At 43.7% G+C, this 130,614-nt stretch overlaps 1 protein-coding gene and 1 long non-coding RNA gene across 3 annotated transcripts; one reads left to right on the top strand and one right to left on the bottom strand.

Annotated features, from left to right (window-relative positions):
- Positions 1-21,422: 21,422 nt before the first annotated feature.
- On the top strand, positions 21,423-114,964 carry TMEM245 (transmembrane protein 245). 2 transcript variants are annotated; one of them, XM_068236667.1, is made up of 18 exons: positions 21,423-22,222; positions 35,708-35,825; positions 36,507-36,608; positions 40,894-41,004; positions 45,539-45,733; positions 53,779-53,948; positions 61,545-61,568; positions 69,265-69,369; positions 75,597-75,679; positions 77,719-77,809; positions 79,283-79,381; positions 82,688-82,819; positions 85,254-85,376; positions 90,160-90,305; positions 101,900-102,000; positions 107,989-108,163; positions 111,709-111,903; positions 113,573-114,964. In XM_068236667.1, exons 1-18 carry the CDS (start codon positions 21,590-21,592, stop codon positions 113,616-113,618), a joined length of 2,649 nt encoding a protein of 882 aa, XP_068092768.1. In that variant the 5' UTR covers positions 21,423-21,589; the 3' UTR covers positions 113,619-114,964. The 2 variants fall into 2 exon arrangements, with proteins under 2 accessions (XP_068092768.1, XP_068092769.1); XM_068236668.1 differs by lacking the exon at positions 61,545-61,568 and having other exon boundaries at positions 21,424-22,222.
- On the bottom strand, positions 64,344-126,638 carry LOC137518595 (uncharacterized). The gene is made up of 3 exons (XR_011020852.1): positions 126,535-126,638; positions 85,709-85,818; positions 64,344-64,658 (listed from the first exon to the last, which is right to left on the bottom strand). It is a non-coding gene; the product is annotated as an uncharacterized lncRNA (long non-coding RNA).
- Positions 126,639-130,614: the final 3,976 nt, after the last annotated feature.

The following is a 130,614-nucleotide window of genomic DNA, read 5'->3' as shown; positions in this document are numbered from 1 at the left end:
AGATTAGCCTAGAGTAATTCCTGGAACTGCACTAGGCAGTTTCCCTAGTGCAGTTAGGATTGCATATCTGTTTTGTTTGTCTGTTGCGATTGTCCTGTCCCAGCGGTGGTCGACAGGAAATCGTTCTGTGTGTCTGGGTGCTAACCGGAACAGCGGTTGTTACTGGTAGCCCCTTCTGATCTGTTTTCCTGGATTGCACTAGCCTCTTGCGCTAGTGCTGTGGATCCTTCTGGTCTGCTACTCTCTTGCTGTACTTGGATCGCACTAGCCTCTTGCTCTAGTGCTGTGGATCCTTCTGTTCTGTCTTCCTGGATCGCACTAGCCTCTTGCGCTAGTGCTGTGGATCCTATCGCTCGCTTATTCCTGTTTTCGTGTATCTGTCTTGTCTGCTACGAACGCTTGCTGGAGGCTCGGTGAGGTAACCGTTAAGCAAGCGCTCGCGTCCTCTGTTTCATGTTTGTCTGTCGGTGGTTAGTTAGGCGTGCTTGTCTCTGTTGTGCTTATCACGCGGAGACCGCGCATAAACGCGTGCACTGTTGCGAATGAGTGCGGTGTTCGCGTTTAGCTAGCATTTGATATTTTCCTTATCTTCTCATTGTATGATTTGCTGTGCCTTTGCTACTCTCGTGCTCTGCCTTGCTGTAGCCTTGTGTCACCTCTGGCAATCGCCTCTCTCGCGATTGCGTTCCTGCTTCATATCTGCGGTTGTGTATGCACCGTCGCAGGTTGGCGACTAGTTTGGTGCACACACATACAATCTGTCCCTGTGGTCATTCTCTTTCGAAATCGTTTCTCTTGCGATTGCGTTCTCACTTGGTTTCCTTTGTTGCATGTCTGCCGTCGCAGGGTGGCGGCTAGATTGGTGGACATACATACATACATTCCTCATCTGTGCTTATTCAGTCTTGTGTCGCTATTAGCAATCGCCATCTCTGGCAATTGCCTTTCATCACTTTGTCTTCATGCTTGTGTGTTCATCGTCGCAGGGTGGCGACTAGTTTGGTGAACACGCATGCCCTCTGTCACTTTGATCTCTCCCTTTCAGGGCTATCTTGCCCTGCATTTCTTCCCTTCGTACAATTGCTGTCTGGCGTGTGTGGTAGGGCAGAGGAGCTGTTCCTCTGCACTCCACAGCGCCACCTGCCGACAGGAATTTCCCTCTACAGGTGCATAGCACCTTTTGCTGGGTTCCCTCAAATTACACGCTTGTGGAGGATTTCCGCAGTGTCAGCGCACGTCTTGTGCGCTGATCACGGAGAGAATCCCACAATCATTACACTTTAGCTTTTTTTTTTTTTTTTTTTTTTAGTAAAAGGTACCTGGGGTGATAAGGGGGGAAATATGATACTTACCTTAGTAGATGGAAGCTTCTGGGTAGTCCAGATGCTTCAAAGATCCTATTGCACCCAACCATTCTAGCGCTGGGTTCCTTTGAAGCAGCAGGGAAAGCCATACAATCCCAGAAAAAAAAACACATATATAAATAGGTAACACCTTGTTCTACTTACATAACAGATCAACAGGGATATGTGAGGGAGCGGGCTGATGTTGTACTTTATTTTCTGGTTGAACGCGATGGACGTACGTCTTTTTTCAACCCAAATAACTATGTAACTATGTAAGATGTATTGTACTGTCCACATTTTGATTTCAGTGAATTGTATGTAGTAAATAAAGAGAATTCTGTCCCTGGCATTTGACATCTTGATTCCCTCTGACTGAAGCCAATCCTGATGACATTTCCTCCCTTATTTTTTTTCTCTTAGAAACGGCACTGTCATAGCTAACTTGCTTTGTAAACACATGTGAGCACAGCATAGCTCAGATTTCAGCAGCTCACTGAACAGCCCTCAGCCAATCAGTGAGGAGCAGGAAAGTGGGAGGGGTGATGACAAGCTTCCTTCTTGTTGGCAATAGTAAAAAAAAGAGCCAGGCTGACTGAGATAAGATTTATTACAGCAGAAACATTTCTGAATAGATTGGAGTGCTTGCAATGCAGGGTAAGGTTCGAGGCTGCATATTAAACACAGAGCAGTGGGTAAATGGAATTTGATTTTGTGGCTGACAATCCTTCTTTAAACATATTGGGCAAGAGCCTGAATGGTTCTTTCCGCTGCATGTATTAATGCATCCGTATTAGGCATGTGCGAGTACGGTCCGTGCATGCCCAGTAGAATGAAGCCACCAGTGCACAGCTTTTTTAGACATGGCTTTGTAACCTTTCCCAGACTAATAGATGTGTTTGACTGTTTCTCATCTGTTCCTGAATTCCCTTGGCTCGTGGCATGATTGAATTTTTTGGGGGGTTTACTTAATTTAAGTAAATTTTGACTGACAGGTTCTATTTAAGTGATCTCTTGATTCAACATATCTGACAGTAATCAGGCCTAGGTGTGGCTAGTGAAACTGAACTCAGCTTGGCGATTCACCACAGTTACTTCATTTTTTAACAAGGGGACAGTTACTTCTCTACATAGGATTATGTAGGTATGGATAGTTTTTCCTCTTAATAAATAGAATCATCCCTGAAAAACTGCATTTTGTGTTGATTTCTGATCTGAAACATTTATGTGTGGCAAACAGGCAAAAAACACTAAGAAATCAGGGAGTAGACAAATACTTTTTCATAGCACTTTTTACACTTCTCCTACAGTTTTAGGAGTAATATGATCAGAAGACCTACATTTTGATTTTCACTGAGAGGATATGCCAGTCATACAGCTTTGAAGCTAAACTAAACTTGGGTCACTTGGTCAAGTCAAACTCACTAAACTTGGGTCACTTGGTCAAGTCAAACCACTAAACTTGAAACTCACTAAACTTGGGCCACTTGGTCAAGTCAAAGAAACAGGCAACATTTGGTGTATGTTACATAGTTACATAGTTATTTTGGTTGAAAAAAGACATACGTCCATTGAGTTCAACCAGTATAAAGTACAACACCAGCCTGCTCCCTCACATATCCCTGTTGATGCAATGCACTTGTATGTGGACAAGTGCATTGGGTCAATCAGTTTTCACACATCAACTATCAGTAGGTAATCCAGAAAAGATGAGAGAAGATGGGCATCAGCTGCATAAAAACCCTTTATTGTGGCTGGATAGACACAGTGGTTACAGCAGTGGGGGGGGGGGGGGGGAAGAGATGTCTGACAGCTGTTTCTCATAGAGTAGCTCTGCTTCCTCAGAGACAATGTAAACCAGTGGTGCATCTGGGTAAAATACCACCTATGGCAAACACTGAAATTGTGCCCCCCCCCCCCCCGCCTCCCCTCCGTAATAAAAGCAGCCAGGTGCCTCAAGATAGGTCCCAATTATTGCACAGGTGGTCATTGGGTGACTGTGGTGCAAAGGTAGAAAAAGTAGGAGGCTCCACCAACAGCGAATCGGATTTCATCCATTGACTTTTAACAAGGAAATGTAAACTGTAGCCATTCCTCACTTTTCATGGCAGGGACCCCAAATGTGGCACAGTTGGTCAATGGGTGATGGGGGTTCAAGGTTTGAAAAAGTGGGTGGGGCAACTAACAAACAATTCGATTTAAAAGCGGATATCCAGCTAAAATTGTAGATTCCACTGGTCCTCCTTTAAGGGAAAGGGTATAGGGTCCTATAGAGCTTTCCTGCTGCTCTCACGGTCCCCTCATTCCAGTGCTGTCACTTCCATTAGCAGTATCCGACAGATTGATCAAATACTGCTCTGTGTCACAATGGGAGGTTTTGGAAGTCTTTGGAACACAAGTGCTCACGAAGACGGGCAGCTCCATAGCGAGCCTGCGCAAATGCACTTTCATATGTGCTCACGCATGCGCAGTATGGAGCTGCCCGTCTTCTGTAGTACTCAGGCTCCCGAAGCCTCATGTGGCGGGGCATTCAAAATGGGGGTGAGAACCCTGGAACGAGTGGACCGTGAGAGGAACAGGAAGGCTCCATAGCAGGGGACCCCAACCCCTGGTCCGCAGCCCAATGCCAGGCTGTGGGACGTGTGGCTAGATCCCCACCTCTACTCACTGCAGTGTGAAGCTGTCACAGGAGCCCTAGTGGTCAGACCGCAAATTGCCTTCCAATCGGTTTCAGCACACCAATCATGCAAGCTGTGGTCGCACTCGGTGCACAGAAATCGACGGAACTTGGGCAGCAGCCAGACCAGAAGGGAGCCTGTGGGGTTACGGAAATACAACTTTACACACTATTTCAGGGTATAACTGCCACCACCTCTGTTTTCTGAGACAGAGGAACTCACTAACTGGTTATTTCTTGACCTGCAAATAAAAACGGTTAACACACTCTATTCTGTCCGGCTAACAACAACAATAGTAGCGTCTCTTCAGAAGTCTGAGTTCAGTTCCTATGTATGCTGAAAAATAGGGTAGCGGAACAGTAAATGACTTTGGTAAAGTCTTTTATTCACGGGCAATATAAATAATTAATATATACAGACAATTATTAAAATCAACAAATATTGAAACAGTAATAGCCAGTATGAAAAATAAAAGAAAGGGAGAAAAAATACTTAGTTTCATGGAAAGATGTCCTTTTGTGGGAAGAATCATAAGGTCCTTGGTAAAATCCTTTGTTTCAGATCAAAGTTTAGAGTTCAGACCAGGTGGATGCCAGCATATCCTCAAGCTGGCACAGATGAGATCAAGATGATGTTTCAGGGTGGAGGACACTGAGTTTGTCTCCTCTGCCATTCTTATGCCCCTGATCCAGTAGGAGGGACTGAGGGCGGGAGCCACACACCCCCTTAGAATATGAGATGAGTCCTCCCCTTGTCCTGGGGACCAGAAATCATATCTAACCATATATGGGCTCTATTTCACAGAACCGTACAGGTCAGGGCAGATTTACTAACATTTTCTGGTCTGTCTCGATTTACCCAGCAGCCTGATACCAAACATGAGGGGTAGGACCCCTGTGGTATCATCAAGGCACTTTCAAACTGCCTAACTGGCAGTCTTTACCTCAGAATGTTCTGAAACTTCCTCAGAACCAGCGCCAGATAGGGCCAAGCATGCTCTGTTAGTTTGGAGGGTCTGCCAGCCTGGCAACACCGAAAATATGACACATATAGCAGTTTATGGAATATGAGATACATCTGGGATTTACAGCAGGTCATTCCCAGGCAAAGGCTCTTTGAAGTTTGGGGCAGCAAGCTACGTGTCAGCTGCTGGGAGGGAGCCAGAATGTCTGACTTTTCCCCAACTAAATTGTTTCTGCCATCATGCTTATCAACTATATCTGATGGATGGGCCATCAGCACAGCTTGAAGCCAGGGACACTCTGCAGCAGGCTAGTGCCTTTTGGTGGAAAGAGGGAAAGAGAAAAAAAAAAGAAAAAAACCCCAGGAATGTCAGTTCTGTTCACTGCAATGACCAGCAGATCTGACCAAGAAATCGGAGAAACCGACGGCGAATCTTCCAGATTCGCCTACGTTCCTTCCGGCTGTTCCGTGACAGCTGGAAGGAACGGAAACTCCAGGTTGCTACAGGTAGCCCCTACACAACCAATCCAGATTCTATTGACCTGAATTGCAATCGATGCAGAGAATCGAGCTGCGATCGCTTTTTCTTCACGGGCGGTTCTAGGACGTGTCTGCGGCCCCGCAACCGTCTGTGACAGCCCCCCCTCTTGTCGACGGCTTAGACACACCCCCGCAAGATGTGTGGCGGCGCCGCTAACCTGGCTGACGGGTCTCGGGTTGCCGGTACGGCGGGAAAACCCATTGGAGCCTGCGGCTCGGTTCCCCTGGAACGGTCGCGGCCCGCTACCCTCAGACTTGACCCGACATGGAACGTTCCGGAAAGGGCGTTTGCGCCACTGTGGTCGGATGGGGCGTCTGCCAGAACTGCTGTCAATGGGCAGTAGGTTGGTTAAGTCAACAGCCAGCCCACGCAAGGTTTCCCTGCTAAGTGGCTGTGGACCTAAGGGAACCCCGCGGGAATCCCTGGACCTTCCCAGCTCCTGACAGACGGCACATGCTTTGCAGTAGTTTGCTACATCCCTGTTCATCCTGGGCCAATAAAATTGTTTCTGAATACAGGCAAGTGTCTTGCGGACACCAGAGTGTCCTGTCAGGGAATTATCATGTGCGGATTTCAGCACATGTCCCCTGAACGCACACAAGCCATTTGGTATTCGCCTGCGGCTTACCTGTAGGGGGCTGTACAGACTCGCTGTACAGTCTCCCACCTTACCAGTACACCTTGAAAGCGGCCACGTCTGCGAGGGACTCAGAGGCTTGTTGCCTGAGGGCCTCCAGGCTTGGGTCGCTTTGTAGTGCTGTTGTGAGTACGCTGTCAGTTTCAGCCCACTTGCTCAGGTCACACGAGGCCAGCGGCTGAAAGGTCTCATCCCTGCGGTCAGAGGAGGCCGGAACCCCCTCCACCTGTTCTAAGCTCGGGTTCTGAACAGTACAGCTGCGTGGTACTTGTGGAAAGAATTTTATAATTAATCTGTTAACCTTTTATAACCTATGTGGCTATAAGGACCACATGCACAGAATTAGATTATTGTGTTAGAGTGACACTTTAAGTAAAATTATTATTGTTAACCGAGGAGTTATCACGATATCACTGAATATATATTTTACATATGTTTTGAACCATTTACTGTGTACAGTTTTTTCATATTCCTTCACAGTAAGCCAGAACAACCTTCAACCCCCCCTCAGTGTCATTCTGTACCAAGCACAGAGCCAGCAGGTTGAGAGGACCAGTTTAAACCAGTTCTCTGAAAGTATGGGTGATTCTGAAGGACATGAGACAAGGAACTGATGTCAGAAGATTTCTCTTTCCTGTTGACTTTCATTTATTCATGAGGGACACAGAGGAAGAAAAACCCCACCTAGAAGGAGGAACTGGACATGCTGATTGGACTTTTAACAGAAAGAACTGCCCAAAGGGAGGAATATTTTATTATATTCATTAGGTTTAAAAACCTCTGCGCACAGGAAGAATTTGCTTTTCTCCGGCGTAGCAGGATCTGTGTAGCTACAAATCCATACATAAATGCTGGCTGAGGGAAACGCCCTTGTACAAGTAAAATAAAGATTTCTAAGGTTTTGGCAACTGAACGAAGAGTGTCTCATGAGTAAGTTTATTTGCTTTTAACATCTGGTCCTGATCGAGCCGGAAACCTATCGTCACAGAGAGGTGAGACCCAGGAGCGCGTTTGCGACTGGCGAATCTGATAACAAGCTGGTGAAAGTCCACCGGGACTACGTTTCCTTCAAAAAAACAGGTGGCCAAACGCAACTCGATCTCACGTCCTTGTGACATACGGTTTATTTCGAACCGTGAGACTTCTTCAGCCAAGGTTGGTGAAATCGCCTGCTTAGGATTCTAAAACAAACTTCTCGGGTGTCCTGAAAGCTTCTTATTTGTAAGTACTACCTTTTATTTCTGTAACTTCTCGTACACAGGGCTGCGCTCAGAGTCTAAGTATTGATGTGTTGTTATATTGTTTTGCATGACACAATCTGTGGTCAGTTTCCTAAGCTACTGTGTGCCTCAGCGGAATTGTAAGTTTTTGCAATAGAACACAGCCGCGTAACAGGCAGTAATATCAGGAGTGGATCTACCACCGATTGTGTCAGTACCTTAGTTGGAGGTGCCTCTCCTTAGAAGTTCAACGCACGGAAGTTGTGTCAGGTACCCCGTGCCCAAGTAAGAGGGCGGACAGGGGTTCCAGGTGACTACCAATCCTTCCAATAAGAGGTGCGTGGACGGGGAGGTAAAGAATGGGTCAAGGTACAGGCAAAATTAAAGCAACTGACGATGAATATGTCATGCGCAGGAGGAACAAAAGCTGGGTAAAATATTGTAGCCTGTGGAGGAGTAAATTTGGTTTTTCGGGACACCTTCACCCTGAGGGGTGCAAAAAACTTGTTTCTCAAATTAAATGTGAAGCGCAAGGTGACAGGAAGCTAGAAGGTCGGTTTGGTTTAGCAGAAGCTAAAATATGGCTAGAAGAGGCGCATAAGAGGCAGAAACAGGTGAATACATATTGGTTAGGGAAAAAGAACAAAGACCTGGAAGTGGTAACATGCACTCCACGCCAAGACCCTCAGATCCCTCCCCCAGTCCAGGGCCAAGCCGTACCAGTCTTAGACCAGGCTGTGGCCCTCCCACATGACGCAGAGGGGGCCCCACAGGGAGGTGGAACTAAGCAGGAGGAGGAAGGGGGGGCCACGGGAGGTTTGGAGGTAGGAACAGATAGAGGGGGAGTGCTGACGAGGGCCAGCAAAAAGAAGATAGAGGGGGAGGCAGGGGTGCACGTTTCACAAATGTATCCACCACTACCCCCACCATATGTACACCTGCGGGCTACAGCCCCTGCCTGTGAGGCAACTACTATGCCCATGATTCAGATGCCAAACCCTGCGGGAGGTGAGGCTGTAAGGGTTTATAGGCCATGGACAGATAACGATGTGAAGGAAGCTCTGCAGGGCATACCCTCACATCGTGAAGACATAGATACATGCATAAGGGATATGAAAAACCTCCGTATCAGCTATGGCCTAGACGGGTTGGAATGTGAGAGGGTCCTTAGAGGGAAGTTCCAAACAGACTGGCACATGGTAGCTGGTACCTGGAATCCTTTTGATGCAGGGGATCCAACAAAAGATCCACCTGTTCCCCCTAAACCCCTGGTCTGGGACAGCGCTGATCTGATTCAAAGGTATGATGCTGTACTTGACAGGGCTAGGGAGAAGTATAAGACGTCACCAGATTGGGGCCAGATTTCCATCATCACCCAAAAAGAAGGGGAGGGAGTGGATGAGTTAGTAGCAAGGGTGGTGGAGGTTTTCAACAGGCATAGTGGCATAGCTCCCCCTGCTGACCGCACAGTAGATTCCCCATACGAACAACAACTTAAAATTACTGTACACAGAGCTTTGAAAGAAGATGTGGGCAAGTTTGTGACAAAGCACATGGTTAATCATAGAACTTGCAGACTGACTGATTTCCTAGAATATGCCCGGCATGCTGAGCGTGTTATTAAAGAAAAGGGAAAGAAAGGGAAGAAAGCTGCCACATATGTTTTTGATTGTAGTGATGATGAGAATGGTTGTTATGTGAATAACAGTGGGCGCATCGCACGCCCGCAAAAGCGCAGATATAAGGATTACGAAGGTCGCAAAGAACGCAGAGAATGCTTTGAATGTGGTAGGAAGGGTCATCTGGTCCGTCAGTGTCCCGAGAGGCACCAAGGTCCACAATGACTAAGCGTGGGTGAAGGTACCGAGGTTGTAGAGATTAATTATGCAGATCGCTACAAGCCTGAGATTACCTTATTGGTGGCAGGTGTGAAATTTAGATTTTTGGTGGATACAGGAGCTTGCAGATCTGTGCTGATGGCTGAAAGTGGTGTGAAGTGGAAACAGCAAGGATCAGTCCTTGCTAGGAATGCTGGAGGTGGGGCATCCTGGGAACCAGTTAGTGACCCAATAGTAGTGGAAGATCCCTGTACAAGAAAAAGGGTAGAATGTCAGTTCATTGTCTCAAAAGCCTGTCCGATTAACTTGTGTGGCAGGGACCTGATAGGTGATCTAGGCATCACCATAGCTCCTGGGGAGGATTCCCTTAGAGTGATAAGGGGGGGCTCCATAGCCAAAGAGGGTTACATCTGGTATGGATTAGTGTTGGATCAGTCCGCACACCAATGGGTTAAAATGCAACTGGAAAAATTCCCTGGAGAAGGGGACTGTACTACCAAGCCCCATGTAACCACCCACTTCCTCAACACATGTGTTCCAGACATTGAATATGAGGAAGAGTATTCCCTGGGAAGGAGGGTGAAAGTAAAAATGACACGTGTGTATGCAGACAGCAGAGGGAATGTTGTGTGTGCGTGTGCAGTACCAGGATACACCAAGAACTCCCCTTTTAACTACATGGGAGATGAAATGTACAGGTTGAATGAGGTGGTGCCCCATGTGCCTTTGAAAAAACCTCAGTGGGGTGCATGGAAACGGTGTGGTGAGCTTGTGACTAAATGGGAAGGCATGAAGAAGGAAGAACTGGAGACAGAGGGTGTAAGGTGGATGGATGTTGATCATGTCTTTATTGGTGAATTGACCAGGTACCAGGAGGCCCCTCCCAATTCTGCCTGACGGTTACTAACAGAACAGGACATCTTAACCGATGTCCCAATTCAGCTGTGGGCCAAGTCAAAAACTGATGTAGGCCTGATCAGAACAGCAGACCCCGTGGTCATTACGCCAAAAGGAAATTACAGACCTTACCAGAGACAGTATCCTTTGAAACCGGAGGCAGAGGCGGGCATTGCCCCTACCATACAGGGACTATTTGAGCAGGGGGTAATCAGGGAAGAAAAGGACTCTCCATGTAACACTCCTTTGTTCCCGGTACGCAAGAATGATGGGACGTACCGTATGGTCCAGGACCTACAAGCGGTAAATGCTGCCATCATCCCCAGGGCGCCGGTGGTCCCAGACCCCAGCACCCTGCTTAACTCAATACCACCAGATGTGCAGTTTTTTACGATTGTAGATCTTGCTAATGCGTTTTTTTCTGTAAAATTGCATAAGGATAGTCAATTTTGGTTTGCTTTTACCTTCCGGAACAAAAGGTACACGTACACAAGGTTGCCGCAAGGTTTCTGCGAGAGTCCAGCAATTTATTCAACTGAAATTGCACGCTCCCTGGAACCCTTCCCTGTCCCACCTGGGTGTGTTCTCCTGACCTATGTAGATGACCTTTTGATAGCAGCCCCTGACAAGCCCCTGTGTCTGAAGGTGTCCCTTGACCTACTTAAGTTCCTAGCACAAGAAGGTCACAAGGCCTCAAAAGCCAAACTACAGTTCTGCCAACAGAAGGTTAAATACCTTGGTCACATCCTGACTCCAGGGGGCAAGTCCCTAGACCATGACAGAATTACTGCAATTACTGCTATACCCCCACCTGTCACTAAGAAAGAAATGATGACCTTTTTGGGTACCCTGAACTACTGCAGAGCCTGGATAGTTGACTGTTCCATCATTACACGTCCATTGTATGATGCTATACATTCACAACCAATGGGTATGCTAGATAAGATACAGTGGGATGACAAGCTGATGGAAAACTTCCAAAAATGCAAAGACAGACTTAAAGACCCCTTAGTCTTGGCCTATCCCGACTACAACAAGCCATTCCATCTCATGACAGATTGCAGAGAAGGATGCATGACAGCAGTCCTCTGCCAGGAGTGGGGTGACAAAATGAGGCCTCTGGCCTACTACTCAGCACCATTAGACTCAGTCACCAAAGCACTGCCACATTGTGTCCAAGCCGTCATAGCAGCAGCCAAAGCTGTGGACAGCACAGCAGGTATTGTTTTGTATCACAAACTAACAGTGAAAGTGCCACATGCTGTTCATGCCCTGCTCCTGCAGGAAAAGATGGTCTTGCTAACACCTGCTCGTCACCTGTATTGCACAGCCACTTTGCTTGGACAACCCCACATCACTGTTCAACGCTGTACCACCCTGAACCCCGCCACTTTACTACCCTTGCCATCTGACAACCAGTCTCCACATGACTGTATTGAAAATTCCCACCGTAGTTTTCTTCCCCGTCCAGACCTCCAGAGTGAGCCCCTAGAGGGGAGTAAAGTAGTCTTTGTGGACGGCTCTGCAAGCAGAGGAGAGAATGGAGAAAACCTAGTGGGTTATGCAGTAGTGACGCTGGAATCAACCGTGGATGCCGGTAAGCTCCCTTCCACGTTTTCAGCTCAAGCTGCGGAACTTTATGCTCTTACAAGAGCCTGTTTGCTGCACAAAGATCAATCCTTCACTGTCTACACTGACAGCCAGTATGCTTTTTCAACCGTGCATACATTTGCAGCTCAGTGGCACCAGCGGGGTATGGTTACAGCGGCAGGGAAGCCTGTCCGTCACAAAGAGTTGCTTCTCCAACTAATAGAAGCTATCCAAGCACCCTCAAAGTTGGCTATTTGCAAATGTGCTGCCCATAGAAATGATGACTCCCCTGTCACTCGTGGCAATAACCTGGCAGACAAAGCAGCTAAGTTAGCCGCAGTTACACCCCCTGCTGACTTGCATTCCAAAGAACCTGAGTCTTTGCATTCCACAGACCTGTTGAGTTTCCAAAAACAAGTCCCCCAACAGGAGATGGATAAGTGGCTTAAAGCAGGTGCCACTCAGTCTTCCACAGGCTTGTGGATGGTTGATGGTAAACCTTGTATACCAAGGATTTTGTTCAGACTGCTTGCAATTGTGACACACGGGGTTTCACATGTGTCAACAGGAGGGATGGTGGCTATCCTTGAACAAAGATACCATGCCCCAGGTATACAATCCTTCCTTAAAAGTTTCTGTGCCCAGTGCACGATTTGTGCCCAGAACAACACGGCCAAAGGCTTAAAGCCAGTGAAAGGACACACCCCATCAGGTACATACCCTTTTCACACCATTGCACTAGACTACATTGAGCTGACACCTTCTGAAGGGAAGAAATATGCCCTGGTCATACTGGACATATTCTCTGGGTGGGTGGAGGTGTTCCCCACCAACAAAGCAGATGCATTAACAGTTGCCAAGGCCCTCACTAGAGAAGTAGTACCAAGATGGGGGATCCCAGAGAAGATGATTAGCGACAATGGCAGCCACTTTGTAAATGAGGTTATATCCCACCTGACCACCTCATTGTGTATAGATGTCAGAAACCATTGTGCATACCATCCTCAGTCAGCAGGAAGTGTGGAAAGAGTGAATGGGACAATTAAGAATAAACTCAGTAAAGCCATCAAGGAAACAGGGAGAGGTTGGGCCTGGTGTTTGCCAGCAGTACTACTGAGCATCAGAATAACACCAGGAAGAAAGAGACTGTCACCTTATGAGATATTGTTTGGCAGACAGTACAGACTTCCTGACTTTGACACACAAGAACAACCCCTAGAAGACTGTGAACTTGCTGACTTTCTGAAGTACACTTGCAGACAAAGACAGAGGGCCAAGTATCCGGGCCCAATACCCAAAGGGGAGGTGGAAGAGGGACAGGAACTAAATCCTGGAGATTGGGTGTGGGTAAAGGTGATAAAGAGGAAATGCTGGTCCTCTCCAAGGTGGGAGGGCCCCTACCAAGTCTTGATAAGCACACCAACCGCTGTCAGAATAGCGGAAAGAGCAACATGGGTACATCTGAGCCATTGCAAGAGGGCGCACATGGGCCTTCCGGTCTAGATTAATTGAAGATCCAGAGCCACAACTTGCTACAAACACTCACATGAAAACTTCGGTGGTTTTTTGAAATAAAAGAAACTTTTTTTTTTAGTACCTCGGTCATGAAAGGTGTTTAGATTTCCTCCTAAAATAGTAGCCAAATCCAATCTGTTCTTGATAGTTAGCACCACGGGGTAAAGAGGGGCGGAAATTTGAGATCCTGAGGCGACGGGAACATTTGCTTGAGCCTCAGTGCGACCACGATCTCAAAGGCTGTGGGAAGATATTAGAGGATTCTTCCTAAGGCACAGGTGTAGTTCTTTATCTTGAACCATGGTGAAAGAGGAGATAAAAGGGGGGGAACAGATACGGGAAAGGCTACATGGAGGAATTGCTTTTCTTGAACCAGGTTGGGTCAAAACTATAGTATTTTAAAGAAAGAAGAAGAGCCCTGGAATGACAACGACAGATACTGACAATAACATCACAGACCCTAGAAGTGACTTGTTTAAGAATAATAAATCTATTGACTGATTAACTGACGGAACTAAATTTGTCTGTTGCATGGTGAGGAGAACATGCCCGAAATCTTTCTCACGCCTAATTGAGACCTATACGTGTACAATGATGCTGCAAAGGTTAAATACTGGGATATGTGGGTGTGTAAACTGAAAGGGAAACTGGATTGTATGACGACACTGGTGAAAGCCCAAAAGGAGACCAGTGCCTGAAGCCAATGCCAGACAGTCCCTGAATGAGAATGCTCATTCTTTTGTCCCATGTTCTTACATCAGATATGTATGTAACCTTAATGCAAACATGATGATGATGTGCTGAAGGGAGATGGCCAGGCCCACGTGTGAGGCAATCACTCCAGCTCACGGCCAGAGCCTGATTTTTGTTTTTGATCGTTTCACTTCTATGCCTTGACTTGCTGTAGTGCATACCCATTTGCAGCAAAGGGGAGTAGAAGGCTGTGTTTGCTTGAACCTCTGACCCCTGTAGTGGAGACACATTTGCAGATACCTGAGGCTTAAGTAAGCATAAGCATAGAAATGTGAATGTAAATATTCTTTTTATAAACATATATAATCAAGCCATAACCCACAGTATTAATTATAAACAGGAGGGAAATGTGGAAAGAATTTTATAATTAATTTGTTAACCTTTTATAACCTATGCGGCTATAAGGACCACATGCACAGAATTAGATTATTGTGTTAGAGTGACACTTTAAGTAAAATTATTATTGTTAACCGAGGAGTTATCACGATATCACTGAATATATATTTTACATATGTTTTGAACCATTTACTGTGTACAGTTTTTTCATATTCCTTCACAGTAAGCCAGAACAACCTTCAACCCCCCCTCAGTGTCATTCTGTACCAAGCACAGAGCCAGCAGGTTGAGAGGACCAGTTTAAACCAGTTCTCTGAAAGTATGGGTGATTCTGAAGGACATGAGACAAGGAACTGATGTCAGAAGATTTCTCTTTCCTGTTGACTTTCATTTATTCATGAGGGACACAGAGGAAGAAAAACCCCACCTAGAAGGAGGAACTGGACATGCTGATTGGACTTTTAACAGAAAGAACTGCCCAAAGGGAGGAATATTTTATTATATTCATTAGGTTTAAAAACCTCTGCGCACAGGAAGAATTTGCTTTTCTCCGGCGTAGCAGGATCTGTGTAGCTACAAATCCATACATAAATGCTGGCTGAGGGAAACGCCCTTGTACAAGTAAAATAAAGATTTCTAAGGTTTTGGCAACTGAATGAAGAGTGTCTCATGAGTAAGTTTATTTGCTTTTAACATCCTGCTAGCACAGGTATACCTTCAGAATGGCACAGACTGGCATTACTCAAATCATCGTTGCATGCATTAATGACAGTGACAGGCATAGACACATTTTCGTTACAGACCGTTTGTACATTAAACACAGGTACAGTTACATCTTCATCACAACAGACAGTTTGTACATTAACCTCAGGTGCCTTTGAAGCAGGCACTATTGAACCTGGTACCCTTGAACTGGGCACATTCAACCCACCTCCCCCTGGTGCTCCCCCAAGTGTATAAAGTACCTGGTGGTGGGTGGAGAGTCTGTCTCCTTCCGTGAGCGACAAGGCGGTCGTGGCAGGTTCGTAGTAGGACACAAGCTTGCCCAAATCAGTACCCAGCAACACAGGGACTGGGAGATGCTTCACAACTCCAACAACCCTTTCTTGGACCCCTACTCCCCAGTCGAGCTTTACTCTCGCTTGGGCTATGTGTAAAAGGGCGCCCTCTACTCCAGTAAGGGCAAGGGATCGGCTGGAGCTGATGCTCTCCTTTGGCACAAGGTGTGAGTGAACTAACGTGATGTCAGCTCCGGTGTCTCAGAATCCGGTGACAACTTTGTCGTTCACTCTAACGGGCTGCTGCTGGTCGGTTCTTTCGCGGATTTCCTTTCCGCGGGCAAACAGAACAAAATCTAATGATCCAGGCTGTGGTTCGCTGGCGGGTTGCCTTTGCTGTGGGTGAGGTACAGGGGATACAGGTGCTGGTGGTGTCTTTCTCCGCTCCGGACAGTCGAATTACATGTGTCCGGGCTGGCGGCAGTAGTGACAGGTGACCTCTCCAGGGGCTGCAGGCCTGGGTGCAGCACCTGCGCTGGGTGGCCTCTGTGGCTGACAGCTCACAGGGGCAGGAGAGTCTGCCGGGGTATTGGGCTGACCTCCTCTCCAGCTGGATGGGAAAGTTCTGCGTGTATCAGACACCCGGGTAGTTGCAAAGGTTTCAGCGAGGTCTGCAGCGACAGTTGCTGACGCAGGCTTGCGCTCAAGCACAAACTGTCGTACATCAGCAGGGCAAATGTTCAGAAATTGTTCGAAGACTAGCAAGTCCTCCAGGACACCATAAGACCCTTTGGTGAGGCCTAGAGTCCACTGGCGGAGTGTGGTGAGCAAGCTGCTGACCACATCTCGGTACGAATCAGAAGACTTTTTCTGCCAGGCCCTGAACTTTTTGCGATAGGCTTCTGGCGTCAGCTGGTATTTAGTAATGATAGCGTCTTTTATAGCAGCATAATCATTATCCTTTTCCGCAGGTAACTCTTCGAAAGCATCAAGCGCTTTGTAGCACAGCAAAGGTGTCAGATGTCTGGCCCACTGGTCTTGGGACAGACGATACTGACGGCATGCTTTTTCAAAAGATCGCAAAAACAAGTCAATGTCTGTGTCTTTTTCAATATTAGCAAATTTAAATTTTGCACTTACGGGTGATGCAGCTCCTTCAGCAGGGAGACTGGGCGGAGAACTCCGGCTGGCCTGTTGAACTTTTGCCATGTTTAGCTCATGCTCCCGTTCTCGCTCAGCGGCATCCCTCTCCACGTGGCATTCTGCAGCAGCAGCAGCCTTGCGTTCTGCAGATTGAAACGGTTAACACACTATTCTGCCCGCCTAATAACAACAATAGTAGCGTCTCTTCAGAAGTCTGAGTTCAGTTCATGTGTATGCTGAATAATAGGGTAGCAGAACAGTGAATGACTTTGGTAAAGTCTTTTATTCACAGGCAATATAAATAATTAATATATACAGACAATTATTAAAATCAACAATTATTGAAACAGTAATAGCCAGTATAAAAAATAAAAGAAAGGGAGAAAAAATACTTAGTTTCATGGAAAGATGTCCTTTTGTGGGAAGAATCATAAGGTCCTTGGTAAAATCCTTTGTTTCAGATCAAAGTTCAGAGTTCAGACCAGGTGGATGCCAGCATATCCTCAAGCTGGCACAGATGAGATCAAGAAGATGTTTCAGGGTGGAGGACACTGAGTTTGTCTCCTCTGCCATTCTTATGCCCCTGATCCAGTAGGAGGGAGTGAGGGCGGGAGCCACACACCCCCTTAGAATATGAGATAAGTCCTCCCCTTGTCCTGGGGACCAGAAATCATATCTAACCATATATGGGCTCTATCTCACAGAACCGTATAGGTCAGGGCAGATTTACTAACATTTCCAGGTCTGTCTCGATTTACCCAGCAGCCTGATACCAAACATGAGGGGTGGGACCCCTGTGGTATCATCAGGGCACTTTCTAACTGCCTAACTGGCAGTCTTTACCTCAGAATGTTCTGAAACTTCCTCAGAACCAGCGCCAGATAGGGCCAAGCATGCTCTGTTAGTTTGGAGGGTCTGCCAGCCTGGCAACACAGAAAATATGACACATATAGCAGTTTATGGAATATGAGATACATCTGGGATTTACAGCAGGTCATTCCCAGGCAAAGGCTCTTTGAAGTTTGGGGCAGCAAGCTACCTTGTCAGCTCCCCTGCTGGGAGAAAGGCGGAATGTCTGACTTTTCCCCAACTAAATTGTTTCTGCCATCGTGCTTATCAACTATATCGGATGGATGGGCCATCAGCACAGCTTGAAGCCAGGGACACTCTGCAGCAGCCTAGTGCCTTTTGGTGGAAGGAGGGAAAGAGAAAAAAAAAGAAAAAAACCCCAGGAATGTCAGTTCTGTTCGCTGCAATGACCAGCAGATCTGACCAAGAAATCAGAGAAACCGACGGCGTTCCTCCCGGCTGTTCCATGACAGCTGGGAGAAACGGAAACTCCAGGTTGCTACAGGTAGCCCCTACACAACCAATCCAGATTCTATTGATCTGAATTGCAATCGATGCAGAGAATCGAGCGCGATCGCTTTTTCTTCACGGGCGGTTCCAGGACGCATCTGCGGCCCCACAACCGTCCGTGACAGAAGCCATGACTGTAAGCCTACAGTCCCGCCCCTCCACCTATGCCCCTTTCATTAGCCACGAATGCACGGCGTCTGTTGCATTTGGCTAAATGTCCTGCCGCCTCATAGTACTATGTATAGCTGCGGCTATAAGGTCATTTCCTGGCCTACCAGGAGTGTGACGAGGGAGCTGATTTGCCTATTACAAATCTGTGCAATATTTTACTAGTTTGAATGGCTTTCCATACGCCTGCACCATAGCCCTGTTCTCTGCCCAATCCAATTTGCAGACAGCCCTTTCCATACGCAAGTATGTTTTTTTATTCTTTTAATTTCAATTGACATTAGCTTTAATATTGGTGGCGAGCCAACCACCTTGGTCAAACCACCAATTACTGACGTGATGGTGTGCTATATGGGAGTTTGAACCTGCCTTCATTCTACTAGGAATACCAAGGATTGAATTTCATTCCAATCAGTAGCTGATACCGCCTTTCCCACAAGGAATATTTACCTTTTCTCAAATAGATCATCAAGGGGGCATGTATGGCTGATATTGTAAATAAACCCCTCCCCCAGTGTAATGTCATGACATGGTCCTGACAGTTTTCTGTCTGTGAACCTTGAGGCTTTATGGAAAATAACAGCTTTTTCCAACTGCCAAGCAAGCAGTATCTCTGCCTGTGCATAGAAATCTCCGTAATGAACATTCCATACAGATGTAGAAGAACTAAAGATGTTACATCCAGGTATACATTTCAGAATGTTAACCCTCATAACACATGGAGGTGGTAAAACTGGTCAGTGATTGGCCAATCAAAATTGGATGTGTGTACCAGGCTTTACTCGTGCATTTCCGGTTTGGATTTGCTGTTACACTAAAAACATATTTAACAAACTCTTGTTGAATACAGTATATTTACAGGGACCAAGTACAGGAATGGTGGGCTGTTACCTAATCCGGGAAGCCTCTGGACTATCCAGAGATAGTGCTCTGGATAGCTAGCAGTGGGTCCCTGCAGAGTGCACTCACCTGTCAGGGTGGCACACTCACTCCAGCAGGGCCGGATTTACCATAAGGCACTGTAAGCACGTGCCTCCCTCCTGCCTTACCTATGCAGAGTCCCTTTACTCGGGGGCACCGCTAACTACCTAATACTTGGGGTCACCTCTACTTAATACTGAGGATAGCTCTGGCTAGTGGCTACCTAATACTACGGGGCACCTGTAGCTACCTATGACAGGCAAGGGAACTAAGAGAGAAGTGACAGCGTGGCCAGCCAGGACACTTGCGGTGCGGTTCAGTGGGTGTTTGTGGGTTCGTGGAGGGTGAAGTCTGGGGTGCTAGGTCATCTGTGCCTATAGGCTCCTGGGATGTAAATCCAGGCCTGCACTCAAGCCTGAGTCCTTTTGTCCTCATCCTCACTGGCATCCATTCTCTGTGACCTAGCGGCATGCTATATGAGTACGTACATGCCACTGGGTCACAGAGAGAAGGCATCTGGTAAATAAAGATGGAAGGACACAGGCTGGAGCGAGCTTGCCAGACAAGTAAGTGGGGAGAGACCTGGGGTGCTCATCAGCCACTCTGGGTGCCTGGCCCTGAGGGGTCAATACTACCTATTCATGCTGAAATCTATTAAAAATCTATGCATAGTGTTTTAACAGGAATACATCTCTCTAATCAGATTGGGATCTAGCTTTTGGGCAAATTGGGTGCACATCTGCAAGGGAGAGGTCACAGTTGTGTCCGTTAAACTCCAGCGGTTTTACACAAAACATTTATCATTTTTGGGCATGTTTTCCCACACCACCATAGACTGCTGGTGCCTGCTAACAGTCTATGCTAATTGTACCCATGTTTTGATTTTACGCAGTGGGGAATTTTAATTTTTTTTGTGCAGCCCACTTGCGAAAAAACGTGCACAGCCAATGAAAAGCATTGCGTGCGATTTCACATTATGAGAAAAAGTGTGGCCCCTGCTGAAAGCCCCATACACATGCTCAACAGTGGTCTTTTATGCAGCACAATTATCAAACAACTTTTGTTCTGAAACAAGTTGAACAGCCCAAAAAAGTTGCTTGCTAATGTTCAAAGAACTGATAAGACTGATAAGCCATCAATCCAACTGTTGGATTGATGGTAAATCACTCTTATCAGTTGTGTGAACAATAGCAAGCAACCTTTTTTTTGGTTGTTCAACTTGTTTCACAACAAAAGTTGCTTGATAATTGTGCTGCATAAAGGACCACTGTTAAGTGTGTGTATGAGGCTTAAAGAGCATCTGTACTGTACAATTCTTACAACAAAAAGCATATCATTCTATTCATTATGTTCTGTGCTGTTTCTGCCTCTCCCTGCTGCAATCCTGGCTTGTAATTGCCATTTTTATGCAGTGTTTACAAACAAAAGACATAGCAATTGATACCCTGAGAGTAGCTCAGTGTGTGAGTCATACAGAGTGTGCAGGGGGCCTGGAGAGGGTGTGTATAGCTTCTATCCAATCACAAGCAGCACAGCTCATTCCAGCCTGACTGCCTCAGCCCGACAGAGGAGAGAAGATTAGATCATACAACAGAGATAATACAGCCACTGTGCTAATAGGAAATTCTGCAGTAAGACAGAGCACATTAGAACAGCTATAGGAACATATAATAGAAGAAATAAGGCTCAAAATGTTGTTACAGAGTCTCTTTAAGTCAGGGGTCTCAAACTCAATTTACCTGGGGGGCCGCAGGAGGCAAAGTCAGGATGAGGCTGGGCCACATAAGGAATTACACAATCGTGGCGCCTTGCCGCCTCTCTCACTCTTCCTTCACAGAGAGAGGCGGGGAGAGGCGGCGATCCATGCGGCGATTGAGGTCAGGAGGGGCAGAGCTGAAGCTGAAAGCTCTGCCCCTTCCAGGAAATTCCGGCGGATTTCCCCCCGGGCGATTTGGGGGATCTGCAGCCCTCGTTTAGCGACGGATTACTTGGGAGCACTGAAGCGAACTATAAGGAAGCTTTTGCCGGCGAGGGCCACAAAATATTGTATCGAGGGCCGCAAATGGCCCGCGGGCCGCAAGTTTGAGACCCCTGCTTTAAGTGTATGGGCCCTTTAGATTGCCAGCTATGTGATAGATGTGGTTTGTTGTGTGTATCAAATTGGTAGGTTACTAGTTTGTTTTGTGCCTATGGGACATGTAAATCTGCCCTGGTGACTGCACCGCATTTTCCAAGTTATTATCGCTTTTCACACTTTAGCCATTTCTGAGCTACAGTTTGAAAATGTCATTCGAAGGTTTCAATGTGTTTTGTTTTTACTAGCAACCGCGTAGTACCATTCCGCAACTAACCGCCTTATCTTATCACCACAACTTTACGAGTTAAGAGTCAGAGGACTCGGGAATGAATGGGGTTTTCTGCATCACTACAGTAACAGTACACAGTAGCCAGTCCCTCGCACTGACATCACTTCCCTGTCTCTACTCTAGCCGCCGGTGCACCATGCTGCACACTCTACATCCGCCCAATCCCCCATAGTTCTCCACACGCTGTACAGAGCATTCGTCCTCCCTCTTCCAGCTATCTGACGTCACTGCGCTCCCTGAGGCTAGGGAATCCAGTGATAAGAGTAGCGGCGGCTTGCAGAAGGGAGAGCGGCCTGTGTGCTCTCCTCCGCCTCTCTGCAGACATGGAAGAAGAGGGGCACGGAATCAGCGCTCGCTCCTCCAGTCCATCACATGGCTGCTCGCCCAGGCCCAGCACTCCTCCACACACGGGCAGTGTCCCTCCCTCAGATACCCCCGCAGCTTCCCGACACCCCCTCTTCTCTCGTGTGCCCCCCAGCCAGTTACCGCTGCCACAGGGACTGCCGCTCCGCTTCGACCGCAGCATCAAACAGGCGTTCTTTAACACGGGAGCGCTGCTGTTTGCGGCTGGGTGCTGCGGGGCGGCGGTGCTGGTGTACTTCATACTGGAGGCCTTTCTGCGGCCACTTCTGTGGGCAGCTCTGTGTGGCACCTTCCTCCATCCTTTCAAGCACTCCCTGACAGGCGTGTGCCGCCGCTGGCTGGCCCGGCTACAGCGCCTCGGCTCACCCATTGTTCTGGCAACCCTCTTCCTGCCCTTCAGCTTTGTCAACCACAGCATGGAAGCCCTGGGAGAGCTGGTGACTCGCAGGCTTCGCTTAGTGGTCCCCATTTTGGCAGGGGTGCCCCTTGTCTATCTGCTGTACTGGGCTGGCAGCTACCTAGGAGTTCGAGCGCTGCTGGCCTACCTGTGTGGTCTGATCTACGGGGCCCTGGACTACTTCAGCACACAGTGGGTGAGTGACCAGGGCTATGCCAACCCTCATCAGCCGCAGGTGCTCCAACAGTCACACCAGCGCTCTGTCTAAATGGAAACTCCAGGCAAAGTGACTATTCCAAATGTGAAACAAACAAGAGACCCTAAACACATTCTAAAATGGAATATGAACTTACCTGGGGCTGGAGGAAATCCCCTGTAGATAGTGAGGTCCATTGGTCTCCTGCCATTCTTCCACTTGAGGCTCTGTTAGCTGTGCAACTTCACCAGGAGTTCCCCCCCATGCACCGTTTACCATGAGCTTTCTGTGCGCGTGTGATTCTTGAAAGCAAGAACTGCGCAGAAAACCCACGGTGACTGGCGAGCGAGACTGGTCCGTGGAGGAGCCACGCATAAGCAGTTGTGCACGACTCCTAGCGAAGTCTCAAGGTTAACAGTCGCTGGCGAAAGAATGGAGGGAGCCCAGAGGATTCAGAGGGACCTCAGGAACTATGGGGGCTTCCTCCAGCCCCAAGTATGTTCATAATCCATTTTTAAGTTGTGTTCAGGGTCCCTTTAAAGGAATTCTGAGGTGAAGTATATACAGCTTTACTTACCTGGGACTCCTTCCAGCCCCTAGAAATCTGTGTGTTCCGCACAGCAGTTACACTGTGCTCCAGGGACCCGCTGTCAGCCCTGTTGCTACTTAGGGCTGGTTCACACTACAAGAGTTTTTCTGAGCGCTTTGTGATGTTAAAAGCTCTTGCTCTTACTAATGTTATCCTATGTGTGTGTTCACACTGGAGCGATTTTGATTTTGTGAAAATTCCCCTTAGCATTGTGTTTGCAAGAGCTTTGCAAATCACTAGCATTTAAAAAGCTCTTGCAATGTGAACCAGGCCTTATGCACAGGCCTTTAATCTTGGCTCATGAGAGGCCCATGCATATGCAAGAGCTGCAGATAAGGAAAGTTGTATATGCTTACTTCACCTCTGAATTCTGTTACGGTAGGGACATGCTAGGCAGATATGCGGTTTCCACTATGTGCTATGGAAACCACGTATGAGATTTTTGCCTAGTGCGTTCCTACCTTCAGTAACAGCTTGAGAGAAAACATGCACAAATCTCTGCAGTGCATGTTGTTGTTTGTGGGGGAAAGTCAGTGGCTTGTCAACAAACCCTGTCACCAGGGCTGTGAAGTAGGTTGTAAAAAAAAAAATTAAAAAATGCACCGACTGACTCCTAATAAATTTAATCTGTAATTAAAAGAAAAAAAAAATATTCTATTTCTCAAAAGTCAGCATAAATAACTTGTATATACAGTATAGGCAGTGCTTAGTCCACCAAAATGAAATAAGTTAAAAAAAAAAAAGTTGAGCTGCTGCAATAAAGTAGTCAGAATATATTTTTAAAATCTGATATACATATCTGATTGAGACTGTGTAACTGATGTTTACTCAGGAATATTTTATATATAGTAAGTAGCATCTCTGCTATATGGCTAAGTTCAAAGTGGTCAGTTGCATAGTGCACACATTTTAAAGGGGCACTACAGCAAAAAACTAAAATTTAAAATATGTGCAAACATATACAAATAAAAAGTATGTTTCTTCCATAGTAAAATGAGCCATAAATTACCTTTCTCATGTTGCTGTCACTTACAGTAGGCAGTAGAAATCTGACAGAAGTGAAAGGTTTTGGACTAGTCCATCTCTTCATAGGGGATTCTCAGCAAGGCTTTTATTCTTTATAAAGATATTCCCCAAAAAGGATTAACAATGATGCTGGCCAGCTTCTCTGCTTGCGACACAGTTGTTTGGCAGTTGGACAGAGCAACTGCCATTCACTACGTGCTTTTGAAAATAAATATATCCCTGAGAATCCCCTATAAAGAGATGGACTAGTCCAAAGCCTGTCACTTCTGTCAGATTTCTATAACCTACTGTAAGTGACAGCATACATTCTCATACAACATTTGCTTAATTCTGCATCAACACAGCATTATTTGCATCCCATTGACCACCCCTACTAATGACTATAACTTAAGTTATATAGTAGTAATAGTTATACAGTAGTACTATACATATGCACACCCTGCAGAGCTGAAGAATCCCCTTGATTACCAGCACATCACTTTTACATGTACCCACAGTAAGATTGCCTAGGGCCCAATCAATGTTCTTTGTTCCCATCTGCACCCTCTACATGGACTCGTTTTGAACAGCTACTCTACAGCTATATCCTGAGTTTAAAGTGCATTTCTGGTATGTATAAAAAAAGAAAAGAAACACTGATGCTTTAAAGTTAGAATGCCTCTAAACCTTGGACATGACTCACATAGCTTTTTCACCTGTTTTCACCCTATCTACGGTATGTTATATTTTTAAGCTTCCAAAAAGCAAAATATAATTATAAGTTAAGAAGAGTAATATTGAAATAAAGTTAATCTGGAACAACTTACATTGATTGATAACTTTGCTTGTAAATGTGCTAAAAGGTTATTTTAATCAATAAATGTATCAAGGTGATAAATAAGTAATTTATGGGAAGTTTTGTGAATGGAGCCCGTTGTCTGTTTAACCTTTTCTGCACTGGGCAGCTCTGGCTGCTTTAAAGACCAGAGCTGCCCTTGCCCTTTTAAGTGCTGGTATTGGTTCACAGCAGTCACGGGGTCAGGAGCCAATGCTTTATTAGCATGACAGCAGATAAAGCAGGTACACGGACAGCCGCAGGGAATGGAGCAAGCGGTGCATGCAGTAGGGATAACCACTCCCAAACGGGCGTAGATTTCAATGACCAAGGTCCGGATGTGGTTGATAAATTCACTGGAATCCAGTATCATCTGGGTTTCAGTGCATAGTTCTGCCACCTTGCAGAAAATGGTCCTGGCCTTTTCTTTTATCAGATGGGGCATTTCGTATCTAATCAACACACCGATTCTGACTGACGTACTTTGATTTTTATGAAACTTGGTGTATCTAGCAGGGCTGTGGAGTCGGGCAATTTTGGGTGCCCGGAGTCGGAGTCGGGAAAAAATGCTCCGACTCCTAATGAATTAGTAACTGTAATTAAAATAGAAAATATGATAAAATGTTCTATTTCTCAGATAATAGTCATTAAAAATAATGTATATATACAGTAATAGCTGTGCTTAGTCCACAAAAATGAAATAAACCAGTCAAAATTAGTTACTTGTGCTGCTTCAATAAAGCAGTCCCCATATTTTTAAGGTCAGATATACATATCTGATTGTGACTGTATATATGATGTGTACACAGGAATCTCTTATATATGTTACGGCCAGAACCCGAAGTGTGGCCACTTCTAGTTCTGGCCGGCCACTTCGGGTTCTGGCCGGCCAATATGCGAAGTGGCCGCAGCGCTGCGGCCAATGTGAGAAATGGAATGTTTACGCCGTCTCGCTGCGGCCAAATTGATGACAAACTTGCTTAATTTAATGAAATGTAGCCGGCGGCAATGTCATAGAATAGATGAAGCCGCCGGCTTTCGCGCACTGCCTCTCCCCGATCCCCCCTCCCTCCTCTCGCCGCCTCCCATTACAATACGTAGCAGCCGGGTGGGGACATGCAGCCGGAGAGTCGTTCGTCGCAGCAGGGGCAGCAGAGCGGGGGAGGCTGCAGACATCGCTTCTGCCAGCACCCGCTCTGCATTCCCCTGCCGCGACGAACGACTCTCCGGCTGCATGTCCCCGCCCGGCTGCTATGTATTGTAATGGGAGGCGGGGAGAGGAGGGAGGGGGGATCGGGGAGAGGCAGTGCGCGAAAGCCGGCGGCTTCATCTATGACATTGCCGCCGGCTACATTTCATTAAAATTAAGCAAGTTTGTCATCAATTTGGCCGCGGCGAGACGGCGTCAACAAAACATTTCTCACATTGGCCGCAGCGCTGCGGCCACTTCGCGCATTGGCCGGCCAGAACCCGAAGTGGCCGGCCAGAACTAGAAGTGGCCACACTTCGGGTTCTGGCCGTAACATATATACTAAATAACATCTATGCTGTAAGAATAAAGCCTGATGTGTAGCTGTGTCACTAATAGAGATGGTCAACGAGATGGAAATAATTCTGCATTGATGCTGATTTATGCAAATGTATGCACTCCCTTTGCTGATGAAATCAAATAATGTGATATGTTATTAAAATTTGGTTTGGTGACTACAAATTAAAGGGTAACTGAAACGGATGAAAAGTAAAGTTTTATACATACCTGGGGCTTCCTCCAGCCCTCTTCATGCTAATCAGTCCCTCTCTGTCCTCCACCACCCGGATCTTCTGCTATGAGTCCTGGTAATTCAGCCAGTCAGCGCTGTCTGGCCGCATGCCGCTCCCACAGCCAGGAACATTCTGCACCTGCGCAATAGTGCTGCACAGGTGTAGTATGCTCCTGGCGGCGGAGTGTGTGCATGCGCACTACGCCTGACTGGCTCAAGTACCTGGACTCATAGCAGAAGATCCAGGTGGTGGAGGAGGACATCGAGGGACTGATTATCCTGAAGGCGGCTGGAGGAAGCCCCAGGTATGTATAAAACTTTAATTTCATCTGTCTCAGGTTTACTTTGTTACACAGGCCTCAATTCACGAAGCATTATCAAACGTTTATCAAACACTTTATCAAACGTTTGATAATTTACCTCATGGGTAAAATCTCATTTTAAATTCACTAAGGTGTTATATATTTATTGAATGTTTTACCAATAAAACGTTCAACAAATATATAACACCTTAGTGAATTCAAAATGAGATTTTACCCATGAGGTAAATTATCAAACGTTTGATAAAGTGTTTGATAAACGTTTGATAATGCTCCGTGAATTGAGGCCACAGTAGTACTATACTCTACATATGCACTCCCCACAGAGCTGCAGGGAATCCACTGAGAATGCTGTCCACATTAAACACAGAGGTGTTGTCTGTTTACAATCTCCTCATTCCCCTGCAGAGTACCTGCACATCATTCTTACATGTACCCACACTTACATTGCCTAAGGCCTGATAGATGTTCTTTGTTCCGGTTTGTACCTTTTACAAGTACTCTTACCAAGGACTAGTTTTAGTCTAAAGAGAATAAATATAGTAGTCTACATATCCTTCTCACTTCAGTTGTCTTGTAAAATTCCTAAGCGTTGGCAGTTAAGAGACAAATTTCATGTTACATACTTTTAATCAACAAAATTGTAATATGCAAATTAGAGGAGTCGGAGTCGGTGGAATCCTAAACTGAGGAGTCGGAGTCGGTGGATTTTTGGACCGACTCCACAGCCCTGGTATCTAGTGCCCTTGCATAGCTATGAATAAAAATGGGAAAAGAAAAATTCAGATTTTCCTTCAAAAGTTATTGAAGTATTAAGACTAAAAAAAAAAGGGTTTGACTTACCTGGGGCTTCTTGCAGCACCCTGGAGGTATCCTGTGCCCACAACGTTGGTCTGAGTCCCTCCGGCAAGCATCGGCAACCCCCGCTGGCCGGCCAAGTACCACCTTACTGTGCTCCCGATCGGACTGTATGCGGCTTGGTGCCGCGCTTGTGGAATAGCCGCTGACTTGCGGCAACCGGCCAGCTTTGCGGGAGGCGCTGCTGCTTTCTGGAGGGAGTCAGATCGACGTCGTGGGCACAGCATGACTCCAGGAGGCTGCAAGAAGCCCTAGGTAAGTTATACTAATTTTATTATCCTTAACCCTCCTGGCGGTTTGTAAAAATCCGCCAGGGGGCAGCAAATACGTTTTTTAAAAAAAAAAAATTTTTTTTCATGTAGCGAGACGAGGTCTCGCTACATGATAGCCGCTGCTCGGCGGCATCCCCCCAGCCCCTCCGATCGCCGCCGGCGATCGGAGTTTAAGAGATCCCGTTCAAAGAACGGGATCTCTTGGAGGGCTTCCCCCGTCGCCATGGCGACGGGGCGGGATGACGTCACCGACGTCGTGACGTCAAAGGGGACTCCGATCCACCCCACGGCGCTGCCTGGCACTGATTGGCCAGGCAGCGCACGGGGTCTGGGAGGGGGGGCAGCTGCGGCGACGCGTATAGCGGCGCATCGGCGGGTAGCGGCGGCGATCGGACACTGCACGCAGCTAGCAAAGTGCTAGCTGCGTGCAGAAAAAAAAAATTATGCAAATCGGCCCAGCGGGGCCTGAGCGGTGCCTCCCGGCGGCATAGCCCGTGCTCAGCACGGGCTTACTGCCAGGGAGGTTAAAGAGAGCCTGAGGCGGCATTTTCAAATCTTAATAGTACACAGGCATGTCCTGTGTACAATGACATGCTGCTGTGTTGTGCTGCAGCCAGGAAGTACTTTCTGGGTCACTGCTTAGCTTCCGATTGGAGGAAGCTGGCGGGAAGCGGCAAAGGAAGCCTGTTGATAGGTTGACAAGGCGCAGGTAAATAGCAGGGTAGCGACAAGCAGATTGTCGCTAGCTTGGCGGTATTTTGCTTGGGGGGACAGCGGAGCCAGGGGGGGCTGACGGCTGCAGCACAATGACACAGAGGCATGTCATTGTGCACAGGACATGCCTCTGTGTCCTATTAAGATTTGAAAATGCCGCCTCGGGTTCTCTTTAAAGTGTACCAGAGATGAAAAGCATCTGTGGTACATTGTTTACCTGGGGCTTCCTTAAAGGACCTCTGTCGTGAAAATCTTAAAATTTAAAGTATATGTAAACTCATACAATTAAGAAGTATGTTTTGTCCAGAGAAAAATTAGCCATAATTTACTTTTCTCGTAAGTTGCTTTCACTTACAGTAGGTAGTAGAAATCTGACAGAACTGACAGGTTTTGGACTAGCCCATCTCCCTCATCTGGGGGGTTCACAGGGATTTCTTTATTTTCAAAAGCACTTAGTGAATGGCAGTTGCTCTGTCCAATAATAAAGGCCATGCTGAGAATTGACTATGGAGAGATGGACTAGCCCAAAACCTTTTGGTAATGTCAGATTTCTACTACTTACTGTAATTGCCACCAACATAGGAAAGAAGTAATTTATGGCTCAATTTACTCAGGAAGAAATGTACTACTTATTTGTATGTGTATTAAATGTTAAGATTTTTGCGACAGTTCCTCTTTAAAGGGATTCAGAGCTGACAAAAGGAAAACGATTTATAGATACCTGGGGCTTCCTCCAGCACCATCAACTCAGATCGCTCACATGCCGCCATCCTCTGCTGCCCGCAGCTTCGGGACCCGGTTGCCAAAATTTATGTCAGTGGGCTCCAGTCTACGCAGGAGAAGTGTGCTGTTTGTGTATCTCTCCAGCAGCTGCTGGAGAGATACGTAGAGGGCGCACTTCTGCATAGACTGTCTCCGACTGCTGTAAGTGGCGGGACCAGGGTCCCGAAGTTGCTGGCAGCGGAGGACGGCGTTGTGGGAGTGATCCGAGCGGATGGGGCTGGAGGAAGCCCCAGGTATGTATAAATATTTTTCCTTTTCAGCTCTGTTATACTTTAAGCCCCGTTAGGGCTGCTCGTCGCTCAAGCACTGTACTGCTCGTGGGAAGTACTGCGCAAACGCAGATCGCTCCCAGGGACGGGAGCGCGCCTGACTGGGTCGTGCATGAACGATGAAGGGCGACACGGCCAGGCTTTCGAGGACAATTGCGGGTGACAGGAGTCACTCAAGGAGACGGCGAGGGATGAGCAGCACTAACGGGGCTTAAAGAAAACCTGAACTGAAAATTAAAAGTCAAAATAAACATACACAGGTCATACTTGCCTCCCGTGTAGTCTACTCCTCAATCTCTTTATCCTCTCCCACATCCTGTTTGTCCACTGTGATCAATGGAATTCTCCATCCTCCATTTTGAAAATGGCCATTACCCATAACAGCTTCCTGGTCAGCACACTGTTAAACTGTAACATCGCCCACTTGAGCCATAGGGAAACATGGACATTACCGGCCACATCAGTTGTCCACTCAGCTATAACTGAAAGCAACTGATATATAACTGACAGCAACTGATATATTTCATTTCTGACAAAATGTTGTCCGAACTGGAAAGGATCATTGTCACAAGAAAATGGTGAGCCTCTGAGAGGAACGGATGGCAAAGTAACCATTTAACGTTCATTTGAAGTTACCTCATGTGTTTATTTAAAATAATTTTACTCAGTACAGGTTCCCTTTAAGGAAGCACCAGGTAAGTATGGAACCTGAGACGGTTCTCATCTCAGGTTCACTTTAAGTCTCCTTTTAAGTACTAATTATTGTAATTTCCATTACAAATCACTGGTTACATAAATATTAAATCAGCAAGGACAGTCATACTATTACAGGAAAAAAAGTAAATACTTGTTCTACTTATATAACATATGTATTGTACTGTCCATGTTCTGATTTCAGTGAATTTTATATAATAAAGAGAGAACTGCTCCATGTATTTTCCATCTTTACTGCCTCTGACTGAAGCCAATCCTGATTTAATTTCCTCCCTTACTCTTTTTCTCCTGATGAAAATGGTATATGCTTTTCCAGCCCTCCTCCCCACTGAGCTCTGTACTAAAAACTGCATTGTCATATCTAGTTTGCTTTGTAAAGACGCGAACACAGCATAGATTGTATTTCTGCAGCTTCTGCAGGGGGTTGAGTTGCATTTCCCTCCTGTCACACTGAACTGTTCTAAGCCAAATCAGTGAGGAGCAGGAATGTGGGAGGGGAGTACCACTGAATACGTTTGAACAGGCTGCACATGTCAGCACACAAGTGATTTCCTAGACCCCCTCCCGCCCCACCTTTTCTCCCCACCAACGGCTTTCTGTTGGCGGGGTCTGATCGCTCCACCAATGTGTATGTTTTTTTGTCTATTTTACATACCCCCTCCCTCCCCCACCCAGTCAGCCAATCACTGTGATTGGCTGTCATTGGCTTCAGCCTATGACAGCGGATCACCCCTGAGCCTACCAGGGGGACAGCCGTGTCACACAACTGTCCCCAGTGCAGTGCTGCCTTAGATCGCAGAGCTGTATGGAGTAAAAAGACGGCGGTTCCGCCGTCTAACAGTTATTCGCTGTCATTCAAGTGGAGATGCACGTGCGATCCCCTGCAAACTCCGCCCCCAGGACTGCATGCCAATTCGTTAGGCGGTGCTGGGGCTGCCACCGCGTCCACGCCACTTGGCGTGGAGTGTTCGTATAGTGGTTAAAGAGACACTGAAGTGGAAAAAAAATTATGATGATTTGTATGTGTACAGCTAAGAAATAAAACATTAGGAGCAGAGGCATAAGTCTAATATTGTTTCCAGTACAGGAAGAGTTAAGAAACAGCAGTTGTTATTTATGCAAAAGAGCCATTGAGCTCCATGACTTTGTCGCAGAGAGCTCTGTCTTCTGAAGCTTATTATCTCAAGTGTCAGTCACTGTATTGTGTTTTTTTTTTCCTGCAGAGGACAGTTCAAAAGTTCATTGGCCTGCTTTGTAAAATCATTTTTAATGCTGAGTAGTGTGTAAACTGAAAATATTAGAGAATGATGCAATGTTATAAAAAAAAAACTATATAACTGAAAATAAGTGAGAATATTTTCTTTGCTACTAATGTAGTAATTATCCGTACTACATAACCAATTCATTATATCATAAATGTTCAGTGTCTCTTTAACTACTTAATGTCTGCCTCACGCCAATGGGCGTGAGTGGAGCAGCCAGCCCCAGGACCTGGCTGTTTTGCAGGAGATTGTGCCCGCATCTCCGCTTCAATCACAGCTCCCTCAGTCTCCCATGGGCGATCGCCACTAGGGACTTATACGGCGAAACTGCTGTCTATTTACACCGTACAGCGCTGCGATCTAAGGCAGCGCTGTACTGAGTTATCGGCTCTCATAGTCTGATGTCTATGAGAGTTGATCACTATGATTGGCTGGTGGGGGGAGAGGGATCGGGGAAATACAAAAACACCCCAGCAGAGATCAGAGCCCACCAACAGAAAGCTGTGTTGGTGGGCAGAAAAGGGAGGTGGAATCACTTGTGTGCTGAGTTGGACGGCCCTGCAGCGAGTTCTTAAAGCTGCAGTGGCCTAATTAGGAAAAAATAGCCTGGTCACTAGGGGGTTGTAAACCTACGGTCCTTAAGTGGTTAAAGGAAACCAGAGAGAATCAATATAAAAAGATTTATACATACCTGTGGCTTCCTCCAGCCCCATCCGCACAGATCGCTCCCACGCCGTCATCCTCAGTCTTCTCCGTCTTCTGTATCGGGTCCCGTAACTTTGGCCAGTCTGCGCAAGCGCAGTTCCCTCTCTGTCTTTCTCCGGCAGAGAATAGTGCGCCTGCGCAGTACTATTCTCCGCCTGCGCAGTACTATTCTCTGCCAGAGAGCGCACTGTGCTTGCTCAGACTGGCCGAAGTTATGGGACCCGGTACAGAAGACTGAGGATGGCGGTGTGGGAGCAATCCGTGCGGATGGGGATGGAGGAAGCCCCAGGTATGTATAAATCTTTTAATGTTGATTTTCTCTAGTGCATTTTAGGCCAACTATAAAGAGATACTTTAGCCAACTTAAAAAAACGGGCTTCTACCAGCAGGCCGCCCTGTTCCCATGCCGGTCCTCAATGATTCTCCGGTCTGCCACGGTGCTGTTTCGGTTTTGCTGACTGAAAGTCGCTGTCCACTGCGCCTGCGAGGCTCTCTGGCCACGTGCATCCTTGTTCGGGTTCCCGTCTGCAATACCCGGGATAACCGAAACTGCACCGCGGCGGGAGAATCGTTGAGGACCGGCGTGGGCACAGGACGGTTGCAGGGGCTGGTAGAAGCCCCAGGTAAGTGAATTGTTTTTTTTCGTTGGCTTAAAGAGACTCTAACAAAATTTTCAGCCTTAGTTCTTCTATCCTATACGTTCCTTTGCCTATTCTAATGTGCTCTGGCTTACTGCTGCCTTTCCTACTTGCACAGTGGCTGTGTTATCTCTGTTATATGATCTAATCTTCTCTCTTCTGTTGGCTCTGTTGGGTCAGGCTGGAATGTGTGGAATGTGCAGGGCTGCTTGTGATTGGATAGAAGCGATACACACCCCCTCCAGGCCCCCTGCAGGCTCTGTATGACTCACACACTCTGCTTATGTGAGCCTATCACAAGCTGGTTAGTTTGTTTGTAAACACTGCCTAAAACTGGCAATTAAAAGCCAGGATTGCAGCACAGAGTGGCAGAAACAGCACAGAGGGGCCCAGGAGAACATAATGAATAAAATGGTATGCTTTTTGCTGTAAACATTTTAGAGTACAGATTCTCTTTAAGTATCACTTTTAGTTACTTGAGAATGTATCTAACTTCCAAATTGCATGCAATGTTTCTGTCAAAACTATGATTTTCCTGCATTTCCATTAACTTGCATTAAACGCTGTTTGAAAATGAATACTGCTGCACAATTTAAAAACACAGAAAAATTGCACAACGCATGAAACAAAAAGAAACGCAAGTCAAAAGTGAGGCAGTTAGATGTACAACAAGCTTAAATACATACACAATGTTATTTGTTTTCTATAGCACCAACATCTTTCATGGCGCTGTACAGAGTTTATGTATATGTACAGTGCATAACATCTGCCTAACCCCTCCCCAACATGTATGGCCATCCTCCGTCTCCCAACTACCTCTAATAAGGCGTGTTAGCACAATTCCCTTGCATAAATTGCTGCCACGTTTACACGCCCATAACAATTTTGTCCTTATATGATCCCTACTCCCCACTGGCCAAACCCTCACCCCACAATGCAGAGTACCACAGGAAGTAGCTTGTCTTGGGTCCAGCTCCAGGATAGTCCTTCTCTTTTGCATCTGCCTGCTGTGAGTCTTGTCCATCCTGGTCTTGAGTAGTCATGTGAACTGCTGAAGGACCAGGACTTGCAGTAAAGGAGAACTGATTGGACCTAGTGCTAAAGTAGGAGAGATACTTTGCATCACTCTTTAGTCCCTGCTGTCTACTACGAACAAACTAGCCACAAATCTGGGGTATCGTTTTTTTCAGAAGAAGTGATCAAGTAATTTTTGTGATGGATTTCTTCAATGCTCCATGCCAATTATGAGAAACAACTGAAAATTGATGTATCTGAGGGGGGAAAAAAACCCACCTTCTTTTGTCATACATTTAATCGAATTTCATAAAAATGACCAAAATTAAAACATGGATTGATACCTTAGTCTATTTTACTGACTTGCATACTTTTTTCAAGATTTTTACTGCTCGTTTGCGCAGTTTTATATGCACACATTTTCCTGGCATCCCACTGTGGGAAGTGTTTCACCACAATATAAGCCATACAGAGCCCCCTGATGATCAGTTTGAGAAAAGGAATAGATTTCTCATGTAAAAGGGGGTATCAGCTACTTATTGGGATAAAGTTCAATTCTTCGTCACGGTTTTTCTTTAAGGTTGTGAATGTTTGATTGTGTTAGGCATTTGACAAGGGGTGTTGGCCTGAAACGTTATGCCTTTCTATCATACATTCTATTTAATTTCACCAAAAATCTATGCAATCAAAATATTGTGTTTCCATTGATGGATATCTTAGAGGTCTAGTTTGTGGAATGGTGTTTTTTTGTTTGGTTTTCTTTTTACAGGGTTTTTTTACCTTAGTAGCATGCCAGTTCTTCCCCAAAAGTTCTATACAATGCTAAATAGAAATACCTATATTTTTTGCATCATGAGATAAAGGCTGTGGAGTCGGAGTTCAGGAGTCGGAGCAATTTTGGGAACCTGTAGTCGGAGTCGGTGGTTTCATAAACTGAGGAGTTGGAGTTGGATGATTTTTGTACCGACACCACAGCCGTACATGAGATGCATCTGATCATAAGACACACTTAAGTTAAGAGGGGGGAAAAACCAGAAAAAATATTTTAAACTAGGTTTGTCTTTAAAGTGCAGGGACATATTCTGAATCGTTTTGGGTCAGTGTCACGTGTCCTTTCAGGTCTCCTACACCCCATTGCCAGAATCTGGCTTCCCCCACCCCTCTCAGCTGTCAGGTCTCTCTAGGTTCCCCTCCGCTAAAGCTAGCGTCAAGGTACCCCCTCTTCCCCAAGCTGTATTTCACCCCACCGTGGCCCTGCAGGGTATGGCAGCAGTGGAGTCCAGTAAAATGCTATGGCCAACTATCAGAACACCACAGGCATCCATTGGATAAGAAGGTTTTATGCAGATTCCTACTGGGTTCTGCTGCCACCATACTCCCTACCCAGCAGCGAGTATGTAACTAACCAGGGAGACTGGGCTTTGCAAGTGACCTTATCACCACCCCAATGGTGCAGGGTCATATGAAGCCTCAGTTATGCACTGCGATGCGTTGTGCGCACTGTATCGCACCCAAGTGTAAAACCGGCCTTAAGCATACTTTCCCTTAAAAACACAGGGAAATTCCCATTCCTCTATCTGGAAGGTATGTTAAACATTAATTGTATGCAGTATACAGAAGGTTCTTGCTCTTTAGTTGTGTTTTTTTTACTGAGCAACAAAAGAGGAACAGTCTAGCAGAAGTTTTTTGTTTTACTCTACGGGAAAAATATTTTTTCTTCATCCACACGTTGACTTTCTTTTTCTAGATCTGGACACTGGTCATTGGGTACGCCCTTGCAGTTTCATTCAAGTGGAATTCAGAGACCCAACGATACCTGTCAGCTATTTCAGTACCTGTGTGGCTCATACTACTATTTCATTTAGGTATGTACATTTTCTAGTATTGATCAAGCAGATGCAATTTTCAGTGGCCAATCAGTTTGTTCTAGGTTGGCAGAAAAATGTAAATAAACAGTCAGAAGCTGTTGTGTGTTACTAGTGGAAGCCAAATCTGTGCAATTCTGGTTTTAGTAATTGGGTAAGTATTTTGGTGACTTCTGGATACTTGTTTTCTAGATTAACCTAACAAAGCTAGCACACCATCAGAAAGGGGCACAGGGGGGAAATTAGGAAAGGACGCTTGGGGGACAGTAGAGGAACATTGAAAGCACAGTGACACAGTAGGTGACCGTAGGGGCTCAGAGAGAGACAGTAGAGGCGCAGAGGGACACACTGGTGTAACAAAAGTGCACAGTGGGACACTGGGTGCACTAATGGGACAGTGGGATACTGGAGACGGGAGCACTCTGTTCCAACTTGCATCAATTTTTAACTAAAGAACGAACCTACAATCCTTACCTTATTATTTAACTGGAGACTAAACGTAAATTCACAGAACGCTCGTTCATTTAACAGTGTGTTAGTTATAATGGTTAGTTATAATCATCTTCATGGAGAGCTCTGTAAAAGTCATTGCGGATTATAAGGTAATGTAAGTACTGAAAATAGATGAGACATTATAAAGGTAACCAAACTGTGTTGATCATTCTCAATATGATTTTGCAGCATCGGTTGCTGGTTCTTGGAGAATTCCAGTTTTTTTGGTAATCGTACTGTTGATGACTGTAGGAGCAGTTCATGAAAAGCAGGCTGCACATGGGTCTTCAGGTAAGACTTCTTGCAATATGGAGGGTCTTATCTGTACTTAAAGTTGCTATGATTAATTTTTGTACAAGCTGAAATCCTTTATTGTGCTTCCCCATCCCATAGACATTTCAGCAATAGTAGTACAGATAGTTTAGGGTAAGTGCCAATACCTTGTCTTTAATTCTGAGCCTGCAGTCACGTGATGACCGATAAGCATATCAACATGCTCCTCTGGATTAAAGGTGTTGTGAGACGAAGTGTGGCCCAAACTTACAACTTCCCCCTTTTTCTTGCAAATTCCTTGGAGTAGAGCTGGGCCCTGACTGACAAGTTATAGAGGTTGCTGGAACTTGACTGACAGTGAATGCTCAAAAGCATCATACAGCTGTTGTCCTGGGACCTGTATGAGAAACTCGGTATCCGCTACAGATCCACTGCAAAAGGTGCATACACACATGCATTTTTTGTTGGCCAATGATTGGCAAATTTTACCACTTTCCATGTAGCATGAGAGTTTACCTATGCAATGGCCTTGATTCATAAAGCATTACCACATGTGATAATGCAGAAAAAGCTGACTTTACCGAAAACTTAGGAAAATGCCAATTCATAAAGGCTGTTACCGCATGTGACGCTGAAATTACCTAGAAGTGAGGTAAATGACTATCTTGAGCTGTAAACATCCCAACATGGCAGTAAATGTCAATTTGAAAAAACTAGAACATGCGGTAAAGCCCGGAAACATTACCAGCAGCTCTTGTCTGTCGGAAACAGTGCAGAGACTGTGACTCACAGAAGCAGAGAGGGATTAGCTATGACTGGCAGGAGCAGAGAGCCAATAGCAACAGCCTCTGTCTTCTGAAAGTCCCTGTGATAGGATCCAAAGCCTTCTCGGGAGAAACAAGCTTCTCTAACCTCCAGGCAGCGGAGGAGAGAGATCCTGGACAAAAGAGGTTTCCCCTGCGGCCCTTCATCCGTTTAACCCTTTAGATTCCTTTTGGAAGATGCAGAGTAGCTAGTGGGGAAATCACCTAAGCATGGCACATGTAATGTCTCCTGGAAGGTCATCTAAGCTGTGGCAATTAAATAGAATGTTAAGGAAGACTAATAGACAGATTTAGACGGAGAAGAGGCAGTATAACAAACATGTACATTCCAAAGGGAAGTCTCGGATGCCTTTTTACTTATGTAAAGCAATCAATACACGGAACGGCAGACAAATCCACACTGCTCTGCTATTAATGTACAGGTCTATGTCAATAATTCAGTAAATTATCGAACTTCTACCGCACCTGTTTCTATGAATTAGCAGACAGAAGTCTAAAATGTAGAATATGGTATTTTAAAGAAAACCTGTAATTAAAAAAAAATTCCCTTTGGGGGATACTTACCTTGGGAGGGGAAACCTCTGGATTCTAATGAGGTTTCCCCCGTCCTCCGGTGTCCTGACAATCCAGCGCAACCCCTGCCCCCCCCCCCCCCCCACAAATAGCGGCAAGGTAAATATTTGCCTACCACGATCCTGCTCAGGCGCACTAGTGGCTCTTTATTTGGGTTAAGGCAGAAATAGCCAAACCCGATTGGATCTGTTCTACTGCGCAGGCGCGAGTTCTGTTGCGAGTGCGCAGTAGAGCGGATCCGATCAGGTTCAGCTATTTCCGCCTTAACCCGAATGAAGAGCCGCTAGTGCGCTTTTGCAGGATCGCGGTAGGTAAATATTGCTCGCGCCTGGCCGCTTGCGCACCCTTGTCAAGGGACTTTCCGGGGAGCCAGCGCTGGATTCCCCCAAGCTACAGAGGATGGGAAAGGCTCATAGCTGAGGCTTCCCCTTCCCGAGGTAAGTATCTACCAGAGGGTTTTTTTTGTTTTGTTTTGTTACAGGGTCTCTTTAACCTCCCTGGCAGTGCATTTCTGTCTGGATTCATGGGTCTAAAAGCGGTACAAGAGTTTTAGGCCTCCAATTCTTAAGTCATAACTCACTAAAATATATCGGAATAAAAGCCTGGTAGACATTCTGCATATAAATAAAAGACTGTAACACAAAATTGTTGAATTAATTAAATAAGGCAGGCAGAGAGTAGTCAAAATCCAGGCAGAGGTCAGTGCAGGCGGCAGGCAGAGAGTAGTCAAACTCCAGGCAAAAATCAGTAACAGTAAGGCAGAAGCACTTAGCTCAGAGGCAGTTGGGAACCAAATGGCTATATTGTTAACATCCTGTGTTTTCAAACGAGCTTATCTGCAACCTCTGCCATGACAGGTGACACCTGTAGAGATCAAATTACAACTTGTGATTAGAGACAAATGAGGAGGAATTAGACAGGCTAAACTATCTATCTTAGACAGGCTAAACTATCTATAAACTTTGAAGTTTTCCACATTTTGTCACATTACTGCCACAAGCAAGAATCATTTTTAATGGAATTTCATATGAAAGACCAATACAAAGTGGTGTACACGTGAGAAGTGGAACGAAAATCATACATGATTCCAAACATTTTTTACAAATCAATAACTGCAAAGTGAGGTGTGCGTAATTATTCAGCCCCCTGAGTCATTACTTTGTAGAACCACCTTTTGCTGCAATTACAGCTGCTAGTCTTTTAGGGTATGTTTCTACCAGCTTTGCACATCTAGAGACTGAAATCCTTGCCCATTCTTCTTTGCAAAACAGCTCCAGCTCAGTCAAATTAGATGGACAGCATTTGTGAACAGCAGTTTTCAGATCTTGCCACAGATTCTCAATTGGATTTAGATCTGGACTTTGACTGGGCCATTCTAACACACGGATATGTTTTGTTTTAAACCATTCCATTGTTGCCCTGGCTTTATGTTTAGGGTCATTGTCCTGCTGGAAGGTGAACCTCTGCCCCAGTCTCAAGTCTTTTGCAGACTACTGTGCCTGTGCAGTCCGCTCTGGCCCACGTGGCGGTGATTGACAGCACCGCTCGCGCAGACGTAGTACAGTCATTGCCGGGGACCGGGACAGAGCTGCGGCGACCGGCTGCGGGGAGAGCTGCAGCGAGGGACATGCTGGGAGCTTGGGGCTGGAGGAAGCCCCCCCGTAAGTAGCACTTTTTTTATTCATTTTTCCCTGATGACTCCTTTAACCACTTGCCGACCAGTGGATTTTACACTGATCGGTGCTGCGTGGGCTCTACAGCCCGCAGCACCGATCAGGAGTCCAGCAGGGCGATCAGACTACCCCCCTTTTTTCCCCACTAGGGGGATGTCCTGCTGGGGGGGTCTGATCGCCGCCGGCCATCTGCGTTTTGCGGGGGGGGGCTTTTCAAAGCCCCCCTCCGCAGCCATTTCTGCCCTCCCGCTCCTTACCTCCCTCCCTCCCTCTCTCCGTAATGCGCAGGACGGAGTTCCGTCCTGCGCATTGTAGGATAGGCTTCAGCCTATCATATGCCGGCGATCCCCGGCCAATCAGAGGCCGGGGATCGCCGATCTGCCTGACGGCGCTGCTGCGCAGCAGCGCCGTATGATGTAAACAGCGGGGATTTCTTCCCCGCCTGTTTACATTTTGCCGGAGAGCTGCGATCGGCGGCTCTCCGGCTGTTCACGGAGACACCCTCCGTGAACTGACATGGAAAGGCCGCTCGATCGAGCGGCCGTTTCCATGGTAACCCGCAGACGACCAGTTTACGCCAATCGGCGTTAGCTGGTCGTCAAGAGGTTAAAGTGAACCTGAAAATTTATTTAAAATAAACACGTTCCTGCAAATGAATATTACATACTTATCTCGTCTTTAGTTCCTTTCAGAAGCTCACCTTTTTCTTCTAACGATTACTTCCAGTTCTGACAAGATTTTGTCAGAACTGAAATATATCAGCTGCTGTCAGTTATTACTGAAAAGACAACTGATGTACAAGGTAATGTCCATGTTTCCCTACGGCTCAAGTGGGAGATATTACAGTTGAACAGTACTGTTGCTGATAAGAGCTAATTAGACACTTTGATCTAATTTTTGAAACAGAACACAGAGAAGGGAATTCTTCAGCACCTTTCTGTGTTGTGATGCCTTTAATTGTGTGCTGTGCTACAGTAAGGGTCTGCTTTAATACAATTTGCATGCAAACTGAAGTTAGAATCTCTCTGGTCCAGACATGAGTTTCAAGCTGTTTAGTGTTAAAGAACCCATACGGCATTTGTCTCATCCATAAGATGGTGACATACACTTGTGAGTTCTTCGCGCAGAAAAATACTATTACTGCAAACTCTGATTTTGTACATGTTCAATCAAGTTTATTTATCGACAAATTAGAGTTCATGTTTCATTTGATTGTATTTGTTTTCTCTTTAGCTGCAGTTCTGCCTGGGCAGGTGTTAAACATTGCAGCCTCAACTATTGCCATGGCAATATCAATTACTGGGCTTGAGGAACAAGAAGAAGAGGACCTAGCACAAAGTTCAGGTATTAAGCATTTGATATTTTTGCAGTTTACATTTAGTAAAATACAGCTCCATTAGGAAGTGAAACAACTTTTACAGTGGAAATATGATGCAGTCCGCAATCGCTAGAGGTGAGCCAGAAGGTGCCAATATTGCAAGCTGAAGCTTCCAGCAAAATTGATTACCTGCCTCCTATGATCTTTTTACACCTTTAAAATGTAATTACTTATAAAAGTGTTTACTACATTAGGTGCTCCCTATGAGCTTCCCAGTTGCCTGCCCTATATTGCCTATAATTTGAGGTGCCACAGTAGTAAGTTGCATCCTTGGTTACCGCCTGAGCAGCTTACTCAGTGATTGCAGCTCCCCATATCATGTTGGCTAGAGAGGTTTGTAGCTCCACCCAGCCAGAAGAACTTAACAAACATTTTATGTACATTTTACAAGTTTAACCAGGTTAAACGTCCAGATCAGTGCAGCTCCGTGTTTCTGTATGTACCTCGTACATCCAGAGCTTAAAGGACCACTGTCAAGAAAATCTTAACATTTAAAATATATTTAAACATATACCGAGAAGTACATTTCTTCCAGAGTAAAATGAGCCATAAATTACTTTTCTCCTATGCTGCTGTCACTTACAGTAGGTAGTAGAAATCTGACAGAACACACAGGTTTTAGACTAGCCCATCTTCTTATGGGGGATTCTCAGGGTTTTCTTTATTATCAAAAGCACTTAGTAAATAGCAGTTGCTCCATCCAACTTCCTAAAAAGTGTGCTGTGAGCAGGGAGGCTGGCCAGCGTATATAGTGTATAAAGCTTTTTCCGGGAGTGTCTTTATTAAGGACAAGGTGACCGAAGCCCATTTAACCTCCTTGGCGGTTCAATTTTTCCGCCAAGGAGGCTGCATTGCACTTTTTTAAAAAAAAAATTTGTTTCATGTAGCTACCTGAGTGGTAGCTACATAAAACACCACTAGAGGGCCGCCGGCAACAAAAGTTTGGCTTCTCCTGTCGCCATGGCTACGATCGGAAGACATCATGGACGTCAGCCGACGTCCTGACATCAGACCCATCCGATCCAGCCCTTTGCGCTGCCCGGGACTGATTGGTCCAGGCTGCGCAGGGCTCTGGCGGGGGGGGGCCCTCTTCCGCCGCTGCGTGCAGACGATCGCCGCAGAGCGGCGGCGATCGAGCTGGACGCGCAGCTAGCAAAGTGCTGGCTGCGCGTACAGCAATTTACAGCACAGGAATCGCCCCACCAGGGGCTGAAATATCCTCCGCGGCGGCTTACCCTGAGCTCAGCTCGGGGTTACCGCTAAGGAGGTTAAAAACGGGCTCTAGGTCTGTCACCACTGCATGTCAGCGTGTATGCGCCCGCCGTGTGCGCACACGCCTGCCCACCCCTTGGCCCCATCCTCCCCTGCAAGCTGCGCGTCACTCTCCCTCAGTGTCTCTTCGTCCCTGCACATGCACAGAAAGAAAAATCACACACGCAGGGACATGGGACGCAGAGACACTTAGGTTTTATTAGGTAGGATAAAGGTCATGTTGAGAATCCCCTATGAAGAGATGGGCTTGCCCAAAACCTGTCGGTAATGTCAGATTTCTACTACCTACTGTAAGTTACAGCAACATAGGAGTAAGGTCATTTATGGCTCATTTTACTCTGGAAAAAATACACTTCTTATTTGTATGTGTTTACATATTGTATATTTTAATTTTTAAGATTTTCGCGACAGTGGTCCTTTAAGGCCGCTATGCACGCTCCCACTCGTGCATGTTCATGCTCATGCATGTTGCACAATCTGTTTTAACAGTGAATGATAGCTGCTATTGCAAATAGCACCAATCATTCAATAAAGTTAGGCAAAACATTTTTTAAAATGACAAACCTTATATAAAAAAAAGTGTTTTCCCCCCTTTCAGTTAAGTTTTAACCCCTACATAGTCTATTAACACCTCTTTAATCCCTGTAATACCGTCTATACTCGCAAGAAAGCCGAATTTTTCACCCCCAAAATGTGGCCAAAAGTTGGGGGGTCGACTTGCTTGCGAGTCATATGCCACAGTGCCAGTATAGGTAGGTGGGTGGGTAGGTAGGTAGTGCCCCTCCACGCTCCCCCCGCGGCCGCCGCTGCTATTACCTTAGGCGGCGCCGCTTCCTCTATCCCCGTCCTGCTCCGGTAAGTAATTCACAGCAGCGCGCCCCTCGGCGGCTGCTGTGATGACGGAGGAAACCATAGAGCGGTTCCCATAGTAACGGCATCGCCGCTACAGGAAGCCGCTCTCTATGGTTTCCTCCGTCATCACAGCAGCCGCCGAGGGGCGCACTGCTGTGAATTAGTTACCGGAGCAGGACGGGGATAGAGGAAGCGGCGCTGCCTAAGGTAATAGAGTGGGGAGGGGCACTAACTACCTACCCACCCACCTACCCATACTGGGACTATACTAGCCATACTGGGCACTATGCTAGCCATACTGGGGCACTATGCTAGCCATACTGGGGCACTATGCTAGCCATACTGGGGCACTATGCTAGCCATACTGGGGCACTATGCTAGCTATACTGGGGCACTATGCTAGCTATACTGGGGCACTATGCTAGCTATACTGGGGCACTATGCTAGCTATACTGGGGCACTATGCTAGCTATACTGGGGCACTATGCTAGCTATACTGGGGCACTATGCTAGCTATACTGGGGCACTATGCTAGCTATACTGGGGCACTATGCTAGCTATACTGGGGCACTATGCTAGCTATACTGGGGCACTATGCTAGCTATACTGGGCACTATGCTAGCTATACTGGGGCACTATGCTAGCCATACTGGGCACTATGCTAGCCATACTGGGCACTATGCTAGCCATACTGGGACACTATGCTAGCTATACTGGGCACTTTACTAGCTATACTGGGGGACTACCTACCCATACTGGGCACTTTACTAGCTATACTGGGCACTATACTAGCTATACTGGGACACACTGGGGGGGATCACGCAGCCAGCATTTCCTATCCCCGGCTTATATGGGGGTCAATCATTTTTCCTGGTTTTTCAGGTAAAAGTTGGGGGGTCGGCTTACATGTGGGTCGGCTTGCTTGCGAGTATATACGGTACTTGTTACTACACCTTTAATGATTGCCACCTGTAGCAATAGGTTGCAATCGCTAGCGCGACAGTTCAGGGCCCCAATTCTCTACAGATGTATTGCTCTGCCATTGCCTAGCGATACATTTGTACAGCACTAGGACCCCTGAACCTTCACCCTAGCAGGCACAGCTGATCGCTACAGTCATGCAGGCTGAGGATAATTGTCCGCCACATGCCCAGCTAGAAGTTAAAGAGACTCTGTAGCCTCTTTAAAATCCTTTTTAAAAATGTTTTTTAACAATCCTGCTTAATACATTAGTCCTACCTAAATCGCCGCATTCCCGTGGCTGTAAACTATCGAAATCCCCCCTTAATCCCCAGGGGGCGCTCTAGGCAGCGCTTCCGTGTGAGGCAGGGCTATGAGCTGCAGCCCTGCCTCAAACGCGTCAGTCAGCGGCGCATCGCCGCCTCTCCCCTGCCCCTCTCAGTCTTCCTTCGCTGAGAGGGGCTGGGGAAAGGCGGAGATCCGCCGCTGATAGACACGTGTGAGGCAGGGCTGCGGCTCATAGCCCTGCCTCACACGGAAGCGCACAGGGGCAGCAAAGTTTTGCTGGGGGGAGGGAGGGCGAGTTAGGGGGATTTTAGATAGTTTACAGGCATGGGAATGCGGTGGTTTAGGTAGGGCCAATGTATTAAAGCGGAATATAACCCTGCATTTCAACTTTGCTCTAAAATATTATTTACAGCATATTATATGCAAAAAGCATTTTTTTTTTTTACTAGACCAGCATTGGAAGGGTTAAACACAGGTTTAAAGTTCCGTGGAGAGATATGCAGAAGTTCAGATAGATACATTCTATTTAGTGAAATGTAACTATTGAGAAATGTTTACACACTCTTTGGCAGTCCTCCAAGCTCCTTCTCAGTCAGAGAGATGAGTCACATTCAACACTTAGATACATTTATGTAAACAAAATGTATCTCTTTTCAGCTTCGGATGCGTCTGCAGAAATCTAAAGGAACTTTAAAGCCCTGTGTAACCCTTCCAATGCTGGTCTAGTAAAAAAAAAATGCTGGTTGCATATAATATACTGTAAATAATGTTTTAGAGCAAAGTTGAAATGCAGGGTTATATTCTGCTTTAAGCAGGATTGTTTTAAAAAAAAAAGAAAGGATTTTTAAGAGGCTTCAGAGTCTCTAAGTAAGGCATATACGGTATCATTGTAATTGGGAAGAGCCAAATAATTTATTTTTTATGGGTTTTATAAATGGGATTTGTCATGTGAAAATTAGGAAAAGTGAAAACTAAAAAAAAAAAAAACTGTATGTTCTGCATTACACCTTGTACTAGTGTTTAAATGAGTAATGGTTGTGTGCAACTTAGCCACAGGGTTTGACTGCTAAGGCATTTTAACATCTATGTGCAATAATGTACCGTATTTAACCTTTTCTATGTTTTTAGGAGAGGTAGATACTGGTGGAACCACAGTCACACCCATTTCTTCCACAATTGTAAGGCAGAGAAGTGAGATCGGAGCATTTTTAAGAAAAAAGAAGACCAGTGACATCTATTTTGTGATTCTTGTGTGGGCAATTATCATTGTACAACTATGGCTTAATTTATGGATCATACAACTCCTTCCAGTACCAATTGCAGGTAAATAGATTTACATGAAATACAACCAGGTGTACAGACACAGTGTTCCCCAAAAATAAGACACTGTCTTATGTTCATTTTACCCCCAAAAGATGTGCTAGGGCTTATTTTCGAGGAGGGCTTATATTTTGAGAGGTGACTCTATGCGCCTCCTGTATTCAGATGTTCACCTATATAGCTAGATGTGCTACCAGTCAGATGTGCCCCCAGGTGTCCTGATCCCCAGCGGCAGCAGTGCCCAGCCCAGCATTGCTGTTCCCTCCCTCCCCTCTGCAGAGTGGCGAGCTGAGCATTACAGCAGAAGAAGCTCACCAGCCTACGAGGTGCCAGCATTAACGTCTCTCCACAGCAGCACCCCGCTGTGACAATTCAGCAACACGGTCCCTTCTAACTTGCTCCAGTTATCAGGGAACAGTCGCATCCGATGGCTTGAAAGACTGAGCAAGCTAACGTTAAAAAGACCAGTTGATGGATCACAGATGATAACGTGACAGAGCGCACCAATTCTGTCTAATCTACTACTGTTGCTATTCGGGGAATAGTTGCATCTGAAGGCTTGAAACACGGTGAACAGACTGACGTTAAAGATTGGTCTCCCCACTGCTGACAATGTAATCTGACATTCACCCACCAATCCCACCGTACTAGGCCACAGTTGCCATACAGATCTCATGCATTAAAGACGTCTGGAGGCGTATCAATGTGCACAGTAAACTGTTAAGATTGGTTGATGGTGCCCATACATGAACAATCTCAATAGTATGTACAATCGGTAAAATAAACATCAGTTTTGCACTGGAAATCAGGTAATTTCACTGCTACCACTCCGATTTTTAAGGAAGCGAATAGTCTCACGCTAGCTATTCCTAGAAGGAAGAAACGGTTATTTGCAACACGGTTCATAAGAAAAGCATAAAAACCAATGCGGTAGGATGTCTCTTCTGAGGGTAGATTCTTTGTAGCAACAATCAGGCAGAAACCAGGTGCAAGACTCACATGATTCAATCGCTAGTTTTATTCTAAAACTATACACAAAAATATACTTTATAACCGACAGGTAAATATACCGGCCTGTCTGACAGACTGTGTTGATAGAAATGAATAGAGATGAAAAAAGGAAATAGAATGTCTTATAATATATACATATACATATACAATTATACAGTTCAAAATACCATTATTGGAAGTCCTGGAAACGACAAAGTCTCTGGTGTTAAATTATCCAAGTTGGTGAGGGGGGCCTGTGTCCAGTGGGCGGGTCATTGATGGAATTGATCCCAGTTGAAGACAAAGTCTGAGGACGCTGGTCTATGTGTGCCCTTTTGCTTTTTACCCCATCTGTAGTTCGTAGGACTTTTGACACGTACAAGTCCAGTCTTGATGCCTGAAGAGATGGTTTATTTAGTATCTTCCTAACCCATGAAATATTGTAAAATTGTGCCTATTATTAATATAGATTTGGACTTTGCTGAAAAGGTTGTTTGCTCTCTTTTGAGCAACAAGATGGACTGATAAGGATCAGCCCTGTGTTCTCTGAAGTCAGGGCAGAGAAGAGCTAGGTGTCAAAATTCCTGCTGGGTCAGCCCCTGCCAGTCTGCTCTAAGCTGCATTTATGCTGTCCTGTCAAACTCATATCTGATGGATGGGGCTATAACCCTTCTAGGGGGTCTTGTGGTAGCTAGGAGAAAGCTTTTCACACCTGGGTGGAAGGTTCTATAATTGAAAAACTGTCAGCTGGTTGCTAGCAGAGCCAGAGAGAAAGGGAAAAAAAACCCATTTAAATTACCTGTTCTGTTAGACACTGCAGGGGAATAAGGTTTGGGTAATCACGCAGCGTTTTCGAAAATCAAAATTGTATGACGACTGGGGACAGGCATCACACCCTTTTCCTCTCCTTGACAACAGTTGCGCCATGACGCAGCGGTATGTACATTTGTCACATGACAAGAGCTGCCGGTGGGTTTCTTCTGCTGTAATGCTTTGCTCGCCACTCTGCAGAGGGAGGGAGGGAGCGAGCGAAGGGGGTACATTGGGCGGCCAGTAAGCTGCCTGCCTTGCACACCTCAGCCGCGGGCCAGTCCGCGCCTGATACAGCTAGGACTTAGTTTCGGGAAAGGGCTTATTTTCGGGGGGAAAGCAGTATTATGCAATGTATGAATCTGCATTTACCTTTATAAAATTATCAGTGCATTTAAATGTTTTAAAAGTGAGCCTCCTACAAAGCAGTATATCTGTATAAGGGCCCAAACCCACTAGCAATCTTTTATAAGAGCTAGTGACTTGAAAGAGCTCTTAATGATGCAATGCAATGAGGGATTTTTATAAATTCACATCCTTCTAGTGCAGGGGTGTCAAACTCGAATACAAAGTGAGCCAATATTGACCTCTGGGACCAAGTCGTGGGCCAACCTCAATGTCTAGTGGCCACCTCCCTCCCTTATCCAGTTCCCTGATGTTTACTGGTCCCCCCTCCCTCATCTATACAATTCCCTGTTGTTTAGTGGTCCTCTCTCCTGTATACAGTTTCCTGGTGTCTAGTGGATACAGTTACCTGGTGTCTAGTGGCCCCCTTCCCTCTGCTATACAGTTCCCTGGAATCTAGTGCTGTCCGCCTCCTCATGTGGGTTCCCTGGTGATCTAGGGCTTACTCTCCGAATATAGCTTCTCTGGTGCTCTAGAATGGACCAAACATAATGCAAAGTGGGGAAACCACCTGAGGGCCAAATCTGATGGCTCACTGGCTGGAGTTTGACATGTATGCTCTAGTGGGATCACACCCAGTGCCAAAACCAATGCTAAATGGTTGACTGACCATGGTATTACTGTGCTCAATTGGCCTGCCAACTCTCCTGACCTAAACCCCATAGAGAATCTGTGGGATATTGTGAAGAGAAAGTTGAGAGACGCAAGACCCAACACTCTGGATGAGCTTAAGGCTGCTATCGAAGCATCCTGGGCCTCCATAACACCTGAGCAGTGCCACAGGCTGATTGCCTCCATGCCACGCTGCATTGAAGCAATCATTTCTGCAAAAGGATTCTCAACCAAGTACTGAGTGCATAACTGAACATAATTATTTGAAGGTTGACACTTTTTTGGTTTAAAAACACTTTTCTTTTATTGGTCGGATGAAATATGCTAATTTTTTGAGATAGGAAATTTGGATTTTTATGAGCTGTACAGGGAATGCAGAATTATTAGGCAAATGAGTATTTTGACCACATCATACTCTTTATACATGTTGTCTTACTCCAAGCTGTATAGGCTCGAAAGCCTACTACCAATTAAGCATATTAGGTGATGTGCATCTCTGTAATGAGAAGAGGTGTGGTCTAATGACATCAACACCCTATATCAGGTGTGCATAATTATTAGGCAACTTCCTTTCCTTTGGCAAAATGGGTCAAAAGAAGGACTTGACAGGCTCAGAAAAGTCAAAAATAGTGAGATATCTTGCAAAGGGATGCAGCACTCTGAAAATTGCAAAGCTTCTGAAGCGTGATCATCGAACAATCAAGCGTTTCATTCAAAATAGTAAACAGGGTCGCAAGAAGCGTGTGGAAAAACCAAAGCACAAAATAACTGCCCATGAACTGAGAAAAGTCAAGCGTGCAGCTGCCAAGATGCCACTTGCCACCAGTTTGTCCATATTTCAGAGCTGCAACATCACTGGTGTGCAATACTCAGAGACATGGCCAAGGTAAGAAAGGCTGAAAGACGACCACCACTGAACAAGACACACAAGCTGAAACGTCAAGACTGGGCCAAGAAATATCTCAAGACTGATTTTTGTAAGGTTTTATGGACTGATGAAATGAGAGTGAGTCTTGATGGGCCAGATGGATGGGCCCGTGGCTGGATAGGTAAAGGGCAGAGAGCTCCAGTCCGACTCAGACGCCAGCAAGGTGGAGGTGGAGTACTGGTTTTGGCTGGTATCATCAAAGATGAGCTTGTGGGTCCTTTTCGGGTTGAGGATGGAGTCAAGCTCAACTCCCAGTCCTACTGCCAGTTTCTGGAAGACACCTTCTTCGAGCAGTGGTACAGGAAGAAGTCTGCATCCTTCAAGAAAAACATGATTTTCATGCAGGACATTGCTCCATCACACGCGCCCAAGTACTCCACAGCGTGGCTGGCAAGAAAGGGCATAAAAGAAGAAAAACTAATGACATGGCCTCCTTGTTCACCTGATCTGAACCCCATTGAGAACCTGTGGTCCATCATAAAATATAAGCTTTACAAGGAGGGAAACCAGTACACCTCTCTGAACAGTGTCTGGGAGGCTGTGGTTGCCGCTGCACGCAATGTTGATGGTGAACAGATCAAAACACTGACAGAATCCGTGGATGGCAGGCTTTTGAGTGTCCTTGCAAAGAAAGGTGGCTATATTGGTCACTGATTTGTTTTTGTTTTGTTTTTGAATGTCAGAAATGTATATTTGTGAATGTTGAGATGTTATATTGGTTTCACTGGTAAACATAAATAATTGAAATGGGTATATATTTGTTTTTTGTTAAGTTGCCTAATAATTATACACAGTAATAGTCACCTGCACACACAGATATCCCCCTAAAATAGCTAAAACTAAAAACAAAGTAAAAACTACTTTCAAAATTATTCATCTTTGATATTAATGAGTTTTTTGGGTTCATTGAGAACATGATTGTTGTTCAATAATAACATTATTCCTCAAAAATACCACTTGCCTAATAATTCTGCACTCCCTGTATGCCAAAATCATCAATATTAAAACAATAAAATGCTTGAACTACTTCAGTTGTTTGTATTTGAATCTAAAATATATGAAAGTCTAATGTTTATCAGTACATTACAGAAAATAATGAACTTTATCACAATATGCTAATTATTTGAGAAGATCCTGTAGTGTAGTGTATCTTATCTGGTGGGGCAGCAGGGATTATTGTAGTGCAATGTAGTGTAGTTTAGCTGGTGGCGCAGCAGGGATTAGTGTAGTGTGACATGGCAGAGTAGTTTAGAGACAGTTTGGGGGGGAGGGGGGTGGGTCCGTAAGACGCTCCTGCACCTTAGACGGACCAGGTTCGGGTATTTTTTCCCCTGATTTTTTTGCATTCAAACCTAGGTGCATCTTATAGTCAGTAGTCCAAAATATATGGTATATTGAATCTAACATTTAATCTGAAAATATAATATAGTGTATGGGCACCTTAAGAAATGGGGAGAGGGATGATCCTGTGTGAAAATTGATCTGGTCGCTGAACAATGCCTGCTGCCTAGTCTAGAGACACCATAGACATAAAATATGTATAGTATATATTTTTTTTCAGCGGTTGTGCTTTTGAAGTCCTTCATTGTGGTGACGCTATAAATTAGTATATGCACTTTTGTGTTCAGGTCTGCATCATTTTTCTTTCATTATCTTAAACAGCTGTGTCTAGGCAGTGCACACTGTTCTGTGTCTCATAACATTTTTTCCAAGCCAGCAGCTAAGCAAAGTGGTCTATATGAGGAATTCTTTCCACAGAAAGCTAATGACCCTCCCCGAGGAGGATCTCTGTTGGTCAGTTTAGAGAACCAATAAAAATCATCCTTTGGAAGGATTCTCATTGGAAAAAAAGGCTGGACCTATGCAGAGATGCTTTGTCAGGATAGCCAGAGCGCCAGCATGATGAAGGATCAGTGCGCCATGTGTCCCAGCAGCGGAACGTGATTGGTGGTCCCAGCATGCAGCGGTGAGAAAGGTGTCTGAATACGACATTTCACTTGCTCTGAGCAGGTGAAAAGTTGTAATATGTTTGAGGGCTTGTGATACAGACATAGGGGAAAACAACTTGCTGAGCTATTACCTCCCCGCAGGGTGACAATTAGAATTGAGTTAGGTGACAGTACCATCGCCTAATTTTAGAACTCACCTGCGCTTAAAACTGATGAGTTCAAGTTGTTCCCCTAGTGTAACCTTCAAGGGCTTTATTAACATGTTAATTGTGGGTGACCCCTTGCCTAACCCAACATAGGGTCTTGCCTATGTAATTAAAGTTCCCACTCCCCCAAAACAGAAGAAGTGAATACTGTAATATACTAACACAGACTTCTGAACAAGCATTGCAGGAGTGCAAATTAGCCCTCTTCTCCTGATAACGTCCTGCTGTGACCTTGAAATTTCAATTTCGCACATCCTGCTGGTCCTCCAAAATGCGCATTCACCTGACTATAGACCATCAAACTTCAGATGGTCCATTTGTCTTCAGTCTTTGCTCCAAGTAGGTAAATGTTTGTTTTAGCTTTAACATTGGCAGTGCTGTCAGTGTTTTTTTGTTTTTTTTAATGGTGATCGTGTGCACTATGTATGGCAAGTTGTTGTAGCTTCTGCAATATGCTATTTATTCTAATAAGCTTGCTACACTGCACTGGGGTAAAATACTTATTTGTCCTTACTGTCTTTTTTCCCCCCTTCTTTCTCTTTCACCTTTTCTTCGACTATACCAATTAAGTTTGATCCTGCACTGTACATCACACAGTAAGTCAGTGGCCATTCAATAAAGCTGGCATATATTTACTTTTTATCTTTTCCTTATTCATATTTACAATATATAATGTTGCTTTTAAGTTTGTGAACCCTTTAGAATCTTCTATATTTTTTTTATACAAATGTAATCTAAAACATCATCTCATTTTCAAACAAGTCCTAGAAAAAAATCAAGTTAAAGTAAATCTGAAGCGATGATGGGGAAAACAAAGTTAGATACTGTACCCACCTATGTAACGGGAAGGCTCTCTGGGATTCTTGTCCCTTGGCCCACCGCTGCCCCCTGTTGAAATTCTACACCTTCAAACCTCCTCACAAGGCTTGGAAGCACTTCCATCCACGGGTGCTTCCGAAGACGGGCATATCTGCACTGTGCATGTGTGAGGCCAGATTTGCACGTGCCCAGTATGGACCTGCTCATCTTTGGAAATACCTGGGGTTGTGAGTACTTCCAAAGAAGTCCCGAAGGCGTATTATTAGACCAGGTCGAGTAACTTCAACGGGGGCACAGTTGGGGAACAGTTGTAGAACAAGAGCAAGGAGAGAGGCGCAGGAAGGCTCTATGGGATCTAGAGCCTTCCCTTTACTTAAGTGAGTATCTCTTATTTTTCAGTGTCGCTTCAGATTTACTTAAATGTAACACAAATTATCGGATTTCATCATGTATTTATTGAAGAAAAAATGTTCCAACCAAAAAATTATAAAAAAATGTAAGAAAATGGGTTTACAAACTTTCCAGCACACCTGGAGCTTTGCCTCTAGCAATCCCTTTAAAGGGACTCCGAGCAGTGCAGAAACTATGGAAAAATGCATATCATTTTAAAGCTCTCTTTCTCCTCTTTCCAATGATATATAAACCGCCGCCCTACGCCTTTTAGTTTTCGCTATTTTTGCGATTGAAATCGCGCCTGCGGCAATTTCAATCGCGAAAATAGCGAAAACTAAAAGCGTAGGGCAGCGGTTTATATATCATTGGAAAGAGAGCTTTAAAATGATATGCATCTTTCCATAGTTTCTGCACTGCTTGGAGTCCCTTTAATAACATGTTAGCTTTTCTAATTTCATCTTAAAATACAATTAAACAACCAACATTTTATTAAAATAAAACTGCGTGATCAAACCGAAAAGAAGTTTCCACATACTGTACTTGGTTTGCATACATTTGTTCATAGTTTACTATGATTAAGGGGTCTTTTAAAACTGAAGCATGCGTAAATAGGCACATTGGGTACATTGATATGGCTGCTATTCATTGTCATCTGTTGTGTGATTTGGGGACAGGGTGCAAAAAAGGAGCACATAAAAATTAAGCATGCCATGCAGAACTCTTCCCAGCACATGGTGCATATGAGAACCATTAAAAAAAACATTTTGATTTAGCTTTCTTTCTGTGCTTTAGATTGCATGGAATACACTAAATGAAAGGCATCATGACTTGACTGTTTGATAATCAGATACATCATCTATGCATCCTGTGCGAATGTAAACATTTGTAGCATTCCTGTATTGACCATGCTGTTTCTTCAACTATTTTCTAAACTAGTTTACGCAGTTAAGAAGTTGGTAGTCCATTTTGGGGTCATTGGTTTTGTGGCAAATCGTTTTGGATCTTGGTGGTACAAAATAGAAGATTTTGTGAGTGCACGGCAAGAAGCACTGGCACCAGGCCCTATTCGAGGGTTGGGAAGGTTTATCCTAAAGGTGGACTGTAAGGTATTTAATAATTTCTTTTTTCTAAATGTATGTAATCCGTCTGTCTTTTTAGTGTATATACAATTTGTTTGTGGTAACTAGGTTTTTCTGTAGTAAGGTCTTGGAGGAGAAGAGTGGTCAAGCTGCTGCCCACCAGTTTTTACTTACCACCCTTAGGGCTCTTTTTACGTTGGTATGTGTTAGTGTGCGTTGGTATACGTTAGTGCAAGTTGGTATGCATTTTTTTTCATTCTACAGTAGCGATTGCGATTAGCAAAATTGCAATGGCAGGACATGCAGCATTTTGGGAGTGTTTGCACTTCAATGTAAAGTATATTAGTGCTGGCAAATCGCTCATGAATCGCAATTACCGTATATACTCGCAAGCAAGCCGAATTTTTGACCCCCCAAAAGTGGGCCAAAAGTTGGGGGGTCGGCTTGCTTGCGAGTCATGTGTGGGTGGGTGGGTGGATAGGTGCTGTCCCTCCCCGCTCCCCCTGCGGCCGCCGCTGCTGCTATTACCTCAGGCGGCGCCGCTGCCTCTATCCCCGTCCTCCTCCGGTAACTCATTCACACAGCAGCGCGCCCCCCGCTGCTGTGATGACGCAGGAAACCATAGAGAGCGGTTCCCATAGTAACGGCATCACGCTACAGGAAGCCGCTCTCTATGGTTTCCTCGTCATCACAGCAGCGAGAGGCGCGCTGCTGTGAATGAGTTACTACCGGAGGAGGACGGGGATAGAGGAAGCGGCGCCGCCTGAGGTAATAGCAGCAGCGGCGGCCGCAGGGGGAGCGGGGAGGGACAGCACCTACCCACCCATACTGGGGCATTATGCTAGCTATATGGGGCACTATACTAGCTATAATGGGGCACTATACTAGCTATACTGGGGGCACTATACTAGCTATACTGGGGGCACTATACTAGCTATACTGGGGGCACTATACTAGCTATACTGGGGGCACTATACTAGCTATACTGGGGGCACTATACTAGCTATAATGGGGCACTATACTAGCTATACTGGGGGCACTATACTAGCTATACTGGGGGCACTATACTAGCTATACTGGGGGCACTATACTAGCTATACTGGGGGCACTATACTAGCTATACTGGGGGCACTATACTAACTATACTGAGCACTATACTAGCTAAACTGGGGCACTTCACTAGCTATACTGAGCACTATACTAGCTATACTGAGCGCTATACTGAGCACTATACTAGCTATACTGAGCACTATACTAGCTATACTGGGGCATTTTATTAGCTATACTGAGTACTACCTACCTATACTGAGCACTATACTAGCTAAACTGGGGCACTTCACTAGCTATAATGAGCACTATACTAGCTATACTGAGCACTATACTAGCTATAATGAGCACTATACTAGCTATACTGGGGCATTTTACTTGCTATACTGAGCACTACCTACCTATACTGGGCACTATACTAGCTATACTGGGACATACTGGGGGGATCACGCGGCCAGCGTTTCCTACCCCGGCTTACATGAGGGTCAATCATTTTTTCCTGTTTTTTGGGGTAAAAGTGGGGGGGTCGGCTTACATGCGGGTCGGCTTGCTTGCGAGTATATACGGTATGTGTAATTTTAAATGACTGTGAACTGTAAAAAAAAATAAAATGATAATTTGAAAGGACCAATCAAAATTAAAATGGCTAATCACTATCACAATCACCGGCAAAAAGTTTACACTTTTTAAAATCGCTACCAAAATGGCCAGAAAACCTCAGGAAATCGCTTACAAAACACTAATTAAAAATGCTAGCGATCGCGATAGTGCTTTGCGATTTGTAGTGGGTTTCAGGCCTCACTGGTGGTGACATCTTTACTGCTGGCATGTGATGACAGTGGAAGGAGATGCTGCTTAAATATTGATACAATGACCACACGCTGTACTAAATTGACTCTGCTTTCAGAAAATATATAATATGAGGTTCTTAAAACAACTTTTTGTTCTGTAAAGTGTGTTTTCTCCTGCTATGAAAAAAATGTGAAAAGTAGCTTGGTCACCAGAGGTGCAATTAGACACCAAAAACCTGGCAGAGAAAGAGTTAAGGCTCATACACACGCTCAACAAAAGTCTTTTAAATGCACAATTATCAAACAACTTTTGTTGTTGAAACAAACCAAAAAAGTTGTTGTATCAGTTGTTTGAAAAATAGCAAACAACTTTTTTGGTTTGTGTCAACAAATAAAGTTGTTTGATAATTGTGCATTTAAAAGACTTTTGTTGAGCGTGTGTATGAGCCTTTAGAGCAACTAATTGTACTGATTAAATTCTCAATCAGATTTTGTTAGTAAAACATTACCCCTGTCATCTGAGTGAACTCGAAGTAAGACTTGAAATTTGCATATGCCCCCCAGCAGTCATTTCAATCAGGCCTTTTAAAACTTTAGCTAGTGATAGGACTAGAGGATTAAGGCCCATACACACGTCGGATTTTTCCGAACGACGGGTCGTTTGAACGTCCCGTCGTTCAGTCGTCCGCATGCTAAATCGGGCGTGTGTACAGACTGTTGTTCGGGTGATAAGACTGGTTTTGAGCAATCCGCCTGGCGGATCGCTTTTAATTCCAGTCTTATCACCCGAACGACAGTCTGTACACACGCCCGATTTAGCGTGCGGACGACTGAACGACGGGACGTTCAAACGACCCGTCGTTCGGAAAAATCCGATGTGTGTATGAGCCTTTACTAGAACAATGTGATCAAGGTGGGGGTCACATACTGGGAGTGGGCAGTATAGATTTTTGTGTTTGTAAAGAATGAATACAGAAAGGGTTTCTACAGAAAGTTATTTTCTGGGGAAAAAAGACAGTCTTCAATAATCCTTTTACTTCAGGTCTATTCAGAGACCTGGTCCACACTGGCTGCATTTGCAGTGAGTTTGCATTTCTAAAAGCGCTGCATGCATCATTTCTGTAGCGATCCTCATGTTGTAATCTACTGCATATCTTATCTGCATGAATTCACAAATTTCTACATGGTAAGAGTCTCTGTAAGGCCCCGTTTCCACTATCGCAAATCCGCATGCGCCTTGCGCATGCGGATTCACATAGGCAATATAAGTGAATGGGCCTGTTTCCACGTATGCGTCTGCGCGAGCGGTTTATTGTGCGGAGAAAATCTGCACGGAGCACCCTGCAGACTTCGCCTGCGTGTGGAACACAGGCGAATCGCACACAATGTATGTACCAGGGAAATTGCATGCGGTTTCCCCATACGTTTTTGCCGCGAATTCGCATAGGTACCAATGTAAATTCAGACAGGCAGTGACATGGTTAAAATCGCATATACCCTCACCTATGCGAATTCGTGGCAAAAAACGCATGCGGAATCGCATCCGCATGCGATTTCATCAGCGGTGGAATCCAGGCGATTTCGCACCGCAATAGTGGAAACGAGCCCTGAATCTCTGGTTCTAGTTCTATTAAGTGCACCAAATGGAGTTTACGTTTCAAGCTATAGAACATTACAGTGTGTGTGTGTGTGTGTGTGTGTGTGTGTGTGTGTGTGTGTGTGTGTGTGTGTGTGTGTGTGTACTTTTACAAATAGGAGTATATACATAGGAGTGTTGATAGTATAGCTTTATCAGTTAATGCAAAGTTAATAAATAGGGGAGAAATCTAAATCAAATCAATATTTTATGTATTCACGCTTTGACTCAAAACCACATCAGTTCCAGTTACAATTCCTCATAGTTTTTGAAGACTCTTGCATGTAGGTTCAAAAATCTTGAAGAACTTACTAGGGATGGTCAATGAGTTGCACATTTTTTTTGAATTTTTGCAGGCTATGCAGATCTTGCACACACATTTATGCATCTTGAAAATGAATCAATTGAATTCTGCCAAGGTTGAAGTAAATTGGTCCATTTTCAAGACACATTTGCATGCCTTATCTGCATAATCCTGTATCTACTCAGAATGATTTGTGTCTCATAGACCTTCCCTATAACTAACCACAGATCTGTGGATGTAGGCTGCCTCACATCATTCTGTCTCTTCATATAATCCCAGATACACTTGATATCAGGGCTATGCAGGCCACACCACCACTACGTCTTCTTTATGCTGAAGAGGTTCTAAAAGTGAACCAGCGACGAAGCACCCTCATGTATTTTACCATATATATCAGTGGGAACATTAGCGAAAACACCTACCCTGCATTCTGCTTCATCCTTTACTGCTCAGCCTGTTGTTATCAGCCCTGATTAATAATAATAATCAGCTTGTTATCAGCCCTGATAAAATCCCCGACTGAGCATTCAGTCTGGCTTTCCTCAGGAATCATTATAGCTGAGTCTGTCTTCTCTGATGTCTTTTCAAGCCCAAGCCTGCCCTCTTCTGGTTCTGCTATAATGACTCAGGTATAATGATTCCTGAGCAAAGCCAGACTGAATGCTCAGTCAGGGATTTTATCAGGGTTGATAACAAGCAGGCTGAGCAGTGAAGGATAAAACAGAGAGCAGGGTAGGTGTTTTCTCTAATGTTCCCACTGATATATATGGTAAAATACACAAAGGTGCTTCGTCTCTGGTTCACTTTAATGATGTTTGCTGTATGTTTGGAGTTATTGTCCTGCTGCAGAATAATATTGGAGTCAGTCCCTGATGATATTGCTTGGTGGATTTGTATCTGCTTATATGCAATGAAGACGCAATAATTCCTGACCAAATCCCCAGATCTATTTGCAGAAGTGCTTCCCCATACTTGAAAGGAATCTCTACCATACTGCCCGCCCGCCTGCCTGCAGATACTAATTATAGTACCTCTCTCCAGGACTTTGGCAAACAAATTGCCTTCTGCTACAGCCAGATATTTTAGATATTTGCTCATAAGTCCAGAGCATCTGTTGCCATTTACTGTACCCAGATTGTTATGTTTTTGTGCATAGTTTAGTTGCCTGGCTTTTTTTCCTCATCCATAGGCATGACTTTTTGGCCGCAATTCTTCCATGAAGACCTTTGCTGGCTAGATTGCTCTGAAAAATAGATGGCTGAATTTTTTTCATGGTTAACAAAGGTAAACAAACTAAAAATGACTAGTTTATCTATAAATCAGTAGTGTTGAAAATACAGAACAGTAAATTTAACTAGTTTATCTATAGTGATGATGTGTTCGAGTAGTTCAAATTCAGAACTTTGTTCCAAGTTCTTCCAATGAGAACCTGAATCCTAATCCATGCGTGCCGTGATTAGGGTGTTTATGCACCCTTGTGGCCACCTCTACCCGCTGCGCTCCAAGTTATAATCTAGCAGTCCAATGCTTTCTCCTTCACAGCTGGAAGGAGGTTTTTTTGAAGAGCTGGAACGTGTCTGGCGGCCAGAGGCAGCGACAAGGGTGAGTTAACATCTTGCACATGGACACAGATTCAGGGTCTCACAAAACTACTTAAAGTGAACCAGAGACGAAGCACCCTTATGTATTTTACCATAGAAATCAGTGGGAACATTAGAGAAAACATTTACCATGCTCTCTGTTCCATCCTCACTGCTAAAAGTGTCTGTTATCTAGCTGAGATAAGAATCCCGGACTGAGCATTGAGTCTGGCTTTGCTATAATGACTCAGCTATAATGATTCCTGAGCAAAGCCAGCAGGGGGCAGGCTTGGACTTGAAGACAGCAAAGAACACAGTCTCAGCTATAATTATTCTGTAGCAAAGCCAGACCGACTGCTTAGTCGGGATTCTTATCTTAGAGGTGATAACAGGCAAATTAAACAGAGAACAATGTAACAAAGAGCAGATTAGGTGTTTACTGTCATGTTCCCACTGATTTATAAGGTAAAATACAAGAGGATGCTTCATCTCTGGTTCTCTTTAAACACGTCAACACTATAAATTAGCAAATGGAAGACTCGCTGTTCTTTGATAATTAAAGCAACTGGGACTAGACTCAAACTACATACAGAAGTTCAATATCTGTTACCCTAAATGATCAAGTAATGGCTCCATCCAGTCAATCTTCCCTGGCTATAATACTGTGACTGGAATCTGTTCAGAATGATAGAAAGCAGAAATATAGCTTCAAATGTGTGTAAATAATCATCAGCTGAAGCTCTGTGTTCCTGTCTGTATGTCTCTCTCTGTCACCAAGTGTAAACCGTTTACAGCCAGGTTACAGTTCTGCTCCCCCCGATGCCAACACAAAATTGTTACAAAACAGCTGGTAAACAAAGCTATTTTTTTTTACACAGGCTGTGCTAAGAGACCTTTGAAAAGCATTTTAGTGTTGCTGGCTAAAAGCTCAATAGGAATGTGGGATTTACAGTAAAACTGTTTCTTTGATAGTTGTTCTTTAATGGTCAGTACCTGGAAAGAAAATGGTGTGTACTTATGCTTTGCAGTGGCTTGGGTTAATCTGGCTCAAATTTACTAAGGTGGGAGTTTGCTGATCCAGTCGACACAATATTTTTAAAAGTTGTATGCTATTAGTTGTCAATAGTTTATCACCTTTACCTGTGTCAGATCAGATTATTGTGATGATTGTTAGAAAGTCAGTGAAACAGCAGTCAAATGCTTGCAATCACATGCAGCACCTGCCTTACAAAATGTGTATAATATTTCAGGTTGTTATGAATTTATTACAAAACTCACTGCAAGTGTGTCACAACCACTCTGTCCCTTCTATGACCTGTCCCCTTTTCACCTACTCTCTATCCTCACCCCTTTTCACCTCCCAGTGAGTCTACAGCCATGTTAAGCTGAGAGTCACTAGGATGACAATCACTCTCTCACCTTTACAGCAGGGGGGATATTTAAGGCTGTCTGGATGTAGTTAAAGGGAAGGTCCAAGCAAAAAAAAAAAATGAGTTTCACTTACCTGGGGCTTCTACCAGCCCCATGCAGCCATCCTGTGCCCTCGTAGTCACTCACTGCTGCTCCAGTCCCCCGCTGGCAGCTTTCTGACCTCGGAGGTCAGGGCCGAATTGCGTACATTTTTACACGTTCCCGCTAGTGCAGGAACATTAACACATACATTTTTACGCTTTAGTGGTGCAACGCGTACATTTTTGTTCCTGCACTAGCTGGAATGCGTAAAAATGTATGCAATGTGGCCCTGACCTCCGAGGTCAGAAAGCTGCCAGCGGGGGACTGGAGCAGCAGTGAGTGACTACGAGGGCACAGGATGGCTACATGGGGCTGGTAGAAGCCCCAGGTAAGTGAAACTTTTTTTTTTTGCTTGGACCTTCCCTTTAAGCAGTCCATGATAATCTCTGAACTATTTGTAAAAGCTATTTTTTTTCTTTTTGCAAAACCTGTATACGTAATGAACATTAATATACAGATTTGTGAAATGCATGTAAAACCTGTCTAAACTGTAAGTTATGGCTGCTCAAATTTTAGGTTTCTACTTTTGGAATGTTTTGTCACTTTTTTTGTATAATATGTCTTCCTGTTTGAAAAATTAAAATTAAAAAAAATATATAGCAACTGCTGTACTATATATTTTTCTCCTTTGTTTACACCTTTTGTTCTTGCCACACTGTGTATATATGCCTTTTTCATTAATGTACTGCTGTCTTCTCTTCTTTTTTCTTATTACTCCCTTTTCCTTCTCCCCTTTTCCCAACCCACATTAAGATGTGGCATTGGCTTAATGAGCAGGTAAACCAATGGCTTAATGAACTGTTTGTCTTCTGGACTGAGTGTCTTTCCTTTTGTTTAACAGTCAATAATTGATCTGTTTTGAACGCTTAAAGCTACGTACACACTTTCAGTCTTTGTTGCCTGAAACAATCTTTCCAGATCGTTTTGGGTGGCACATAAAAACAAGGCATGTACAGACACTGCAGGAACTTCCATTGAATAACTGATTCTGGACTGCTCCATGTTAAAACTACGCCGCATTTGTAGCTGTCTAAAGGCCCATACACACGTCGGATTTTTCCGAACGATCGCTCAAGACCAGTCTTATCACCTGAACGACAGTCTGTACACACGCTTGATTTAGCGTGCGGACGACTGAACGACGGGACGTTCAAACGACCCGTCGTTCAGAAAAATCCGACTTGTGTATGGGCCTTAAGGCTCGGTACCCATCTGTCATTGGACCACGTGCAGCAAGCAGTAGCGGACAGTGGAGCCCAGGGAAGATGCGTTACCCCCATATGTGATATCAGGAATGCATCCACATGGCCGGCATTATTGCAGAAGGCACAGAAGTGCAGTCCACTTATCGCAATGGATCCGTTGCGGGCTGACAAGTGTAAATGGTTCCTATGTATAAAATACACTGTCACTTTAACAATAAGCGGAGATCGGACTAAAAAAATATGGGAACACATCCTAAGCCTGATGCAGCATAGTTTTCACACCGGCCGCTCCCATGCACGGAACGCGATCGCGCATGCCCACCGGCACAGAGCTCTGCTGCGTAAAGTCAATTACAGTGATCAAGAAGTGAAATGGGAAAAAAAAGGCTCTTGTCCCTGAAGGGGCAAGAGCCTTCTAAATTAGTTGAAGGTAACCTAAAGTGGAATAAGAGTGGGCAGTTTAACTTACCTGGAGTTTCTTCCAGTCCCCTGCAGTCCTTCTGTGCCCTCGCTGTCTTTGCTTGCTCTTTTGTTCAATTGCAGCACCCTTCTGACAGCTGCATGCGCAACCCTGGGCCGCGCACCTCCTGGAAAAGAGCATTCTGTGTTTGCGCAGTACATAAATTGCTACTGCACATATGCAGAATGCTCCAGCCAACTGGAGCACGATTGAGGAGTCAGACAGCTTTCAGAGGGGTGTTGCAGCTAAACGGAGGAGAGCGAAATGACAGAGAGCAGAAAAGGACTAGAGGGCTGAAAGAAACCCCAGGTAAGTTAAACTACCCACTGTTTTCCACTTTAGGTAGCCTTTAAGTAAAAGTGACAAATAGGGGACAGCGTTCCATACAAGGGTATCACTACAGGGGAGGCTGGTGACTTCAGAGGACAATTGTGCAGTTTCTACATTTCAGTCAGGGATTTGGGCTAAGAAGAATCTGAAGTATGTATGTAGCTTTGCTCTTAACCAGATTTGTGGTTTACATAACCTTGATAATCCTTCAGTGTTATCCACATGTTACAGCTTAGTTTATGGTAACTTCTATGTTTGTATGTGTATGGTAATTTTGAAGAATAAGCTAGCACATGCAATAATTTTGTCCTGTGTAGGGCAGGAGTTGGTACCCTTAGAAGTGCAAAAGAGCAGTGCGATTTATTTATTTATTTATTTATTTTTTTGCTATAAAAATGTGATAGTTTGCACTTTTTAATACATGGAAATACATTATAGTGCGATTCACTTGCGTCTTCATCAGCTGTGTGAAAAAAGCAACACAACCTGCTTTTTTGACGCATGTGGAAAATCACAGTATTACAGCTTCAAATGTGATTCTCCATAGAGAACCATTCATTGCGTTTTTTGCATGCATGTCCGCTGTATATAAAAAGGCACACAATTTTGGCAAGTGTGAACCCTGACTAAGCCTGGGGGGAAAAAAAATCACCCTTTCTCTTCTCTTGCATGACTCGGGGACTCGGCGTGAGCACCTGTCATTTACAGGTGACATCACAGCTGTTCTTGAGGAAGCCTGTAGAGCCGTTAACAAGTAGATAAGTGATAATAGTCCAGCCAACAGGTGAGGCAAACAAAAATACCTGTTTTAGGGCTTGTTTACACTACATGCGATGTTTAATGCAATTAAAAAAAGTCCTGCATGCTGTTTTTTTTTTTTCTTCATGTGTTGCTAACACCCAGTGAAAACCGCAAATCGGAATCTGAAATCGGAATTGCAGTTTGCAGTGTAAAAGAAACTTGAGGGCCTGTTTCCACTTGCTACAGATAGGCAGCACTTCCCAGTGCAGCTTGCCAGCAAGGAAATTCTGTAGATCCAGATGCACTTCTGGATGGCATGCTGCAGATGTATGCAGCACACAGCCGAATCCTAAGCCATGCATGGGCATTCGGGCTGGGGGAGCCGCTGCTGTATCGGAAACTGCCCCAACTCCAAGTGGAAATAAGCCCTTATAGGTGGATATGGCAACAACAAAAATTACCTAGATAATATCTTGAAAATTTTCTAAGTAAAAGTATTTAGAAAATAATCTAGATAATAATTGCTGAAAAAGTACTAGGGCCATAATAATAACGACAATACATATGATTCACACCAGAAAAAATATATAAGTGCATAAACCGTACTATAACCTTAAAATTCAGATAGAAAAATAAGTACAGTGCATAGCTTATGATAATGAATAGCAAATAATTTACAATAAAATATAATTATTAGTGCTCTTGAGGCCAAATTAGCAACTGCATGGATAGACAAAGAAGCGGAAAAGAAGACTTGTGTGTGTATATAGTATGCGCTCTAGCTATTTTTTTTTTTTTTTTAATCTCATTTATTCATTTTTTGTTGTAAGTTTTCAGCTTTATTGAATTCTTACAGCTCATGAAATGGTCAACTTTATTTTTGCATATTATCAGCATAATCATTTTAAAACAGTTTCCCCAGCAGGTGGCAGCATTTGTTAGAGAGTTGTGTCTTGAGAGAATTACTGAGTAGTTTAGGTTTCTACATAATCCAGTACTGTATATGCTGCTGCTTGTATAAAATGATATGCTTGGTTAGGGGTGCACCTTCAAAACTTGGATGGTAAATTAGTATTGTTTTTCAGAGCTGTACTCCATTGTGTATCCTACATAGGTTGAATGGTCTTGTGCCTGCAGAACAGAGTAACAAGAGTCATATTACTAGTTTCATAGTGTTCATTTTTAGTCTGAGAAATCAGTTCAGCTTCTATTGTCAATACAGGTGTGTAGCTGCATTATAGAAATCAGTCCTATGTGAGCATCACATCCCAGTTTTGGACTTTGTCCCTGTATTAAATTCATGTGTATTCAGTAGAGTGCTTGAAGTGCCATATAGCATGAATAGTTAACCATATGTGTATATAGTGTCAATTCTTTTTTTCTTTCTTAATTTCCCTGCTGTATGGGTTTTTAATTTATTGCTATGTATAAACTTTAGTCGGGTGAATTCGTACTATAGCAAAACTCTGGAGGGTGGAGTTATGGAGACCTGGCATGTGCACACAGAATTTTTTTTTTTAAGATTTCATGATGAAATCTATTGAAAATCTGTGTGTAGTATGTGGAGTGATTCAAGCAAAGAGATCTCCCTCTGATCAGTTAATGATCGGAGATCATCTTATCAGTTTGCCACATCCACCACTGTATGGCCAGCCTAAGTAAATATAACAAGCATCAATACATACAGTTTTAACTTTGTAGAATAGCTGTGTAATTTTAGCTATGTTGATTTTTTTTTTTCCTTGTATTGTTAGGACGCATGCTATTTGATTGCATTATGTTGCTTTTGAGCATTGGAATATTAGTAATTTGTTGCTACCTGCTAGGACCAGTTCTAGACTTTTTGCCCCCTGAGGCAAACTTGTGAGGATCCCGCCCCCCCCCCCCCCCCCCATAGGTAGTATAATTTCCCCAACTATAGGTAGCTTGGAGGGGGTAGCAACCAGGAAGGGGGGCAGCGGGCACAACTGTGGGGAGGGATGACAGACCCCCCCTCCCCCTCCCTCACCTGGGTCCCCCCCGGTCTGCACTCCCCCTCCAACTATTGCTGCAGTGCACAAGTATGAGGCAGTGGGCGGGGAGCGATGACTCACTCACCACCACTCGTCACTTCCTGCAATGCCGCCCACTTTACTTTGGCAAGTACAGTTTGTGTGGCATTGCAGGCAGTGACGAGCGGGGGAAGGTAAGGAGGTGAGTCATCGCTGGGGGGATCCAGGTGAGGGACGGGAGGTCTGACCCCCTTCAGTCCTCTGTGCCCGATGCCCCTCTTCCTGGCTGCCAACCCCTCCAGCTCGGTGGCGCCGCACCCCCCCCCCCCCCCCTCATTCCGCCACATGAGGAACCTGTCTCACCCTGCCTCATGGACGGCCCGGAGCTGCTTCCTGTAGGAATAAATAAAATGCTTTTGAGGAAAACTGGCTAAATGTATGCAGCTTCTTAAATATTTTCTTCAGAAGTGTGCTTTTTCGCATTAGCCAGTTTTAAGATTCAAACCTGCCCTGAACATTTGAATGGTCCTTATTTCTTAAAATGAACATGCCAATATACAGTATAGCCCCAAAGGAGTCATCAGCAGTTCACTTATTCAAATGATTCTCCAGTTCATATATAATTAGTTGAAGCAGTGTTAAAAATGCATGGAATATCTCATTTGTCCATGCATTTGCATCTACAGAGAGTACAGAATTATTAGGCAAGTTGTATTTTTGAGGAATAATTTTATTATTGGACAACAACCATGTTCTCAATTAACCCAAAAAACTCATTAATATCAAAGCTGAATAATTTTGAAAGTAGTTTTTAGTTTGTTTTTAGTTTTAGCTATTTTAGGGGGATATCTGTGTGTGCAGGTGACTATTACTGTGCATAATTATTAGGCAACTTAACAAAAAACAAATATATACCCATTTTAATTATTTATTTTTACCAGTGAAACCAATATAACATCTCAACATTCACAAATATACATTTCTGACATTCAAAAACAAAACAAAAACATATCAGTGACCAATATAGCCACATTTCTTTGCAAGGACACTCTCAAAAGCCTGCCATCCATGGATTCTGTCAGTGTTTTGATCTGTTTACCATCAACATTGCGTGCAGCAGCAACCACAGCCTCCCAGACACTGTTAAGAGAGGTGTACTGGTTTCCCTCCTTGTAAATCTCACATTTTATGATGGACCACAGGTTCTCAATGGGGTTAAGATCAGGTGAACAAGGAGGCCATGTCATTAGTTTTTCTTCTTTTATACCCTGTCTTGCCAGCCACCCTGTGGAGTACTTGGACGCGTGTGATGGAGCATTGTCCTGCATGAAAATCATGTTTTTCTTGAAGGATGCAGACTCCTTCCTGTACCACTGCTTGAAGAAGGTGTCTTCCAGAAACTGGCAGTAGGACTGGGAGTTGAGCTCGACTCCATCCTCAACCCGAAAAGGACTCACAAGCTCATCTTTGATGATACCAGCCCAAACCAGTACTCCACCTCCACCTTGCTGGCGTCTGAGTCAGACTGAAGCTCTCTGCCCTTTACCAATCCAGCCACGGGCCCATCCATCTAGCCCATCAAGACTCACTCTCATTTCATCAGTCCATAAAACCTTAGAAAAATCAGTCTTGAGATATTTCTTGGCCCAGACTTGACATTTCAGCTTGTGTGTCTAGTTCAGTGGTGGTCGTCTTTCAGCCTTTCTTACCTTGGCCATGTCTCTGAGTATTGCACACCTTGTGCTTTTGGGCACTCCAGTGATGTTGCAGCTCTGAAATATGGCCAAACTGGTGGCAAGTGGCATCTTGGCAGCTGCACGCTTGGCTTTTCTTAGTTCATGGGCAGTTATTTTGCGCCTTGGTTTTTCCACAAGCTTCTTGCGACCCTGCTGACTATTTTGAATGAAACGCTTGATTGTTCGATGATCACGCTTCAGAAGCTTTGCAATTTTAAGAGTGCTGCATCCCTCTGCAAGATATCTCACTATTATTGACTTTTCTGAGCCTGTCAAGTCCTTCTTTTGACCCATTTTGCCAAAGGAAAGGAAGTTGCCTAATAATTATGCACACCTGATATAGGGTGTTGATGTCATTAGACCACACCCCTTCTCATTACAGAGATGCACATCACCTAATATGCTTAATTGGTAGTAGGCTTTCGAGCCTATACAGCTTGGAGTAAGACAACATGCATAAAGAGGATGATGTGATCAAAATACTCATTTGCCTAATAATTCTGTACTCCCTGTATTATGCCAGTTGTCAAAACCGCAGTCAGGGTGTGTGTTGTGGAGTAACACTGGAAAACCTGACATCCTGTTATCTTCTGTTTTCCTCACTAGCAGCTCAACTACATCTGTGTTTTTTTGTGTTGTAAATAACCTTGACAGCAGCTTAAAGAGAATCTGTATTGTTAAAATCGCACAAAAGTAAACATACCAGTGCGTTAGGGGACATCTCCTATTACCCTCTGTCACAATTTCGCTGCTCCCTGCCGCATTAAAAGTGGTTAAAAACAGTTTTAAAAAGTTTGTTTATAAACAAACAAAATGGCCAACAAAACAGGAAGTAGGTTGATGTACAGTATGTCCACACATAGAAAATACATTCATACACAAGCAGGCTGTATACAGCCTTCCTTTTTAATCTCAAGAGATCACTTGTGTGTTTCTTTCCCCCTGCAGCTATCTTCTACTGAAGTGTCAGGCTGTTTCTTCCTGCAGACAGCTCTGCCTGTATGTAATTCCTCAGTATGTGAAAGCCCAGCCAGCTCAGAGGAGGATTTATCCAGCTTGTAAAAGATAATAGAGCAGAGAGAAGCTGCACTAATCTAAATAATACACAGGCAGTGTGCAGAGAGGGGCCTGGAGGGGGGAGATGCATCACAGAACCACAACACTGAAGAACTTGGCACCCTTCCAGACACAGGCCGACAAGTCTGACAAGAGAAAGATAAGTTGATGTATTACAGAGATGGTGATAGTAGAACGTGCTGCAGTAAGCCAGAGGACATTAGAATAGATTTTGGAACTTGTAGGATGGAAGAAAACCGGATGAAATTTTTGTTACGGAGTCTCTTTAACATTTAACATATTAATTTTACGATAGTTCAGTGTAATGAACCCAGTTGCTCTGCTGTGAGTATGCAAATTATTGTCAAGTTTATTTAATTTATTTTTTGCAATATGTGTAATAAATCTGTCATCCATACCATAATTGGTAGTAGGCTTTCGAGCCTATACAGCTTGAAGTAAGACAACATGCATAAAGATGATGATGTGATCAAAATACTCATTTGCCTAATAATTCTGCACTCCTTGTATTATGCCAGTTGTCAAAACCGCAGTCAGGGTGTATGTTGTGGAGTAACACTGGAAAACCTGACATCCTGTTATCTTCTGCTTTCCTCACTAGCAGCTCAACTACATCTGTGTTTTTTTGTGTTGTAAATAACCTTGACAGCAGCTTAACATTTAACATATTAATTTTACGATAGTTCAGTGTAATGAAACCAGTTGCTCTGCTGTGAGTATGCAAATTATTGTCAAGTTTATTTTATTTATTTTTGCAATATGTGTAATAAATCTGTCATCCATTCATCCAACCTTAACAAAATTGATTTCCCCCATTTTGTGTTTGCTAAACTGTAAACATAACAAGCTTTACTTTGGTACGTTATCTGTTTCACACTTGCCAACCACTAGAATAAGTTTATCTTTTGTCATATGTGACTTTGAATTTTACAGATGATCATTTGGCTGGAGAAAATGCTTGACAAAATAATAAGCATATTTATCATATTTTTACTGGTCATCGGGACTCTACTTTTGGCCTTACTATTGACTGCAAAGGTAAAGTATAATTTTTAAAATGTGTTCCTAGGCTTGTTATCATTACCAAAAAGTTGAAATCAATTTTTTACAGATACAGTATTTTCCTGTTCTTTACATGTCATTGAGGCTATTACTTCAATTTAGATGACTGTACTTCCTGCTTAACGCCTATTCCTGCAATTTTCTTCTAACAATTACTGTTAATCATTCAGTTTGTTCATTTTTCTTATATAACTTGCAATTTAACCACTTGACCACTGAAGGGTTTTACCCCTTTAGGACCAGAGCAATTTTCACCTGTCAGCACTTTTTCCCTCGTACAATTTATGGCGCCAATATTTTACTTAGAAATAAAGGTGCAATTTTCAGTTTTGCATCCATCACTATTTATAAGCCCACCAATAAAAAATAAAAAAAGTTATATACCCCCTTGACCCCCTTGACATAAATATATTAAAAAAAAGTTTAATCCCTAAGGCAACTATTTGTTTTTCTTTTTATGTACAATACCGTATTTTTCGGACTATAAGACGCTCCGGACTATAAGACGCACCAAGGTTTAGAGGTCAAAAACCAGGAAAAAAAATATGCTAAACCTGGTGCATCTATAGTACAGGGGCGTTTTGTAGATATTTTTTTCCCCAAGCTCCCTCTGTCCAAGCTACAGTAACCCCTGCTGTCCCCACTAGCTAGACTAAATACCCTACACTAACCCCTGATGCCCCCACCAGTTACTAAACTACACTATACCAGTATCACTACACTACATTAAACTAACCCCTGCTCCCCTCCCCCAGTAACACAACACTTGACTAACTCCTGCTTCCCCCACAAGTAACACTACAATACATTAAACTAACTCTTGCTTCTCCCACCAGTAAAAACGAACTAAACATTAAATCGTAAGGGTGGATGATCTCACCTATCCAGATGTCCATGTGGGAATCGGTGCTGTCTGTGTCCTTCTTCTCCAGCTGCTGAGGCGATCCTGATGGATTGTGCATCTGGGTGCAGGCCACTCCAGAGCAGGGCAGAAGTGTGATCATGGGCCTGGCATCCTCAACTTTAATTCCCAGTACTTGCTGCAGGAAGCCTCAGTGCGATCCTGGCGTCTTCTTCATTAACCCCCGGTACAGTACTTGCGACGGTGGGGGCAGCCTCAGTCTGATATCTGCATCTTTTCCACTAACCCCCGGCACTTGTATCAAGCAGACAGCTCAAGTGCGATCTCGACACGTGGCCCCTTAACCGCCGTTACTTGCGGCGGTGGGGGCATCCTCAGCGCGATGTAGCAACTTGCCTCTTAACTCCCGGCACTTGCAGCAGGCATCCTCAGCTTGATCGGGCATCTCCCCTCTTAATGGTAGTGCGGTGGGCATAAGAGCGGCAATCCCAGCGCTAGCCGCAGCCACTTTCAGTCTCGTGCCGGTGTACTCCCTTTGTTTACCGGCGCCCCCTTATGACGTAAGACGCTAGTACCGGAAGTACACCGGCATCGGGTAACGGCGGTTAAGGGGCCACGTGTCGAGATCGCACTTGAGCTGTCTGCTTGATACAGGTGCCGGGGGTTAGGGGAAAAGATGCAGATATCAGGCTGAGGCGTCCCCCACCGCCGCAAGTACTGTACCGGGGGTTAATGAAGAAGATGCCAGGATCGCACTGAGGCAGTCTTCCCCTTCGCAGGTAGCAGGGATTAAGAGGGGAGATGCCGGGAGGATCAGCTGGAGGAGGAGGAAACAGCGCACGGAATGGTAAGACCTTCCGCTGCGCAATGTCTATCAGCTTCAAAGGGGCACATTCGGACTATAAGACGCAGTGACTTTTTCCCCCCTCTTTTGGGGGGAGAAAAAGTGCGTCTTATAGTCCGAAAAATACGGTATATATTTGACCCCCCTTTTGCCTTCAGAACTGCCTTAATTCTACTTGGCATTGATTCAACAAGGCGCTAAAAGCATTCTTTATAAATGTTGGCCTATATTGATAGGATAGCATCTTGCAGTTGATGGAGATTTGTGGGATGCACATCCAGGGCACGAAGATCCCGTTCCATCACATCCCAAAGATGCTCTATTGGGTTGAGATCTGGTGACTGTGGGGGCTATTTTAGTACAGTGAACTCATTGTCATGTTCAAGAAACCAATTTGAAATGATTCGAGCTTTGTGACATGGTGCATTATCCTGCTGGAAGTATTAGAGAATGGGTACATGGTGGTCATGAAGGGATGGACATGGTCAGAAACAATGCTCAGGTAGCCCGTGGCATTTAAACGATGCCCAATTGGCACTAAGGGGCCTAAAGTGTGCCATGAAAACATCCCCCACACCATTACACCACCACCACCAGCCTGCACACTGGTAACAAGGTATGATGGATCCATGTTCTCATTCTGTTTACCCCAAATTCTGACTCTATCAAGACTCATCAGCCCAGGCAACATTTTTCCAGTCTTTAACTGTCCAATGTTGGTCAGATTGTGCAAATTGTAGCCTCTTTTTCCTATTTGTAGTGGAGATGAGTGGTACCCGGTGGAGTCTTCTTTTGTTGTAGCCCATCCGCCTCAAGGTTGTGCGTGTTGTTGCTTCACAAATGCTTTGCTGTGCATACCTCAGTTGTAATGAGTGGTTATTTCAGTCTACGTTGCTCTTCTATCAGCTTGAATCAGTCTGCCCATTCTCCTCTGACCTCTTGCATCAACAAGGCATTTTCGCCCACAGGACTGCCGCATACTGGATGTTTTTCCCTTTTCACACCATTCTTTGTAAACCTTAGAAATGGTTGTGCGTGAAAATCCCAGTAACAGCAGATTGTGAAATACTCAGACCGGCCCGTCTGGCACCAACAACCATGCCACGCTCAAAATTACTTAAATCACCGTTCTTTTCCATTCTGACATTTAGTTTGGAGTTCAGGTGATTGTCTTGACCAGGACCACACCCTTAAATGCATTGAAGCGACTGCCATGTGATTGGTTCATTAGATAAATGCATTAATGAGAAATTGTTCCTAATAATCCCTTAGGTGAGTGTGTGTGTATATACATACACTGTTTGGGTACTATGAGGGAGTGTGGGAGGGATATAGTTAATTTTAGAAGATATTTTTATTAAATAAAATGTGTTGTGATGTAGTTTTACCATTTGGCCACAAGATATCCTCAGTCATGATTTCCGATTCCGATGAGGACGGGGATCGGAAATAATGCGTGGCAGTGTAACAGCCGGGCGATACAATGACGCTGGCATCTAATAGATGCCAGCGTTCATTCATTAATGTCCCCGCTAACCAGCGGTAACGGACTTTTGCGGCCCTGGGACTTCAGGTGAAGTTTCCCAGGGCGTGATTATACTGCACCTGGTGCAGTAAGTAGTTAAAGGACAACTATTGTGAAAAATTGTAAAATGCATGTGTATGGATATGTAGAAGATGAGCATTTTTTTCAAGAATAACATGCACTATAAATTATTGTTTTCCCTAGCTTGCTGTCACCTTCAGTAGGCAGTAAAAATCTGACAGATCTGATAGGTTTTGGACTAGTCCATCTCGTCATGGAGAATTCTCAGGGGTTTCTTCATTTTCGAAAGCACTTACTGAAAGATAGTTGCTTAGTCCAACTTCCAAAAGAGCATGCACACAAGTAGGGAGGCTGGCCGGCATCCTTATGTATTTCCATACCTTCCAGAATGCTTTTCTAAAGAATAAAGGAAATACTGGGAATCCCTGTGAGGAGGTGGTCTAGTCCAAAACCTGTTAGATCTGTCAGATATGTACTGTAAGTTACAGTGACATAGAAGTATGGTAATTTATAGAGTATTATTTTATTTTAATAATAATACAATTTGGACTAGCGCCTGGCATCCCCCATAGCTGTCCTCCGCTTCCCCCTGGTGTCCCTCATGTTCTCCGCTGTGCCCTTCTGTCTTCCTGTATCCTCCTCTGTCTCCCAGCTCCATGCCATGCTGTATCCCTGTGTGCAGCTTCAGCCTATGTGGAAGAAGTACGGTAACTGGAATGACTGTGTTTTTACTAGAGTTGATGGTCTCGCAGGTGGGACTATGGCTCCGTCATTGGTGCCAATCACTGTACTCACTAAGTAGAAAAATAAGATACTTGTGTATTTTAATAGTTACCATTTTTTGCGATCCTGGTCCTGCATATGTAACCAGATATGATTGTACTTACAGGTAGTTATATTATGTATGTTAACCTCTTAATTGATGCATACGTCCAAACATGCTGTGTTTAGCGGGTGGTAATTCAACTTGACTGCCTTGTAAATACCTGTATCATTCTGCAAAATGCTTGGGAATCTTGCAGATGTTTGGGAGAAATCCTATCTAATCAGTCCACAGTGTTCTCCCCCAAAAAATGTTTCCAGCCGAGTGGCATGAAAAATTAGCCGGATGTGGCGAGATGAGAGCATGCATGGCTGGTGCTTCTCTGCTCAATTCTGCTTACAGCTTTGGAGGAGGTGAGCCGATGACAGCCAGGTGCTCACCAAAACTAGCTGGGTGGAGCACCCGGCTATAAGGGCCTGGGGAGAACACTGGTCCAGAATTGCTCCTATTAGTGTACTTAAAGAGGTAAACAAACATTTAAATAAAGCAAGTCCCCATCAAGTGGAGTTCCATACTCACAACTAGAGAATGATGCGCAATCCCCTCTGTTCAGCTCAGGGTTATCCCATCTGTCAGAGCAGTCACTTAGAGCCTAACCTAAAAGCAGTGTTAGCTTTGACCCTCTCTACGCACAGTATAACATCAATCCTTGCCCACCTTTGTGGTGAGAGAGGTTTATTTTTATTTATTTATTTGTTGTATTTATAAAGCGCCAACATATTACGCAGCGCTGGACATTAATTTAGGTTACAGACAATATTTAGGGGTGACAAACAGCAATATGACAATTCAGGAATACAAGAAAACCAGATCACACAGCACAGTATGCGTACAAGGTAATGCTTAGTCAGTCACTGGATGGGAGCATGGAGTTAGGCAAGTTAGGTTCACTCAAATGCATAGCATGGGTGCACAGTAATAGAGGTGCATGATCAGGTAGGACACAAAAGGAGTGAGGACCCTGCCCAAAGGCTTACAATCTAGAGGGAGAGGTAGGGACACGAGAGGTAGGGGACCAGAGTTCGGCTGTGGGTTTAGAGCAATTGTGAGGGGTGGTAGGCAAGAGTGAAAAGGTGAGTTTTGAGGGCCTTCTTGAAGGTGTTGAAGGAGGGGGCTGCCCTAATGGGTGGAGGTAGGGAGTTCCATAGTGTCAGAGCGGCTCTTGAGAAGTCTTGGAGGCGTGCATGGGACTGGGTGATGCGGGGGACAGTCAGGCGAAGTTCATTGGAGGAGCGGAGTGAGCGGCTTGGTGTGTATCTCTGAGTAAGAACAGAAATGTAGGTTGGACAGGTTTTGTGGATGGATTTGTAGGTCACACACAATATCTTGAATCTGATTCTGGACTGCATAGGAAGCCAGTGGAGGGATTCACGGAGGGGAGCCGCCCTGGTGGAGCGATGGGAGGAGTGGATAATTCTGGCAGCCGCATTCATGATGGACTGCAGTGGGGCTATTCGGGTCTTAGGGAGTCCAGACAGAAGGGCATTGCAGTAGTCGAGGCGGGAAATTATGAGGGCATGGATGAGGAGTTTGGTGGTGGCAGGGGTCAGGATCAGGTTGGTGCGGAGTTGCACAGCATTTAAATAGAGAGGGCTGGAGGCTGCCATCGCATTCAAGTTAGGTTCTGGGTGACCGGGATTACTCAACAGAATTAAAAAGGAGCAAGTAAAAGGTCTTTCCAACTGTGAGTATGGCAACCGTCTACATGGGGTCTAGCTATTTTTAAATGTTTTTTTCCCACTTCAAATACATCATATAAAATGGATATGGTGGTGATTCTTTGTTACTATCCTGTTTAGGATGACTGTACTTTCTCATTCATAGTTTTTATTAGATATTTGAAGCAGTATTGAGCATTTTCTGACCCATGCAACTTTATGCATCTGCTATTGTACAATCGAAAAAGCTTGTTTATTAACAAATGCCCATAAAAATTTGACAAGATTAGCGACATGCTTGTTTTTGATATTATTCAGACACTACTGCAGTCAAATAGGCCAGCAGGGCTGCCATGTAACTGGTATTGCTTAAAAGGAAATAAATATGGCAGTCCCCATATACTTCTCGCTTCATGTTCCCTTTAAGTTGCATTAAACTGTCTAAAATGTTTTCTTGTCAATTCTAATAGGTTCATGATGAAAGTGTTCATATTATTGAAGTGGCCAGCAATCTAATAAATGACACCATTTCCAACCATCCAGAATGGGCAAAGTAAGTAACTTAGTTGTTCTATATACTGTAGACCTTTACCATTTTGTTTATAACTACAGCTCTAATGCAAGTTTTAAATACAGCTCAAAACACTATGCTTAATGACAAGCTCTCTGTGAATAGGTACAATAAATTGATTAGGAATCTTAGGGGTTGATACAGTAAAAGTAGTTAGTGTGTTATGGCATGTGTTATGTATATCTTTATCTCATAATGAGACTGTTCAGTTGGGAATTGCACAGGGATGGATAAAAACTTTGTTGGAATGATTTCACCTTACTACCTGTTGATGACGCAGAGAAAAAGAAAGAGGTGAGTTCTACAGTTGTCACAGGAAATGGGTCTGGGCCTCTTATAAAAATCAACAGCTTTTCTATCAATTGTGATCTCATTTGAGACCATTGTGAAAGTTATAGCTTTTAGCCATCCTAGCTAAAGTTAAAAAAAAGAAAAAGTTTTATCTCCTAGATTTACTTGCCTTAAAATGAGCTGGTAATCAGCTTTTAAATCCTGATGTCATCAATCGTATCTAGGTGCCTAGCATTTCCTTTACTCTTCTCAAGAGAAAACTTGGACTTTCTACAAGTAATATCTGTGCTATCCCGCCTCCTAAGCCTCTCAATTGGCTAGAGAGTCTGCCGTCACAGTGATGTACCAATAATAAGCTGTCTAATCATGCATGCAGCACCGGGTCCTCCGTGTGGCCTCCGTACTTCCGTATTGGTCCAGCTACTGTAACACCAGCAGCGTATGTGCGCTTAAAGGGGAACTTCAGCCTAAACAAACATACTGTCATTAAGTTACATTAGTTATGTTAATTAGAGTAGATAGGTAATATAATCTCTTACCCACCCTGTTTTAAAAGAACAGGCAAATGTTTGTGATTCATGGGGGCTGCCATCTTTTTGGTTGAAAGGAGGTGACAGGGAGCAGGAGACACAGTTCCAACTGTCCTGTGTCCTGATCACCCCTCCCAGCTGCACACCCTAGGCTTCGAATGTCAAATTCAAAATGTAAAAAAAAAAAAATTTGCACCAAAACAGCAGAACGAGAACAACAACATCAGAAATCCCATCATGCTTTGCACAGCATCAGGGGAAAAAAGCCCGGGCAGTTTTCTTCTGTGCAGCCAAAAATGAGGCTTGGATAAGAGAAACAAAATTCTGATGCTGTGAAACTGTTAAAGAAACATCAAGCCTTTTCAGTGCTGCTGAGTAGATTTTTAGTCTGGAGGTTCACTTTAATGATCAGCACGACAGACAGGTGACAGACATTTTCTGAAAACAAAATAAAGATAATCCTTATAGTCCTCGTAGTGCAGGTAAACTTTAATATTTTCGAACCAAGCACGCCACTGTTGTGTTTAGTTCTTATGAGTCCCTTAAGGTGGCCACATATTATACAATTTTATTGAATTTCTATTCAATTCAAGAATTACAATTGACTGAAACATTTGAAAAATCCGACCAATGTATAACACGTGTGTTCAGTTTTTCAGATTAAAACTCTGAAAAAACTGCTTAGGCCTATACATTAAGAAATAATCTACCCTACACCAAAAATGTTTGATTCTATCCTGTGTGGCCACTATTAGGGAGATTCATTGGGAAGAGAAAATGTAATACTTTTGTAATGATCATATGACTTCCTATCAACTTCACAGCAGTGATGACAAAAGGACTCTGAGCTTGCTCTTGTGCTGTAAACTGCAGCTCCATTGTTCAGTGGATGTGACAATGGACATAACTGGAGCCAACTCATACATTGGTTGGCATTCTTTTCACCTAAATGCTTGCAGTGTGGTGATCTTGCATGCATGGAAATTCTGAGTTAGGATGTAAGGGAAGCAATCGTCAAAAATCATAGTTTGCAACAGCCTCTTCTTGGGGTCAATACAATGATTATACCTTCAATAATCTCCACCTGTTCTATCATATGGTGCTATGCGGAGTTGTTCTTTAACATACATATCTCTATGCATAAAGCATTATGCCTATGCATGTATGCAGTCTTTCAACTTAAGATTTTTTGTTTTACAGTTGGTTACCTGAAGCTCAGGTTGTCCAGACAGCTCTCAACTCGGCTGCTAACAATGTTTATCAATATGGTAGAGAATGGATTACTAATAAGGTATGTAGTTATCCATTTGTGGCATGTAGCAGTTGTGGGTGTGTGTTTTTTCTATTGGGGCTTTTCGATTTGTAGATTGAATTTTAGGAGAGCTAAACTCTATTAGAAGAAGCAGCCAACATTACAGTAAGGTCAGAATATTAACAATATTTTTAGCGTTTTAAAGAGGATCTGTAACCTCAAAAAATCCCCTGGGGGGTACTCACCTCGGGTGGGGGAAGCCTCCGGATCCTAATGAGGCTTCCCACTCCGTCCTCTGTCCCACGGGGGTCTCGCTGCAGCCCTCCGTGCAGCCGTGACGTAATATTTACCTTCCTGGCTCCTGCGCAGGCGCTCTGACGGCTGTCGGCTCCGAACTACACGGAAATACCCGATCGCCGTCGGGTCTGCTCTACTGCGCAGGCGCAAGTTTCCGGCGCCTGCGCAGTAGAGCGGACCCGACTGAGATCGGGTATTTCCGTGTAGTTCGGAGAGGAAAGCAGCCACAGCGCCCCCGCTGGAGCCAGCAAAGGTAAATATTGAAATTACAGTCGGGCCTGTCGCCGGCTGTTCAGAGGGCTGCAGCGAGACCCCCGTGGGACAGAGGACGGCGTGGGAAGCCTCATTAGGATCCGGAGGCTTCCCCCGCCCGAGGTGAGTACCCCCCAGGGGATCTTTTTCATGTTACAGAGTCTCTTTAAATACACAATGTCTGATTTAATAAGGAGAACATAAGTGGTCTACTAAACATGGCATGGACTTCAAATTGTTTGCTGTCAGGTTGTTTGGGTCATAGGCAGAGCAGACCACAGTGAGAATTGTACAGTTCTAGTTGTTTACACAAACCTACACCGCACCTTAACATATTCTACTAATTCCAGATCGTCTGCTAAATTACTAGATAAAAGGAAGTAATAGTGGGGGGAAGGATTAATTGGGTATGTTCACTCTTTACTCTCTCAATAGCAGTGACCTAACAGATGCCACTGCTACTGATCGAGTGCAGTGATTGCTCCGATTATGGTGCCGTGGTCCCACCTGCAAGACCATCGATACCAGTAAGCAAAAGGAGCAGCAGGCAGCTGTGATTGGCCATTCTGGTGCCAGCACCCCTGCCTGATTGGTCACGTGCCAAAGTTTTCCCTCTGACTGGCCATGGTGATCTCTTGGCGATGATGGGGTTTTACCGTAGCATGCCTCGATAAGAGGTATATATCGACACCAAATGACGTGTGGATTAGGAGGGTAATGTGTATGCCAGGAAGGCCAGTGGGAGAGTGGAGAGGAGGCAGTTGCCAAGAGGCCTAAACTGTTTGTCCAAACACCCCCTGCTAGATTTTGCTCCCTAAATCACGTAATTCAAATGGCTTCATGTTAGGTTCACCCCGGGTATTCTACTTAGTCAAAAACTACTTTTAGCATGCATACTGCAGACACAAACCTTTTAATTGTAAATGTAACATTATTTAAAAATTAGTCTTAATTTAATTGCAGTTACATAAGGTACTGGGTGAAAAGGTCAACAACACAGAAATTATTGAAAAGCAAGTTCTTGAACTCTGGGATAGACTGTACCATTCCTGGATTACTAAGGTACTGGATGCTTTATGGAATGTTTGTATGTATATATATATATTTGACACTTTACTATATGAATCTTACCGTGTCATGACCATTACAGATGGCTACATGGTGCCACAAGTATACATCATTAGTATTGCTATAAAAACTGAAAATAAAAAAACTGCATGCAAGCCTGCCTTGTTGGCTTGATACACAAAGAATGAGCAATCACTTCAATTCACTACCTCATTCGGTGATACAGATGCTTGCATAACACCATTTCACTAAGGCTGTTATATCATTAAAAAGTAAAATTACTGACTAGTGGGGTTGATTATGAATTTGTGCGGTAAATACCTAAATAAATGAAAATTCGCAAAGATTATAGCATTCGGTAAACAAGTAAAATGTTTGTTAGCTACCGACCGGTCCAGGCTGTTCTTAAAATACCAATCGCCATGCGATAAACATGACAGTTTAAATGAGAAAGCTACTCGCCTCATTTGTTCCTATGCACTGCTGGGCCATCATAAAGAAGGGAAAAAAATCACGGAGCAAGAAACATTCAAACAGGCTTTTCTGTATCCCTTTAGACGAGCAGAACTATATGCTGATATACAGGAGAGGGGGGCCCTCCAGTGGCATGCATGCACATCTAAAGGCATGCAGGAAGCCATTTACTTTCTAGTAAGCTGTTACAACTCTGAAGCAGGAACGGCTCATGCAGATAACTTGGAGGAGAAGAATAGCAGCTTGCTGCCAAGACCTATTCCACAGCTGGTGAGATTTCTACATTATCAGACAGGTCTCAGTGAATGGAAGCAACATTATTTGGTATATTATCGATCTATTACCGCATGTGTGGAAATCTAATATTTCCATTTTATTTGGAAAGGTCTACAATATTGAATGCAGTATTTTACCAACCTAATTATTTTTACGAAACCGCTTTTAATGAATTAAAGCTATTATATTTGTAAAACTGCAGTCTTAGGGGCTAGGGCTACATAAGAGAAGTTAATACCTTGAGAGACAGAATGTAACGCTTTACAGCCACCTGTTTATCTTGCTACTCGCTGGCTTTAAATGAGGCAGTTTTGAATAAAAAAGTAGAATTTGCTATAAAAGAAGACAAAAGTAGCCAGACAAAACCAATCTAGTGCAATAGACCCTAGGTTCTCAACGTGTGGTACATGTACCCCAGGGGGTACTTCTGATGGTTCCAGGGGGTACTCTGGCTTGATATACTTTACTAGTTTCGCCTTTTGGACATGACTTTCACGTCCAAAAGGCTGCTGAGCGCGTTCGTGAACTCCTGCGCGATCTATAGCATGTGTTATTTTAAAGCTATAATGGCTGAAAACTGAAAAAATGATTTTTTCCATTTTTTTTCTTAATATTCCTGTTTAAAATGCATTTAGAAAAAAATAATTCTTAGCAAAATGTACCACCCAAACAAAGCCTAATTGGTGGCGGAAAAAAACAAGATATAGATCAATTCATTGTGATAAGTAGTGATAAAGTTATTGGCGAATTAATGGGAGGTGAAAATTGCTCGGATATATAAGGTGAAAAATGACTGAAGGTGGAAGTGGTTAACCAAGAAAAACAAATTTAGAGTTTTAGAAAGGAACTCTTAATTAAACACTAAAGCTATTTAAAAGCAATAGTAAATGCTTGGAAATTGTTTAGAACCAATTATCATGTACTACGATTAAATATATATTTATCAAGGGGTACTTGTAATAATATTTACTATGCCAGGGGGTACTTGGTGAGTACAGGGTTTTAAAAGGGATATACCGTATACAAGTAAAATGTTGAGAAACACTGCAATAGACCACTGGTAAAGATGATCAGTGGGATGCAAATATTCCAGATTTGCAAAGCTGGGCTTCTTGTATTATTATTATTTATTGAACTTATAAAGCACCAACATATTACACAGCGTTGTACAATAGATAAACGGAGTTGACATAAGTTAGGACATGTATAAAGCACAGACAAAGAAAAAAGTTAATGCATTGAGGGTGAGTGTCTTTGGTAACAAGAGTTTGTCATTGATCATCATTAATCACTAAAAAAGAGGTCAGGGACATTGTGGGGCACCTATAATCTTGAATTTCCACCAAGGCTATCAAGAATCATAGTCTTGAAGTGCAAAAATCAAGTTATTGTAAACAGTTTCAGTTTAGATGATCTAAGTGTTTGAATACTAGAAGGGTTAGGATCACCATATTTTTTCCCTTGGCCACATAAACAAAATTGTCAGTGATGTGCATATACACTTTGTTGATATTGGGATTAGGAATGCTAAACTTGCGCTTAATTTATCAGCTTCTTTTTTTGGCACCATGAAGCAGTTTCTGCTTCATTAGCATGGGAAGCGGCAAGCTAACTTACTTGTGACTTACCTAAGATCGTTCATTGCCAAGATGTCCTCATTGGTAACCAGCTATAAATCTAATTAGAAGGAAGGAAAGGAAGATGACATCCAAATAAAGAGGGATGAAGGAGGTTATAGGAGGCAGCAGAGGGTTATGTGACCATGTTTTTTTTTTTTGTTTTGTTTTTTAGATCTCCTGCACCAGATACATGGCTGCTTTAGGCTTCTACCTCCTGTGCAAAAAAACAGGCCTAGGGCACTCCAGCTTTGTTTATACTGAGGTGGTCAATGCGTTTATTCTTATGATAAATATTTCAATGGCTTGTGACACAATAATCCTCCTCTAAAGTTACGAACACCTACTGGATTAAATTCGGCTGTCCCGGCCAATAATGACCCCCTCTGCCAGGAATTCAGCATGTTTGCAGCTACCCCTGATGCCCCTCGACGTTGGCAAGCAGTCCACCTGGAGGATCAAATCAGCGAAGTGATGACTGCAGGCATTTGTCCTCCCCATTCACTCCACCTAATTTGCAATGCTCCTCGCGGGCTACTGGTCTGCCACTCCCCCGTCACTAGCCTGTACAGTCGTCCAAGGGATTAAGTCCCGATACCTCTCTGGTGACATGCCTCATACGTGTGTACGAGGCTTAAAGCTGTAACCTTAATTGTAGGAACACACTAGGCAGAATCGCATAAGCATATGTGCTATAGAAAATGCATATGTAATTCTGCCTAGTGTGTTCCTATCCTAAGTAGTCATGTGGCTTCCAGAGATAATTTAAGATCCCTCATAGGTGAAAGTCAAATGTTAAAGTACTAGGTTTTGCTGGAGTTCTGTATGAAAAAACAACAAAAAAATGCAACATGTTAATATTGTTTGGTGATGCCAAATTTTGACCTAGAAAATGTCTCATTTGATGATGTTGATGTTGTTGTTGTTGTTGTAGAATGTGACACATTCCAACAGAAACAAAGGTCAGAAAATGCCGATACAGCGTCAGAACAGTTGGCTTGGAGACATCTTGGATTGGCAAGATATTGCTTCGTTTGTTCACGAAAATATTGAAACTTTTCTTTCGGTGAGGTATTAATTTTTCATTTTCTAAGTAGTTTTCGCTGCTTGATAAAAATCTTTAAAGCTGTACTTACATCTGTGCATTGCTGAAGACCATGTGCTCCTATGCGCTAAGGTTAATGTTAATGCAAAGAATACACTGAAATGTGAAGCAAAAATGTGTATGATGTGAATGAAGATTAAGAATCACACTAGCTAGGGTACATTCTTGCAGGAGCAATAGTTTATACCATCTCCTCGGCATGTGTTTTGCACGACAGTCCCCATATAGGAACAAAAGAGGGAAACTGAGACCCCAGTATAGTGTAGTATGTACTGGCAAGTAATTGGTTATTCAAGAGTACGAAAGGATACTCACAAACCAGGATTACCTCAAAGGCAACCACTGTAAATGCAGGTGAGGAGATTAGACCTGTCCCCACTCAGGATTAGGAAGTCACTCTCTGTAGTAGGAAAAAAGGGGTTTTACCCCTCCACCAGGGGTGGACACAATATTTTATGTTGTAAACAGAGGCGCCAAAAGTATAAAATAAGCTAAAAAGGTTAAAAATGCTTGGAAGGCTGTGGTGGGCTTACCTCCTTAAAGCAGACACGAAAACTGTCAATTTCAAAAGACATAAATTTATTAATACACTCCACAAACTGTTGTAACATGTTTCCCAGGTATAGTCCTGCTTCTTCAGGCAATAAAAAGAAGCATATAACGGTGTGTGATTAGGGGTGCACCCTCACAGAGGCGCCTGGTGCATCCCTGATCACACACTGTTATATTCTCCTTTTTATTGCCTGAAGAAGCAGGCATATACCTGGGAAACTTGCTGCAACAGTTTGTGGAGTGTATCAATAAATGTATGCCTAATTTGGTTATCAAGAAGTAATTGCTCTCTAGAGGCATTCAAATGCACTTCTTATCCTTTTTATGGCAAGAAAAAAAGGTAATGCAATGGCAAGTTCAGAAATCATCTAGCTGCAAAGTTTGAATTACCTGAGGGCCCTTTTCCACCGCCTGTGCGCCAATTCAATTATCATAGCGCTCACATTTTGACGATTGCAAGGGCACCTCAATTAACTTGTATGTACAGTACTCTTAGTTTTGTTTTGTTTTTTGTGGGGGGGGGGGATCTATCCCTAATGCACATCACGCTGCATATTTCTTGCAATTCCAATTAGCCTGTATTCGTTTTTTCGATACCCGCTGTAAATCGCTGCTAAAAAATACGCTAGTTTCAAATGGTGAAAATTGCGTTTACAGCACGTTTACGATACCCATGGCAATTTTTTTTGGGGGGAAATGGCCCTGGGAGAACATTCCACAGTCCCATATAGTCATGCTGGGCAGAGACAATAGACCCTGCATTGAACAGATCTTAAGACAATGGTCAGGCATTACAGACTAGATGCATCATCTTATAGGCTTATTATTTAGTTCTAAAGTGACTTTTGAACCCTACCCTATTCCATTGTACTTAAGTTATTTGTGTTATTCTTGAGTGATGTCACTTTTTTTTTTTACTACTAAGGTGCTTGTTTGGTAACCTATTTTGTACACCCACTTTCTTTCTGCTGTATTTCCTGTCCAGAGGCTGGTGACAGGAGTATCTCTTGAAGATGATGTCCTGTGCCAATGCACCTACCTCTCCATCTGCCACAAGATTGACCATCAGATATATACCTCTTTGATTAGAGAGGGATCTATTGCCTACCCACACACTGTACACAGATCTCTATTGGAAATTACCCTAGTTCCGCAGCCTGCTGGGCTGAAGTCCCTCCCCCAAGTGTATATATGTAATCCCCCCCCCCCCCTCCTTCAGTCCTGGGCCCGTAGTGATTGTAACATGCTCACCTGTCGCACTGGCATGATTCCCCACCTTCTCTTGTGTTTGGTGTCTTTTTAAATTGCCACTCTTAGTGCCTGTACTGCGTGACACCGCCACATGTAGTGACGTCAGAACATGCAGTGAAGTCACGTGATACAGGTGCTCCCAGTGTTGATTCAAAAACATGCTGGACGCAGGAGAGGGACAAGTCCAACCAGCGTCACAGGAAAGCATCCAACACTCACCAGGGGCCCATACACACATACTTGGACGGGGTTCCGTCGCTCATCAGGAACTCGAATGCTGCTGGGAAAGAGAATTTCCAGCACCCACAATGGGTCCTTTTAACTGATTTTGGCCAGAAAGCAATCAAAGCAGTCGATCAGGTGTCCATGTTGTGGCATCAATATGAATGAATTATCTGGATATCGATGACGAAAATCCAATGGGCACTCTAAGCGAGGAGAAATCTCTTCAGTGGCTCATAAGACAGTCCAGATATTAAAAATCTGAAGTTCTAACCCACCTACTCTGTCACATTTTTACCTTTGAATTCACTTGGATGGAGCAATTCTTCACAATGTTTCTCACTAACTTGCTGTCTTTTCTGTCTTATAGATATTGGAGTCGTTATGGGTTGTTATGAGTCGCAATTTAAGCCTGCTTATCACCACAGTGACCACTCTGTTTACGGTCATCATCTATAGCGGCACTGCCCTTCTCAATTTTGTCCTATCTTTGGTATGAATTTTAAGTTTGGAGATGTTTGTGTATATTTCTTTCCTTCTCTGAACTTGTGCATCCGTGGGGTAATTTAACTCAACCCCTTTAAACTTAATGTGTGCCCATTAATGGTACAATTCTGTGGCCGATTGATCATTTTCTATCGGAAACGATCCGTCGTGCCCATTAACAATTAAATTGCTGCTAACCAATCTGATTGATCAGAAAAATAGGTTGATTCCATTAATCTGATCAAATTGGCTACTGGGAATTTGGCCGTTAATGAGCGTGACTGGTGATCGGAAATGATCGATTTGACTGCAAAATGTTACAGTTAATGAACACCTTACCTCCTCATGGAAGATTTTCAGTAAGACTCAGTGGATGGTAGCAGCATACTCCACGTGCCAGAAGTAGTCTGGTCAGCCAGCTTCTTTGTATAGGTCCTTTCCAGGGGGTGCTTAATAAAAAGAATAAAGGGAACTTAGAGAATACCACATTAAGATATTTACTCTCATAACTGTCAGATTGAAAATATTACTGTGACATCCACATAGGGAAAACCTATTTAGAGTGCATTTTATCTTGAGTCACATGATTAACTGAGCAGTTGCTGGATGCATTGATACAGAAAGTGCAGGGGCGTAGCAATAGGGGGTGCAGAGGTAGCAACCGCATCGGGGCCCTTGGGCCAGAGGGGCCCCGAAGGGCCCTCCCTTAACTACAGAATTAGCTCTCTATTGGTCCTATGCTCATAATAATGACTTCTGTAGATACTTTGAATAGTGGTAATCATTAACAAACTGTTCCCCATCCCCTTCTTGCACCTCTGACACTGTAGTTGCCATTGGCAGATTTTGGAGGGCCGTCAAAATTGTTATGTATAGAGTGCTTGGGGGGGGCCCCATTGTAAAACTTGCATCGGGGCCCACAGCTCCTTAGCTACGCCACTGAGAAAGTGATAAGACCGCTACCGTAGAAAGTGAAGCATAATGTAGTTGGTTAGTAATATTAAAACCAGACATCATAGGTTACTAATCTGGACATTGTTTATTGTAGTAAGAAGCATTGATGATCAATGAGATGCAAATAATTTCTCCTTGTGTTCGAATTTCATGTAAATGTTTCACAGCTTGAACTTGGATAAACGAAAATTGACATGACGTTAATCTGATCCAGTTTCAGGCTGCATATAACTTACTTGAAATTTGAAATGGAAGATGAAATGATTTGCGTCTCATTGAACATCCCTAGTAAGAAGCACATTGGTAGGTGTGTTAAAGATTTACTTTTTGTAGTGCAGACTGTATCTAGGTCAAAATAAAGAATTGGCAAGTTGCTAAGACTAAGGCTCAACACACACCATACAATCTAGGTTGTTTAATCTTACCACTTTCATGTAGTATAAGAGCTTATCCAATCAACCATTCAAGGTATTTTCAATCTGTTGGCCCTTATACTACATAGATTTGATAAATCTGTACAACCAAGATTGTATGGTGTGTGTTGAGCTTAAACAGTATCTGGCTTGAAGGATAGTAGAGTGTTGATGGGTTATGCCATTATATGCCAGCACAATCGTGTTAGGAAGCAGACTCATGTTAGGAAGCAGAATCCTTTTCCTGATATTACATGAGACATTGGTTCCAAACATTAGCAGGTGCATGTTGCTGGGGTTGCATCTTTCATCCCTGTCCTAACTTCCCTTTTGTTATCCACCTTTGGGGATGAGTGTAAAGTGTAATTAGAATGCTAGCTCACTAGAAGCATGCAGCAGCAGGCAGGCCCCTCAGTCTACTACTACTACTCAGGGGCACTACCCATCGCCACACCACAATGGCCCTAGTCTAGAAAATCATATAAAACTGAAATAAAAAATAAGCTGCTCAGACCAAACATTGCTTATGAGAGCCTGTAGGGTTTTGCTTCTCCATTGTAGTTTAACCTCCCTAGCGGTAAGGACGAGTCTGGCTCGTCCATAAAAATGTTGCTATTCACGGTAAGGATGATGTACAAGCGTCTGTGATTATTAAATTAATTAAAAATTTGAATGTAATTTCTTTTACATGGTTTTGTGGTTGCAACTTATACTCAAAATGTATACTAGACTCTTGCTTGTCACATTTTGGTAAGTTGCAGCCACAAATTTCATAAAAATTAATTAAAGGGGAACTTCGGCCTAAACAAACATACTGTCATCAAGTTACATTAGTTATGTTAATTAGAATAGTTAGGTAATATAATCTCTTACCCACCTTGTTTTAAAAGAACAGGCAAATGTTTGTGATTAATGGGGGCTGCCATCTTTGTCATGGGGGCAGCCATCTTTTTGGTTGAAAGGAGGTGACAAGGAGCAGGAGACACAGTTCCAACTGTCCTGTGTCCTGATTACCCCTCCCAGCTGCACGCGCTAGGCTTCAAATGTCAAATTCAAAATGTAAAAAAAAAAAAAATTGCACCAAAACAGCAGAAAGAGAACAACAAAATCAGAAATCTCATCATGCTTTGCACAGCATCAGGGGAAAAAAGCCCGGGCAGTTTTCTTCTGTGCAGCTAAAAATGAGGTTTGTATAAGAGAAACAAAGTTCTGATGCTGTGAAACTGTTAAAGAAACACAAAGCCTTTTCAGTGCTGCTGAGTCGATTTTTAGTCCGGATGTTCACTTTAAACAACTTCTTTTTGCACAGAAATTCTGCAAAAATTGAACGCCAGGGAGGTTAATTGTGATGAGAAATGTCACAATTTTATTTTTTGTGTATTATTTTATCTATGTGTATTAGTCCTTGTTAAGCTGTTACAGGTTGTCCAATACACTGGTATTAAGCAGGGATTCTGAAACCCCATTTAATGAAGCAATCTGAATTAAAAAGGGGAAAAAATAAAAAGATCCATTGGTGGAAATATTTAGTCACCCCAGAAACATTTCCAGATTTTAAGCATGCTACTGATAATGCCATGCAAGTACCAAAATGTACTTTGAAACATTTGCTTACTATAGACAGCAATCATTAGCACTCTGACAAGCAGCATGGTAGTTAGAAAGCCTTTACATTTAATTAACATTAAAAAGCCATTTTGTCCTTAAAGAAAACCTGAACTGAAAATTAAAAGTCAAAATAACCATACACACGTCATACTTCCCTCCCGTGTAGTCTACTCCTCAATCTCTTTCTCCTCTCCCGCATCCTGCATGTCCACTGTGATCAAGGGAATCCTCCGTCCTCCATTTTGAAAATGGCAACTACCCCATAACATCTTCCTGGTCAGCACTGTTAAACTGTAACATCGCCCACTTGAGCCATAGGGAAACATAGACATTACCGGGCACATCAGTTGTCCACTCAGCTATAACCGACAGCAACTGATATATAACTGACAGCAACTGATATATTTCAGTTCTGACAAAATGTTGTCACAACTGGAAGGGTTCATTGTCAGGAGAAAATGGTGAACTTCTGAGAGGAACTGATGGCAAGGTAACTATTTAATGTTCATTTAAAGTTACCTCATGTGTTTATTTTAACCTATTTTGGTTCCTGGACGTAGAAACTATGTCCAGGAACCATGTGCGCTACCGCGCGCTCCCGTGGCTGATCGCACGCGTGCATGCGCGATCCCGGCCCGCTGTTCGTTAGCCAGGCAATCGGTGAATCGGGCTATGGTGCCCGATCACTGATTCCTCTCCCCCGCAGAAAAAGCGACAGCTTCTCTCGGAAGCTTCGCTTTTTCTGGCTGTAATGTACCCCATGCGTCGCTCTAAGCGTGTGTTACGCTTAGAGTGATGTCATGTAAACAAACTCATGGCCGCCATCTTGTGGCCAAAAAGTAAAACTACAACTAAAAGTAAAAAAAAATAAAATTCAAACACACATTTACATTATAAATCACCTGTTTACATCCCACCCTCCCAAAACTACCCAAATAAAATGTTTAATATAAAAAAAAAAAACATTACAATAAAAAAAAAAAAAACATGTAAATATTTACGTAAGGGTCTAAACTTTTTAAATATCAATGTAAAGATTAAATACTTCTATATTTTTTTTATTTTAAACTTGTAAATAGTGATAGATGCAAAACGGAAAAAATGCACCTTTATTTCCAAATAAAATATTGTCGCCATACATTGTGATAGGGACATAATTTTAACGGTGTAATAACCGGGACATATGGGCAAATACAATACGTGAGTTTTAATTATGGAGGCATGTATTATTTTAAAACTATAATGGCTGAAAACTGAGAAAGGCCTCTTGCACACTGCATGCATTTCAGATTCCGATTCCGCTTTTTAATCTGTTTTTACATCCGATTCCGATTCAGATTTTTAATCTTAACTGCATGCTGCGTTTTTTGATCCGTTTTTCTGTTGAATGTATTCAAGGAAAATCGGAAACGGAATCGGAATCGGAATCGGAAAACGGATTTGCAGTGTGCAGGGAGCCAAATAATGAATTTTTTCCGTTTTTTTCTTATTCTTCCTGTTAAAATACATTTACAGTAAAGTGGCTCTTAGCAAAATGTACCCCCCAAAGAAAGCCTAATTGGTGGCGGAAAAAACAAGATATAGATCAGTTTATTGTGATAAGTAGTGATAAAGTTATAGGCTAATGAATGGCAGGTGAACATTTCTCAAGTGAAAACGACGGAACGCGAATGGGTTAAATAATTTTACTCAGTACAGGTTCTCTTTAAAATGCCCCAGCATCAAATGAGAAAAGTAAAAAATAAAGTATAAATAATAATGTGATTGTTCTATATTCTATGCTTTATTCAATATGCCTTGTTTTTTTCTTAATAGATTATTTTTCTAACAACACTATTCTACCTCCTGAGTTCAAGCGATGACTACTACAAGCCTGTGAAATGGGTTATAAACCTTACGCCTCTTTCTCAGCCAGGCCCCTCTTCCAATATTATCGGGCAGTCAGTGGAAGAAGCCATAAGGCAAGTATGATCAAGGTTTGGTATTTTTCTAAGGGACATCAGTAAACTTAAAATATTTTTGCAAGGAACACATTTTGTAGAAATATTGTTTCATATTTATAGTTGATATGCCATCCCAATACTTTGCCCATACTGTGGAGGTTGCCATCTATGACCACTTTAAAAATGCTAGGTTCCACCTGGATACATTTTTCAAATCGTTCATTTGGGTCAGTTTTGCAGACAGTGGCTCTCAATTCACTAAGATCCTGCTGGAGATAAGGCAAGAGAAAACTTACCACCACACATCGATCTTGCCTTATTAAGGTGTAGAGATACGTTTTCACAGTGAGAGAGTTATCTTATACCTTCAGTTCTTAAGTTACCGCCTCTGTAGTTATTTTCACATGCAGTTAATTAACAGCCTGTCTTTAACATTAGAATTCTGGAGTTATTTTAAGGATTGAAGAGTTACCTTTAGAAATCTCTCCTTAAAGAGAACCTGTACTGAGTAAAAATATTTAAAATAAACACATGAGGTAACTTCAAATGAAAATTACACAGTTACCTTGCCATCAGTTCCTCTCAGAAGCTCACCATTTTCTTCTGACAATAATCCCTTCCAGTTCTGACAACATTTTGTCAGATCTGAAATATATCAGTTGCTGTCAGTAAAATATCAGTTGCTGTCAGTTATAGCTGAGAGGACAACTGATGTACCAGGTAATGTCCATGTTTCCCTATGGCTCAAGTGGGCGATGTTACTGTTTAACTGTGTGCTGGCCAGAAAGCTGTTATGGGGTAATGGCTGTTTTCAAAATGGAGGACGGAAAATTCCCTTGATCACAGTGAACAAACAGGACGCGGGACAGGAGAAAGACACTGAGGAGTAGACTACATGGAAGGTAAGTATGATTTGTGTATGCCTATTTTGACTTTTATTTTCAGTACAGGTTTTCTTTAAAGGACTTACGAGACGAAATTTAAAAAAAAAGTTCAGTACCTGTAGCCAATTTGAATGCACGGAGGATGCCATCCGCGCCTTCCGTGCAGTTTCGCCGGGTCCCCGCTGCCTCAATAGCCCCCTGGGCCGGCTCCCGACCCCACAGCCCGGGTCGGGCTCTCCTGCCTCCTCTAAAATGTCCACCTGAGCTGGCCACAGCTGCACAATCTGCACAGACGTGAGTGCGGCTGCACAGCACCAGGGCCTACCCCCCGAATCCCCCGCCATTTTAGAGGCAGGAGAGCCTGACCTGTGTGGTCGGGAGCCGGCCTGTGGGGGCTATTGAGGCAGCGGGGACCCGGCAGAACTGCACGGAGGGTGCGGATGGCGTCCTCCGTGCATTCAAATTGGCTACAGGTACTGAACTTTTTTTTTACATTTCGGCTCGTAAGTCCTTTAACCTGCTGGGCAGTATGGACGAGCTCAGCTCGTCCATTACCGCCGGAGGCTGCCGCTCAGGCCCTGCTGGGCCGATTCTCATCAAATAAAAAGGTGCACACGCAGCCGGCACTTTGCCAGCCGCGTGTGCTACCTGATCGCTGCCGCAGCGCGGCGATGCACCATGTGCAGCAGCGAAAGAGGGTCCCCCCAGCCGCCCGAGCCCAGCGCAGCCGGACCAAACAGTTCCGGCCAGCGCTAAGGGCTGGATCGGAGGCAGCTGACATCGGCTGATGTCCATGACGTCACTACGCTCGTCGCCATGGCGATGAGGAAAGCAAAACAGAAAGGGCCGCTCAACGCGGCCCTTCTTGTTACGCGCTCCTAATGCGTGTACGCATTAGGAGCGCCCTCTAGTGGGCTTTCATGCAGCCAACTTGAGTTGGCTGCATGCAATAGTTTTTTTTTAATAAAAAAAAAAACGTCCGGTCGCCAGCCTGGCGATCTTAATAGAACGCCAGGCTGGTTAACGTACAGACAGAAGGTAAATTGTTTACTGAATACTACATGCCTTATCACCATGGTGAGAACTCTAGAAACATTAACCTCCTTGCCGGTTATCCCGAACACAGTTCGGGGTAACCTGCGCAGGAGGATTTCTCAGGCCCCTCTGGACCGATTTGCATAATTTTTTTTTCCCTACACGCAGCTAGCACTTTGCTAGCTGCGTGTAGTACGCGATCTCCGCCGATTCGCCGCTACCCGCCGCGCCGAGCCCCCCCAGACCCCTGCGCAGCCTGGTCAATCAGTGCCAGGCAGCGCTAAGGGGCGGATCGGGATTCCCTCTGACGTCATGACGTCGGTGACGTCATCCCGCCCGGTCGCCATGGCGACCGGGGAAGCCCTGCAGGAAACCCCGTTCTCGACGGGATTTCCTGCATACTCTGATCGCCGAAGGCGATCGGAGTGGGTGGTGGGATGCCGCCGCTCAGCGGCTATCATGTAGCGAGCCCTGGGCTCGCTACATGATTTATAAAAAAAAAAAATTTAAAAAAAGTGCGGCGCTGCCTCCTTGCCGGATTTTTTAGAACGGCAAGGAGGTTAAAGACAGGAGATAACCTTAGTGAATTGAGGCCATAGTTCTTGATTTTCTTAATTCTTATGCTTTTTATTCAAGTGAGTGTCTCTAAATGTGTTACAGCCAAGCAGCTAACAGTTTCAGAGGCTTGTGACAAGTGCCAGTGCACTTGTGACAAGTGTAACATTTCATTATGCAGCAGGTTTCTCTGAAAGGCATCAGCTATAGGAATGAGAAAATATCATCACTAATGCTGACCATACAGATTTTAATGCAAACTTTTGTGTGATGAATTTCAAACTGCTAAAGAACCTAAGACAACTATTTACCACTTGAAACGTTTCTGCTGATTCGACTCAATGCAATTCAAACTTTTCAGGTTCTCTCATTCACCAATTGGAGTGCATTCAACAGGAAACCCTCTTGTAGTGAATCCATCATTATAACATTTAAAGGGCCACTATCATAAAAAAATACTAGAATTATGTTTCCCATAGTAAAAGGCAGTGTGGATGATGGTTTTCCCACCTTACTGACAGATCTTCACTGTAGGACACAAAGTAACATATTTTTTCCTATGCAGATGTTTCCTGCAATAAGTATATTTAAAGGGAACCTGAGGTGAGAGTGATATGGAGGCTGCCATATTTATTTCCTTATAAACAATGCCAGTTGCCTGACAGTCCGGTTGATCTTCTGGCATACATAGTATCTGAGTCAAAACCCTGGAACAAGCAGATGGCTAATCCAGTAAACCCAAAATTAGCTGAGTGAGTCAGAATACCTGATTTGCATATGCTTGTTTATGGCTAAATGTATTAGGGACACAGAATCAGGAGGACTGCCACGCAACTGGTTTAAAAGGAAATAAAAATGGCAGCCTCCATATCCCTCTCACCTCGGGTTCCCTTTAATCTGACAGTTAAGATTTAAGACTAGTAAATGTTTCCATTTTGTCGGGTGGTGTTGGCCAGCCTGCTGCCTACTTGTACTCACACTACTCTAGTAGTTGGACTGTGCCACTTTAATCCAAGGAGTGCCTGTGATGGTAAAGAAAATCCTGACCATTCCTCACGGCATGGACTAGTGCAAAGAATATTGGTCATAGGTCCAGAGCTCTCAGATTAATACAGCCTACAGTGAGTGATAGCTACTTAAGAAAAAAAGTAATTTGTAGTTCATTTTACTCTGGGACTGCCTTCGGTACATAATGAATAAAACCAGTTATTAATAAAATCCAAAGTCAGCTCACAAAGCAAAAAACTGTACTTTTGGGAACGTATAATTTCTAAATGAATAATAATACTTATGCACAAATGCAAATATGATAACCATATGGCATATAAAAAGTAGGAAAACCTGTTGTTATTTAATATTATGTCAGCATTTTAAACCGCTTTAAGTGCTTGTGCACACTTTACAACGCTTGTATAAATGCCTTACTGGACACAAAACTGTATGTTTGTACAGGTTTCTTTGCATTGGTTTCCATAATACAATAGACAGGAAATACTTGGCATTATCCGTAAAAATGTCCCTTCCCATGCACTAACACATCTCGCTGAAATGTGCAGCATGGGTGTGCATAGTAATATGAACATGTATGGACTTTCATGTTTCTATGTAGACATAAGCAGTGTATCAAAGGTGATAGTCTGCACATATTGTGCACAAGCCCTAAATGTTTGATTTTGCATAGATACAGTTGTTAATTATGTTGGTACTTTATAAATCAATAATTATTATTATTGATCCTTATGTATGGCCAGCATAAGGGCTTGTTCACACTAGTTGTAATACCCTAAACATAAAATCCCAGAGTTAAAAAAAACAAAACAAAAAAAAAACAACAAAAAAAACACTGCATTTGCAGATCTTATCTGGTACAACAGAAACATATTAGTGAGTTTTAAGATTTCCACTTAACCCTGTTGGAGCAGGGCTGTAGCTTAATTACTACCAGTACAACCTCAGTGTAACAACTTATACTGTACATACTGGAGAGGATATGACTGTATTTTAAAAAGGGGTTCAAATAATTATTGCATATATATTATTGATTAGTACATCATTTTAAGAATGTTTAAACACACATAAGTGTAAGTACATCACCCACCAGGATATTATTGTCCCACAATCTAAGGCTATGTTCTTTTGAAACCTAACTTGGTGTTTTTGAGGAACTGGATTCTATAGCAAATTGTGTACACAAACATGGAGGTTCCACGCAAATGTACACAGGCAGATCCACTCGTGGTCATACTGTTGCTTAAAAAATATCCTCAGGCTAATTTTAGAAAGCCTTGCGGATGGGTGGCGCAATGGACCTGATGCTATGCAAAGAGAGTAATATTCACTTTGCCTCTCTTCCTCTCAGGTTCAAGCGAATAAAGTGACAATTTTTTAAAAATTATAATAGAAAATAAGCAAATGTACATCCTTACTTGTTGGGCTTCACATGCTATTATGTGGCTGAATATAGTTTGTTATTGGTTTACCTTTTTTCGAAGTTTAATTGCACAGACTCATAAAACAACTTGAAAAGTCTTAAAATATCGCAAATGTTGCCTAACAAGTATGGAGTCTGTTTTGATTAATATATGGCCTCCCCTAAGTGCAGTTCTGTCTGTGTTACACACAGCATGCAGTAACCTAAAAATCACCTAGAAGGGAGAAAAAGATGTATAGGTACTTGGTCCAAACTCTTCTCCATCCCTGCTGGTATGTCTGTGAGCCACTTTCCTATCTTCCAATGTACTTACACTCCTATTGCTTCTAGTCATGGGAAAGGTAATACAGTAATGACCCTTTCCAATGAAATCTTTCCCCTTACCCTCACACATAGTACCTCCTGTTATCTGGAGGATCTTCACCACTTTCACAGTGGCACTGAGCGGATACTGTACCTGCAAAGTAAATATGGTAATATAAAAACACCAACAGGAGGACTACTGGGGAATCCATTATTCATTTTTATTTTATTTTTTACAATTTTTCTTTATAACATGAGACTTGAAGCCGTATTGAAGTGAGTCATTCTGCTCATTCTTTTCATTCTAATATTTACATAATGAAGGTTTTACCATTTGTTACCTGAACACGGTTCATGCTTGCAGTCAGTTATATTATGATTAATGCCTATCCCATATAATTTATTTTATAAGTTTCCCTAAAGCTGAAGGCCTTAATTACAGTTCTGCTTCCTCCCCTATGCTAAGCAGGGATAAGATTGTAGAGAGTGAATGTACCAGCTAGGTGCTGTACTTACATGCAGAGCACAAAACCGGAAGAAATATAGGTTTTAACCACTCCCTGCAATATCGATGTTTATAAATGTTCTATTTATGCACCTTTAGTGCAAATTGGACATTTATGTAAGTATTTGTTTCCTTCAACCCATGGTATGAAGTGGTTAAGTGACATTACATGATGAGATAAATCATGTAATGTCACTCAACCACCTCATACCATGGGTTGAAGGAAACAAATACTTACATAAATGTCCAATTTGCACTAAAGGTGCATAGATAGTAATGTAGTACTAGCCCTATTAAGAAATTGTCTAAGTCTGTTTCTGTTTTCCAGAATAGCAATTTGTGATCTATGCTAATGATCTTATGGAACAGCTTGTGGAATTCAGTCCAGTTTCCTCAAAAGTAAATAGAAGCCAAAATAGCTTTATCTTTTGTGAGAAAAGATATTTGATAAGGTTTTAGTGCTAAAGAGTTCAGAGTTTGCTGCAAAGCAAACCAATATTACATGCGACTGTCACAGTTGCTGTTCAGAAAGCAGTCTTGAAAATAAAAGGAAAACTGAAAATAAAAATATGAGGCTTGGTTCAATGCTTTATTTGCCACTAGTAAAACTCATACAACTCTCTCATATGTTTATTTTCACCAGGTTTGCTTTAAGTTTCTCACTGCTCTCAAAGATAGCTTTGATAATAACGTTGTGGCCTGTGGCATCACTTGCTACTGAGAAATTAGCATCTGCGCTTCCCCTGAAAGAGGCTCTAACCTAGATTATACTACTGCATATGTCCTGCTTTGTGTTTACATGTTGTAATACAGTTTTGTGGCAATAAGCAACCACCCACCTCCTCATTTATGCTGCTAGTTTTTAGTACAAACGTCAAGGTGCTGGAGGAAGATTTGAAACAATGAAAAATCTATTTTAACCTTTTAGCAGGCTTATAAAGTAAATCTTTATGTGGCTGCATTTTTCCTGCCTCTGGGGAAGTGTACCTTCCCCAGCCTGGTAGGTTACGCGGGATATGCAGAGCGGAAGGTAGGGAGCTGTTATAGTAACCTGTCCAGATGGCCGGATCTGCGTCTTCTCTCCTCCACCATGGTTGCCATTTAATCTCGACATGTCTTCTGGGTACCGATCACATGATATGACATGCGATCAGGATCCATGGAGATGGTGTCAGCATTACAGTGCCACTCAATAGTGGCAGAGGGGTGATGGTAGAGTCTCTTTCACCACCCCTCTTCCACCACCGAGTGGAGCTGCAACGCTGACACCATGCTCTGGATCTCAATCACTGATAATAACACATGATCAGGACCCAGAAGACATGTCAGAAGTTCACGGCCGCTGCCTTGGATGGAGGAGAAGCCGATACTGTTGTCCAGACAGGTAACTATAACAGCTCATTGCCCACTCTGCATGGCTGCACCAGGCAGACGAGTTTCGATGGCCCCTATCGCACTGGCACAAGTTGTTTCAAAGGAAACAAGTCATGCAGAGCTGTTAAAAGGTAAAAAAAAACTCATATGTGGTGTCCATGGTACTGGCTGTGAAGTAGCTAATGGTAAATATGGTCCAGCTACTGCAAGGTGGCATAGGTAACTAGGTTAGGCTTATCTTTTATAGGTATTTGTACATTTAATGTGTTTGTAAACCCACAACAATGATTTGTCAGCATTTACATTTGCAGAACTTTAGCATGTGCATGTTTGCATTAATACTGGCTCCTGTATGGCATGTTTTCCGAATGTCCCATCTCCCCGTATCCTGACACTCCTAGTCTGCTTGCTCGGGTGGAGGTATTGCACATTACTAAGTTGCATGTTGTCTTGGTGCAATTTAGTATGTGCGATATTTTCATATGAGTGCATGCACGTGGGCCTGCTCATATCTTGCATCCTTTTTCTGCTTGTGCTTTTGTTTTCTGGTTACAAAGGACAAATCATTTTGTGCTTTTTCTTACGGCTCATTTGATACTAGGTAACTTAATCAGAATTAAACCTACCAATTTGCTTTATTTTTTTTCTATGCAAAAATATAAGAGCAGAATTAATATTGCATATTAAAGTCTCTATTTTTCTTCATTGCATTTATCTGTTTTACTTTTCAGAATATACAGTGTGTGTGTATACACACACACTCACACACACTCACACACTCACACACTCACACACACTCACACACACACTCGGCCCCCTTGAAGTTTTCCACATTTTGTCATATTACTGCCACAAACATGCATCCATTTTATTGGAATTCCACGTGAAAGACCAATACAAAGTGGTGTACTTTGTGGTGTAAAGCATACATAATTCCAAACATTTTTTACAAATCAATAACTGCAAAGTGGGGTGTGCGTAATTATACGGCCCCTGAGTCAATACTTTGTAGAACCACTTTTTGCTACAATTTCAGCTGCCAGTCTTTTAGGGTATGTCTCTACCAGCTTTGCACATCTAGAGACTGAAATCCTTGCCCATTCTTCTTTGCAAAACAGCTCCAGCTCAGTCAGATTAGATGGACAGCGTTTGTGAACAGCAGTTTTCAGATCTTGCCACAGATTCTCGATTGGATTTAGATCTGGACTTTGACTGGGCCATTCTAACACATCGATATGTTTTGTTTTAAACCATTCCATTGTTGCCCTGGCTTTATGTTTAGGGTTATTGTCCTGCTGGAAGGTGAACCTCCACCCCAGTCTCAAGTCTTTTGCAGACTCCAAGAGGTTTTCTTCCAAGTTTGCCCTGTATTTGGCTCCATCCATCTTCCCATCAACTCTGACCAGCTTCCCTGTCCCTGCTGAAGAGATGCACCTCCCGAGCATGATGCTGCCACCACCACCATATCTGACAGTGGGGATGGCATGTTCAGAGTGATGTGCAGTGTTAGTTTTCCGCCACACATAGCGTTTTGCATTTTGGACAAAAAGTTCCATTTTGGTCTCATCTGACCAGAGCACCTTCTTCCACATGGTTGCAGTATCCCCCACATGGCTTGTGGCAAACTGCAAACGGGACTTCTTATGCTTTCTGTTAACAATGCCTTTCTTCTTGCCACTCTTCCATAAAGGCCAACTTTGTACAGTGCATGACTAATAGTTGTCCTATGGACAGAGTCTCCCACCTGAGCTGTAGATCTCTGCAGCTCGTCCAGAGTCACCATGGGCCTCTTGACTGCATTTCTGATCAGCGCTCTCCTTGTTCGGCCTGTGAGTTTAGGTGAATGGCCTTGTCTTGGTAGGTTTACAGTTGTGCCATACTCCTTCCATTTCTGAATGATCGCTTGAACAGTGCTCCGGAAATCTTTTTGTAGCCTAAGCCTGCTTTAAATTTCTCAATAACTTGATCCCTGACCTGTCTTGTGTGTTCTTTGGACTTCACGGTGTTGTTGCTCCCAATATTCTCTTAGACAACCTCTGAGGCCCTCACAGAGCAGCTGTATTTGTACTGACATTAGATTACACACAGGTGCACTCTATTTAGTCATTAGCACTCATCAGGCAATGTCTATAGGCAACTGACTGCACTCAGATCAAAGGCGGCCGAATAATTATGCACACACCACTTGGCAGTTATTTATTTGTAAAAAATGTTTGGAATCATGTATGATTTTTGTTCCACTTCTCACATGTACGCCATTTTGTATTGGTCTTTCACGTGGAATTCCAATAAAATTGATTCATGTTTGTGGCAGTAATATGACAAAATGTGGAAACCGTCAAGGGGGCCGAATACTTTTGCAACCCACTGTGTGTGTGTATGTATGTGTATGTATATATATATATGTATATATATATATATATATATATATATATCTATATATATTTAAGCATCAGGAACAGTATTTAGGGGCATTGACTCCCCGAAAATGTCATTCCAGACTTCATCTCAATTGTTTGTTTCTTAAGGTGTCTTGAAAGCCCTGTGGGAAATTGAGGATATCAAAATGTACTGCTGAGTTGGATATGTTGTTGGAATAGTTTTCTTATGTGCAGAATACAGAAGAAGAGAAATTTTGAGCCATTCTAAGGCCCGGTTCACATTAGCGTTCCCTGTCCGGATCCGCCTGATCGGATCCGGACCGTATACTGTACAAACGGAACGTACGTTCCACATAGCAATGCAAAGGCTATGCGGATGTTCACATACGTACGTTCCGTACAGTACGGAGCCGGACCGGATCCGGTCTCCGGACACTTTTCCAACATGCGCTATTTTTTGGGTCCGGATCTCCGGCCCACGCACCCGGACTGGAGCCGGACCTGAGCCTGACAGCACCATCCGGAACACAGAAACCAATGGGGAACGGAAGGCACAGAACACACTGCCTACAAACAACTGACGTTCTACCCCACTTCCTATGCGTATCCAAGCGGCCATTTCGGATGGGGACACATGGGCCAAGCATGTCTGGAGTGGAGCAGCAGTGACAGACGTGCTGGAGCTGTTTGGCAGAATGTCGGGAGGTTGGAGGTGAGGCCTACAGCGGAGGAACCTGATTCTACAGGTGCACCAGGTGCATCTTCTGCTGACCCCAACATTTTTTTCTTTAAATTTCGCTATTTTTTGCCCACGGATCCGGATGGCAGCCTGATGCATGCCTGATGCAAACGGACCAGATCGGATCTGAATCGGAACCGTACGGTTCCGATCGCTGGATCAGGTCCTGATCCGATCAGGATCCGGTCTGTTTGCATGGCAAAACGCAAGTGTGAACGGGGCCTAAAGGTGGCTATATGTGTGTCACTGTTACATATTCAACATATTCAATCCACACATATCCTACACATTTTGGATGTTTTTTGAGCCAAGGGTAATTGGGCATGGTGGTACATTTTATTTTTTTCTTTATCTGGTGTGTGGAAGTGTGTCAGGTAATTTAAAGCGGCTTAGAGTTTTTTTGCATTGATTACTGAAATTGTATTGAGGGGAGCAAGTTATTACGTCAATTGATTTCTTACTGAATCGGGCCATTATCATGTATTGCTGGCTTTATGCTTAGTAAGATTTAATAACAAGACTTTAAAGAGAAACCGTGGCTAAGAATTTAACTTCATCCCAATCAGTAGCTGATACCCCCTTTCCCTTGAGAAATCTTTACCTTTTCTCAAATAGATCATCAGGGGGCTCTGTATGGCAAATATTGTGGTAAAACCCCTCCCACAGTGGGATGTCAGGACCATAGTCCTGACAGTTTCCAGTCTGTGAACCTCATTGCATTGTGGGAAATAACCGCTGTTTTACTGTTTACAGCTGTTTCCAACTGCCAAAAAAGCAAGCAGCATCTCCTTCCAGTGACATCACCTGCCAGCAGTAAAAAAAGTCACCATGAGATAAATGTCAGAATGTAAATCAGGGAGAGGAAATATTTTACAATGACCAAACACTGACTAAATCATTTATAAATAATTATTGTAAAAATGAAGCACTTTTTTATTACATTATTTTCACTCTGGAGTTCCTCTTTAAGTGTAAAGAAACAAATACATCAAAAACAAAACCTAAAATGTTCATGAAAATATTAGTATAACATTTTAACATGTTGGTTATTGACTAATGTCCTGTGCATGTGTGGCATTCTGTGAAATGATTGTAAACAGCACTGATTGTTGTCACCGAGACACTTGTTGCATGATTTCATTGTGAGCGGATATTAGATTTCCCAAATGCTTTTGCCTGTGAATGCTGGAAGTGTCTGGGCTCCGCAACCAAATTCCATGGTATGTATTTAGGCTTTGTATTACCATAAGGCTGTATGATTCCTTTAGCCGTATTATTCACCAAAGTTTTGCATAACTTCCTGAAGATTTCCTGCATAATGTGTTCATGATTCATATATAAGATAAAAACATGCCTTTCTTGGTTGGATTTAGTGCCATCTTTTTGCTCTGTTCTTCATTTTTAGGGGTGTATTTGATGCTTCCCTAAAAATGGCTTGCTTCTATGGACTATACACTTGGCTTACCCATACAATATTTGGGATAAACATAGTTTTTATACCTTCTGGTAAGATGTGTGTGCATGTATGTATGTCCTTGTTTGTGAGCCAGTCAATGTTGCTTGCATCTGTTTGTTACTTTGTGCTTATTTTGCAGAACAATGTAAAGTATAAGCAACAAAACATAAATGAAATGTTAATTCATATTAAACAGATCCAGTGTTACATTGAATTGTTTTGCTTGACATGAGGAATATGGATGCCGCTTGTCTTTATTCCCGTTAAACATAAAATGTAATATTCCTTGCGGTCATACTGATCGTGTGGCCTCAATAGTGTGAACTGCATATCTGTAATAAAAACGCAGCCAGCAGGGCCAGGATACACACTTTGGCCTCAATTCACTAAAATCATGCTGGAGATAATAAAGCAATAGAAAACTTACCTCCACACAGTGAGAGAGTAAGCTTATCTCTTCATAAGTTACCTCCTCTGTAGTTATTTTACCTCCTCTGTAGTTAATTTAACCTCTCTGTAGTTAATTTACCTCCTCTGTAGTTATTTTCACACGCCTGTCTTTAACTCTGGAGTTATTTTAAGGATTGGAGAGTTAACTTAAAGACAGAAGAGTTAACTTTAGGTTTGCCTGAGGTAAAATGTTTCCTGAATACTACATGCCTTATCACCATGGTAACAACTCTAGAAGAGTTATTAAAGACAGGAGATAATCTTAGTGAATTGAGGCCTTTGTCTTGATCAGTAATTGAGAGGATTTCTGAGATATTGGATCACAACTGCCAGTCAAGTAGCAGATGAAATCCGCAATGGCTTATTCCATATTTTTGTCTTTAGGTTTCTTTTAATATATAACTATAACTGTAGTACAGTTATCCATAATGCCCTCTAAACCCCCTGTACCTGATCCCAACATGTCCACACCTTTAAAGAGGAGCTGTTAGGTATAGGGTCTCAGAGACAAAAAAACACATATATCAGTAGCTAAATACTGGCTGTACTTACATTACATATGCATTTCACTGTCCACATTTGGATTTCACAGAATTTTTATATAGTATATGCAGAGATTGATGTAGCTTCCATCTTTGACTGTCTTGTCTGAAGCCAATTGTGATGTCATATCCTCCCTTACCCTGCTTCCTGAATTATTATTCATTAGTCCTCCCAAGTCCCAGCCCTCAGGCACTCCTACCAGTCTCTGGTCTTATGCTTGGTACACAAGATGCGTTTTCCCGCTGGATCCGCGGGTTGATCGGGATCGATTCGATTATTTCCAACATGCCTGATTCGGATTTCGATCGTTCGTGCCGTCGATTTGCATGTTAATTATGCCAAATCGACGGCAGGAACGATCGAAATCCGAATCGAGCATGTTGGAAATAATCTAATCGATCCCGATCGACCCGCGGATCGAGCAGGAAAACGCATCGTGTGTATTAGGCATAACGAGGGCATATTGTTTGTCACCCAGCATGGAGCGATCATGTCGGGGGGGGGGGGGGGGGGGAATTGCGCGCGATCTTGCTGTCAGTTGGGGTATGGGGAGCCGTGCGAGTGATTGCGTTGTCAGTCACGCGGGGGGGCGGGTGATTGCGATATCATTCAATTTGCAGGCGGTTGCGATGTCGGTCGTTTTGCGGGCGATTGCAATGTCGGTCGTTTTGCGGGCGATTGCGATGTCTGTCGTTTTGCTTGAGATTTCGATGGTTGCATATTCGGCTGTTTTGCGGCTGAGATTGCGAAGTCAGTCGTTTTGCTTGCGATTGCGATGTCGGTCGTTTTGCGGCCGATTGCGATGTCGGTCATTTTGCTTGTGATTGCGATGTCGGTCGTTTTGCAGCCGATTGCGATGTCGGTCGTTTTGCTTGTGATTGCGAGCCCGGTCGTTTTGCTTGCGATGTCGGTCGTTTAGTGGGCAATTGCAATGTCGGTCGTTTTGCTTGCGATTGCGACGTCGGTCGTTTTGCTTGTGATTGCGAGGTCGGTCGTTTTGCTTGCGATATCGGTCGTTTTGCTTGTGATTGCGATGTCGGTTGTTTTGCTTGCGATTGCGATGCCGGTTGTTTTGCGGCCGATCGCGATATCAGTCGTTTTGCTTGCGATTGCGATGTCGTCGTTTTGCGGGTGATTGTGATGTCGGTCGTTTTGCAGGCGATTGTGATGCCGGTCGTTTTGCTTGCGATTTCAATGTCGGTCGTTTTGCTTGCGATGTCGCTCGTTCAGTGGGCAATTGCGATGTCGATTGTTTTGCTTGCGATTGCGATGTTGGTCATTTTGTTTGCGATTGTGATGTCGGTCGTTTTGCGCCCGATAGCGAAGTCAGTCGTTTTTGCTTGCGATGTCGGTCGTTTAGTGGGCGATTGCGATGTTGGTCATTTTGTTTGCGATTGCGATGTTGGTCATTTTGCGGCCGATAGCGAAGTCAGTCGTTTGCTTGCGATGTCGGTCGTTTAGTAGGCAATTGCAATGTCGGTCGTTTTGCTTGCGATTGCGATGTCGGTCACTGTGCGGGTGTTTGCGGGATGGGGGAGGGGTTTGGGTGGGGGTGGCCGAACGCGTCTGTCACTCGCGGGGGAGGGAGGTGGCAGGTGCTGCCGATCTCGGCTGTCACTCGTGGGCGGGGGACTCGCGGGGGTTTCGCCGATCGCGGCTGTCACTCGCGCGGGGGGGGGGAGGTACTGTGCCGCCGATCGCGGCTGTCACACGTGGGGGGGGGGATGGGAGTGCCGCCGATCGCGGGTGACGGTGGGGGGGGTGGTATGCCACCGATCGCGGCTGTCACTCGCGGGGGGGGGGGTTGCCGCCAATCGCGGCTGTCACTCGCGGGGGGGGGGCGTGCCGCCGATTGCGGCTGTCACTTGGGGTGTCTGGATGGGGAAGGAAGGAGAGAGGGAGCAGCCAATGAGGCTGCAGCAGGTGATTAGGATGGGATAGGGAAATGAAGGGGTGGTGCAGGGAGGGCAGTAGAGTGGAAAAAAACCTTCCCATCATGCTCTGCAGGCTGCCTGCGTCCTTCTTAGTCTTATGTGGCCTCCTTAAACAGCCTGGAGATAAGGAATGCTGCTATTCAGCCAACAATAAAGTAAGAGAGCTTTTTAACTTCAGTATTGCCATTTGGCTTCCTTCCACAATGTTTAACACAGGGGAACATAGATTAAAATTAGTTGTTTTTGCCTGACAGTTACTCTTTAAAGCATGTGATCTGAAAACCCAAGACCAGAGCCGGATTAAAACCACACAGGGCCCCAAGCAGAGCAATACATTTGGGCCCCCCCTCCTCAGCCACCCTGTTAAAAGGATGCCTCCCCCAGTATAGGTGACAGATGTCCCTGCAGTATAGGTAGTTGGATGTCCCGCTACTATAGGTAGTAGCCACATGTCCCCCTAGAATAGATAGCAAGACAACCCCCCAGTAAAGGTAGCAAGATGCTTTAATTTTCCAAGGCTCATTCCTCCTCCTCCCCACCCACACACACACACACACACTTATGTCCGTCCCTTCACCACCATCTCTACTAATCCCTCAAATATGCCCCTCTTTCATTTCGGAGTATCCCCTCCCTCTTTACCAGTCCACCATCTCCCTCAGGTAACACATCCATACTCCATACTGACCTCCCTCCTGGCACCATGATCACTGCCTCGCTAATGCTAATTTTCGAAGTTTCCGTACCCCTCCTTCAATCACTGTTTTCACTACCCCCCCCCCCCCCCCCCCCCCCGCCTGTAACAATTGCTGCATGTATGGCCAGCTTTAGATTATGGTTTTTAATAACAAGATTGGAGAGATGAGAGAGAAGGCAAAGCAGGTGGTTTTGGTATCTGGCGCTCCGCACCGGTTACCCACACCAGGATTCCCATAGCAGCAATAATATGCTGCGCATGGCGCGTAAGGGAAATTCGGGGCTCCGGTGATCGCCGTACCCCAAATTACACCTCCCTCAGAACTGCAACGACTTGGAGGGGGAATAGTATTTATCACCGCTGGGGAACTTATTGGCAGCAGGAAGAGCCGTCATTCAGCGCTCCCGGCCCCAACTCACCCACAGTGTACAAATACTAAGGGCTCAGACACACTATAAGCGATTTTCTGAGCGCTTTTAGCCATCAGAGCTTTCTGAGAGCTTTTTAAAAAAAACGCTCAAATTGACTTACATTAAAATCATGGTAAAATTGCAATCACGGTAAAATCGCTCGGAAAAGTGCTTATAGTGTGTCTGAGCCCTTATGCAGAGAAGGGGAGAAACGGTAAGGAGAGGAAAGCTGAGAAGGAAGAAGGTATTTGCCTCACCAGGATTGCACTTTTATTTAGCTTTCCTGTATGACACAAAAAGCTACAGCCAGCACTAGGGGAAGAGGGAAACAAAGGTGAATGAGGGAGGGCAGGTGCACACCAAGAGCGGTTTGAAAAGCGCTTCACTAATGTTACCTTATGAGAGTGATCCCACAGCAGCATTGTGATTTTTTTCAAAATCGCAAACATGCTGCATATAGCATTTTTTGGAGCAATTCATTCAAAAATCGCTCTGAAAATCACTTCACAAAAATCGCAGTCGCCAATTGCTAGCAATTGCTATTGTGATTTTGGCGTGCACTAGCCCAGAGAGAGGAGAAGTGGAAAGAAATTGATAATAGCCTGAGATGGAGCAGAGCGCTCATCTGTATTGCATTCTCACATCACACAGAGGCTACTTGCCTGTAATATACTCCTGTCCATGCCAGTCTCTTACACAAGTCAGAAAGCAGCTCTCCTGGAGTCTATGGACTGTCAAAAACTTTTTAACTTGTTTAACACCTTATCCACATGTAGTCATTATAACAATGGGGAGAGACTAGACAGATTTTTTCCCACAGACCCTCCAGGCAAGCTCTGCATCATGCTGTGTATATTTACTAGCTTGCCTGCTCTCTAATTGCACTTTTATCAGCTAGCCCAGTGTTTCACATTGCCTTACAACAACAAACCTGAATACCAGCCCTAAATCACTGAATGAAAGGTGGTCTGGGAGGAAATCTTCCCCCCCTTCCCTCTGTAATAGATACTTTGCTCCCCTCTGCTCACACTCTGCAAATTGCATCTTTTTTTGCGGGCAGATAATGCCACAGCTTGCCAAACTAACAACATTCACGTCTGACCAGGCCGGCTGCCAGGTCGGGCTCTCCTGCGCTCCAAAATGCGCCTCGCGGGCGCGCTGACGTCATCGGACGTCCTCTGGGATGTACTGCGCAGGAGCAGAACTACTGCGCCTGTGCAGTACAGCCCAGAGGACGTCCGATGACGTCAGTGCGCCCGCGTGAGGCACATTTTGGAGTGCAGAAGAGCCCGACCTGGCAGCCAGCCTGGCCAGGTCGGTTGCGCCACCGGAGGAGACCAGGAGCCTGCGGAGCTGCACCGAGGGCACGACCTACCTGCCACGGGCTGGAGGAAGCCCAAGGTAAGTGGATTAGCATTTTTTTTTTTTAATGCACCGTGAACCTTCCCTTTAAAAATAAAAGAGGAACTTTAACCCAGGATTAAAATTGAACCTAATCAGTAGGGTTGCTCTTACCGGGTAGCTACGAGCTACTTATCTTTCCAGAATTTAAATTAGCCGGCGCTAACCACAGGAGACGGGGTTACCCATGCTTTGGCTGTTGGGCGATGCGCTCCATTCGCGTCCCACGTCGTGTTTCTTGTCACTCCCATGCTTCCTCCATCAACCCAGAAGGAGGAAGCATGATAGCGACGTGGAACACATTGTGGAGTGCATCGTCTAACAGCGGTGGCATGGGTAAGTTTAACTAACTAATCTGTTGCCAATACCCCCTTTCCCTAGAGAAATCTTTACCTCTTTCTCTTCTTTATTTAAACTTTACTTTTACAAATGAATTTATGGTTTCACATGGTAACCTGCTACTGTTTCTAATGTTTTGAGTTTAAAATATCAGAATTCTTCTGGTCTTTGAATGCACAAATGCATGTGCTTTTATGGTAATCACATTTTATTCAATAAAATTGTATATATCTGTATATTAAATGTCTTATGATTATTTTGTAGCGTTGGCCGCAATTCTCGGAGCAGTGCCTTTTCTGGGAACCTACTGGGCTGCCATACCTGCTGTTTTAGACCTTTGGTTTTCCCAAGGTGAAAGCTGCAAAGCGGTACTACTGCTCATATGCCATTTGTTGCCAACTTACGTTGTTGATACTGCAATTTACTCTGATATATCTGGGTAAGTGCTTAATAAATGTGTTTCAGATTATTACTGAGCAATGACTCACTTTAAACACTTGTGGTTTTTCAGACAGTTTATCTCTGTCATCTGAAACTTAAGCATCAGGGGCAGTAACATTCATTTTCTGCTTCTAATGAGCACAACACATGTACTTCAAATATAAAATACTTCTTGGCAAAAACTACCACTCAAAGCCTAATTAGTCCTGAAAAATACAATATGTACAGGGTGGCACTTATAAAACCGGCGCAGCTGCCAGTCACAAACAGTTATATAGGCAGATACTGGCCAGCCTGTCCCTGCACACCTGTATTTTTCCAGGCTGTGTGTGAGGTCTCTGGCTTTCTTAAAACCCACCCCCGAGGTGGGTTTTAAGAATCCTATTAGCACACAGGGGCTGGTTCTACATATAATGTCCAGCCTCTTTTACTATACTTTTCCCCTCCAGGCCCCCCATGCACTCTGCTGTCCCCCATAAATTAAACCGCCGTGCTAGCGACACGCATCATGTCGATAGCAGATTGTTTACATGCAGACTGTCACTCCCCGCTGCTCCCCTGCCTCCTCTATAGCGCTGCTCCCAGTCTGCGTCCCTCCCCTCCCTGCCTCTGTAAGCTGATTGGAGGGAAGGGACGCAGGCGGGGAGCGGCGCTATAGAGGAGGCGGGGGAGCGGCGGAGAGTGACGGTCTACATGTAAACAGCCTCCTATCGACACGCTGCGTGTTGCTAGCAGGGCGGATTGATTTATGGGGGACAGCAGAGCGCAGGGGGGGCCTGGGGGAGGGGAATAGTATAGTAACAGGCTGGTGATTATATGCAGAACCAGCCTCTGTGTGCTAATAGGATTCTTAAAACCCACCTCGGGTTCTCTTTAAAGGACCCCTGACCTGAGAGGAATTGCCATACTTAAATACTAGTTGCCTGGCTGTCTTGCTGATCCTCTGCCTCTAATACTTTAGCGAAAGGCCCTGAACAAGCATGCAGGTCACATGTTCCTGACTGGATTAGCCACATGCTTGTTTCAGGTGTGTGATTCAGACACTGCTGCAGCTATAGAGATAAGCAGAATGCCAGGCAACTGGTATTGTTTAAAAGAAAATACATATGGCAGCCTTCATATCCCTCTCAGTTCATGTGTTCCTTGGTTCTCTCAATTTAAAGATCCCCTAAGATATGCCTATTTCTACCCCTATGGATGAAGCTCAGTGTAAATACTTTTTTTTTCAATCACACAAGTATAGAAATGACACCAGTGTTGTAGGAGGCATATTTGAAACATTTGGCATACATAGACTGTCACAATAGCTGGCTGCAGACTGAAATGGATAGGCCATGTGATACCGTATCTAAGAGGGAAGCCTCTGGAAGATCCAGAAGCTAGTCTCCCCCCCAGGTCAGACAAACCAGGTGCAGCCTATTCATATACATCTTTATGTCCATATATAAGTCGTATAATCATACATTCCATAAGAAAAAAAACATTGTCTCTGCAGGAAGTGACTTTTTTTTTAAATCTGGACAAATTAACTATATAGGTGTTGTAATTTCATATATAAATTTGTGAATGGCTGGGTTGTTTTGGAAGGATAATTTACATCCGTTGTTTGTCCTAGCGTATCTGGCAAGAGTGTAGCTCTCAGTGTGCTGCAACAGTACAGAGGTGTGTCTGGCGCATGAGTATTGCACTTACCCTTGTAATATGCACCCATCCCTCAGCACACCTCTAAATGGTTATAGGTTATCGGGTATTCATAGAAATACCCATGCAATACACCTGATGTGTCCATCAGTGGCAAAGAACAAACATACATATATCCAGGAACCTGGATGTTCCTGGATATATGTATGTTTGTTCTTATCATTGACCCCTGTGGCTAGGGTCTAATTCGGTGCACTCCCCCCTTCCCCTGTATGTTTGTCAGCATGCAGACAGCTTATGCTGGTGTATGCGCATGGTGCACATGGACACATAAAGTTAGCTCCCTTGTGCGATTGGTAAGATGCACTGTCTTTCCCAGGAGAGGAAGTTAGGATGTGTGCTCCTAATCCATTGATAGGTTTGATGCAATGAATGTGTTTGCATGTCTGCACTATGCATGTTACAGGGCCAGAGTTAGGACACCTATGTTTACCTGGGTACTTCTGCGCAGTATAGGTGACTAAGCATAAGAATGCATTCTTCTGTGAACTAAAACCCTGGCTTTTAATTTAGCTGTAGGGATAACAGTTGTGCCTGGATGAGTAAATCTGTGAATGCATTTGTTTGAACATTTGCATGTGAGTGTGTGAAAGGGTTAATTGATTTTTGCTGTTTCTAGCCACACCCCCTTCAGCACCTCCCTTTCCCTAAAAATTTATTTAATGTCCTAACTAGAGGCGATGTTCCTGGATATATGTATGTTTGTTCTTATCATTGACCCCTGTGGCTAGGGTCTAATTCGGTGCACTCCCCCCTTCCCCTGTATGTTTGTCAGCATGCAGACAGCTTATGCTGGTGTATGCGCATGGTGCACATGGACACATAAAGTTAGCTCCCTTGTGCGAAGGGATAACAGTTGTGTCTGGATGAGTAAATCTGTGAATGCATTTGTTTGAACATTTGCATGTGAGCGTGCAAAAGGGTTAATTGAATTTTTCATCAGTGGCAAAGGCCTGTTAGATGAGAGACCCACAATATACTGGCACCGCCCCTAACCTCAGCCTCCAACAGGAAGTCCTGAGCACAAACGTGGTTTTACCTTTTCTACTGTATGCACCTCCTGTTGTGAGTGCTTCACAACAAAATCAAGACTGGATTTGAGTTTTAAATTACAGAATGCCCTGAATAGAATTGATGCTGTAGTGCATTTTGATAAGTTTAGATTCCTTTATGAGCGCTTTTTTATTTACTATGCTCACTAATGTATGGTAAGAATAGGCAGAAGTGCTTTGGAGTGTAGTTTTTCCTATGCTGTCCTTTTTTCATGCCAGAAAGTTGGGAGGTTTGTAACGCTCTAACTAGAAGATACAAAGAATGGTGGCTGGACAGTGAGCTGTCAGAGTTACCAAATATAGACATATAGTATCAAGACAGACATCACTACCCAATACATTCAATACTCACAGATAAGTAAAACAAAATAATGCATTTATAAACCCCTTTCCTCACTTGAAAACAATGATCGAAAAAATGTGTGCATTCTTTTGCGTGAGGGATGAATTGTGTTTACATGCACAGTGTGTGTAAATATGTTGTGTATGTGAATAGGAATTTTGAGAATGTACAATATATTATACTGTGCGCCTTAAATACATTTTATCCATATGGTAAATGCTAGCTTTAGCATGCAGCAGATCTAGACAGGCAGTTGTTTGCCATTGTATATTTTAAAAAGCTCTGAGCCAGGCTATATGTACAACTCGGTCAGAATTTTCCTCTGTGTAGGAATATGTCAACAACTTTAAACTACACTAAAAAATGTTTGACATGATGTATTAATTGCCAGCAGTTAGGACAGTGTCTATAACAGAATTTGTGTATCAACATTTGTCTCTTACATAGAGGTGGTCATCCCTATTTGACGGGCCTGGCAGTAGCAGGAGGTGCCTATTACCTTGGATTGGAAGGAGCAATCATAGGCCCCATTCTTCTGTGCATATTGGTGGTTGCATCAAATATCTATAGTGCAATGCTGGTCAGCCCTACCTCTTCCGCGCCCACGCCAACGACAACTCCCTGGCAACATCACATTCAACGGTAAGCTAGCTGTTGTGGGATTTGAATGAGGGCCCCTTTAACCACAGGTTTCAAAACATTGTGGTAGAAACCCATTTGTCTCAACATGGAGATGTTTCAGATATTGTAGACTCAACCGGTTATCTACTAACATTCAGTAAACACAGGAAAGAATCATAATTCTTATTTTCATTGACAACCCTCTTTTGAATGCGATGATAGGGCAAGCAAGTTGCAGCTTGCACCTTATAGCACTGACTGTTTGTTTTTTCCCAACAGGCACCTTGCTTTTCATTTCTATTTTATCATGTTATAAGCACCAAATGCAGCATTCTTGGATCTGACTTTGTTATCTTTCTGTATTTTTCCTGTACATTTCCATTATGCCCAACAGTAGCCTCATCATTCCTGGCCTCATCTGAAGAGAAGGTTCTAATTGAAAGTTTTAAGGTTCCTCATTCTGCCATATACTAATAGAAGATAACATAGTTATTTTTCAGTTTAATCATCTGCAACAGTAAATGGAAAAAAAGACATGCATTAGAGTGGAGCGGTAGAAGTAGTCTTCTTTTTAGTCTTATGCCCTGTACATACACTAGATCAGGGGTGTTAAACTCAAGTACAAAGTAGCCCGAAACTGAACACTAGTACCAACGCGCGGGCCAACCTTGATGTCTAGTGGCCACATCTCTCCCTTATAATGTATCCTGATATCTAATGGCCCCTTCCCTCCCCTATACAATTCCCTGGTGACTAATGCCTCCCCGACCTTATACAGTTTCCTGGTGTCTAGTGGTCCTCCCTCCCCTATGCAGTTTCCTGGTGGTTAGTGATGCTCCCTCTCTCCCTTTTACAGTTTCCTGTTGTTCTAGTGCTTCCCCCCTCCATCCACCACATGGCTTCAATGCTGGTCTAGAGTGTGCCAAATATAGTGCAAAGTGGTACAACCGCTTGCGGGCTAAATTTGGCCCGCAGGCCAGAGTTTGCCATGTATGCACTGGATTTGACCGTTGGGGCTGCCAAAAATGTAGCAGCCCCTGAGACCTCAGCCAGCAATCCACTGGGTTGATCAAGTAGGCATTGTTCTTCTTACTCACCCCATTCACCGGGTGACATAATTCACGCGCTGCTTCATTGCCCCTACAACTCACTCCCTGAGTCCCATGTCTGCCGGCTTTCACCATGTAGCCTTGATCCCTTGCAGCAAAACACCATGGTGTTCTCTGTACTCAAGAGAGAGTGCCATGGATGCGCCAGAGCATTTCTCTGCCAGGGTGGTGGGGCTACGTGCCGGAAGACGGCAGGCTGCTTGGGAAGGGAGTTGGAGGTAACAGACCTGACAAGTAATTATAACGTTATGAAAACTAAAATAAACATTCTATGGATCCTCTTCTCAGATAATCTCTTAAAAGATTGACCATTGTAGGTAAATACATTTATAGGTGACATTGTACTCAAGGCATACATGGAAAGTCAATATACCTATACAACTTATTTTCGTGGCACAGATAGGCGTGGAATGCTAGTGGGAACTGAATTTTTATTATGTAGAGAAAAAGCATGATTACCAATCGTTTCGCCTCCTGCTTCACAATCGCATTTGTTTTCTTCATCATTTTTACTTATAAATGCTTGAGTATGATGTTATATTGTGTGACAAGTTGTATATATAATCCTTTATATATTTTAGGTATCTTAAGGAAGATCAACAAGAGACGCAGAGAACTACTGAATGACATTGACTTTTAATTGATCTTAAAGCTGTGGCCTTTTTGCACACTCTGCTAATCGGTATTTGCTACTGGTTGTGGCCTCTATCCTCCTAATGGGCAGTCCTGGCATTCATGGGTTTACAAGTGAATAAATTACTTGTACTGTAACAGCTGATGTACATGAGAGGACAGAAGTGTTGGACACGCCAAAAGGATTTCACATTTTGCACTGAAGTAACTTATCACCTGACTACTGCGTATTATTGTTTTACTGCCTTAAATACAGCTTATGATTACTTTTAATAAGTGTTTTCTTTGTTCAAATAACATGCAAATGTTTTACATTGTAGTAAAATACTAATTTTTCGGTGATTTGCCTTTCTAACTGGGAAAAAAGGTACCACTAAACTTGTTTTTTTAGTTTCTAACAAAGCAGTGGTCTTATTTGCTACATTTACATAAGTGGAAGTCATATGGGAAGTAATGATGCTTGTATAATGTAAGCCAATACTAGCGGATATATATAATTACAATAAGCCTACCTAGATATGATCATATCATTCTTTAAAGGTGCAGTAACACAAGAAATAACACTCTCAAAAAGCAGTTGTAAACTTCACATGTATTCACAAAATTACAACGCTTTACAGTGGTAAGTGCTCCATCAATTATAACGGGAGAGATGCGCAATGAAAGGTGCTGTATCACCAAATGCCAAATACACAGTGCTGCAGTTCATAGCTCACGTGTACAGGGCCCACTCAACTATTTGCAATTTATAGGAGAAAAGAGATGTATATCTCAGTTGCATACAGGTCTGTATGTATTGTATCATATCTATTTTTTTGCTTTTGTGGAAGGGACAGTTATGCAAAGAGCAGCAGCGGGCTTCACATTCATATGAACCAAACACAGCAAAATGCCAAAATGACTAGTATTGGAACAAATATACCTAATGAGGGAATTGCATACAGGTAATGCAATCTAGGAACTGATTTTTTTCTTGGTAGAGGGCTCTATGTATCCATAAGGGATGTAAGTGTTGTATCACAAGAAAATAAGTACAAAAAATGACAACAAAGAAAGCCCATACATAACAAGGTATATGCATTATGAAATGTATAAAATGATCATACCTTACTGCATCAGTATTATAAACTAAACGCTAAAAACAAATAACACTGTGCTAATCAAGAATGCTGACTGCTACAGTCTCGCACCCACTTATATATTTTGTAGGGATAGATATGATATACATACAACCTGGGAATATGGATATGGGTCAGAATTCAGAGAGACTCCACAAAGCACCAAGTATAATATAATAAATGACATAACTCATGTACTCTATAACAATAGGCTAGATAATACTGGGGGGGGGGGGGGAGGGAGGGGGAGGTTGGAACATCAGAAATAGTTACCAGCCCAAGGTAGAAGGAAAGTGGAGGAGCATAGTGGTCGTGGAGCATATGAAGAGCCCTTCTGCAGCATCTAGTTAGTGCCAGTAAAGTCTAGCACGGCTATAGAGCCTTTACATATTATCATCAATATGTGGCACCTTGGCACGATCAGAAATGCTTGGTTGTTGACTATTGACACCATAGCCAGTAATTGGCACTCAGTTATGCAATAATCAAGCACCGACACCCAAACATTAAAGCGTACGTTAGGTGAGTGTTGGTTAGGTTTGGAGGATATAATTAAGAGTGATTAGTAGAGTAAGTCTTGGGTAGATGGAGGAGAAGAAAGTTGTATTTAACAATAAGGGTCTGGACACACTTGCATGTTTATGTGCAGAATGCACCAATACATATCAGTATGTGACATTTACAGTGGGTTGCAAAAGTATTCGGCCCCCTTGAAGTTTTCCACATTTTGTCACATTACTGCCACAAACATGAATCAATTTTATTGAAATTCCACGTGAAAGACCAATACAAAGTGGTGTACACGTGAGAAGTGGAACAAAAATCATACAGGATTCCAAACATTTTTTAAAAATCAATAACTGCAAAGTGGGGTGTGCATAATTATTCAGCCTACTTTGGTCTGAGTGCAGTCAGTTGCCCATAGACATTGCCTGATGAGTGCTAATGACTAGAGTGCACCTGTGTGTAATCTAATGTCAGTACAAATACAGCTGCTCTGTGACAGCCTCGGAGGTTGTCTAAGAGAATATTGGGAGCAACAACACCATGAAGTCCAAAGAAGATACCAGACAGGTCAGGGATAAAGTTATAGAGAAATTTAAAGCAGGCTTAGGCTACAAAAAGATTTCCAAAGCCTTGAACATCCCATGGAGCACTGTTCAAGCGATCATTCAGAAATGGAAGGAGTATGGCACAACTGTAAACCTACCAAGCCAAGGCCGTCCACCTAAACTTACAGGCTAAACAAGAAGAACGCTGATCAGAAATGCAGTCAAGAGGCCCATGGTGACTCTGAACGAGCTGCAGAGATCTACAGCTCAGGTGGGGGAATCTGTCCATAGGACAACTATTAGTCGTGCACTGCACAAAGTTGGCCTTTATGGAAGGGTGGCAAGAAGAAAGCCATTGTGAACAGAAAAGCATAGGAAATCCCGTTTGCAGTTTGCCACAAGCCATGTGGGGGACACAGCAAACATGTGGAAGAAGGTGCTCTGGTCAGAAGAGACCAAAATTGAATGTTTTGGCCAAAATGCATAACGCTATGTGTGAATGAAAACGAACACTGCACATCACTCTGAACACACCATCACCACTGTCAAATATGGTGGCAGCATCATGCTCTGGGGGTGCTTCTTTTCAGCAGGGACAGGGAAGCTGGTCAGAGTTGATGGAAAGATGTATGTAGCCAAATACAGGGCAATCTTGGAAGAAAACCTCTTGGAGTCTGCAAAAGACTTGAGACTGGGGCGGAGGTTCACCTTCCAGCAGGACAATAACCCTAAACATAAAGCCAGGGCAACAATGGAATGGTTTAAAACAAAACATATCCATGTGTTAGAAGGGCCCAGTCAAAGTCCAGATCTAAATCCAATCGAGAATCTGTGGCAAGATCTGAAAACTGCTGTTCACAAACGCTGTCCATCTAATCTGACTGAGCTGGAGCTGTTTTGCAAAGCAGAATGGGCAAGGATTTCAGTCTCTAGATGTGGAAAGCTGGTAGAGACATACCCTAAAAGACTGGCAGCTGTAATTGCAGCAAAAGGTGGTTCTACAAAGTATTGACTCGGGGGGGGGGGGGGGGGGCGAATAATTACACACACCCCACTTTGCACTTATTGATTTGTAAAAAATGTTTGGAATCATGTATAATTTTCGTTCCACTTCTCACGTGTACACCACTTTGTATTGGTCTTTCACATGGAATTCCAATAAGATTGATTCATGTTTGTGGCAGTAATGTGACAAAATGTGGAAAACTTCAAGGGGGCCGAATACTTTTGCAAGCCACTGTATGTGTTGCTGAGATCATTACAGAAACATGTACGTGTGCCCATGCCCTTATGGTTACAAGATTAGGGCTAGGTGTCAGGAAGGAATGTACATTTTGGAGGAGGTTAGAGTTTGGCATTCAGATGGGGTTTATATTTAGGGGTGGTTAGGCATCAGGAAGGACTTCCATGTTTGGGGTTTAGCTGTTATAGTTAGGCATATGGGGGGGATCTTAAACCTGGGTATTAGGAATGGGAAAGAGGGTCATTAAGAATTAGTAAGTTGATGGGGAGAATATTGCACCTACCTTATCTGGAACCCAGTTGAACCGGTGATATGTACCTGGGTCCAATGCAGTACGCATTGTAAAAGAGCCATAGATATAATAGGATGCATTGCTCTCTATTAATGGCGTTTAGGAATTGCTGCTGCACATGTGCAGACAGTGCACAGAAAGGGTGATCTGTTCTTTGATTTTTTTTAATGATTGTAATCCCAAACTCCACTTGTACAACCTGAAGTATTTAGAGAATAAGAATATACAAAGATTGCTAATATGTAAAGTGTGCAATGCCAAGAATGGAATGACACTGGCAAAGATACAGTATGTTCAACATATTCAAAAATGCACTTTATTCGGTGCAGAAGTCTTTTGGGGTGCAGGTCAAGATATTCCCAGAGGCTGTATGAACATCATATGCATCCCTACAAAATACATGGAGGTTGCTATAGCGATTGGCATTTTTTTTCTCAGTACTTTGTAATTGTTTTTAGTTATGTCTCTATTCGTTTTCATAATCTTGATGCAATAATATTTGATACTTTCTGTATACATTTGTAAGGTCTAACTTGTACAGTAAGACTTTTCTTTATTTTTTTTTTCTATATTCAATTTTGCTAGCTAGTAATAAAAACCCACTAAATCTGTTTATAATTTCTAATAAGTATTTACAAGAATGCATAATTATAATATGTATATGTTCAAATGTGCCTCTAGGGGCACCTGTGCGTAAACCACATTACTCTTCATAGATAAGTGCAGTGCAGACTTTTTTTTAGAGTTGCCATTAAGTATGCTTTTTTCCTTTCAAAGCATCATAAACCTTTTCCTACCCCAACTCAAGGATTGTGATTGCACATTGAGGCATCCAGCTAAATAATGGGTTAGTATTTAGCTTTGGTAGGGGCAGAGCTATATTTGGCTTTCTAGATTAACACTGATTATGTATTTACAGTGTCCCATGTTTTTAGGCTCTTAAGTATGCTGTACCTGTACGTTGTACCTGTACCTGTATATTGTGCACATAAAATGATTCAAACCAGTCACACACTGATGGTTTACATGGTTTAACGTCTGATAGTGTATGGTAGCCTTAACTGAATACAGTAAAATGTATGTTCCTGTTAACGTGCTTGCAAATGTATATGATAGACTTTTTTTTTTCTATAAATTGGCTATAGTTTTGGTGGGTCATTATTGCTATTTAGTTTTGGAACTGGCTTTTTAATTTATACATTGTACCAATGTATATTACTTTGTATATCTTAGTTTACCGGTATTTAGAAGGACAAAGTATTCTTATATATTGTGTGAATTTTTTTTTTCACAAGAAAAAAAGTTGCATATTCATTGGCCAACTTTATTGCACTTTAAACTCTTTAAGGGCTTGTTCACACTGCAGGTGTTTTCGGGGTTTTTCGGATTTTAAAAATGCCCCCGACCACGTGGCCAATGAATGTCTATGAGAAGGTTCATATCAGCGAAAGTCGTGCGCGGTGCGGCTAGCAAAGCGGAGCGTGTTCCATTTTCGGGGTGATTCCGCTCAATGGAAGGTATGGGAAAATCGGAAACCGCGTACAAAAATGCACAATAAGGCACAATGGCGCGTTTTTAAGAATAAATACATTGTATTTATTATTTTCCGGGTCAAAGAGTTCACTTCCTGACTTGCGTCAGGGAGTGAATTATAAAACCGCTTGGAAAAAACGCTTAGAAAACCGCTTATTGCAAAAACGAATCGCCCACCCAAGCCCCAGGAATTGAAAAAGAATATGCGTCAAAAACCGCCCAATGTGAACAAGACCTAAATGCTAGTATGAAGTAAGGGTTTTCAAAATATTTCACTTATTTTATAATAGATGATTGAATCTGTCATTTGTTGGTTCATATATATTATCACAATTGTATGAAAGATTGAAGGAAAACTCCAGGAGATTAAAAAATAAATATTGTGTTGCGCAAGTGCTGATTATTTCTTGATTATTTATTACTGACCTCGGCGCAGTTCTTACCACAATGCAGTATTTCTATAGGTGAGGAGGGCGAGGCCTGATTTTTGTCTTTACTTTCCTCACTCCTGTGGTCAGGACTATAGCATCTCTTCCATTCCTGGCACCAAAAATGGAAGAGATCCTAGATGCAGTGGAGTGCAGGCCCGCTTATTTCTCTGTATGGAATTACCACACTGGGGGGAAATAAGACGATTTGGTGTGTTTTTTCGTTGAAATGGGCTTTTAACCTTGGCTGTAAAGGCAATTGTAAAGCTATCTGTGGTACTTGTTGCCTCATAGCCATTAGGTGTTATCCATGTTTGAAGAAAAAAACAATATTTCAGTGGTTGCTGTACTTACAGGTTTGAAGCCTAGTACAAGAAACTATTAGATGACTGCATCCACAAAAAATCTAAAGGGGTTTTAGCCAACATCTATGCAGTAACCTGCATCTATGGAGGGGCACTAAATTCTGGACTTTTAAAAGGTTTAATCTGTTGGCCATAGTAAAAGAGTGTTCCTTATTCCATTAGACTTACATCCTACAGCCATCATTTAAAACTCCTGGAGTTGTCCTTTCATTAACTTTTGGATATTGTTTTATTTGCCTTGAAACAGCTGAAACGTTTAATGCTATTTTTATGAAATAAATAAAAGTTAAATGGTGACACAATTTTGCGTGGATTTTTTTAAAACTGTGAATAGATTGTCTTATTTACAAATTTCTTTATTGAACAGAAGCCAAAGAAATACAGCCTAATGTGATTCTAGATGATAGACCATTTTATACACTTTATAATGCCTACATTATGCAGTATATCATTACATGTAGATATTTATCGAATCATGTTAGCCACAGAACACATATGAACAATAAATAGTCCAAAAACTCAGATATAAAGTGAAATTGATTCAATTTTTTCCATCCAAAATTGTATCTATGCAAGTCATCATTAAGCTTAGCCTATAGCAGTGGCTGGATAGTGTAATGGTTAAGGGCTCTGCCTCTGACACAGGAGACCTGGGTTCAAATCTCGGCTCTGCCTGTTCAGTAAGCCAGCACCTATTTCAGTAAGGAGTTTCTAGGGCAAGTCTCCTTAACACTGCTACTGAGTGCGCTCTAGTGGCTGCCTCGCAAGCACTTTGAGTCCGACAGGAGAAAGGCACTATACAAATATTATTATTATTATTATATGTATATTCTATATCTCTCAGCATACTCTATATGCACTTCTCTCTGTGAGACCGTGAAAGTATGTTTGTACATTCCAACAACCTCCACAGAACCTAAGGAAGAACCTGAGGCAACAACACCATGTACAGTTCGTTGCCCGTGTGGGTAGCATAGCACATCAAAGCTTCCCCTCACTCAATTTACAAGTTCGGTCACATTACAGTTTGCTATGCTGCCTGTATGGCAGCGTACCACATCAAACTTCCCCACACTCCCCCATATGTCCACAGCTTGCAACACTGCCTATATGGCAGTGCAGCAGATCAAAGCTCCCCCACACCTCCAACAGGATGGAGCTGACTGTGGGGGAGCTTCTAAGTGGCGTGGGGGAGCTTTGATATGCTACACTGTCTTATGGGAAAGCTGTACATGGTGCTGCTGCCTCAGGTGCTTCCTCCATTACTGTAGAAGTAATTGGGATGTACCAACATACTTCCACAGTCTCACATTAGAAAATCAGCTTTACTGATCCTCCCCTGTGGGAGAATGTGACTTGCTAAAAGTTCATGGGGAATTTGCAAAATGATGAGCTCATTATGAGTTGAGCCAAATAATTTATGGAATTATAAATAACTAATTTATATGTATGGAGTATACTGTATATTCATTTACGGTGCACTGAACATGTTCCCAATCCTCTCTCATCTTGAAACTGGATCAATCAAAAAATTATCAGCTACACCATTTGATTGGTCCAATCTCGGGGTAAAATAAACATAATATCTCCATATGCTCAAAATTAGCATCTCATTGATTGTCTATTTGTTAGTTAGTGGTTAGGGCTCTTTTACACCAGAGCAGAACTTAAACAGAGTTAAATGAAAGTCCATAGACTTTCATTTTACCTTTCACAAATCTAACGCTGCGTTATAGTGCAGTACTCTATGACGCAGCCGGGAGCTTTTAACCATCCGGTGCCAGCGTTTTCCTGTCGGGGGAATTATAACTACCGCCGCTAATCAGTATCGCACCGCAACATCCCGACGTCATGCTGCAAATCATAACACTTGCAGGAAATAGGCTCCTGCAAGCGTTATGTAATGTGAAAGAAGCCTTAGGATTCCGATAAGGTGAGTGTCTTACCAACTTCCATAAGTTTATGATTCTGTAAGTATCAAACAGTGTTTGAGACTTGCAGCGCCTGGGAAAGCTGCCAGCATATCCTAGGGGGATTATCTACCAATAAAATTTTAGCTGAGCAGCAAGAATTTGAAATGATTTTTCAGCTAAGGAAATAGTAAGGGGTTAATCATCTAAGAAAATAGTCAGCAAGGGTAAAGGATTAAAATTCACACATTGTTGAAACTTATGAATCATTAATAAGTGAGGCCACTTTACCCTGTTCTTGGTTTGCCTTTGGTGTACATGTAAGCCTCTTACAGTGTATATATTGTAATTATTGTTATTTGATAACTCAAGATTACTGTGATTATTGTTTTATTAAGGGTGGGGGTGTTGGAAAACCAGGCGTGGCCATCTGCCATCCTAGAGTGAGCATGGAAACCTAGCGTCCTCTCGCCCGTCTACACTGATCATCTGGCCGGCCAGGGAAGACTCCCACGGACTTCAAAACACAAATTTGTGTGGTAGCGTATAACTGCGGGACGCCGCAGATACAAGCCTTGTTGATAAAGTGGAGAAATTACAAGGAATGAAGAGGTGGTGAGTGCTGCATAGCAGCGTGTTAATCCATGGACACTGATTGAATAGCAAGTGCGTGCATTCACGCTGTGATAGCGCAGTACAAACAAGAAAAGTATTGGATTATTAACAGGGAATTGATACCTATGTGAATTGATGTGGTTTGGTGGCGTTTCATAAGTACAGCAGTAGGAATGCCGTACCAAGAGACTGGCTTTTTCACATTAAGGACCGTTTTCCCGGCAGACACGCTAAATTAAGCTACTCAACTAACCAGTCCCTGGCCAAGGGCAGAGTATGTATGGGTGTATGGATGTGGATTGAGAAATGCAAGGAGCGCTCCTCTATAAGCTGGCATGTTTTTAAGGGGGAGGGAGGTTGGTTTTGAAGGGGTTTCTATGTATTTTGGATCAATAAATTTATATGCACAGTGAGAAGTTGATTCCTAATTTTTGTGTTGGAAAACCAATTGAGCCAACAATTTCCCCTCTGCCCCATTGCTATACAGTAGGGAGTTTGCCAGATAATGAGTGGTGTGCATAGCTACTGTACAGAGTGGTGTATTCTATCACTGGCTTTCTTAGTCCTATCATGTGATTGGAAGCAAGAAGATGTCAGCATTGCAGTGCCACTGCGGTTGGAGGAGAAGAGAAGAAAGCCAATTCAGATATTCGGACAGGTAACCATAACAGCTCCTTGCCGCCTGCTCTGCTTGGCTGTATTAGGCAGCTGAGTTTAGCTGGTCCCCGCTACCCTGGCATGAGTTGTCTAAATTGAGACAACTTGGGCAAGGCTGTGAATAGGTTAATTGGCAGGTGCTTGTGCTAGGTGATGCTCACAAGCACCTTTTCAGTGCCAAACATTTGACTGTTAGGCTGTGTTCCTACTGGCAGTTTTCCACTCATCACTAAACTGAAAGTGATCAGCTCCTATGCGTTACCCCATATAGCCTACGGGGCTAAGGTAGGTCTTGGAAATATTTATGCAGCCCTGGCCGCATTCTTAAAATTCCACTCATCCCTCCCAGTAAAATTGTGCGCGGGCATCGGGGAATTTGAAACTCACCTCACTCACATCATGTCTTCGCTTCGTGGCAACAGGATGTCACATGATGTGATGTCAGAACGTGCTAGCATATTACACGCTGGCGCTTCCTGACGTCATGTCTTGTTACATCCTGTTGCCATGGAGATGTGACGCGGGACTTCCGTGAGCGAGGTGAGTTTCAAATTCCCCGCTGCCCGAGTGCAATTTTACAGGGAGGGAGGGGGGAAGGATGTGAATCCGTCCACCTGTTGACAAGCCGGTGTAACAGCACACCGATCCGCAGGCTGTAGTTTGCCCAGCGCTGGACTAAGGCATCTGCCCCAGGCTACGTATACTACTGCCGCTTAGTCCCTGTACACAGCCCAATGGCTGGCAGAAGCAAGGGGATCTCCACTGGGCTGCAAAAGACCAATGGGAATCCTCAGCAACAGGGATAATTCTTATTGGTTCATGGCGGAGCATTGGTCTATTGCATCCTATAGAGAGTCCCTTGCCACTGCTGGCCTCCAGGCTGAGTACAGAGGGACTGAGCGGCAGGGCACCTGAGTGCCAATCGATTCGGACGGGGTGTGAACACAGCCATACAGCGCCGGATTTACCATAAGGCTAGGTAGGCACGTGCCTACAGGCACCTGATGATGGAAAGACGGCTCACTCCCCTCCCCGAGTGCCTCTCTCCCTCCTACCTTATGCAGAGTCCTGATGACAGTGTAAATGAGAAGTTACTTACCCTGCTCTCTGTTTTCCACTGATGAGATCTCCCTTCAGTCAGGTGCACCTCAAGCTACTTAATACTGAGGTTCTTCTAGTTGCCTAATGCTTGGGACACCTCTTGCTACTTAATACTGAGGGTACCTCTGGCTACCTAATACTAAGGGGCACCTGTAGCATGTTATGATGAGTAAGGGAGAAGTGACTGCTGGAACAGCCACCACACTTGCGGTGCAAGTGTGGTGGGGGTTTGTAGGTTCATGGAGGGCGATTCTAACGTGCCAGGACACCGGTGCCTATAGGCTCCTGTGAGGTAAATCTGGGCCTGCAGCCATTGAAACACAAAACTGACAGGACTGAACACCTTGGTTCACACATTAAAAAGTGTTGTGTCCTGTTTTAGACAGTTGGCATCAGCTTTGTATGTGTTTCTATGGATTTGTTCACAAATAGCAGGTGTACATTTGTGGTCCAGTCCTGTCAGTTTTGTATCAGTTTTCTATGGATGTGTTCACATGTAAAAGGTATACATTTCCGGTCCAGTCCAGTCAGTTTTACCTGATGTAATGTACAGATTTATGTGTGAACCAAGCCTAAATCTTCTCAATGCCAGACTGTGAGCTCCCTCATTGTCACTTAATGTTTAACCCCCATCTATACCACCAATCCCCAGTGTCACTGTTTATTTTCACCCCCCCCCCCCCCCCCATACCAGTGTGCTAGTGTCTTACTCATCTCTACAAAGGGGAATAAATTTGGAAGCCTCCATATCCCATCCATTTTAGTTGTCCTTTAAGGTGTACCTGAACTGATAGGTACTGTATATGGAGGTTGACATATGTATTTGCTTTTAAACAATACTAGTGGACTGGCAGTCCTGATCTCTTGGTATTTAGTATTTTCTGAATCACTCACCTGAAACAAGCATGCAGCTAATGCAGTCAGACTTCAGTCAGAAATACTTTAACTGCGTGCTTGTTCATGGTCTAGGGCTATAAGTATTGCAGGCACATAATCAGCAGGACAGCCAGGCAATTTGCATTGTTTAAAAGGAGATAAGTCAGCTTCAATATCTCTCTCAGTTCAGGTGTGCTTTAAATCCACTAGTGCCAGTGTGTTGCACTACTCTAAATGTGGGCACGTTTCCTAGTATAATTGTAAAGTGAACCTGCCTGAGAAGAAAAATACAGGCTGTGATTGAAGTTTTTTTTTTCTTTTTTACTTAGAAGCTGGTAGCTCCCAGAACACCATGATACTCCCCTGCTTAGTAAGTCGCTGATTTTAAATACAAAATGCAGCACTAGGTAGTGTACTGGTATCTTTGACCCAGGATACCAGGGTTTGAATCCTGGTTCCAGCCAGCCACCTGCACAGGAGGAGTGCCTGGACGAGACTATTGCTTCAGGGTGGCCTACTGAGCGTGACCCTTGTGGATGCAGCAAACATTAACCCCCACATATGAAATAAAGCACAAAATAAGCCCACATATGAAATGTAGCAATCATTAACACCCAATATATCACAGTGATGTTTCTGCAGCCTGCACCATCCTGGCCTATTTCTTAATATACACCCTCAGAAGCCTGCATCTCCAGAACACACACATAACCCCATATATAAAATGCAGCACACAATTCTTATTCAAAATTCCGCCTCTGCTGCTTCCACCCTGCAGCACACATTATGCCCCATCCCGCCTCCCCAAGTGAAATGCCGTATCCTCTATAATAAAACCCTAATGTCTGTGCGTCCCGTGTCCCTGTGTGTGTCCCACATGCACTCTGCGCATGTGCAGGGACGCAGAGATACTGAGGGAGATCGAGAGAGATGACGGGCCGGCGGGCGTGTTGTGCGCGGCGGATATGTGTGTGTGCGACGGGCGCATGCGCAGTGACAGGTCTAGCCCGTTTTTTAAACGAGCTTAGGTCCACTAGTAACTTAATATGCCCCTCGCATACACACAATTCAGTAGGCTTCCTCTAGAGCCTGCACCCCCATATTTAAGAGTATTTAATATTCAAAATGCCCTCTCTGATTCCCCCTCCCCCCACACACATACATGCATACAATGCCACATACCAAATGTGGCATTGTCTACTTCGGTAGCAACAGTGATTGGCAATCAATTGCCAATCAATCACATGCTGTTGTACAAATGGAATAGACAGCAGGTTGGAATTATAGGCAATTAGCTAGACATCCCCAGCCCAACACCGTGCAGGACGTTTGGCATTTGCCAGAGAACACCAAAATTAGCAAATTTGTCACTGGCCCCCTGTGCTCTTCACAGATGAAAGCAGGTTCACATTTAGAATGTGACAGAGTTTGGAGACGCTGTGGAGAACGTTCCGCTGCCAGCAACATCCTCCAGCATGACCAGTTTGGCAGTGGGTCAGTAATGCTGTGGGGTGGCATTTCTTTTGGGGGCCTCACAGCCCTCCATGTGCTTACCAGAGGTAGCCTGACTGCCATTAGGTATCGAGATGAGATCCTCAAACCCTTTGTGAGACCATATGGTGGTGCGGTTGGCCCTGGGTTCCTCCTAATGCTAGACCTCATGTGACTGGAGTGTGTCAGCAGTTCCTGCAAGATGAAGGCACTGATGCTATGGACTGACCTGCCCGTTCTCCAGACCTGCAGCGAATACTGGCAACATAGGCTTCAATAGCCAGAGATCACGCACACAGCAGGGAGGGAGAGTGTGCCCTGCTACAGAGAGGAGAGGATACAGACAAGAGGCAGGGGGTGAAGCTGGGAAAAGCAGATACCACGGCTGAACTTTGCTGTTTGTATTTCTTTGGAACTTGGCCCAGCCGGGCCCTGTTATTTTGTGCTCTGGCCAGCCAAAGTCCAAAAAGGTCAGTTAAAGGCGTACGTTAAAAAGGGGCGCTGGGAAAAAAGGGCGCCGGGTTTTTAACGATAAGCATGGATAACGTTTAAAATTGTATTGTACTGTATTTCGTTTAAAATTAATGTTTTTTAAAGTTATAAATCATTAAATAATGTGCATTAAATCGGCAATTGTAAAAACGTTAATCTTTCGTTTAAATAGTGAAACGTATAATAACGTTTTAAAAAAAATTACTAAGTAACCCTCCCTGTACCTACTCCTAACCCCTAGACCCCCCTGTTGATGCCTAAACCTAAGACCCCCCCTGTTGGTGCCTAAGTAACCCTCCCTGTACCTACCCCTAACCCCTAGACCCCCCTGTTAGTGCCTAAACCTAAGACCCCCCTGTTGGTGCCTAAACCTAAGACCCCCCTGTTAGTGCCTAAACCTAAGACCCCCCCTGTTGGTGCCTAAACCTAAGACCCCCCTGTTGGTGCCTAAACCTAAGACCCCCCTGTTGGTGCCTAAACCTAAGACCCCCCTGTTGGTGCCTAAACCTAAGACCCCCCTGTTGGTTTTTTCGTTTAAAAATAATGTAAAAAAAAAAAAAAAAAAGTACTGTTTTTCGTTTAAAAAAAAAAGTTTGGAAAAAATATTGTACTGTTTTTCGTTTAAAAATAATATTTAAAAATGTATAAATCATTAAATAATGTGTAATCATGAGAAACAGTAATAAAACATTAAGTCTCCGGGCGCCGCTTTTAAAACGTTAGTTTTCTCCGGCGCCCTTTTTTCCTATCGGGTGCCCATTAAACGATATTTATTATAGGAGTGAATGGCGGCGCCCGATTTGTCCACTAGCCTCAGGCGCCCGAATTTACTGTTACCCAGTTAAAGAGACTCAGAGACATGTTAAAGTATAGCTCTGATACTTACCCAGGGTGTCCTCCCGCCCCATAAACACGTCTAAGTCCCACGCTGTCCTCCTGCGGTCTGCCGTTCAGCTGCAGTGATCTCCGTTACTAGCTTCAGTCGATGCCAGTCAGGGTCTACTGCACATGCACAGACCTCCCGTGCATGTGCAGTAGACCCGTACTGACGTCACTGAGGCTGATAACGGAGCTCACCGCGGCTGACCGTGGGAGGACGGCATGGGACTTAGACGTGCTTATGGGGCAGGAGGAAGCCCCGGGTAAGTCTCAGTGCTATACTTTAACTTGTCTCTGAGCCTCTTGAAGCACAAGTTGTTACCACATAAGAGCCACATTAGTCTGCCTCTTTGCGTATTGGCGGCCCAGATTCCAAAATGGCCAGACTTCTGGCAGTAACACAAAAACACACCTGAGGTGATTCATGGTTTCTGTGCTCTGCTCTGTGTTAGCTTGTTTTCCTGGCCCAAAGTAGGGCGTAGTAGGCTGTAACTCAGTTGCTGCACCGTTCTCCGGGTTGGGGGCAAAACTAAAATAGTTCACCACAACAACCAGTAGTGAAGACATATCTTCAGGCTGAGACTGCCCATTGGAGGGTGCATGACGTGAGGAGCAGGAGCACTCAGCCAATGCCCTGCAGCCTGCACCCTTGCACCTGACACAACAACAGCAAGTGACAGTTGCCGGTAGGTGTCCAAAGACAAGCATGAGCTGAGGTGTGGGGCCTATGGACCGAGCAAGTATGGCCTATAAATTGAAAGTTTGCATTGTATTCGCCAACCGCACCGGCCTGGCCTAGCAGTCCATGATTGTTTTAGGAGAAGGCAGTCTGGGGGAAAAGTAAGCCCCCCCCCCCCCTTGTGCTTTAGTCCTGAAGTCACAAGATGAGCATTAAAGTCCAGGCCCATATCAGCTTCTAAAATAGCAAAAATATCCAGGCTTTAATTGTGTATTCCCTTTAAGGTTTGCTGTCAAGAACCTCATATTTTAAATTCTTTAAAAATGCAATGAAAAGTTTTAAAAAAACAAGCTGATTTAAAATGCATTTGGCTGAAGTAACTGCACATCTTAGCTCTAGACAGATGTTTTACTCTCCAAAACTAACATTTGATTTATGCATTTTGGACATAGTTCACATTCACATTGTCACTTTGATCTTCTTGCTATACATAAAAATGTCCACTAGATGGCAAAAAAAGGTTGTAATTGATTCATCTTCTACAGAAAACTACATTAAGAGCAATTTCCAGTTAGTTTCTACATTGATGATTATACATTTAATACTACAATAAGGCCAATCTACTTTAAGATTTGAAGAAGAACTTAACCTGAACCTTAAAAAAGTGCAAGATTTGTAGGAACGCACTGAAACTTAGGTGATGTGCTAATAGCTCCAACCATTCAGTAATATGGGAGTATCTTCATGGAAAGGGAGTCAGTTGAGCCAGCAATGTCCATTAAAAGTGAACTTTTATTATAATTCCTTCAATAAAACATGAAAAGATATGTGCAGACAACAGTGCAACATTTCAGAGCACTGAGCTCAGGTCTCAAGCATGACATGAGCACCAAATAGCAAAAACATAAAAAAACACTGACGAGTGAGGTTAATAACATTGGTCATCTCACTACAATTTCTCCTGTCAACATTCAGTTGGGGTGTTTGAAGCAGATTACAAGGACCAGGAAAAAGCTGGCCCATCTAGTCCAAATCCTCGGAAGAGCCACTGTACAAATACATTGCTGAGAAATATAAAGAGGAACGTTAACCCAGGATTGAACTTCACCCCAATCAGTAGCCGATACCCCCTTTCCCACGAGAAATCTATTCCTTTTTCTCAAATAGATCATCAAAGATATCTGCTGTGGCGTAGCAATAAGGGATGCAGGGGTTGTGACCGCACCGGGGCCCTTGGGCCAGAGGGGCCCTCTACGGCCTCTCCTTCATCCATCTTATTAGCTTTTTATTGGTGGTATGCTGATTATGAACATCTCTATATGTGCTTTGAATAGTGGTAATCCTTAACAAGCTGTTTTCTTACTCTTGATTACATCTCTCTGACACAGCAGCTGTCCTTGATAGGTTTTTGTGCTCCATATTAATAGAGTGCTTGGGGCCCCATGAAAAACTTGCACCGGGGCCCCAAGCTCCTTAGTTACGCCACTGGATATCTGTATCGCTGAAGTTGTGGTGAAACCCCGCCTACAATGTGATATCAGAGCCATGGCCCTGACAGTTTAGCCCGATTCACATTAGCGTTCTGAGCCAAAAGGATCAGGTGAGTGATGGCTCAGCCCGAGGCCTGGTTCACTTAGTGAAAACGGATCTCATCAATGATTGATCCGTTTTCACTCAGCATATACAAAAAACAAAATTCAGTAGTAGCCAGCGGTAGAGGCTTCCTCTTCTTCCGCTGTGACTATACAGCGCGTCATGTAGTCACATGACATGGAAGAAGACGGAAGCCTCTACCGCTGGCTACTTCTGAAAATTAGGTATGTATAAACCCTCCCTCACCCACCCACCCGGCTGCTGCACCCTCCCCTCACCCTCCCGTCGCTAGATTCGCTTCGGCACATTCCCCCATCCCTCGTGGAACGGTCCGTTTCTTCACTAGTGTGAAGAAACGGTCCGTTTCCCATTGCCCCAATGCTGCAGTATTTTTGTCCGGATCCGTTCCATTGGGCAGAACGGTCCGGAAAATTATGGCCTGCAGCATTTTTTAGATCCGTGGACCGGAACGTACGGAACGTATCCGTGCCAACGGACGCATGTGAATGGATCCATAGGTTAACATTGGATCCATTCACATCCGTTCCGTTTGTACAGTATACGTTCCGGTTCCGATCCGCAAAAAAACGCTAATGTGAATCGGGCCTTTTTGTCTCTGAACCTCATAGCATTGTGGGAAATAATGGCTGTTTCCAAATGCCAAGC

The sequence above is a fragment of the Hyperolius riggenbachi genome, chromosome 5 (genome assembly GCF_040937935.1).
Source record: "Hyperolius riggenbachi isolate aHypRig1 chromosome 5, aHypRig1.pri, whole genome shotgun sequence".
In the NCBI taxonomy this organism is placed as follows: domain Eukaryota; kingdom Metazoa; phylum Chordata; class Amphibia; order Anura; family Hyperoliidae; genus Hyperolius; species Hyperolius riggenbachi.
The sequence above is the reverse complement of the archived record's forward strand: the minus strand, read 5'-3'. Positions and strand labels throughout refer to the sequence as shown.

What these genes read in the sequence shown, in the direction of transcription:
- TMEM245 (XM_068236667.1), top strand. Translation starts at nt 21,590, where the DNA reads ATGGAAGAAGAGGGGCACGGAATCAGCGCTCGCTCCTCCAGTCCATCA. An exon ending in TCAATTTTGTCCTATCTTTG is followed by an intron (nt 85,377 to 90,159) that starts GTATGAATTTTA and finishes TTTTCTTAATAG; the next exon opens with ATTATTTTTCTAACAACACT. An exon ending in ATTTACTCTGATATATCTGG is followed by an intron (nt 108,164 to 111,708) that starts GTAAGTGCTTAA and finishes TCTCTTACATAG; the next exon opens with AGGTGGTCATCCCTATTTGA.